Source organism: Ctenopharyngodon idella, chromosome 22 (genome assembly GCF_019924925.1).
Source record: "Ctenopharyngodon idella isolate HZGC_01 chromosome 22, HZGC01, whole genome shotgun sequence".
Classification (NCBI taxonomy): domain Eukaryota; kingdom Metazoa; phylum Chordata; class Actinopteri; order Cypriniformes; family Xenocyprididae; genus Ctenopharyngodon; species Ctenopharyngodon idella.
In genome coordinates this window covers 19,246,632-19,390,810 of record NC_067241.1, presented here as the reverse complement: position 1 = coordinate 19,390,810, position 144,179 = coordinate 19,246,632, and the positions used below count along the sequence as shown (strand labels likewise).

General features: G+C 37.5%; 5 protein-coding genes across 9 annotated transcripts in view; 1 reads left to right on the top strand and 4 right to left on the bottom strand.

The window, feature by feature from the left end:
* The window catches only part of masp2 (MBL associated serine protease 2), a 17,077-nt gene extending 206 nt beyond the window's left edge, over positions 1 to 16,871 (bottom strand). The window contains exons 1-11 of the mRNA XM_051879869.1: positions 16,705 to 16,871; positions 16,352 to 16,568; positions 14,294 to 14,471; positions 13,863 to 13,994; positions 8,520 to 8,716; positions 6,708 to 6,855; positions 4,608 to 4,726; positions 4,435 to 4,513; positions 3,342 to 3,464; positions 3,158 to 3,232; positions 1 to 964 (exon numbers count right to left, since the gene is read on the bottom strand). The exon at positions 1 to 964 is cut by the window's left edge and continues 206 nt beyond it. Coding sequence (XP_051735829.1) covers positions 183 to 964; positions 3,158 to 3,232; positions 3,342 to 3,464; positions 4,435 to 4,513; positions 4,608 to 4,726; positions 6,708 to 6,855; positions 8,520 to 8,716; positions 13,863 to 13,994; positions 14,294 to 14,471; positions 16,352 to 16,568; positions 16,705 to 16,715 — 2,061 coding nt within the window. The 5' untranslated portion in view covers positions 16,716 to 16,871 and the 3' untranslated portion in view covers positions 1 to 182. The remainder of the gene's footprint in view (positions 965 to 3,157; positions 3,233 to 3,341; positions 3,465 to 4,434; positions 4,514 to 4,607; positions 4,727 to 6,707; positions 6,856 to 8,519; positions 8,717 to 13,862; positions 13,995 to 14,293; positions 14,472 to 16,351; positions 16,569 to 16,704) is intronic.
* A 28,370-nt stretch (positions 16,872 to 45,241) lies between these two features.
* On the bottom strand, positions 45,242 to 51,880 carry srm (spermidine synthase). The gene is made up of 8 exons (XM_051879882.1): positions 51,601 to 51,880; positions 49,329 to 49,449; positions 49,098 to 49,190; positions 47,515 to 47,668; positions 47,308 to 47,391; positions 47,074 to 47,219; positions 46,366 to 46,488; positions 45,242 to 46,293 (listed from the first exon to the last, which is right to left on the bottom strand). Exons 1-8 carry the CDS (start codon positions 51,729 to 51,731, stop codon positions 46,276 to 46,278), a joined length of 870 nt encoding a protein of 289 aa, XP_051735842.1. The 5' UTR covers positions 51,732 to 51,880; the 3' UTR covers positions 45,242 to 46,275.
* Positions 51,881 to 54,215: 2,335 nt separating this feature from the next.
* On the bottom strand, positions 54,216 to 68,642 carry smc1a (structural maintenance of chromosomes 1A). Its single transcript, XM_051879868.1, is given in 27 exon segments — positions 54,216 to 54,735; positions 54,954 to 55,064; positions 55,167 to 55,236; positions 55,338 to 55,489; positions 55,598 to 55,752; positions 57,618 to 57,774; positions 57,860 to 57,952; positions 57,954 to 57,971; positions 58,062 to 58,215; positions 58,399 to 58,544; positions 58,647 to 58,788; positions 58,875 to 58,981; positions 59,092 to 59,208; positions 59,307 to 59,444; positions 60,936 to 61,082; positions 61,168 to 61,347; positions 61,458 to 61,643; positions 61,792 to 61,899; positions 61,988 to 62,087; positions 64,020 to 64,102; positions 64,186 to 64,326; positions 64,410 to 64,668; positions 64,886 to 65,124; positions 65,195 to 65,398; positions 65,494 to 65,606; positions 65,758 to 65,946; positions 68,262 to 68,642. Coding segments are annotated over 27 exon segments (3,699 nt in total). The 5' UTR covers positions 68,371 to 68,642; the 3' UTR covers positions 54,216 to 54,654.
* Positions 68,643 to 70,886: 2,244 nt separating this feature from the next.
* Positions 70,887 to 77,620, top strand: ribc1 (RIB43A domain with coiled-coils 1). The gene is given in 8 exon segments (XM_051880202.1): positions 70,887 to 71,130; positions 71,133 to 71,198; positions 71,735 to 71,946; positions 72,242 to 72,356; positions 72,490 to 72,608; positions 73,816 to 74,046; positions 74,138 to 74,304; positions 77,376 to 77,620. Coding segments are annotated over 8 exon segments (1,122 nt in total). The 5' UTR covers positions 70,887 to 71,000; the 3' UTR covers positions 77,458 to 77,620.
* On the bottom strand, positions 77,621 to 140,337 carry l1cama (L1 cell adhesion molecule, paralog a). Of its 5 annotated transcripts, none has more exons than XM_051880197.1 (29): positions 140,108 to 140,337; positions 106,165 to 106,421; positions 103,493 to 103,507; positions 102,297 to 102,399; positions 100,023 to 100,216; positions 98,247 to 98,369; positions 97,975 to 98,145; positions 97,033 to 97,144; positions 96,754 to 96,938; positions 96,343 to 96,474; positions 94,158 to 94,301; positions 93,906 to 94,017; positions 93,515 to 93,675; positions 92,557 to 92,716; positions 92,342 to 92,466; positions 92,022 to 92,123; positions 90,463 to 90,660; positions 90,145 to 90,215; positions 87,655 to 87,880; positions 87,373 to 87,488; positions 87,062 to 87,287; positions 86,863 to 86,985; positions 85,050 to 85,220; positions 83,126 to 83,239; positions 82,796 to 82,945; positions 81,897 to 82,028; positions 81,710 to 81,782; positions 81,602 to 81,613; positions 77,621 to 81,437 (listed from the first exon to the last, which is right to left on the bottom strand). In XM_051880197.1, exons 2-29 carry the CDS (start codon positions 106,286 to 106,288, stop codon positions 81,188 to 81,190), a joined length of 3,825 nt encoding a protein of 1,274 aa, XP_051736157.1. In that variant the 5' UTR covers positions 106,289 to 106,421; positions 140,108 to 140,337; the 3' UTR covers positions 77,621 to 81,187. The 5 variants fall into 5 exon arrangements, with proteins under 5 accessions (XP_051736157.1, XP_051736158.1, XP_051736161.1 ...); XM_051880198.1 differs by having other exon boundaries at positions 81,897 to 82,025; positions 140,108 to 140,322; XM_051880201.1 differs by lacking the exon at positions 103,493 to 103,507 and having other exon boundaries at positions 140,108 to 140,335.
* Positions 140,338 to 144,179: the final 3,842 nt, after the last annotated feature.

Genomic DNA, 144,179 nt, shown 5'->3' with positions numbered 1-144,179 from the left:
ACGGCAAGTGCCGACCAAAGTGCTGTACAAAACCAAGATTAATAAAACAAAAACAAACAAATAAGTGTATGACTGAGATGTCACATGCAAAGCTGTCATGGTAAAAGTAATTAACAATAATTTGCCCAATGATAAATCCATATCAAATCAAAGTCAAACATTTGAACACTTTTACAACTGTTTCAACTGTTTTTTGACATTATTTCTTCAATCCACGGAAGGTAATTTTTCACTTTGGTATAAACCCCATTATACCCAGGCTGCGCGCAGCCATGACCCCATGACACAATACCACCTATGAACCAGCTTTTACTCTGACTGTCCAAAAATGCGTAGGGTCCTCCACTGTCCCCCTGGCAGGAATCTTTTCCTCCCTCATCAACCCCAGCACATATCATGTTCTCTGTCACTACTAGTTTCCCTTTATCTGTCACTGTGGAGTCATATTTAGCCTTACAGGTCTCAAAATCAGTGACGGGTAAATGTACGTACTGGAGATTTTTGGAATGTAATGCAGGTCTGTTTGTATTCCACACACCCCACCCGGACACCTTCCCAACGTCATCAGTCTTCAAAACAAACCGCTCTTCCCTCCCAGGCAAACACACTGGCATGACGGCTTTACTGACAGGTACCTTATACTCCAGTTTAATCAGGGCAATGTCATGGTTGAAGTTAATGTTATCATGATGGTACTGAGGGTGAACAAAGATTTTCTGTGGAACGCCAACTACCGCCTCTTTGTCATGCTGTTTGACTACGCCCATCTTCAGCTGCAGCTCGGTAGTGTCTGAATAGCTTCTCAGGACATGAGCAGCAGTGAGGACCCAGTTGTCCGACACGAGAGAAGCGCCACCGATGAACCTGGTGCCCATTCGTATCATGACCTGCCAGGGAATCTCGTTCTTTTCTGCATTCTCCCCGCCAATCACCTTGGATAGTTTTTTCTCAGGCTGTCCACAAACTTTCAGAGATGGCAGACACCAGATTAGTGTTTAGATTCAACAATATGACTGATATAATCTACCAGTAAAAAGTTTGGACACAAAGCTCATTTTTTTCTAAATTTCCCTACAAACCAGTGGTTCTCAACTTTTTTGACACCAAACATTTTCAAAGGCCCCATGATTTTTCTAGTTTTTCCAGCATTTACTGTATAAGGATTAAATATAAATATGAAAAAAAAAAAAAAAAAAAAATGTGGTAACACTTTCTATGAAGACCATGCTTATAATGATTTATAGCCACATTTATACTTATTTATAAGTAAGTATTACTATTCTATAAATATATTTATAAAGACTCATATACTCTATACTGCATTATAAGAACAGTTATAGATACATTTATATTATTTTTATAATTACTTATTATTTGCTTTTTCAATGTGCATGCTAATAAGCCATTATACACTGATTTATAAATGATCAAATGTAAAATAGTTCCAGAGACACTTGTTTGTTTTAGTTATTATGTCTTTAATGGCTAAAGTTTGCATTAAAGGTCATGAATGGTAATTTTGATTTGTTAAAATCTATATCTCCTCAGCCATATGCATGGTATTGCTTATAGCAGTTTGGAATTATACTTTAAAAATATCGTTGCAGTGTTTTGCAAGTGTGTAACATTTCAACTGTTTGTATTAATGATTTCTTTTTATTATTATTATTATTACAGGAATTGTTATTCATTAGTTACATTTACAAGTAAGCAATTAAAAATGTAAAATGAGCACATATTCGTGATTTCTTAACATTTGATTTATGTTTTCACTTTACTTAAAGCCAACAATGATGCATTTATAGAAATCAGTAACTATTATTACTCACAATAAGTATTTATAAGAACACAACAAGGCTATTAATAACAATATATTCACTAATTTGACAGAAATAAATCTGAATAAAGTCATTGTAACTATAATATAACATTATAGCAATGCAAGCTGCATCTTTATAAATACATTCATGGAACCATACGACAGACTAATTAATACTTATAAATAACTATAACTGTTCTTATAATGTGGTATAGATCTTAATAAGTCTTTATTAATATGTTTATAAAATAGTAATACTTGCTTATAAATAAGTATAAATGGAGCTATAATTCATTATAAGTATGGTCTACATAGAAAGTGTTACAAATTTTTTTTTTACTCAAATTTATGTGCTTAGCATAACTAAAAAAGATGTTCTAGAAAAATATTAATTCTAAAAACGGTCATAGAGTTAAGATGTTATTCATTTACATGTGCATGATCTACTGACGACGTGCAAATTAAAGAACACAGGCACAGCCGGATAATTTCCATAATGACCAACGCAATCTACCAAGAGCAGTGCAAATTAGTGTCTAGTTTAACACATGCTTTTTATGGGCGGTAAATAATGGCACAAATACCAGTAAATTGACTAGCTAAACCTTTGTAAATCACCTTGCACAATTCATTTAAATACTCCCCTCCCATAAATTTTGCGAATGCATATCCAATAAGTTAACTGTCCATGCCTTTTCAGCACAGATTTTTCACTAAGTGTCTTTAGTAAATCCTGACAGTAGTTTTTTAACACCAAAAGAGGGTTTGCGCTGGCACAAGGTGTTAGTAAATCTGGCCCCTAGAGGCCCCATTGAACATTTGCTGCACCCTGGTTGAGAAGCACTGCTCCAAACCGTGAAATCATTTTCATACTTCATTTTTGTTATGTAGTAACCAAATAAATAAAAAAAACATCCTATATCTGAGCCACCCTTTAGATTACAGTTCTGCACACTCTCAGGGCCCATCAACTGTTTGGTTGTACTATATTAAATGTACTATACCCATATACCCATGTATTAAATGTACTATATCCATATTCTTCAAAATATCTTCTTTTGTGTTCAGCAGAAGAAAGAAATTTATAAAGGTTTGGTACAACTTGAGGGTGAGTAAATGATGAAAGAATTTTCATTTTTGGATAAACCATCCCTTTAAAAAATTAAAATGTTAGTATATTTGTCTACCAAACTAATTTAAGCATTTAAGCACAAGCTTTTTGGACAAGGTTTTGAGATCCTGGAGAATAAATTGAGTCAAACGTGTCCAAACTTTTTATGGTAGTGTATATTAAAACATAAACCATCTGATAAACCGTATGCATTAAACTAAACTCACTGGGTGAACATATCTGGAGTATTTTTCTACCCAGGGCATCTCTCCAGAAGCCATCATGTGCACAGGTATAGACTCCTAAATTCAAAGAAAAAAAAAAAAAAAAGATTGCTGGAAACCTCCAGTGAAAATTAACTTGTACAGTGTCTTGCTATCCATGTACTATACTGTGACATATGCACCTTACCATTTGTTCCAGCCTCCATTGTGTAGAATTCATCACAGGAATACTTGATCACAGATTTATATGTGGTTGTGGTGAATTTCACACTTGCATTATGCACTTCTACAGGATCTCCACAATTAACAACTGCAAAAGAGGGACATTCGGTCATTGAGACAGTTTATAGACGCAATGAATGACAATGTTGCCAAAACCTAAGCATTTAAGTTTAATAAATGTCATATTATTGTATGGTCCTTAAAATCTGTCTACGGTTGATTATTTGTTTTATTAATAACTTTGTACACTTTAAAAAGTAATACGCTCTATCTACTTAATAAAATTGTGGCAACAGATTACAAGCAATATTATTAATTAAATTCAACATATAAGAATTGAGTTAGAATTAATTAAACGAATTCCTTACAAGTCAATCATTTAAAATGTGTAAAATTAGCAAACGCCATTGCAAAAACTACAAACTGACATAAAAAGCAAAGAGTCAAACTGCCTAACTAAATGAAACACTGATCACCGTAATGGTGACCAATCATTTTCAATAAAATCAACATCAGCATCTAAACCTCTGTTGATTGATGTGTTTCTCTTTCCTTCAGTGATTCTACTTGTTATCATCAGGTGTCTTCAATGTTGACAATAAAAATGAAAGAGTTCTTAATTCATCTTAGACGTCTGTCTGTTATTCAGATATTTTTGTTTAAATTTTACTTGTTTTAAATGGTAGACATTTAAGGAATGTATTTCATTAATTCTAACTTAATTCTATTTGTTGAATTTAATTAATAATATTGCTTGTAATCTGTTGCAAACATTTTATGGAGTAGATATAGCGTATTACTTTTTACAGTGTATTATCTTTTTTTTTTTTTTTTCATGATAAACTGCATATCTGAAATGTTTTAATTAAAAATATGCTTTTTGTTATAAGTTTTTCATCATAGAATTCTTTTCTGAGTTCACAGTCAGAATTTCACTCACTTCAGCTTGAAATAACACTTTTTTAAAAGGTTTTAAAACATATACCTCTTTGTTGCAGTAAACCCCCATTGACGATTATACACACTTCATGCTTCTTCATGATTCTTGAGCAACTTACTGATGCAGTTAGGCAGCGGTCCATTCCAAAATCCACCCTTCAGGCACGTGGCTTGATAAAAGGGCAAAGCTTCCTCCCCCTTAAGACGCAAAAAGTCACTTTTAACTCTCTATATAGCATACCAAGCCCTTTTTCTTAAATCTTAGAGAAAGTAAAAGAGGCAAAATGCTTACCAGAATTAATTCATAGCCCAGATCACATGTGACATTGAAAGTGTCTGTCATGATGTACTGAGACTGCTGCGGCTGGATACGTCCATGTTGAGGAGTCACAGGGTTTGGGCATGGCTGGGCTATGAGAGCAGGGAACAGTGAGCACTGGTAATGAAAGCACACATTCTGGAAACCAGGCCATTAACTTGTCATTTAAATGTGTATGTGATTCTTAATGCATCATGTCCAAAATGTCTGCAGACAGCCATCAGATCTGAAACCCTGCTTCAAAACATTTATTTTTTGGTAGCCTGCACACCATTCATCATTTTCTTGAAATGTGTTTGAGAGAGAATCCACACAAAACAAATGTAAGGGAAACACCATATTAATCATTATTATTACACACATTCTGGAATACTTGATACTGTTTGTTCAATTCAATTCAAAGGTCAGCTTTTTCTTAATAGAGTGCAACAGTGTCTGCCCGCTTTTTCAGCGACTTTGTTTCCTGAAGTATTTTTCCCCATAGGGATTTTTTTTTTTTAAAAAGTCTTTGTTAAAGAGTTACAAATCATGAAGCAAATCTGCTCCATGGTGAATCACAACATTACAACTTTAATTTGAACAAAAAAGTATTTTAAATTCCGACAAAAAGACAAAAGTACAAGACTGTTTACTTAAAGGGTTAGTTCACCCAAAAATGAAAATAATGTCATTTATTACTCACCCTCATGCCGTTCCACACCCGTAAGACCTTCGTTTATCTTCAGAACATTTTTATTTTAATATTTTAATATTTTTGTTGAAATCCGATGGCTCAGTGAGGCCTGCATAGCCAGCAATGACATTTCCTCTCTCAAAATTATATTATAAAGCAACGAGAATATTTTTGGTGTGCCAAAAAAAACAAAATAATGCCTTATATAGTGATGGCCGATTTCAAAACACTGCTTCATGAAGCTTCAGAGCGTTATGAATCTTTTGTGTCGAATCATGATTCGGATCGCGTGTCAAACCGCCAAACTGCTGAAATCACGTGACTTTGGCGCTCCGAACCACTGATTCGACACAAAAGATTCATAACTCTCCGAAGCTTCATGAAGCATATCGGCCATCACTATATAAGTCATTATTTTGTTTTTTTGGCGTACCAAAAATATTCTCGTGGCTTTATAATATTAATATTGAACCACTGTACTCACATGAACTGATTTAAATATGTTTTTAGTACATTAATGGATCTTGAGAGAGGAAATGTCATTGCTGGCTATGCAGGCCTTACTGAGCCATCGGATTTCATCAAAAATATCTTAATTTGTGTTCTGAAGATGAACGAAGGTCTTACGGGTGTGGAACGACATGAGGGTGAGTAATAAATTACATTATTTTCATTTTTGGGTGAACTAACCCTTTAAAACGTTTAAATGGGGAAAAGAACTACAATCTCAAAAATTAAAAATCTCAAAAATTAAAAACTCTAGATGAATATAAAACTAATGATTTAAAGCAAATGCTTATATTTGTAGAAACATACAAAAATGTAAGTAGTTTGAGGGCATAGTTGCTAAAGAGTTCTTCTGGTGCAATTTGCTTGTTGAGATTCTCTGACTGGTGAAGATTTCTTTGCAGAAAAATGGGTAGTGTAGTTTTTTTAACAGGTATTCTGCTATTGAACATGATTATTTAAAATGTAAGATAAAATATTGCTTCAACAAAAGCATATACTGTACCATCAATTAGCAACCTCGTAGCTCACAGGTCTCCTTTTAAGGTATATACTTTATCAATTAAAATCAATTTCCCTATGGGATTTTTAATTCTGGAACACGGCTGTTGCACTCTAAATTCAGCGTCATCCATGGTAACTTTGTATCAGACTGCTCATTGTAGGATTATACACAGTTAAGGGATAGTTCACCCAAAAATGAAAATTCTGGCATCATTTACTCCTTTTCAGGTTGTTCCAAACCTGTATGAATGTCTTTGTTCTGCTTTACACAAAGGAATTCCTTGATGACATAATTTTCATTTTTGGGTGAACTATCCCTTTAGCTGCTGAGGTTGGGTAAATTATCCTTTACTTGCCATAAAGGTACAGAAAAGGGGGTTATAAACTACCTGTGCTGGTATACTTGATCTTCCAGCCTTTGTTTTTCCCAGAACCATCTGAACGGAAGGTCACATGCACTTTGTGAGTTCCTGTCTCTATTTTTCTTGGTGGGGTCCTGCCACAAAATGGGCCGTACTCCCTTCCACCTGCAGCGATCTTAAACAAAACAGTTTGAATTGTCAGTGGATACAAATGGCAACAGATAAACAAGTCTCTTGGGAGGTGGGAGGGTGAGGAGAAATAATAGGCAGTTGTGGAGGGCATGAGAGAGCATACATTATGTATTCAACAGCCTTCAGGTCAGTGATTAGTGGAGTAGTTTGACGCGTAACACCAGTGCTGAAGAGAACATATTTGTTTGTAAAGGCAGTGAGAGGGAAAACAGACTACGCATTTGCTAAGCCATAACAAGATGTTTAACACCATAAAAAGGGTATTGGATTCAGTCATTAAAATCGAATGAGCTTTGATGCAGAGTATAAAAATCGGTGCTGAAAAGTAAACACTCAAACACTTATCAAGCATATTTTCATAGAGAACCAATTTTCTCTGTGTAAACCACTCTAAAATCAATCTTTTCTAACACTCAACAAGTGCACTAGAAGGCATATTATGTCTCTCTTCAAACAGTACTTGTACTGTAAATAATCTTCCTTAAGCTTAAAACGAGTCTTCAGTATAAAGTGCAGCATTATGACGGTTTTGTGGGGATTCTATGAACCATATAAAATATTTTATTACATTTAGTACACATTAATGAGTTAATTGTCTTATAGTTCTTCTGCGTTTGTAGTTATTCTGCACTTTAATCATTGTATAATGTTCAAAATATGGGTGGGGCCAGATTGACCTTAACTGGACAATTCACCAAAAATCATTGGTAAAAACTGCAAATATTTAATATTAATAATTCTCACATATTATAAAAAAAAAAAAGCCTGAGAACGTTTTTTTTTTTTTTGTTTGTTTGTTTTCAAATCTGTATTTAATAACATTTTACTTTTCTCATAAACTGTGAATATTATTAAGAGTATTGTATTTTAACATTTGAACATTTTAAACACAAGACGTGTTGAAATTCACTTCTTTTGTGTGCTTTCCGGAAGCTCAAACAATAGAGCATGGCGCAAACAATGCCAAAATCATGGATTCCCAGCAAACTGAACATGCATGAACTGATAAAAACATGCGCCATCAATCCAGTGTAAGTTTCTTCTGATAAAAGCATCTGCCAAAAGCATTAATGTAAATACCCTAATAATGTAATGTATGTAAATAACTAAATAAATCAAAATAAATGATGAACACATCACAGTGCTGACACTTCGCATGCATGTTCATGACCATAAATGAGAAAAACTGGTCAAACTGACCGGCAACATAACATAGGGATCGCTCTCCCAAAAAAGAAAAATTGGACCATACAATGAAGGTTAAGGAGTCCAATGTTGGATTGTACTCCATTGTATTTAAAATATCTTCTTTTGTGTTCCAAAGAAGACATAAAATCATATGTTTATTTATTTATTATGGTTTTGGGGTGAACTATTCCATTTTTTTAATGATGACAAAACTGTTTTGGATTGAACTATTCTATGTTATTGTTTAGATTATATATAAAAGTTCAGCGAAAAAGCTTGGCAAACTTTTTAATCTCTATTTTAGAAGGTAGAGGTATTGAGTTCCCTAAGGACCCACAAGGACCCCATTAAAGTGACTCAGATGTGTCCACACACATGCTATTATGGCTGTTGTTTTAGGTTTGAACTACCAACATAGCTGGAGTGCTGTCAGTGCTTGCTGATTGTGAAATAACCAACCTTGAGGATGTCATAAGGGCAGTGGATTTCAGGATGAGTCTCCACATCAAACAGGTTCTGGAAGTCCAGGGTCACTTGGAAGCCTTCCATCAAACTGATAGTGTAATCACACTGGCTCATCTTGGGGTAAACACCTGGGTACTCTGGACTGCTCAGTTCGCCTGACCTCTGCTGAAACACCTGCCCACTACACTCAGCTACAGTGGAGAAAAAGCATTTTCACAACCATTGGGAATTGTCAAAAGCACACACACACATGCATTAAACAGACAACTATCCATGCCACATTTAACACTCAGGACTGCAGAGAACTGCCCGTTGATCTGGGATGCTCAGAAGTAAATAAACCTTTCCACCTGTAAAATGGTCAGAGAAAAAGCTTTCCGTCACTGCATTTAGAGTGAAATTTATGAGTTACAAACATTGCATGCATGACAATTAGATACTTTGGCAAATGCAAACTCTTTACAGCTAAAAAAAATAGTAATGCGTTATAAACAGTCAATACAGTACAGTTTTTCAGGTAGTAAATTTGCTATTACTTTTTGCATTTGAATGAGATCATGAATGAGAGAGGTGTAAAAAACACAACAAATAAATGAACCTGTTTACTCAAACTTTAACCACTTTAGATGCTAAAATCATGGCGGCCCCAGATAGTTTTTGTTGTTGTTGTTTAGATTCACTGTGAATCATCAGAAAGATTTAGGACTCTAGCGTTGACCACTATGTATGATAAAAAATAGCAATGACAGTATTTTTTTTTTTTTTTTTCATTTCTGTCAGAAGTGCAGAATCAGCATACAAAGTCAATCGGTAGTCACTGGTACTTCGAACAGAATAATGAGACACATACTGTACTTATTCAATAGCATCTGCTTCAGCTTAATTGTGATCACAGTACTTCTAATAAACATAGGAATATATCACCCCAAAATGAAAATGCTGTCATCAGCATTGTCACGTCTAGTTTTGTTTCATGTTCATGTTTTATTTTGAAGTTTCGTCATGTCTCATTGTTATTTTCCTGGTTTGCCATGTGCTCCATGTCATGTGATTCCCTTGTCCTCATGTGATCATGTCATGTGCTTCCCGAGTCTCATGTGTTAGGTTGTCATTGGTTAATTGTCTTGATTATGTTCATAAGTGTGTGTGTTGTCTAGTCATTAGAAGTGTGTGTATTTAAGCCCTCATATTTGACATGTGTCTGGGTCAAGTATTGTCTGTGTAACAACTGTGGGTGAGTTTCATTTTTCATGTTGCATGTTTCACGCTTCATGTTTCATATTCCATGTTCCACGTTCAACGTTCCAATGGTCCATGGTCCAATGTTCCATTTTCGTGTTTCATTCTTCATGCTATGCCTTTGTTTTGTTTATGTTTTGTTTGGATTCATGTTTAAGAATTAAATTGTCCGCACTTGGGTTTGTCAAGACTTGCCTTTAGTGGACTAAATTACAAGCATCATGTTGTTCCAAACCCATTTGTCTTACATTCTTCCATGGAACAAGAAGACGAAAATGTGAAAAATTTCTTTGTTCACTATTTTCCATGCCATTAAAATGAATGGGGACTAGAGCTTTTTATTATTTTTATTGTACTTTTACATCTTATATGAAGCTTGAAAGCTTTAAAATCATACATTTACTGAAACTTTAAAAGAAAAATTCTTTTTAAGTCAAATCTTTTAAACAGTTGATTCAGTCTGAATGATTCACTCATGAATTGGCTCATTGACTCGACGATTGAGTAGAACTTACACAGAATTCTGGTGACAGAATTTTTATTTTTGGCCAAACTATTAATTTAATAAATGAACCCCAACAAGTGCAGATGCTACAAATAATTGCTAAAAATGGGGAATATCAGCCGAGGAGTGCAAAGGTCTACTAATTCATATGATTAAATGATTCAGACACAAGTCATTGTTTCTGTCTTCCCTTCTCTGTAAAATGATGTGATGTCTCTATCTTCCCCATTTGCAAAGAAAAACAACTAAGAGGCATGTCTGGGCTGGTAATTGTGATTAATTACCCATCATTAGCACAGTATTACAGCTCGAAACAGGTATCAATTTTCAACTGATCCCTATAACGCTGTTCCCTCAGGAAGCAATGGTAATTAACCTGGACCCGCTTAGAGTGACAGAGATCAACTGCTTTATACAGGCACACTAGCGAGACGCTGCCCACTGTATCATCAGTCTGTCGCTGAAGCGTGCTTCAGGCTAAAGCCAGTTAGTGCTGTCCAGAACCGCAGAGTGAACATTAGCACTTTAAATGAGAGGAGTTTCTGAAACTAATCCATTTTTCTGCCAAAAGTTTTCTCAACCTGAAGGTTGAAAATGTAAATATGCCTATTCGAAACCCCATTCAAGCTTGCTTATATCGAAAAACGATATGCAGTTAGTTGCGGACACTCTATCAATGATATAACAAACCCCTCTACTATTTGGTGACTCTATTTCCGGCTCGATTATAGGCTATGCTAGCTCAATCAAGAGCTGTTGACAGGGCTGATAGATAGTGTGTGGTGAGCCGTGGCTGCCCAGCCTGCTGCGGTGAGCCGCTGTTTCAACAGGTCTGTGATGTACAAGAGTCACTACTGGAGCATAAATCAGTACTGAGCTGTATGACAAACATATGTGCTTAACATATCAGGACTTACGCAGATAAAAGTTGTTTCTTCTTAATAAATATGTTTACATATCTTAGATTACAGACAAAGAGACTCAAATGAACACTTTTTTTTTTTTTGTCCATACAATGAATGTGTATGGAGTGCAATGTTGCTTTGTTTTGTATGGACATGAAACAGTCTTTAAAACGTCTTCTTTTGTGTTCCATAGAAGAAATAAAGTTTATACAGTTTTGGAATGACATGAGCTTGATTAAATGATGACAGAATTGTCATTTTTGGGGCAAACTATCCCTTTATAGGGGTCATGTCATGAGAAATCAAATTTGATCTTTTGACATATAAGTGGTCTTTGTACCATTAAAACATCCTGTAAGTTTCATAGCTCTCCTCATTAAAGCAATTATTTAATCAAGCTCCAAAAATGGTTCATTTTCAAGACACTCATTAATAGTTATACACCATCACACTAGAGGCCCCGCCCACTGGCATTCAATCGTTAATTTGTCTACACTGAATGTAAGCGTCGCATCAAAGAAAATAGAACCCATTATAATCACTGACACTGTCTACACAGTAGTCTACGCTTGAGTATGTCGATAACAGGACAAATGGAAGAGTGAAAAATGTTCGCTTTGACGCATCCAGTTTAAAACAGCTTGTTTTCATCTCTGTACAGATTTAAAACAAGTGGATGGTTTATTTTAATGGCGTCCCAGGTAGAGGTCTGCATTCCCGATAAGATTTCTTGCTGCACGGGATTTCATTTTGAATGAAAGGCGGATTGCGGTCGGTAACTATAGTGTACTTTAGGCGGGAGCGGGCGGTCTGACAATAACCCGGTTGCTCCAGAGATGCTTTGGCATCAGCGCATCTGCTTGAACTTTAAGTGAACAAAACTTTCTGCAGTGGTGGCGTTCACACAATCCCCAGTTCCCTGTCCTGAGAAACCTGGCAAGATATGTTCTTTGCATTAGAGGTCTGCGCGAGTGCACCTTCAGAGATCATTCAACCTCTGTGATCGGATTTTGGAGGAGAGACGTTCTGAAATGGTCATCAGTCAGCGTCATTCTGTTCTTGCATGGATGTTGAAAAAGATTTCATTTTGCAGTATAGCTAGTAAGCCAACAGCTTTCGTTTATATGTATTTTTGGCTTAGCTTATAGTTTTGAGGGACATGTTGTAGGCTGTTGTAGCCTATTTAGCCTATTGTTCTTTGTGACTTTTTTTCTCTGACATTTTTTAGGGTGTTGACAGCATCATAAGACAAATAACAAATAAAAATCTTGTATATGCAACATTTTATATTTGTTATCCCCAATCATTCTCTTTCTTTAGGGGAAGTTTAAATGCGAGATTCTGGAAACGATCTAAATTTAGCGGGACCCGTCGGGTCGGGAAGAAAATCACTATATGCGGATAGCGGGTGAACACAGAGTGAATTTTAGGTGGGAGCGAAAAAACAGTCCCGCGCAGACCTCTAGTCCCAGGTCTCGTCGGAGGATTATATGTTTGTTCGGAGCATTTTGTTTTGTAAACAAGGCACAGTGTAATGGAGAGTTCACAAAGAAACTTTTGTTGAAAGATGAAGCAGCCAACTATATTGACAGCAGCTGCATCACAAACCGTAAGTAAATTATTTCATAATGCTTCGTCTGCACTGTAAACCCTAACGCTCAAAATAATTAATTGGTTTGAGTAGGACAAACTTAAATTAGTTCAGTCAAATTAACTTTTATGAGTATTTAGAACTTTCTTTTTCTTTCAAGTTCACAGAACTGATATATTTTAAGTAAACTGAACTGTTTGTTTTGAGTTTTATGAACTTATTTCTTTTAATTTAGACTAACTTAAGTTTAACTGAAACTGGGCTGGGATTTCTATTTCCCAGCATGCTTTGCCCATGGCACTCGAAAGGGAGAATAAATGCTAAAATTAAGTGTTATATAAGGTTTTTAGCTGTTATAGCTAGCTAATTTTACACTAATAAAAATATTTACATCGGGGTTAAATAATAATTTTAAGTTAAATGTATCAGTGTACTCAAACATTTCAAGTTAAGAACAATTAATATGAGTAGTAAAAAATAAAAATCTGCCAGTTCTGGTTACTTAAACTTTTAATTTCTAAACTTAAAAATTTTGAGGCAACGGATTGCCTCAATTTTTTTGAGTTTTGCCAACTTATTCTGGTTTACGGTGTGTAAATATTCATTTTTCATATATATTTGGGTTTTTTCCAATATAATTCCATCCACCTGCGCACTAAAGGTATTTTAAAGCTACTTGAACTCATTACTAAAACATTATGGTTTAATATAATCTACTGAAGAATCAAAAATACAAAAAGGTGTGCACCCTTAAATGGGCTCAGGTGCAGGACAAATATAATATCTAAATATAATATACTAAAATGCGATAATTTCTATAGTTAATAATAATATACTATATATGAATATAATGTAATAATTATTTGTGAGTTATTAGAAATATGACAGAAAGAGTCTGAATAGAAAAGAATAAGCACTCTCTACTGTCTCAAGTGCTTTATTTTCTATTTATAATGCATTTATTTTAACTAGCTATTTTGTGAAAATGAATGTACACAACATATTATATAGTATTATATAATGTCCCATACAATTCAAAATCAATGAGCAGAAAACCTACAGGCCAGGGGTTTCATCTGTTCCGGTATCAGCCTTACCAGGGCAGTGTCTTTTATCAGCGTGAAGTTGGTATCCCAATCTGCAAGTGCAGTAAAAGCCCCCCACATAATTATGGCAATTATGGTCACACACAGGCTCTCCATCCACAGTGCTCAGGCACTCATCAATGTCTATAAAGAGTAAAAAGAGGTTGTTCTCATACGGATTTGGACATGCACTAAGATAAATTCAAGTATGTATAAAAAAATAAAAACACATTTATATATTTATATAATTAAAACAACTTTAGTATATACTTAAAATCTTTTTTTAATTTTAGACTATACAACATTATAAACAAGTAAATATACAATATTGGATTTATTTAGCATTTTTAAATGATCATCTAGTTTAACACTTTAGCCTTTACAGCAAGAGGTGACAGCGGAAGAGAGACACAGTCATGCTGTGAATCCATTGTTTCCATCACCTTCAGCAGAATAAAATGCCTGGAAGCCTGTGAAACGGTCCTCATTGGAGTAATCTGATCTGAAGAGCACTGACATGGTGTTGCTGGCAGAATAGATGACAGTGTTTTTGGGCGCATCACCATAATTTTTCTCTGCCTCGCCACAGAACCGGACCGTCTCATTCCCTTCTGAGAACACCTGAAAAGTTTCAGCAAGTAGTAATTATAACAAGCACACATCGGTATCCTGCATTCACATAACAGCCATACTGTGCATTTCATGACAGAGAGGTTTAATAAAATGTTCAGCATGAGTTTTCTGATATTGGAAATGGTGCTTATAGGTGCAGTTCAATAACAGGTTTACTAGAAAGATGGGTAGGTCTACATGCGCTTGGCTAATATTTGATATTATAAATAGTATATTGATTATAAATAACTATTTTGAAAATAATGTCATTTATTACTCACCCTCATGTCATTCCACACCCGTAAGATCTTCGTTCATCTTCAGAACACAAATTAAGATATTTTTGATGAAATCCGATGGCTCAGTGAGGCCTCTATTGAGAGCAAAGCCACTGAACCTCTCAAGATCCATAAAGGTGCTAAAATATATTTTAAACTGTTCATGTGTGAGTACAATGGTTCACATAGGTGTAATTTGCATAGTCGTGCACACTGCGCAGTCTAAAGCTTCAATCTAACACTTAACGCTGTTGCAGAGACTCTATTCGTTCAAAAACAAAATACACATAAACGTGTCCCTGCTCATGATATACAATCGCTGATGAACATCTTTGGTTTTAATGAGAATAAAATAAAATAAATTACACAAGGGCGGATTAGAACCCAGAACCTCTAGTACACTGAACAAAAACTCTACCACAAGTCCATCATGACAATCTTGTATTAAATGCAGATCCACGTATTTATTGGCTAATGTAAATACTCTCGAGACTAACAATATAATGTATTAATAGTTGATGTAAGGACGAAACTATCATATTAAACATGAGGTCTATGTCAATAAATTTTGTGGATTTATTATTGTAATGATACAAATACAAACAACCCCCACCACACATATCTGTCCCACCCACTTTTTACAACAAAGTTACACCACTGCTGGTTCAACCTTAATATTATAAAGCAACGAGAATACTTTTTGTGCACCAAAAAAACAAAATAAGGACTTTTCAACAATATCACATGATGACCGATTTCAAAACACTGCTTCTGAGCTTTACGAATCTTTTGTTTCGAATTAGTGATTCGGATCTCCTATCAAATGGCTAAACTGCTGAAATCACGTGACTTTGGCGCTCCAAACCACTGATTGGATTCATAAAGCTCCGAAGCAGTGTTTTGAAATCGGCCATCACTAGATATTGTTGAATAATGTTGTTATTTTGTTTTTTTGGCGCACAAAAAGTATTCTCGTCACTTTATAATATTAAGGTAGAACCACTGTACTCACATGAACTGATTTAAATATGTTTTTAGTACCTTTATGGATCTTGAGAGGTTCAGTGGCTTTGCTCTCAATGCAATTTCATCAAAAATATCTTAATTTGTGTTCTGAAGATGAACGAAGGTCTTACGGGTGTGGAACGACATGAGGGTGAGTAATAAATCACATTAATTTCATTTTTGGGTGAACTAACCCTTTAAATATTTGAATAAAAATCTACATTTAACTACATCTACATTTCAACTACATCTAAGATTTATATTAGACCATTCTTTGTGAACTTATGGATCAAGAAAGTATAACTTTTTTAACAGTAACATTACAAACTGATTTTGAAATGATTATTCTCTTGTTATTTTAATCTGAAAAGGACTGAACATTTCATATTCAGACTGAACATTCAGCCAAACTAACAGATTCCTGATTGAAATCTGATTTGGATTTGCACTGGCAAGAATGTCTTAATGTCTTTCTCATTTAAAACTGCAATTCTCTTTATCCAATTCCAACAGACTGATTATCTGTATTACTGAAATAACATCTGGTGCTCTGCAGTGTGTGTATATCCCAAAAAATGACCCGACTTTTAAAAACATGGATCTAACCTGAACATAGTCATATTCGCAGCGATGAGAAGGCTCCAGGCTAAAATAAGTGAAGTAGAGACGTAATCTGTGTCCTTTTGGTCCTGTGATATTCCACACCATACGTTGGTTGTTAGGATAGACGTTTGGGAAGTTTGGTGATGTGAAGCTCCCAAATAGTCCTGTCAGCTCTGAGCCAAAAGCTAATGGAAGCAGGGTGACGAAAGCCAAAGATACACTAAAACAGCAGCAAAACATAAAGGTCTATCACTGATAACGTATTGAAGCTTTCACAATCCCAAAACAATACCGAAACACAGTGGAATGGGAATTGTTCCCAAATCACAGTGAACACATTTGAACACGTTGCATACCTGTTCATCATTCCAGAACACCACAAACTTCAGTTCATCTCACAAAAAAATGTCCTAATCACCTTTGCAGAACCCTAATGTCCTCCAGGTTAATGAACCAGCTGAATAAATGGCTCTGTGTAAACACAGCACTGAACAGCAACAGTACTTTTGGTGTTTTTTATCGTCTATTCTGTCAAATGTCAATATCAGTTATTGGGTTGAAGATATGTCAGTAAAGTTAAGCTTGACAACATCTTTTTCTCCTCAAACAATAGATTTTGCCATTGTTTCTCTTCAACAAGAAGAGAAACAATCACACAAGAAAGCAGTTAACACATTCAGACCAAGTAAATCAAACATTTGATTAATTCTGACTTTTATTTTGACTATTATTCTCACTTTTAAAACACATGACAGCATATGAACTTTGGTTTTTGCAATGTGTCCTTCTGACCAGTTGTCAATAATTGATTTTTTCCCTCTGTGTGTACATGCAACCACAACTTTAGTTGGTAGAAATTAAAACAAAAGAACAAAACAAAACCATAAATTCTACTAAGTAACAATCTTTATTTATAGCTTAGTTATCAAATATGTAAGTTTTACTTATTTAAATATACAGTGGGGTCCAAAAGTCCAAACATTGGGAAAAAAAATTGTAAAAAATTCAGAAAACATAAAGTTTTAAGATGATATCTAAGGTCACTGCTCAAATAAGTACATTTGTGACACTGAGCACGTGGACTAAAGATATTCTGACATTCATTTTAATTTTTTAATTGAACTTTTCACTCAAATTACTATCCTGATAATATAATTTACCATGATAAAATGTAAATATACTAAATTAGAAATTTGCTCAATAGAATATTTTACTATAGGGGTCACAGACTTTTGGACCCCACTGTATATTTTGGATACTGATAAACAGATTTATCAGCACATAGTTTCACTGTAAATTTACAAACTTAACAAGCAACCATACTGCATTATAGGATATTCATATTAATAAGAACAGAAAGGCATAGACTCTAACAAAACTGTCATCTGTCATCTTGCTGAACAGTAAAAATTGACCAAATTAATATTATAAAATGGCTTTTCCAACACCAGTTGTTGCTCACTTTTGGCTGTGTTGTGATAATGAGACGCAACATTGCAAATGTATGAAAGGCAAAAGTAGAACGGTCACACTTATATGAAAAAAGACATTTTCAGACATATGAGATGTGATGCGCCACAGTCAGATGTTCGTGATGAAAAAACAACAGGTGACTCTGAAAGCCCATTGCGTCGCATGTGCCAATTACCCTGAGAGCAGAATTAATTCTAAATGTCTTTGTAATGCCACAGTCCCCTTCATTTAAACCTGTCGGCACAGAATGAGATGGTTATTTAATGATTTGAAAAGATGGTTTCAGTATGAGTGAGAAAAAGAGAGAGAGAAAGAGGGTTAGCAAGAGAGAGAGAGAGAGAGAGAGACAAAGTGAATAAAGCGACAAATGTTCCATAAGCAATAGACCCCTCATTTCCAATACACTATGCTGGTAATGGCTGATGTATGAGGAGATTACAATAATTATCCTCACAAATGACAATGGTAATTTCCAGCTGCACATGCCCATGCTGATTGTGGCTGTCAGGTGTAATGCGCTGACCTCTGTCATCACACCTGCTTGAGAGGTCACAGGTTGTTGGGACACAGCTGAAGTGATTCTAAGGAGGAAACAACCATTTACTTTGAATTATAAGACTCCCTTGAGTACTCTGACTGGACACCTCTGAAGGCATCTGAGTACCTGCATGTTTTAGGGAAAAAGATTTTCCCTAAAAAAAAAGAAAAATTAAGAGAAATGTTTGGCTTAAACGGGCAAGGTTTTTTCTATCTTTCTTTTAAAAAAGCCATAATTTGGACAAACAAGCTGCAAAGTGGACTAAAATGATTTGATGCAAGAATTAAAATACAGTAACAATCTAGTGATATAAACATGTTTTCACTCAATGAGCTCGTGGAAAGAAAAATCAAAGCAAACACAGAACATTCCCCTAAGTAATTGGTTACCGTTTGGTTATTTTAGAGAACCAAATAATAACGTTCTGGGAAAGTTCTTTTTAGGTTTTATTTTTAGCAACCATAAAATAATGTTCCCAGAACATTGCAGGGAGGATATTTTTAAATAACCTCAAATAACTTACACAGAATGTTAATTTCATTTTATTTACTAACAATGACAGTCGGTTTTGTTCCTTTACAAGATTTTAATGACAGTCGGTTTTCAGTATCAATCGGTTTTATTTGGTTACAAAATTTCACTGACAATTAATTTTTTTCCATTACGAGAATTCAATGCCGATTAGCTCTGTTCCATTATGAGATTTCAACGACGGTCGTTTTTGTTTCTTTTCGAGATTTCAGTGACGTTCGCGTTTTATTTCTTTACGAGACCTCAATGATGGTTGGTTTTGTTCCTTTACGAGAATTCAAAAACGGTCGGTTTTGTTTCTTTACAAAACTTCAGTGATTGTTGATTTTGTTCTTTTACTAGATATCAGTGACAGTCAGTTTTGTTCCATTATGAGATCTCAATGGTTGACGTTTCTGTTTTGTGTTGAGATTTCAATGATGGTCGGTTCTGTTCCTTTTCTAGATTTCATTGACTACGGTTTTGTTCCTTTATGAGATTTTTTAATGATGGTCGGTTTTGTTCAGTTAAGGGATCTCGGTCGATTTTGTTCAGTTACAAGATCTCAATGACAGTCGGTTTTGTTCCGTTATGACATTTCAATGACAGTGGAATTTGAAACTGTTCTTTAATTAAGAGATTTCAATGATGGTCAGTTTTGTTCGGTTACGAGATTTCAACAACGGCCATTTTCGTTACATTAAGATTTCAATGACAGTCTCTTTTGTTCCATTACAACATTTCAATGATAGTCGGTTTTGTTTTGTTACAAGATTTTAATGACGGTTGGTTTTCAGTGTCAGTCGGTTTTATTTGATTACAAGATTTCAATGACGATCAGCTTTATTTGCTCTATTATGAGATTTCAATGATGGTCGGTTTTGTTTTATTATGAGATTTCAATGACAGTCGAGTTTAAAATGATTCAAACTGTTGGTTTTGTTTTGTGTCGAGATTTCAATGACGGTCGGTTTTCAGTGTAGGTCGGTTTTGTTCTGTTATGATATCTTAAAGACGGTCAGTTTTGTTCCTTTGCTCTTTTACAAGATTTCAAAGAGTCGTTTTGTTTCGTTATGAGATTTCAATGACGGTCTGTTTTGTTCCTTTACAAGATTTCAATGACTGTCAGTTTTGTTTCATTATGAGATTTCAAAGACGGTCGGATTTGTTCCTTTAGTAGATCTCAATGACAGTCGGTTTTGTTCCTTTACGATTTTTTAGTGATGGTTGGTTTTGATCCATTCTAAGATTTCAATGATGGTTTTGTTTGGTCACAAGATCTTAATGATGGTCAGTTTTGTTCGGTTACGAGATCTCAATGACGATCGGTTTTCAGTGTCGGACGGTTTTGTTCTGTTATGAGATCTCAAAGACGGTCAGTTTTGTTCCTTTGTTCTTTTACAAGATTTCAAAGACTGTGTTGTTGCTTTATGAGATTTCAATGATTGTCAGTTTTGTTTCATTACGAGATTAATGATGGTCCATTTAGTTCCTTTACAAGATCTCAATGACGATCAAATATTAAGCAAAAAAGAACATTCTGGGAACCAAAAGTTGTTATCTGGGATTGTATTTAAATGTACAAATATGTAACTTTTTCATTTAAAGTTACATAGTGTACATAGTTTAATAATTGATTTGTGTGATTTATATTTTGACTGGCTTATGCAAACCATCTAACTTGAAATCACTTCATAAACCCACATTTAACTTGGCTGCTGTTATATACACATACAAAACATGTTTTTACAAATATCGAAGTATGTGCTTGTGAGTTAAAATCTGTCCCAAGTCATGTCTTGATCCTCTTCCCTTCATCTCAACTATCCATTCCAATAAAGGTGAAACAATCACATTCCAACGGTTTCAATGAAATCACTACACATTCATTTACTCGCAAGTGACTCAGAGACTACATCAGAGACCAGATACTTATCTGTGCATCAGCAACTGTTAGCTCACGTCTAAATCAAACATGTTTAGAGCTCTTTACTTCCTTTTATAAGTATATGAAGTTCATTTTGAAAAGATGAGTCACCGTTCAAGTACTTGCATCTTCTGTTGCTGAGTATGCACTAGAACCTCGAGGACAGCGTGAAGCATTATATGAACTATAATTAAAACAATTCATCATTCTTTATTACATCCCATTAGCCTTGTTTTATGTTTATGTGTAGCTTTGTATTGAAAAAGCCTCTCAGGTTCCGCCTGGAAACGAGCAAACACATGGATCCAAGCAAGAGCAATTTTGCACAGAACCCAATGAAACTAACAAAAGGATATTTACGTACACATATTCAGAGCCTCAGAACATTACTTCTGAGCTGCCCAGTAATGCTTGCTGTACCATATATAATGAAGTGCATCCTGATAAGACGCCAGTCAGTACTGTCACTTTGATGTGGAACGGGAGCACTGCGAACACAAAATACATACCCAAGATCAATAATACCAATGAAGAAACAGAAGGGGACAAAATCACACTTGTGACTGAGACTTTAGGCTACGAGAGAAAAACCTGCTGAAATATCACACGCATCCTGTTGTACTTCAATGTACAATACAACATAAGAAACCCAATAAACATGCTGTTGGGTGGTTGTTTCAAGAGCAGATTGAGTCATGTGAAGGAGTAAATCAGGTGGTGGTGTTTCTCATTCATGCAAGCCAATCAGGTGACCTAAAAATGAAAACAGCAAGGATGTAAAGAACAATGTCAAAAATTATAATCATTGTCAGCTTTAGTATTTACACTTCTCAAAGATCTCTGTAAAGGCACGGAAACTACAAAAACGTATGGCAAGGTAATCAGCAGTATCACCCACCTTTCCATTTGCCCAGCTTGAAAAATAAATGACTACAATCAAGACAATCCGTTTCACAGCATGCCATTTTCCCCATGGTTTAACTATGTCATAAGCTGACAAACAAACAAAAAGAAATAGTCTTTGCAGCCGCACGCTTTTTCTGTAATAGAACAGGATTTCTTATTTTTCCTCCAAGAATTTATTGGTGTGTCCACTACCTTTGGGTCAGGTGTCAGAAACCAGAAAGAAGGGGTAATCAGCGCATTGACCAGGGGTCTCAAAATGTGCCATAATTTCTGACACTCCAATTATTTTCTGGTTGGTCATCAAAAGTTTGCGTGCCAGGGTAGATTGAAACTTGGGCTGTGTGTGTGAAGGCAACTGCCTTACTGTCAACACAGGAGTTTTCAAACTGGGGTCTGCAAGAGAGTGCTAGGGGATCTCTGGAAAAGTTCAAATAAAATAAGTAAAATAAATTTGGGTAATACTTTCTATGAAGACCATGCTTATAATGAATTATAGCCCCATTTATACTTATTTATAAGTAAGTATTTTTATTCTTTAAATATATTTATAAAGCCTCATTAAGATCTATAATGCATTATAAGAACAGTTATAGATACATTTACATTATTTTTATAATTACTTATAAGCCATGCATTTGCTTTTTCAATGTGCATGCTCATAATCCATTATACACTGATTTATATATGATCAAATGTAAAATAGTTCCAGAGATATTTGTTTGCTGTATAAACTAGTTATTATGTCTTTAATGGCTAATGTTTGCGTTAGAGGTCATGAATGGTAATTTTAATTTGTTAAATCAAAATATTTGTTCTCAGCCATATGGTATTGCTTATAGCAGTTTGGAATTATACTTTAAAAATATATTGTTGCAGTGTTTTGCTAGTATGCAACATTAAAAATAGATTTATTTTCAGCTGATTGTATTGATTTCCGTTTTTTTTTTCCTTCCCCATTATTTTATTACAGAAATTACTGTTCATTAGTTATACTTAAAGGATTAGTTCACCCAAAAATGAAAATAATGTCATTTATTACTCACCCTCATGTCGTTCCACACCCGTAAGACCTTCGTTCATCTTCAGAACACAAATTAAGATATTTTTGTTGAAATCCGATGGCTCAGTGAGGCCTGCATAGCCAGCGATTACATTTCCTCTCTCAAGATCCATTAATGTACTAAAAACATATTTAAATCAGTTCATGTGAGTACAGTGGTTCAATATTAATATTATAAAGCAACAAGAATATTTTTGGTGCACCAAAAAAAACAAAATAACGACTTATATAGTGATGGCCGATTTCAAAACACTGCTTCAGGAAGCTTCGGAGCGTTATCAATCAGCGTATCGAATCAGCGGTTCGGAGCGCCAAAGTCACGTGATTTCAGCAGTTTGACACGCGATCCGAATCATGATTCGATACGCTGATTCATAACGCTCCGAAGCTTCATGAAGCAGTGTTTTGAAATCGTCCATCACTATATAAGTCGTTATTTTGTTTTTTTTGGCACACCAAAAATATTCTCGTGGCTTTATAATATTAATATTGAACCACTGTACTCACATGAACTGATTTAAATATGTTTTTAGTACATTAATGGATCTTGAGAGAGGAAATGTCATTGCTGGCTATGCAGGCCTCGCTGAGCCATCGGATTTCATCAAAAATATCTTAATTTGTGTTCTGAAGATTAACGAAGGTCTTACGGGTGTGGAACGACATGAGGGTGAGTAATTAATGACATTATTTTCATTTTTGGGTGAACTAACCCTTTAAAAGTAAACAACTTAAAATGTATAATGAGCACATCTTCATGATTTCTTAACATTTTCTTTAGGAAAATTGCATCCTGTGTTTTCACTGTACTTAAAGCCATCAATGATGCATTTCTAGAGATTAGTAACTGTATTATTACTCACAATAAGTATTTATAAGAACACAACACGGCTATTAATAACAATATATTCAATTACTTGACAGAAATAAATCTGAATTACTAAAAAGTCATTGTAACTATAACAAAATTATAGCAATGCAGGTTGCATCGTTATAAATACACTCATGGAACCATACGACAGACTTATTAATACTTATAAATCACTATATAATGGATTATGAACATGCGCATTAAAAAAGCAAATGCATGACTTATAAGTAATTATAGTAATTATAAAAATAATATAAATATAACTACAACTGTTCTCATAATGCATTATAGGTCTTAATGAGTGTTTATAAATATGTTTATAAAACAATAATACTTATAAATAAGTATAAATGGTGCTATAATTCATTATAAGCATGGTCTTCATAGAAAGCGTTACCTAAATGTGTTTTAAACAAATAAATAAATTTAACAGTAGAGTACTATAGTGAGTAGAAAAAAAAACTAAATATTTAAATAATTAGTATAAATTGTGTCAAACTTCAATTTATCAAACTGTCTGAATGCTTAAAAAACTTTGCTTCATCAGGCAGTATCAAAAACCTTTTTTTTAAACTCCATTCTACCAGTGTCTATTTGAAATGCACAATGTTGAGCGTGCTTAATGCATTTTTGGTGTGTTTTCTGTATCTGATGATAACTGGGTATCCTGTTGTTTGTAATCAGGATAGATATTATTCAATAGTCTGTGGTTAAACTAATGTCAAGTTGAATTCTACGCTAAAGCTGTGATTGCTGCACCTGGGCACCATTTCTCGTCATTGCCACCTCACTCTCCGTCATTGGTGCAGAGCTGTGTGTCAGAGCCACTGATTTGGCAAACGGCCACAGGCCCGCAGGAGAACGAAAATGGCCATATGGGGACTTAAATCTGTGAAAGATGCATCAAGGACTAAATTGAAAGAGTAATGGCAATCCGACATCGGGGCGAACCACAATGCGGGGGTATTCAGCCTCGATTTATCACAAGTAATTTCCCTATCATTAGCTGTACTGTCTAAAAGGCCATACAGCTGCAGCTGGAGACTCATGGTGTTTTTCATTTGGCCTCACATCAACGTATTCCCCTTAATCTTTCTTTCTTAATTTCTTTCTTATCACAACCTCAAGATCACTCATAATCAATACACACCGTGACATTTTTGTATAGATATGCTGCAGCAGTCCATCAGTTGATTAGCTGTGATTGACATATAAGGCAGTACTGAGGCCCAAAGCACATGATAAAGTGTACTTAATGCCAGACTCTGGGGACATGTCAATGAAGACGAAAACTAAATCACAGTCTTTAGATGTTTGCAAGTGTTGTATTTGATATGGTAATGTATGGATTGGACTTAGTACGTTTTAGTTTTAGTTAAGTAATAGCCTATTAGTAAAGTTCACAGTCTGCTACTACCTTTAGGATTTGACACATGCTATTTACAGTCAGTTTCAAGAGAGTCTGAATTCCCTGTGTTTATCCATGGCATTTCTGGTTTACACCACTGATTTTTTTATTTTTCTCAAACATGCAGAAATCTAATAAGAAAGCTGGAAACAGGCTTACAATTGTATATAAAAGAAAAAAAAAAATCCTACCAAGAAACTTCATCACAATATAATGCCTTTATAATTACTTTCTCTGAAAATAATGTTTTTTATGCAAAAAAGTTTCATAACTCAGAATTATTAAATTTCATGCAGAATGAATTTCTGCACTGCTGCCACTTATGTTGTTGTTTCTCACAGTGAGATTCGCTCATTCATCACCATCATTGGCCTTAAATCTGAAGTGTTTATTTTGTCAGTGTTAAAATATTTTCTCCTATCCAGGCTTATGAAGGCACAATAAGCTATCTGTAAGTTGATTTCCCTTTTCCAAAGTGTAAACAATGTTGCGATATCACAATTGCTTTGTTCATTTCAGCACCCCAGCCCGTCACAGCAGTTTGGGACGGGATAATCTGTTCTGTTGACCAATTGCAGATGACACACTTCAGCTTTAATAGTTATGGATCTGCTTGAATGGAGAACGTCTAATCACTAGACTAATATTTTTGAATTATATATTTATGTACTGAGTTTTCATTCATTCATGTATTTATGTATGAATGTATTTTTAGGCAGTTTGGGTCAAATAAATGTGAGTCGACTGATGTATTGACTTGTCATCAATTTCATATACCCTCCACTAAATGTCTTGTGCAAAAACACTTCTTGATTCCATTCTAAATCTGTCCAGATAATATAAAACTCAATGTAATTTAGTTTAGTTTTCATTTAAAAATTGTATTTTTGTTAATGAAAAGATTTTTTTCACAGGTAATTTATATCTTAGTTGATAATAATCAATAACAACCTTGATTTTGGGAGGCAGATGTGAATAATGTCATTTTTGTAGGCTACTTTCTGCATCACGGGTGTTGTTTCAGTTGTTTAGAAATACAATAGCCTTTTCAGACATCACAAACAAACTATCCTCATTCTATTCATGTTCAGTCGTTTTGTCTGTGTCTTGACTCTGATGACTTCATTACAGCAAATGGCATGAAATTCTCATTCCTTCTGCAGCAACGAATCTTTTACAGACTCCCTAAAGACGGACCATTTCTTGCTCTGCTCCCCAAGTGGCCGTCTGTGATTGAGATATTTAAAGCACACGTCTCACAGGTCAATTCTGCGCTTAAACAAGACGGTCAATATTGCGTTTAGTGGCCTTCCCTCTTTCCACAGTCCATTCTCGGTAATTACAGCACAGAGCACGAGAGACGGAGTCAGGATATGACAGAGTCATTGCACAGCTAATGAGCTGCTGCTACAACAACCACTCTGCTTGTTAGCAGACTATCTGTGATACTGACTTACACAAGCGCAATGTCAAAGGAGAGCTTTTAGCAAATGCTGCTTTACTTTCATTTCCCTTAATGCTGAGGCCAGCGTGAATCTGGATCCGTTCCCCAGATAAACACACTTAGTCAAAGAGTAATTATGCTAATTCTGGAGCAGCAAACACGGCTTGCAATAACATGTCGACAAATTTGAGGCTCATAAAAACAGGCTGTTGTTTTCAAATTATCATCAAAATAATTATTTAAATTTTGGATCCCTCTCAAAGAATACCACAGTGATTAAGTGTGCGCTGAACAGTAAATACTCCGATGATGGGGTAATTATTGAGCTCTGTGATTCGGTTTACTTGGCTAATAATTTCACAAAGAAAGGCAATTTAAATAGAGATTTTTTAAAGTATTATTGTGTTTTAAAATATAATGAAGTTTATTGTAAACTTTGCTAAGTAATCTAAAATTCAAAAATACCCTTCACATTTAGCATTTAGATGAATGGGTCACAATTAAAGTAATTACTAGCGTGAATGCAAAAAGATTGATTGTAATTGTATTGTGAAGCTAATGCGTTTTTTGTTATTTGCAACTAAACTCGAGTACTGTTATTTTCCATTTCGCAATGTATATATATATATATATATATATATAAGGCAGCAGCTATTTGCACTAATTAGATGCTATTTACACTAAGTGAAAATAGCAATAGATTCTATTTACACCATGTAAAAGTATCAGTTCTTTGCAATAAGAGTAAATAGTAATTAAATGCTATCTATACTTTGTATTGGCAGATACTATTTGCACCTAGTAATTTTTGTACATTAACAGGATGCAATAATATCATAGAGTGTAATTATATTTATTACAATTATTAAATGGATGCTGCCTTATTGGGAGAATAAAAACCCTCCATACACCTTCCCCTAACCCTACCCAATTAACACTTTTAATATTATTAAACACTCGTTCACAGTTTATTTCCACTTTTAGAACATTATTTTCATTTTTATCGGCAAAAGGTGTAAACCAGGTCTGCGAGCCTTACTTTCTACTGCTGCGCCACTGAAGGCGTTGAAATCTGTGCGTCTTTTTTAAAACTTGAGTGGCCCAATCAGACACTGGTGGGCGGAGCTAATGTAAATAGCGTTTGCTAAAAAGGGATGCTATTTGCACTAAGTGTAAATAGACACTCCGTATATGTAATTTCAATTGCTGCCTTTACTTTTACTGTACTTTACAATTACTTTTTGATCCAACACAACATTTAGTTGCACCACTGAAAAATCGTAAAATTGAATAAAAAATGATTGTGAGAAATTAAATGTTTGGAAACAAAGATGTTGTTTCTATATGATGATATTTACAGTAAGTGCAATTGGATTTCTTTTCGGATCTAGCTAAAAATTTGATACTATTTGATATTGATTCTATGTAGATATGAAACACATGTTAATCCCAGGTGTGAAGGGTGCCAAGGTCTTTCCATGTGCTCTACAGAAGAGAAACTGTGGACTGAAACTACCAGATTTGGGATATTTTTTTCTTATATTCTCAGATATATTCATCAGAAACTACAGGATTGTGTCCTCTGTCCCCTTATAAGCCCCTTACGAGGACTCTGTCCCTCCTCCTGAACTGGTCCCCTCTGTGATGGGCAGGGTCTCTATGGTTACGGGCATCCTGTATCCCTTCTTCATGTCTGTGACATCTAATTTTCTCGGCTCTCGCTGTGGTGTAGGGTGCACTGAGAGGGATAATGATATGCTTTTAGCCGGTGCTGACTAGCAATGCAGTCACAGCACACAAACACATCAGGCGTCATTAGTAGCTGTTGAGCACGAAATCTAAAACTTCATGTCTTCTATGCAACCCATTCTGTCACCCTCCAACTCTACATGGCCTTTGACATACTGACAAGGGTTTGATTCTGTGGCTTGTTTAATTACTTGTGTCTAAGAGAAGTCAATTACAGATTCATTTTAATCTGATGGACTAATACAGACTGTGTATAAAAATTCAAAGCACACTTCTGATACCACAGAAGTCAATGCTGAACTCAGTTTTTATTTTAAAGATGTTTTAAATCATCGAAGGAAAAGACCATTTACCGCTAATACAGGCAATTTAACATTGGAAATATATGAGTTTTAACAGTTATAGCACCACCTTTGGTCCGATCTCCATAAAAGTTTGCATGCTTGTTTAGAATCACATGTCGCATGTGCTCACCTATTTTCGTGAAGTTTCGAGTTTTCGTTTAGGAGTTATAGGCTTTTATTGTCACTTGGCCTCGGCCCTTTTCTAATTGACCCTGTTAAAGCTAACTTTTTTTTTGATTATTATTGACCTAGAGAGTCCAGAGAATTGTACTGCACTGGTTTGGTTCCGATTGCAAGAAAAACATAGGACAAGTTCGCAAGTTTACATTTTTGCGAATATTTAATTAACGATTTGATTGACAGAGCAGTGATTCTTGAGGCAAAGTTAGTGGCCGATTTCTTTCAAAATTCTCACAGACCTCTAGGACCATGAGTCGAACATGCCCACCGAGTTTCGTTCTGATTGGTCTCCGTTAACCTTGTCTAATTGGTGCTCAAAATTCATTGGCCGATGGCGGCCATGTATTTTGAGATACGCCAATGTCCTCATAGACCATCATGCCCCCTTGGACCAAGACACTGCATGCCAAATTTCAATCCGATCGGACTAACGGTTGCATGCATGTTTTCATGTTTTTTTCAAGTTATAGTGCCACCTAGTGGCCAATCGACACAATTTTTTTATCGTGACCAAAGATTGAGCCCCTACACATGAGTACTGAGTTTGCTGAAAATATCTAATTTCTTTCACGAGTTATAGCCATTTTAGTAAAAGTGGCTCCGCCCATTTGAAACGTTTTGTCACCCCTTAGCGACCATGAATCGAAATTTCAACTTTTTTTTTGATAACTTTTGATAGTCAGACTCCAGAGAATCTTTCTGCACACAGCTCATTAAAGCAATTATGAGTTGTGATCATAATGATTACAATATATAGAAAATTTGGCAGTTGTGTATGTTGATTCAAAAATACAATTATTAACTAGAGTCTTTCTAACTAACATGACCATCACAAAATCTGCCTGATCAGCCAGTGCCATCTCTAGGTTAAGTGGCTAAATATAGTAATGAAGGTTAATGAAATACTCTTCCTTCCTTATATGACCTCTGGAGGGTCATAGGGCTGGAGTCTATCCCAGTATCCTACGCCGAAGGCAGGGGAAAGCACCCTGGACAGGTGACCAGTCCATCACAGGGAATGAAGTACTCTTTTGCAAAATAATTAATTGTTTGATTATTTTACGGTATAAACTGCCCGTCCAACACTATTTTAGAGTTGCATTTCATGCATGAATTACACTGTAAAAAGTAATACGCTATATCTACTCCATAAACTTTTGGCAACAGATTACAAGCAATATTATTAATTAAATTCAACAAATAGAATTGAGTTAGAATTAATGAAATTAATTCCTTAAATGTCAACCATTTAAAACAAGTAAAATTTAAACAAAAATATCTGAATAACAGACAGACGTTTAAGATGTTTTTTATTGTCAACATTGAAGACACCTGATGCTAACAAGTAGAATCACTGAAGGAAAGAGAAACACATGAATTAACAGAGGTTTAGATGTTGATGTTGATTTTATTGATAATGTTTGGTTACCATTATGGAGATCAGTGTTTCATTTAGTTAAGCAGTTTGACTCTTTGCTTTTTATGTCAGTTTGTATTTTTTGCAATGGCGTTTGCAAATTTTACGCATTTTAAATGGTTGACTTTTAAGGAATTAATTTGGTTAATTCTAACTCAACTCTTATATGTTGAATTTAATTAATAATATTGCATGTAATCTGTTGCCACAAGTATATAGAGCGTATTACTTTGACTTTTAATATAACTTTAACATGCACATGCCATCAACTTCCCACTCTCTCTGTTCTATGCTCATCAGAGAAGCGGAGAGTGTGTGCTGGAACGATAATAACATGAGCAAATATGTCCAGACCTACACCTGAGGGCATCTGCAGACCCAACTACGGCACAATGAAGGGCAAATAACTCTATGAACAATGACTTGGAATAATTCAGAAACATCAAGTATAGATTTTTGATCACCAGTGGCAATATTTCCCTCTCCACAAATGGCATTCAAGTTCCTCTGTGTTCTTCCTTTGCTTTCAAAGGTCTTGCTCACCCATGGCATGTGTACATCTGTTCAGTATCCTACCTTCAAATGTCACCACAGAGCCAAATCAAGAATTATTGATGATGATAGAAAACATTGCTGGTGGCAATAAAAGCAAACACACAGACAACGCAGAACTAATGAAATGAGAGCACTCCCAGATGCCCCCTGACCATGTGACAAAGATCTAACATAGAGCGTAATGCCATTTACGTAGCACTGAAACATTACTCACCACTCGCCTGAGGATAAAATAAAGTCTATAAAGAGAAAAGAAACAAGACATTTTGATTGGGGCCTTAGCCTGGTGGTCTCAAACCATATTAGGTTTGCTAGATAAACAAGGCAAAACAAACTGCCAATCATTCAAATATGTATTTGTGTGTCACTGAATGCCCGTTGTTATCAGTTTACCATTCACATAGCTTATTTTATCTAAACAGTGTTATTGCAATTGATGGGAGCATGAACATCATAAAAAAACAAGCAGCCTGCATGTGTCATGGCCTTTCACATAATAGCATGGAGGTTTCAAAAATGCGGTTTCAAAAATGTTTTTGCTCTCACATTACCTGAGGCAGACTAAACGTTTGACACTTGCTCCTTTCATAGACACCATTTAACGGTGAGACACAATAATGATGTCTAAATTAAGAATACATATGGAGCTGGCATTACAAACGTGGATAGCTATTTAATTATTGATTAGCAAGGACGTGACTGTAGCTCAACTGTGGTACATGGTGCCTGCAATGCTAAGGTCTGGGTTCACACATATAATACATATAATACCTGATAAATGTGTATCTTGGATTTACCAAGTTTCTTTAAATAAGTGTTTGTCAAAAACTGCAACATAACTTTTTTTTTTTTTAATTCATTATTATTATTTTATTCATTTATTTATTTAAAGGTAGGCTTCAACTCTCTTCACATCCTGATAGTAATCAGTAATAGAAAAACATATTCGCCCAATCATTGCATTCCGTCCGACTCGGATTTATGCGTTTCTGTGTCAACAGTATGAACGTCGAAATGAATCTGCAGCAGTCAGGTCATACAAGTAAGAGCTCTGTAATGTAACGCCTTCTCTTATGATAGTTTTTTTTGGCTGTGCGCGACCCGCGCGTTCATGTCTTTCGAAAGAGGCGTGGCTTTGGAGAGCGGTCTGAAGGGAGGGTGGGATCTAATGCTTTCACAGCTAGCTTGCTATAGAGGGTATGCACGTGACGTCACTGTCGACTGTTATGACTGCGGTTACGCCCACTGAGTGGCAAAAGACTGAGTGGCAGCATTGGTTTTCAGCATGAATGCAGCGAAAAACACACAAAACGCATCCAAAACGTGAAAAAGCTTTGAAATTGACTGTACAAATAGCTTTGACACAAAATCTGAGGTATATTTTTACAGACTGCAAAAAGCTACAGAAAAAAGAAGCAAATTGATCGCTGGACTCCAGGTGAAGAAACATGTTTTGCAGTTATCATTTTGTGTCGAAACGATGGATTTTGGGGTAAAATCATACCCTATATATTGTATTGTTATATATTATGTTGACAACTCATCAATTAAATATTTACCATCTTATATTCTGCTTAATTTTAAATAAACACTGACAAAAACTATACAAGTTTTAGGGCTGGACGATATGACGAAATATATAACATTGATATAAGCGATCGCTCCAATTTAGATCTACCTATATTGTATTTATATAAAGCGTTCACAGGCCGATTTGCTTTATGTATTTCCCCGGCGTCGAAATCAATGTCAGGAAACACGATTCCTGGCTGCATGTCAATATCCATGGATTAGGTTTCTTTGACATGTCATAAGAACGCTTTCGAGCCCAACTTTTAGTGTAATCGTTTGTTTTACTCGCGTTTTCTTAGTTTCCCCTATTAAATCCAGTCATGCAGCAGGTTCTTTTGCCACTCAGTCCAGCTGAGGGAGCGCGTTCCGGCGGGAAAGTAACGTCTATGTATACCCTCTATTGCTAGCAGCGCCAAAACTGCCTACTCTACTTTTAAGGATAAACCTCACTAAATTTTATTATATTTATGCTTAAAAACAAGATAAATTATGTTTAATTTAGACCTCATTAGAGTTGAATAAAATAAGATATATTCTCAAAAAAACAAGCCTTAATATCTTGGCAATTCTAATAGGCTATTTTATTGGAAAACGACAAAACTGCTGATGAAGAAAATTAATTTTTGCAGTAAATGTAAAACAATACATTTTGATCTGAACTGGATAATTTGGTGAGTTTACTGTAATACGGCTCTAATAAATACACATTCATGAATCATTTTATTGACTTATGCTTGACTGAGACTGTTGTGAGGGCAGCATCTCATATCAAGTAGAACATTTTGACCAAAAACAGTGACCACAGCTTACCTTATATGTGGTTTTGTGCTTACAAAAATACTACATTTTTTTTTTTTTTTTTTTTTTTATATTGCATTTATAGTTCAGTACTTGTTTTTCTGCTTTTAATTAATTCTAATAGTTTAATTACTAGAAATACTGAAGTGAGTGTATTTCCCAAAGATAAATATACAACACATTACATATGAATTTCAAATTCACGTTCAGGTGGGAGCATGCCTTCAGATCAAAGGCAAAGCAATCAAAATGCTTTGCTTACCAGCAGCAGCAGCTTTGATGTCCCTTCACAATGCTCTCATTGTAGCTCAGGGCACTTGTATAATGGACAGTTTTTCTTTCGCTTCACGCAAATATTTGTGCAAATAACGGCAAATATCCTAGAGTCATCTGTTTTCAGTCAGTCCATTCATTAGTTGGCTAAAAAAAAAAAAGGCAGAAAGAACAAAAAGATGGATTAAACTGTAATAGAGAATGTGCCATTAGTCGTTTGTCATCTCATGAAATGACCAAAATCATATTGCATGATATAGCGTAACATTGAATTCCTCATATGTACTGATGTTTGTTGTGTCTTCATTCCACTGATTAGGCAGTCTCATGTTGTACTGGGCAGGACCAGCATGTTTATTGTTCCTTTATCTAATTAAATTTGGCCCCATCTGACTTATAGCAAACTGAACAGATATATGAATGCCAAGCCAGAGACTCAGTTTAATAAGATATTGCATTATCATACACCACTGTTAAATAACAATAATGATCCCACAAGTTATTAAATTATTTTACTATATTTCTTTATCAAATCCAAACCACTGATGGCCTGTTGAAATGCATAACAATATATTAAGAATTATTTGTGCACATATATCTTAAATAAAGTCACCATGTAATTGACAATTCTTAATTTTTTTTTTTGGAATATTGCAGTATTTATTATTTATCCATGCACATCTTTTTTTTTTTTTTTTTTTTTTAATTCACTACCCTTGTAATCTTCCCCCTAAACTTGCCCTCCCTCTTGCAGCAGCACCTTACTCTGATGACGTGTTTACTGCAAGGGCGGGACCACCTGTCACTCACATGACATCACAGCAATAGCAAACCACAACCATCCAATCAATTTCCGATGGACAAAGTCAAGACCCGTTCAACATGTTTTCTTGTTCAAGAAGCCGTTTCACTCAGATTTACGCCACAATAAGGAAGAAAAGACTATCGTAACTTCCGTTTCATGCCGACTTTAAATAGTTTTTACTGTGGATGGTAAAAAGTCAGAATCTGTACAGATGTCTCTCTAGAGATTGTTAAGTATCTGTCATTAATATTGTGAGAGTAGAGCAGACATTTTACACTGTCAGTATCATCTGGATTCAACCTTTGATCTCATTGAAGAATAGAAGAATATTGAGGTCAGGGTGACTCCAGTACTACAGCATCAAATATCTACTGCAGACATCATTTTCTCTTTCAATTTAGAAAGTAATGTCTTCAGCTGTGTGTATAACAGGTGTGTCACACATACACACATCACATGCATTTCATACAGTCATTATATGACCTGTTCAGATTGGCCTTTGGTGACAAAACAGCAGATTTTGCTGATACACAAGGTGTTGTTTATTATCTTTACATGAACATTAATGTAGTCATTCACATTTTGAACATAGTTATAACAGCAGTCTGAACAATTAACTTTTTTTCTGACTCTAAACTTTAACCTCGCTGAGATTTCAAAGCAAACATGAAGTACTTAAGCATATGGTGTTTTCTTTTCTTACTGTAGCAGCATAATATATGTGACCCTGGACCACAAAACCAGTCATAAGGGTCATTTTTTTAAAAATTGAGATTTATATATCATCTGAAAGCTTTCCATTGATGTATGGTTAGGATAGGACAGTATTTGGCCGAGATACAACTATTTAAAAATCTGGAAGGGAGCAAAAAAAAAATCTAAATATTGAGAAAATCGCCTTTAAAGTTGTCCAAATGAAGTCCTTAGCAATGCATATCCACTCACATGATATATTTATGGTAGGAAATTTAAAAATATCTTAATGGAACATGATCTTTACTTAATTTCCTAATGATTTTTGGCATAAAAGAAAAATCGATCATTTTTACCCATACAATGTATTTCTGGATATTGCTACAAATATACCCGTGCGACTTATGACTGGTTTTGTGGTCCAGGATCACATGTGTTTGCATGTGTTGCAACATACATGTATCTAGCATTTGTCTTAAATTTTAAAGATTTACAGAACATAACAGATGACCATATGGCATTTTTTTTGTATTTAATGATTTTTGGCATAAAAGAAAAATCGATCATTTTGACCCATACAATGTATTGTTGGATATTGCTAAAAATATACCTGTGCGACGTATGACTGGTTTTATGCTCCAGGGTCACGTGTGTTTGCATGTGTTGCAACATACATGTATCTAGCATTTGTCAAATGCTAAAGATTTACAGAACATAACAGATGACCATATGGCATTTTTTTTTTTTTTGTATTTTGGACATATTCATTGAAAGGATGGTAGAGAAGTGATAGGAAATCCAGGAGGCACATATGCTAATTGCTAGGCCATGGCTCCAATGCATTTTCCAATTTTCACCGTTAGGTCATTGATCACGTCAACTAGTTTCACATTCAAGAGCAATGACGCGAGTACCAGTACTTACTTATGCTGACACGGATTGAATAACCATGTATGTTTCCACTTGGAGGACAAATAATTAAACTGTACTGATGGCCTACTGCATGTGTTTACATCTGGACAGTCAATCTAACGAGTTTTTGAGTTTTTTGTGTTAGATTGCAGTGTTGGCAAATACAAGTGCCATTAAGAGGGGAACTTGATGAATGCACTTGAAGAACAGAAACTGCATTTGTTGAACAAAAAAGGCAAACCGAAAAATACATTTTAGTAATGCCTTGATTTTACCAGCACATAATTTTTTGACAAGGTTTTAGTTTAGAATAATGACTTTAAGCACACCCTCTCATCAACTGAAATTACATATAATTCACTGACAAGGAAAATTACCACCACACAAACTGTCAATCAATTAATCCGGTGTATTAAGTGTTAAACAACCTTGGCTTGTGAAAGTGCCATTCAGATGAGCCTGTAACAAATAGCCTTTACGCGATTTCTTCTTTTGGGAAAACATTTATATGTAGCATTATTACATAATCTGTAATTCATCTGGCTCCATGATTAGTTATATTTATTGATCAAACATACTGTAATTTGTTGACCACAGTAAATGAGACATCTTTTATCAAAAAAGAAAGTATCTTAACCATGCTTTATTCTTTTTTTTTAATGCCGAAAAACAACAAAGGTCCATAAATAGCTTAATCGATCAATAAGTAAATAAATAAATATAATCATCAATGTCTTTAACAAACAGACTGTGTCAGAGTAAGTCCACAGAGATCTTTCTTCAGACACTGGAGATGGTATGTACAGCGGAGGTCTACACAGTTCATGTCAGGTATCAGGGAGGATCGCAGGATCGTTGCAGGACTGGCGCCGTTAACACGACGTGAAGGTCTTCCAGAAGAAGTTTTTGCAGGGGGCTTTGCGGTCGCGCTGCGGCAGCTGTGATAACCGGTTGTAGACGGCCCGTTCTTCCAGACGGGACTCCAGGGGCTCCTCCACATCCAAGGGGACCGGTGCTATCTCCCCAGCCAGCACGTTGTTGTCTACTCCATCCAACAGCCCAGAGATCAGCTTCAGGATCAGCTCCTTGCGCTCTTTACTCAGCTCCTGATAAGAAAGAAACTCGACTTGAATTAGAATGCAAGATTTTTCAGCTATTTTAGTTATTTACAATAATACTAATTATATGGCTACTGAAATGGTCTGTTAATTGAATGTTAAACATCTAAAATACAAACATCTGCATCTGAAAACAATAAAAAACATAGAAAGCTCATTGCAGCCACTCACCCTACTTTGTGCCAGGTTCCTCTCCTCCACTGGAAGCACGGCTGCTGCTCTGACACTATACAGAACCAGCAAGAGAGACACGAGGCTGGCCAAAAGCTGCATACTGACAAAAGAGTTGAAGTTAAAGTGCGCAGAAAGGTCAGTCAGAGAAGCGAAGCAGGAACCTCGAAGTCCTTGTAGCTCCTAGTGCAGAGTGAAGATGGAGAGATCTTGGTCTTTGAGAGCTTTAGGTGGCAGGGTCCTTATATACCTCTCGTTCCAGTCCTCTACTGACGCAGCGGTTGGAGGACGGAGGGGAGAGGGTGGGGGAGTGGGAGGCTTAGGAACTAACAAAAGCATTGAGTAGTTAACCCCCCAACAAACCAGACGTTGTGCCGGTGGGGAGGACTGCGCCACCATGCTCACGTCATAGCTCTAAAAATGGTCCTGATTTCAGTTAAAGCGGATGCGAGGAGAAAAAAAAAAACTCTTGACGACGGCTCTACCGATAACGTGAAGTGATTCTGAAAAGTTCTGTGGGCCTCTCATTGTTTATGCTAATTATAATTTACATCTATGTAGAGTGAAATGGCATGCAGGCAGCGAATCATGTTTTAGGAAGTACACGGTTAGACGTACGCTGTAATTACGTGATGTTCTCACTCAGCTGCATTGTGATATCAATACAAGGAAATCAAACTAACCCATTTTGTTGTGTACAGTGGCAGTATGCTCTCATTTCAACGTGTAATTGAGCACAACTCCTCCTCCTTCTCCTTCAGATTGCCATTGAACCGTCTGCCACCTGGAACAGCTGAGAAAACTGTCTTCGTGAAAAGAAGATGCTTTTGATCGGCAGATGAAAAGGGGCTGAATAACAAGAATTAAGTCTTTTATGGAAATGTAACCGCTGATCTTACCATGTAAGAATATCAAGTGAGACAAACATTAGCACAAAAAGCAAGAGATTATGGCTGAGTCAATACTACAGCAGTAAATCTAATGGGAAAAAAAACTAATGTTATGTAAAGATAAGTTAATCGCATGGAAAACGGTCTAGATTTTCTTCAGATTAATAACAACAACTGAACACAAAATGTCTTGAGTATTAAAGTAATATTCTTGGTTACCTCAATCAGCATTCGTTACATAATTTTGGTTACCATTAAAATTAATTTCCTTTTCTTTAAAAAAAAGCAATGAGGCACTTACAATAGAAGTGAATACGGCCAATCCATAACGTGAAAATACTCACTATTTCAACAGTATATTGAAGATATAGGCAATATGTATGTTATCATAATTTCAGAGTGATAAAATCGCTTACTGACCATTTCTGTGTAGTTATATCCAATTTTATATGCAACTTTGTTGCCATGATAACAACTAAAATGACTATAAAATTATGATTTAACCAACTTTAGAGCTCAAATAATACATTAGTTTTAACAGAGGAATTTTTTTATGAAATTACAAGCTTCACATTTCTTCACAAAAAATCCATAAATTGTCCTCATTTGCTTTTATTGTGCCTCACCAAGTAACAAGGGATCAGTTGAAATTAAATTTGGTGCTAATCTGCATTATGATGCAAATTCTGTTGATTGTACTTAAACTTGGAACATTCAACACATGAAGATAGCAGGCACTGCATGAGCTGTTTTTGAATATTAAAGTTGGCAAATAGTGATAATCTTTTCTTCCCTATTGTGTGACGTATATCCAAGGGATACGCTTCTCGAAAAATGTAGGGCAGGACTTGATTTTGTCCATCAGAAACTGATTGGATTGTTGTCGTTTTGCTAGTTGTTGCTCATCGTGTGCGTGACAGGCTGCTGGAGGGGTTACTGTCCCACCCTCACGCTGCTGAACACGTCATCAGAGATGTTGCAAGGGGTGGAGAGCGCTAATGTTTTTGATTACAGAGGTGCATGAATTGAAAAAAGTAAATAAATAATAAGGATGAGCACAGAAAAATCATTTATAATTAGGCCTATTGCAACATTCCATAAATTTGTCAAAATGGTGACTTTAAGGCCTAGTTTCACAGACAGGGCTTAGACAAAGCCAGGATTAGGCCTTAGTTCAATTAGGATATTTAAGTAGCTTTTATAAACGTGCCTTAGAAAAAAACATTACTGGTATGCATCTTGAGACAAAACAATGGCACTGATATATTTTAAGACAAGTTAAAACAGCTCAAAATATACATTTTAGTCTGGCACTAGCTTAAAGGGATAGTTCACCCAAAAATGAAAATTTGATGTTTATCTGCTTACCCCCAGGGCATCCAAGATGTAGGTGACTTTGTTTCTTCAGTAGAACACAAATGATGATTTTTAACTCCAACCGTTGCAGTCTGTCAGTCGTATAATGCATGTCAATGGGAACAAAATCTATGAGAGTAAAAAAAACATGCACAGACAAATCCAAATTAAACCTCGTGACGACATATTGATGTCCTAAGACACAAAACGATTGGTTTGTGTGAGAAACCGAACAGTATTTATATCATTTTTTACCTCTAATACATCACTATGTCCACGGCATCCGGTGCGTGAGGTGTGTACGCGCTCTGGCGTAGTTTACGCAAGCGCCGGAAGTGATCTCTCGTGCGTATACGTCACTCATTGTTTACACAGTGCACAAACATTGAAGGTATGATGATCCTGATTCTATTTGGTTTTTCATTCCTCATTACGTTTTTAAGAAAGTGGGTGGTCTTAATTTTCTTTTAACGCCTACCAAATTACCCATAAAATTGTCTAAATTTCATGAGCAAGAAACTGTGTTTCGTACATATTTTTTCTCCTCACAAAATGAAAATTTGGAATAACGAATTGATTACAATTAAAGGCAAGAGTATATATTTGGAGAAATGGTCAGATTATGGTTTAAATTACTTGAGTGATCTGTTTGATTCAACACAAAAAATGTATTCTTATGATTCTTTTATGTTTAAGTTCAATTTTCCTATAAAATATAAAGAATTTATTACAGTAGTTAAAGCTATCCCTTCTGGACTTATTAATTTGATGACCAGCCATCTGTCTTATTATGTTGTAGATAATAAAGACTGTAATTTTTTTATAAATGGCAAAAATGTATTTGATAAAAAATGCACTAACAAAGATATTAGACAAGTCTTTCATGAAAAAAAGAAAGTTACTCCAAGAGGAAAATTTTACTGGAATTCCCTTCTTAGAGATGTTAATTGGAGAAAGGCATGGCTGTTACCTTACAAATTTTGTATTTCAAATAAATTAAGAGAAATTCACCTTAAGATTTTACATAAAATATATCCAACTAATATTTTACTTTCTAAGTTTATGGTTGTTGGGAAAGAATGCTCTTTCTGTAATTGTACTGAGGAGTCTCTATGCCATTTGTTTTTTGATTGTCACAGTGTACAGACATTTTGGAAAGACCGTTTTCTCACTTTCTCTGCCAAAGTTAGATCGATGTTAACTTTAAAGCAATTATTTGTTATTATGAACATGAAGACAAAAATATTGACAATTTTGTAAACTTCATTATCCTGAAAGGTAAATTCTTTATTCACAAATGTTGATTATCCAAATCTCCTCCTTTATACAAGGTTTTCTGTAAGAAACTCATTCTTTTAATGAAGCCTCTTAAACTTGTGAAAAATGTAAAAGGTAATTCTATTGTTATATATTATGAGTGTCTGTATTTGTTGTCTTGTGAAAATTTCTTCTTCTTCTCCCTATTCATCTTTGGAGCTTTGTTGTTGCTGCCTGTTTTTTTGTACTGTTAAAGTTCTTAATAAAAAAAAAAACATTGTAGGTACGACGGCTAATCGAAATGGTACTTACTTGCGCTTATCCGGATTGTTCAAACCGACTTAAAACTAAAAGATTACGTTCTCTCGTGCGAACTCATTCGGGAGTGGTGACTTTCCACGTATTCCCAACTTCTGAGCCTGCTCGCCTGAAGTTATGGTTGATTGCTCTTCGGCTGGATATCAACACACCCATTAACGTACTAAAGTTGTTGAGGGTCTGCAGCGATCATTTTTCCCCTGATGATTTTACATACCCAGGAGAGGATCACGTACGACTCAAACCATCAGCTGTGCCTATGGTTTTTCCACATCCAACTGAGGCATGTGAACAAGATCTAAGTTTTGATGTAATAAAACCTTGGTTTTTAGTGGTTTACTTCCATTTGTATAACAACTGTTGTACTACAGGCACCATGTTTAAACTACGCCAGAGCACGTACACACCTCATGCACTGGATGCTCAAGGCAGTTGGACATAGTGATGTATTAGAGGTAAAAAATGATATAAATACTGTTTGATTTCTCACACAAACCGATCGTTTCGTGTCTTAGGACATCAATGTGTCGTCACGAGCCGCAGGGTTTAATTTGGATTTGTCTGTGCATGTTTTTTTTTACTCTCATAGATTTTGTTCCCATTGACATGCATTATACGACTGACAGACTGCAACGGTTGGAGTTAAAAATCATCATTTGTGTTCTACTGAAGAAACAAAGTCACCTACAGCTTGGATGCCCTGGGGGTAAGCAGATAAACATCAAATTTTCATTTTTGGGTGAACTATCCCTTTAAGCCTTGTATGTGAAACCGGGGGTAAGTGTAAACATAATAAATACATAGACGCCCTATTGGCCGCTTTGGACTGTTGCTGCAATATGTCAACGAGTCCGCCATATTGTGCGGGGCAAGACTCCTCATTAAACAAATGCAAGTAAACGAGGAGCTGCGGCTTTTCTGGACAAAAAGCACAATAAAGATTACATTTCTCAACTGATTCCAACGGTTTATGATCTGCGTGGAGTACGAAAAAGGTTTTGTCTCCAATTACTCAGAATCTTCAAAATTATTCATTGTCATAAGGAATTGTGAAAACTCACGCTTCTCAAGCATAGATTTGGTTTATTTTTTCAAGGTTAATAATTGTGGAGATGTTCCTAATGTAATATAATTTAATGTACATGAAATGTGCATATCGATTTTAATTATGGAAATGCTTTTCTGTCTTCAACAAGGCATTTTAGCTTTTTCCCTCATGCCTTAGCTTTCCTCTTGAATCACATCACAGATGTCACAGGAAAATTTCAAATGAATATGAAGATAATTAATCTGAAGCATTTATCTTAAGGCCCTTTTCATTTTTATAATTTATTTCTACACGTGTTGCCTCCTAACCTTATACTTGCAGGTTTAACACACAAATGTTTGTTTCATTATTCATAACACAACAATAAATGTCTTTATAGAAATTTTATATTATAGCAAAAAAAGACATAAAATTGTCTCCATTTTAAATGTACAGCATTATATAACTGTGTCTGGCAACTTTATTGGGGTGTAAAAAAAGTTAAACATTTAATAGGCCTAAGCATGTCACAGATTTAATGTCAGTACACCATAGTTAATGTACTAAATGAATTTATTTAGATTCAAATAGATTGCAACAAGATATAAATGGATTGAGCTTAAAGGGTTTCTTATCCTGTGGCTCGCTCTAGTGGACAACATTAATAGCACAGCTTGTACTACTTAGACAATCGTTAAAGGGTTAGTTCACCCAAAAATGAAAATAATGACATTTATTACTCACCCTCATGTCGTTCCACACCCGTAAGACCTTCATTCATCTTCGGAACACAAATTAAGATATTTTTGATGAAATCTGATGGCTCAGTGAGGCCTGCATAGCCAGCAATGACATTTCCTCTCTCAAGATCCATTAATGTACTAAAAACATATTTAAATCAGTTCATGTGAGTACAGTGGTTCAATATTAATATTATAAAGCGACGAGAATATTTTTGGTGCTGCAAAAAAAACAAAATAATGACTTATATAGTGATGGCCGATTTCAAAACACTGCTTCATGAAGCTTCGGAGCGTTATGAATCTTTTGTGTCGAATCATGATTCGGAGCGCCAAAGTCACGTGATTTCAGCGGTTTGATGCGCAACATTTATGGATCTTGAGAGAGGAAATGTCATTGCTGGCTATTAATAGTCTGACTTTAGTGGTCAACTAGCTGTCAAAACAATATTATAATGACCAAATACAACCAGAAACAACTGTTCAGACTTACACGTGAAAGGTAATTCCCCGATATGTGGTTTGGATTGTGTGACGGTTTGTAAAACCTCAAAATAGTCAGGCATCTTTTCTTCAGTCCACTTATGAGAATTACGGCATGTTGCCCTGCACAATATGGCGGCGCCGTTGACGTGCGATCCAGCGGCCAATAGGGCGTCTATGTATTTATTATGTCTATGTTTTTAGCTAAATGCAGTCTATATATTCACATTGCGTTCTGTAATTAAACCATAATGAGAAACGGCAGCCTACCAGTTTGGTCATTGGCTCCAGTTGTTCACATTCTGGTCAGCTTTCCTGGCACCCACACACCTCTTTGGATATGCATACACACACCCCGACTGAGTAGCTACACGTAGCTAGAAGCCCTAATACTCGCGCTTTAGCACATTTTTCACAGCAGACAGATACGGGCAGACTTCAGGGCCCGGGGCTCTGTAAAGATTAACACAGCGTTGAGATGAGCTGCCCCCAGCCGAATCGTGATAAAGTGCGTTTGAAGAATTCATGCCAATTGACCGATGCAAATCACATCTAACGTTCACTTCCAACCAACTTCAAACATATCTGGCGTCAGAGTAAAATGCCAATCCACATTCTCCTGTTGTCTCAGCGGGAGTTTTGATGACTTCATATCAGGGTTATAATAGTTCACTAATATCAAAATTTTCATTACTTGAAATAAAATAACTGAATTAAAAGCTTAATTAGTTTAACTGACTACAAAAATAACTAAAATTACTAAAACGATATAGCTTAATGACTAAAACAAAAACTAATGATGTTAACTAAGACTAAATGAAAAAGGAATTAGAAAAAAATAATTCAAAATATAAAAACTATAATTGTATTTCAATTAACACTGCCTATGATTTAGGCTACTTAGAGGCAAACGCATTAAAGGGATGGTTCACCCAAAAATGAAAATTCTGTCATCATTTACTCACCCTCAGGTTGTTCCAAACCTGTATAAATTTCTTTGTTCTGTTGAACACAAAGGAAGATATTTTGAAGAATGTGGGAAACTGAACAGTTTTGGGCCACCATTGACTTCCATAGTATTTATTTTTCCTACTATGGAAGTCAATGGTGTCCCAAAGTGGCCTGGTTACAAACTTTCTTCAAAATATCTTCCTTTGTGTTCAGCAGAACAAAGAAATTTATACAGGTTTGAAACAACATGAGGGTGAGTAAATGACAGAATTTTCATTTTTGGGTGAACTATCACTTTAATACTCTCAGGCTAGTCCAAATAAATATTCAAATAAATTATCTGCCAAAATGTACATTAAAAATGACCATTATTTACACATTGCAACTACTTTATTAATAAAATAAGAATAGCTTAACATAGTTTGTATAACAGTTTTGTATTAAAAACGATGCATTTTATAGCCTACTTATTGACAGTGGATATATCAACAAATGATGAAAGCTCAAAACAACTGGAGCAAGCAGGCAGTAAACATGTAACAGGCTATCTAAAAACGACAGTCAACTACGTATATAAAACAGACATTTTCATCGAGTACTTACAATATGTTGACGCTTTAACTGACGATGGAGCGAAAGGGTCGTTTTAGGTACAATTTAACAAAGTGTACAGATAGACCCTATTAAAGTGATAGTTCACCCAAAAATGAAAATTCTGTCATCATTTATTCACCCTCAGGTTGTTCCAAACCTGTATAAACCAGGCCGCTTTGGGGCACCATTGACTTCCATATAGGAAAAAAATACTATGGAAGTCAATGGTGCCCCAAAACTGTTCAGTTTCCCACATTCTTCAAAATATCTTCCTTTGTGTTCAACAGAACTAAGAAATTCATACAGGCTTGGAACAACCTGAGGGTGAGTAAATGATGACTGAATTTTAATTTTGGGGTGAACTATCACTTTAATACCACAAATATTTACCTGCAAAGTAACTCCTGATAACCTTCATGTGATCAAATAAATGCAGGCTGAATTTAGCAGCAATGACGCCATCTAGTGGTTAGAATGCCACTTTACAATCACTTGTCCATAGTCAAACAGTTGAATTTAATTGATGTTTCGATGCAGAAAATTAAAATACAAATTGTGATACACCTTTTTATTATTTCAAAACTATTTATGAAATTTACATCATGAAATGGTAAAAGTACAGATAAACCCTTCCACACAGTAAAACTTGACAGAGTACAAAATAGTTTGTCCTATGCAACTAGCCTTAAAAGACACATGATCATCTTCAGCTATCCAATAAACACACTGTTCATTATTTTGTCCTGAAGTACATCTCCATAATTATGTTCGATATTAAGACGTCTCATTGTTTGAGACTTCCAGTATTTGTAAGGTTAAAAGACACCTCAAAATCGTTCCATCATAGTAGAGTCCACTGACCATAAGCATGTTTGCAATACACTATAGCATATCACTCAAAAAGGCTGCATACCAAACACTGATTTGCTCTACACAAATCACATCATGTAGTCAGGATTATTCATGAGAGCCAGAACACACAAGTCACCCACAGAGACCCCATATGCCACCTTTGCAGGCTAAGAATGGTGGAAAAAAAGAAAAAACTTTGAGTAATAGTTTTAGAAATTATTAAAATACTAAATAGGATTTCCTTTTGTTTGACAACTGCATGTTGAGAAAATGTATAATTGTCATTGACCTGTTAGTTTTTGGGTATACAGAGAAGATTTGCAGTTTAGTTAAAATACCCGTGTGCTTATTTGAGTGAGTAATGCCAGCTCTGGTGGAACACTGCCTTCTTTTTTTTGTTACTCAACACGAGGAAGAGAAAGTAAGACTGTGGAATCGATCGCAGAACATGCATGATTGTCTGTTTGTATAGCTCTGAAGCTGGATGTGTGAAGTAGAAATGTAAAAGTAAACCAAAACCAAACAACTCAAAAGACTTGACAGAAGCAGTGATGGAACTGGACAGAGAAATAAAGAATGTCCCCACAGAAGGCATTTGCATTTGTAGCCGTCCATTGACCAATCAGAATGAAGCCGGAGAGGGATGTGCTGTGGGAGCTACTGCGGCTGTAGTGAGGGTTTTGTTCTGCTTTCACAGAAGGCAGCTTGTTGACAGGATGGCACCCATGAAGCCATTTACGCTTCACTTAGTACCTGTGTAAACAGTGGGTCATTTAATTTTCTATAGAAATGCAAAGGAATAGAAAACAATTGGCTCTGTCTCACCTTTCTGGCAAATTCTGGGAGGATGAAAGCAGCGCGGTGGATTTCAGGATTGTAATATTTCAGGCTCATGCTCTCAATCTCATCTCTCGTTAGTTCTCGCAATGGCTCACGGAAATTTGTTTTCTGCAGTAAACAAATTAATTATGCTTACTATTGTTAATATTATATATTTACCCTACCGTTCAGAAGTTTGGGGTCTGTATGATCACCAAGGTTGCATTTATTTGATCAATACAGTAAGAACAGTAATATTGTGAAATATTATTACAACTCAAAAATAACCACTCAATTTTAATAGATTTAAAAATGTAATTTATTTCTGTGATGGTGAAGCTGAATTTTCAGCATCATTACACCAGTCTTCAGTGTCACATGATCCTTCGGAAATCATTCTAATATGCTGATTTGGTGCTCATTAATTTTTTAAAAATTATTTCCAATGTTAAAAACATATTTGTTGAACACGTGTTACACATTTTCAGGATTCAAATAGAAAGTTCAAAAGAACATAATTTATATGAAATGGAAATCTTTTGAAACATTAATTATAAAAAAATGTCTTTTTTTTTTAATCAATTTAATGCATCCTTGCTGGAAAAAAAAAAAAAACTTAAACTTTTGAATGGTAGTGTATAAACAAAAACAATGCGTCAAAGTAATAAAGGAATAATAAAGCTTTTCAAACAAAATAAAAAAGAAAACCCTTACCGGATTTTTACTGCAAAGCATGAAGCCGATTTGTCCACTTGGATATGTTGGAATGGTGCAGTATGCATAGTCCACTACAGGAAAGAGGGTCTTACAGAAGGTCCGCATTTCCTTGATTAGCTCCAAATGCAACCACTGACACTCTCCTGTGAAATTCCAGCAGAAAATTACAACCATGCCATATATGCGTCATTAATATTCTTTTTTTTTTTCTAGAGCTACAATTATATCAACCTTGACAACAGAGAATTCCTCCCTCACAAAGAGCCGTTTTCATGAGCTGATAGTAAGACTCTTTGAACAAGCTTTCAGCCGGACCTGTGACAGGGTGAAATGAGATCAGCCTGAAATGAACACCATGTTTTGTCTGGGAGTCAATGGCTAAATCATTATTTACCAATGCAAAGAAGAAACTTCAAGGCCACACAGTGGGCTGCATACCGACAGGGTCTGAGGAGTCTGTGATGATGATGTCAAAGGCATCCTGATTCTTTTTCATAAATTCAAAGCCATCGCCTACATGCAGAGTGAGTTTGGGGCTGAAGAAGCCTTTTGCCATTCCAGGGAGGTACTTCTTGGAGACGTTTATTACATCCTGGGAGAAAATGTGATCCAGGTAATTAATCAGCATTTTAAAGCATGAAATAATTTAAGAAAAGTCAAAACCTTTAGATATGCTGCAAGATTCCTTTCCAGAGTGTGTTTCTGATTTATTCAATGTGTTAAAGTCAAATTTATTAGAAACTACAACACAGCGCAAGGTGCTGTACACTGTGATTAAATAAGACAAAATTAACCAAACGTAAATATAAAAATTAAAAAACTAAAAGAGAAACAGACACTGCAGCTGTTCAGCACACAACAACCATGAAAGAAAAAACAAATGAGTCTTAAAGGGTTAGTTCACCCAAAAATGAAAATAATGTCATTAATTACTCACCCTCATGCTGTTCCACACCTGTAAGACCTTCGTTCATCTTCAGAACACAAATTAAGATATTTTTGTTGAAATTCGATGGCTCAGTGAGGCCTGCATAGCCAGCAATGACATTTCCTCTCTCAAGATCCATTAATGTACTAAAAACATATTTAAATCAGTTCATGTGAGTACAGTGGTTCAATATTAATATTATAAAGCCACGAGAATATTTTTGGTGTGCCAAAAAAACGAAATAACGACTTATGGCTGATATCAAAACACTGCTTCATGAAGCTTCGGAGTGTTATGAATCTTTTGTGTCAAATCATGATTCGGATCGCGTGTCAAACCGCCAAACTGCTGAAATCACGTGACTTTGGCGCTCCGAACCGCTGATTCGACACAAAAGATTCATAACACTCCGAAGCTTCATGAAGCAGTGTTTTGAAATCAGCCATCACTATATAAGTCTTTATTTTGTTTTTTTTGGTGCACCAAAAATATTCTCATGGCTTTATAATATTAATATTGAACCACTGTACTCACTGAGCCATCGGATTTTATCAAAAATATCTTAATTTGTGTTCTGAAGATGAACGAAGGTCTTACGGGTGTGGAACGACATGAGGGTGAGTAATAAATGACATTATTAAAATTTTCATTTTAGGGTGAACTAACCTTTTAAGGTTTTAAACACACAGAGGTGGGGGACAAATTGGAGATGGTAAATTAATGATTTTTTTTTTTTTTTTAATGCGCCAAGGCTGCATTTATTTGATCAAAAATACAGTAAAAACAGTAATATCATGAAATATTAGTACGATTTAAAACCATTTTCTATTTTCAAAGGTAATATATTCCTGTGATGGCAAAGCTAAATTTGAATTTTCACCATCATTGCGCTTAAAGTTTTAAATGTCACGATTCTTCATCTAAAATCATTCTAATATGCTGATTTGGTACTCAAGAAACATTATTTATTAAAACATTAATTATTTAACATTATCACTAACATAAATTATTTAAATATGAAATCTTTTGTAACATTTTATAATGTCTTTACTGTCATTTTTTTTTCAAGTTCAATATTCAACTCGATACAAACCTCATCAATTTCACACTGAACAACAGACTCCACCAGCGGATGCTTGACAACCTCCCTCAGGACGCCACCGTCTCCTCCACCGATGATGAGAACCTGATGATAGGAATAAGGAAAAACAGCTAAACCAAAGGAAAATGATGTGCCATACAGAAACTAAACACCTAAACAGTTTTAAGTTATTCCAAGTCACATATATATATATATATAAAGCACAAAAATGAAAGCACGCACCTTCTTTGGGCAAGGGTGGCAGCACAGAGGTAGATTGGCGATCATTTCTTGATAGGAAAATTCATCTCGTTCAGTGCATTGGATGACCCCATCCAAAACCAGCACATTTCCATATGTCTTACTGTATGAAGAGAAGCAATGATGTGATCATTAGGGGTTCAAGCACGTAGTGCTGAAACGTTCAAAACGGGCGGAGCTACTAAAATGGCTAAAACTCGAGAACGAAATGAGATATTGGCACCAAACGTGGTACACGTGTGTAGGGGCTCAATCTTTGGTCACAATAAAAAAAAGTTGCGTTGATTGAACACTAGGTGGAGCTATAACTTGAAAAAAAACATGAAAACAGCTGTAACTATGCAACCGTTAGTCCGATCAACTTGAAATTTGGCATGCGGTGTCTTGGTCCAAGGGGGCATGATGGTCTATGAGGACATTGGCGTATCTCAAAAAACATGGCTGCCATCGGCCAATGAAATTTGAGCACCTATTAGACAAGGTTAACAGGCCGATCGGAACCAAACTCAGTGGGCATGTTCAACTCATGGCCCTAGAGGTCTGTAAGAATTTTGAAAGAAATCGGCCACAAGTTGGTGCTAACGAGTTTTACGCCTCTGTAATCATGCGGTGTTTCTCAAGTCCACACAATATGCATATCATTTGATAGATCTCCTCATGCTGAACAACTTTGCCTCAAGAACCAATGCTGTCAATCAAATCGTTCATTAATTATTCGCAAACATGTGAAAAACCTACTTTTGCGAACTAGTCCTAGGTTTTTCACCTGATTGGAACAAAACCAGTGCAGGACAATTCTCTGGACTCTCTAGATCAATAATTATCAAAAAAAAAGTTGAACTTTACCCTTTGGGTCGCTGTAACAGGGTCATTTAGAAAGTGGGCGTGGCTAAATATACCCAAAAGCCTATAAAGCCTAAACAAAAACTCAGAACATCACGAAAATAAGTGAGCACATGCAGCACATGACTCTAAAGAAGCATGCCAATTTTTATGGAGATTGGACCATAAATGGTGCTATAACTGTTAAAAACCTTTTAAAAAAAACATGTTTTTAATGGTTTTGGATGAAAATGTATATAACTTTGGGTGTGGTCGACTTATTTTCACGGAAGTCACATGCTTAGACTCATAAAACCTTGCTGAATCCAACGATACCAGACTTGTCAGGTTTCGGCTTATGGTTTGTGCAACGTTGTGATTTAGCGCTTAAAAAACTTTTGCGAATATCTTCGAAAACCAGCGTAGGAAACAGAACCTAAGTTGATTAACTACACATGAAAGCCCAAAATTTCGATAGGAAGTGGCAAAAAAATCCAATCAACGATGTTCTTGGGTCATTTTTTATGCTCTCTCATATATAAGTATCTATAATTTCAAAACGAAATGAGATATTTTCACCAAAATGAACATGCACATGTATGGGCACACTCTGAGGACACCCCAAAAAAGTGGTGGAGATCGGGCAATAGGTGGCGCTATAACTGTCAAGAAACCTTTAAAAAAACATATTTTTCCTTACTAAATTGCCTCTGTTGGTTGTAAATGTTCTTTTCCAACTATGATCTAAGTGTTTACATGCTTGCTAAATAAAATATCTTTTTATGTGCTTAAAGGCCTTAAATGCTTGAACCCCGATAAATGATAATTTATGATAATTTTAATACATTAAGCAATGAAGAGGTATAGCAAACAGGTGGAAAGCAGCACAGCAGATCCATTCAAGGTATTCTAAGCACTGCAACCGAGCATGTGTCATTTGAGATGACAGCTCCGGCCTCTCAGCACATATCCTATCGGGCAACACCTTGCATGTGCAAATACTTAATTGATTTTCAGGGCAGAGACTGTAACAGCAACCATATATCTGCATTTTCAACAGTATGAATGACTGTAGATACAATTTTTAAATGTTTTGACATATCAGAATTGGTACAGTGTAACGTTTTACGCATAATGCACATTAAAAGTACACAACCAAAGCGCTCTTCTAGTTTCAACTCTCTGCCACGCCAGACCTACAGCAGGCTATGCGGTTAGCAGGCTAGCTGCAGCCACCCACACAGCAAGACATCCATAAGCCAACGTGCTGTTTTGAGCGGATACCTCCTAGGAAAGTGAGGAAATCACGGTGCTCGCTGGATCACTGTATTATTATATACATAATTTGAACCGATAGCTTCAATTATGCGCTGAGAGAAAACGCGGGGAGTTAAAGTCACGCTATACTGAGCCACTTTGCACTAGGACTCACCTTTTAAAAACCATCACGTCCTGGAACTTGGATTTTTTATGATATAACACTTCCTCCACTTCAAGACTCATGGCTTGGCCAGGCCATAATGTGCATGTTTCGGTGAACCACCCGTCTTTAATGTTGTCCATTGCCGGGGGATTTAAATCTGAGCAGCGGTGGATTGAAATAATCTGATCAAACCAGACCACTGCAAGGAGTTACTGTAGATCTTGAACGCCGACTGACACGTTGGGCGTTCTCTGCAGTGCAACCGAACTTAAGAAATAAGAGGCGACCAATGTGAGCTGCCTGACGTCATACACAGGCATGAGGGCTGTGCATGTTTCTGCAAGCATGGTTGGTTTTGTGCCAGCGAGCATGAGCCCACGTGAAAATGGGTGTGATGTTAGCTTTATGAGTAAAAAGGTCTGGTTTGATTATATATTATTACAAGTTGCATTTGTCCTTTTTTGGCGTTTATTTAATTTTGTTCAGTGTAACATGTAGGATTACAGTTGTGGCACTTTCCACGAATAGTGTACATAATAGGCCCTGAAACTAACTGTTAAACATAGAAGCTATTTTGCTTTTTTATTTATTTGTCCACATATTAAAACACATGCTTTGATAAAACATTCTGAGATAAAAAAAGTCGTGTCATAAAAAGCTGAAATTATGGCAAACCAAAATTATGGCATAATTATGAGATAAAAAAAAGTAGAAATTATGACATACTAAGTGATAATTATGAGACAAAAGTCATGATTATGTCTGAAAAAAAAAAAAAAGGTCATAATTATGACTCATTGGAATAATTTTAACTTTTTAATTATGATTTAGCAAAGGGCAGAAAGGAGATGCTGTTCAGAATACAGTATCTCACAGAAGTGAGTACACCCCTCACATTTGGTAAATATTTTATTATATCTTTTCATGTGACAACACTGAAGAAATGACACTTTGCTACAATGTAAAGTAGTGAGTGTACAGCTTGTACAACAGTGTAAATTTGCTGTCCCCTCAAAATAACTCGACACACAACCATTAATGTCTAAACCGCTGGCCACAAAAGTGAGTACACCCCTAAGTGAAAATGTCCAAATTGGGCCCAAAGTGTCAATATTTTGTGTGGCCACCATTATTTTCCAGCACTGCCTCAACCCTCTTGGGCATGGAGTTCACCAGAGCTTCACAGGTTGCCACTGGAGTCCTCTTCCACTCCTCCATGACGACATCACGGAGCTGGTGGATGTTAGAGACCTTGCGCTCCTCCACCTTCTGTTTGAGGATGCCCCACAGATGCTCAATAGGGTTTAGGTACCCTCAGCTTCTTTAGCAAGGCAGTGGTCATCTTGGAGGTGTGTTTGGGGTCATTATCATGTTGGAATACTGCCCTGCGGCCCAGTCTCTGAAGGGAGGGGATCATGCTCTGCTCATTCATGGTTCCCTCAATGAACTGTAGCTCCCCAGTGCCGGCAGCACTCATGCAGCCCCAGACCATGACACTCCCACCACCATGCTTGACTGTAGGCAAGACACACTTGTCTTTGTACTCCTCACCTGGTTGCCGCCACACGCTTGACACCATCTGAAAAAGTTTCTCTTGGTCTCATCAGACCACAGGACATGGTTCCAGTAATCCATGTCCTTAGTCTGCTTGTCTTCAGCAAACTGTTTGCAGGCTTTCTTGTGCATCATCTTTAGAAGAGGCTTCCTTCTGGGACGACAGCCATGCAGACCAATTTGATGCAGTGTGCGGCGTATGGTCTGAGCACTGACAGGCTGACCCCCCCACCCCTTCAACCTCTGCAGCACTCATACGTCTATTTCCCAAACACAACCTCTGGATATGACGCTGAGCACGTGCACTCAACTTCTTTGGTCGACCATGGCGAGGCCTGTTCTGAGTGGAACCTGTCCTGTTAAACCGCTGTATGGTCTTGGCCACCATGCTGCAGCTCAGTTTCAGGGTCTTGGCAATCTTCTTATAGCCTACGCCATCTTTATGTAGAGCAACAATTCTTTTTTTCAGATCCTCAGAGAGTTCTTTGCCATGAGGTGCCATGTTGAACTTCCAGTGACCAGTATGAGAGAGTGAGAGCGATAACACCAAATTTAACACACCTGCTCCCCATTCACACCTGAGACCTTGTAGCACTAACGAGTCACATGACACCGGAGAGAGAAAATGGCTAATTGGGCCCAATTTGGACATTTTCACTTAGGGGTGTACTCACTTTTGTGGCCAGCGGTTTAGACATTAATGGTTGTGTGTCGAGTTATTTTGAGGGGACAGCAAATTTACACTGTTATACAAGCCGTACACTCACTACTTTACATTGTAGCAAAGTGTCATTTCTTCAGTGTTGTCATATGAAAAGATAAAATATTTACCAAAATGTGAGGGGTGTACTCACTTCTGTGAGATACTGTATGATTATCTGTATTGATTATCAACCTCAGAAAGCCAAACTAAGTTTTATTTCAGATGATTTATTTTTATTTATTTATTTTCTATGGGGCTTACTTATTGGAAAAATCATGGGAATATAATCCTAAAAAAAAAAAAAAAAAAAAAAAAAAAAAAAAAAAAAAGTTATATATATATATATATATACACATACAAAACCATATTTGTGAAACGTGCCATGAGCACATGACGCAAGCTCTTTATTTTCAGTTTGAATACCATTTACACATAACCTATTTTCCCATGAATACAAAAAAAGATAAATACTGGTCATTCCACATTGTACTGAATGAACGGATCATCCACAAGGCACACTTGACAATAGGCAGCTAAGATGTTCTCTGTTGAGACACAGTGCAGACAAAACATCACTGATCTGGACTGTCCAGTTGACTAAACATGAAAAGCTGATCATACTTATCTAATATTCACAGAACAACAAAATATTTACACAATCATGCAACATAGCAGACAATATAGCACTTATAGCTACATTCTGTTAAAAAATATCTATGTAAACATCAATTATTATAATAATGTTTTTAAAAGATACTGTTGATCATTCTGTCAGCTGTCAACCAATAAATTCAAATCAACACAACCTAATCATTAGGATTGGGATTGGCATCCGGATACTGGGAAAGATCAAAGGTCAGCACCTTACTGATGACACAATCTCCTTGCTGTGAATAAAAGAAAAAGTTTGAATACTTATTTTTAAAAATCAACAAAAAAAAAATAATAAAATGTATGAAATAATTAAGTTAACCAAGTTGCAATCTCTACAGTGTACAATAACAGTATAACGATAGGTTGGGATGGGTTATATTTCAGTGAAACTCTTGCATGCGTAAGCTACTTTTGATATGTTTGTGTTACAGCCCGTAGCTGAAATACAAACCTCAGGGTAAACTCCTATGAGGGAGTCAGCTTTTGTGTAGAACTCCTCTTTGAGAGAGATAACAATGGCCTGGAAATTCTGGACTGACTGGTCCTTTATGTAGTTGGCCACCTGCAGAGTAAGAAGTTAAATACATTTTTATATTTATGCCATTCAGTTTGGTTGCATCCATGCATTTGCATTTAGCCTTCCTAGAAGCTAACAAACACACACCTTGCCTATGTTGGTATTATCCAAAGCGGCATCAATCTCATCCAGGACAAAGAAAGGTGCAGGCTTGTAGCTATGAGGGAACGGAAATGCATTTTTTTTAATCTGAGGGGCAGCTAAAACATACTAGTTAACTTTTAAAGAGAAATAAAAAGTGAATGGCAAAAATGGCACCTGTGAATGGCAAAAAGCAGAGCTAAAGCAGCCACAGTCTTCTCTCCTCCTGACAGGTTGTCCATAGGCCTGAACCTCTTTCCTGGAGCTACACAGTTGTAGTTGATTCCATCTAAATATGGTTCCTCTGGGTTCTCTGGCCCCAGGAATGCCTGAAAGGATATAGAGTATCCCTTAAATTAAGTTTGAAATCCTACTTGTATTATTGTAGGATTATCTCTTTAAAAAAGAGGGAGTGAGATCAGAGTGTTTTTATTAACCTGTGCACTGCTGTTGCGTGACAGCGCTTTGTAGATCTCATCAATGTTGGTGGCAACAGACTCAAAACAAGCATTGAAACGGTCAAACCGCTCCTTCTTGATCTGCTCAAATGCCTGTTTGGCTTTCTTGGCTCTTTTCCGAGCAGCTTCAAACTCTGAAAGGCACATTAAAAGTAGATTTGTTGTTATTTAGACCAGTGGTTCTCAACTAGGGGGCATCAGCACACTTTTAAGCTGGCTTCAAGATGGTTTAAATGATTTGAAAGAAGCTTTGAAATGAACTAAAATAATAAAAATCATTATATTAGGGCCCAAGCCACTGGTGACGCAGGGCCCTCTTGATCCCCTAAGGATTATTATTTTTATTTTTTTCCATCATTCAGGGCTTTTTGGGGGCCTTAACATGCTCAAAAACTCTTGAAAATTGGCACACACATTGGAAACTGCGGCCATTAGGACGCCGCAGAGGCTGGTACCCGGGTGTGGCAGGGGGGCTCGACAGCGCCCCCTTGAACAGAGTCCAAAATCTTGGTCCATATATCAAATACGCTTGCACGCATTAGTATGAAACTCTGTACACATATAGACCTCATGGGGCCTAACAACTTTGATGATGCTAAATTGCCAGCGGATTTTTTATATCTCAAACGGTTTGGCCGTGGTGAGTCAACGAATTTATGGCGAGAAAAGGGAAACAGGAAGTATTATAACTTCTGCATACATTAATTGATTTTGATGAAAATTCGGCTGTGTGTTCGTTGTACAAGGCTGATCACATGGATGTGACTATTGTGAGTCAAAGTTATAGCACCACCAAATGGCAGCAGGAAGTGTGTCATTTTAAACATGCTTTGAGATCACCCTCTTATTTTTACCCGATTTGCTTCAAACTTCATCGGAATAATGTTAAAACATTGAATAGAATCGTGATATCTCAAACACTGATGCCATGGCAACGCATCAAACTTTAATATTCGTTTTGGATGCTTTTGAGACTCTTAGTATGCTTCAGATTGCATGAAACTCCACACACACATCAGGATTGTTATCCAGTAGACATGGGCAAAGCCTCAGAAACGGGCAGGGAGGAGGGGCTCTGTAGCGCCACATTATAGTGCAATAAATGTAGAGTGAATTTGACATAGTCCTTTGATGTTTAACCGTTTTAAATGCCTATTGCCTGCTGTGCACAGTTGCCCTGAAGCCACCGGGGTGGCGGTGCCACCGGGCTTGGGCCCACCATCGCTGCTTGCAGCTATATTTTTAATTTGTTCCGTCAACAACTCTCATTTTTATTTAAGAACCAGGGTCCTCATGGTCTTGGAAAGCATACAGTATATGAGGGAATTTCAAAAGTGTGTTTTCTAGAACTGGAAAAGTCATGGAAAATAATTCAATCTTAAAAAGACATGGAATTTTTTTTTATAACAAATAGATTTTTTTCTAGTTATGTCAAGCACAAAATATATTTTATCAGATAGAAATTGCTATTTGTGAGTAAAAATAATTGTAAAAAAAACTCGTAATGAACAAAAGTGTAAAAATTTAAATTTATTGGTCATAAAGATTGTGAATGCTGAAGGACATTCAGTTCTTGAAACGTTTGTTTCAATTTAATTATTTGAAATATAAAATTATTTTCTTTATTTTATTTCAATATATTGCCAATACTTACGAAACCCCGGACATGACATGCAGGAAAAAAATAGTAAGCTAATTCGTGCGCACGATTTACTAATTCGTTCCCTTAATTTATAAATCATGCGCACGATTTAGTAAATCGAGGGAATGAAATAGTAAATCGTGCGCATGATTTAATTTTTTTTCTTGTATGTCATGTGCGGGGCTCCGTAAATCCTAATTTCTGTACATAAAAAAAAGTTAAAAAAAAAAAATATATTGTCTTGGCCATTGGGGTCTTGGAATAAAAAAGGTTGAGTACCACTGATTTAGACTCAACGTACTATTATAAAGGTCATAGATTTCTCAGAGTCAGATGAGCCTGTACTTTAGCACTCACCATCACTGGTCTCCTGGAACTTGTCTCTAACGCTCTCAAGTTTCTCCATGGCCTTCATGTTGGGAGCGCTGATTCTCTGCAGGATGCTTTGCTGCTCGTTCAGTCTCTGCTGTAGGGTGTTCATCTCTGCTTTGATCTCTTCTTCTGACAGAGCATCCTATTAAAGGGTTTTACAAAGCTTTTGATTCTTCCAGGTTGCTTGTCAAACAACAAATTCAAAATATTTCAACAATTTAAATTACCTTGAGGTCCTCATTTAAGTTGCTGTAGTCAATCTCTATGAGGGCCTCTTTGGCGTGCACAGAACTTGATGCCTTCGGGCTGCTGATGGAATCCGTCAACTTGCGAGCTTCCCTATGTAGACATATCGGTGTGTATGTCTGTGCTTGCAAAAGCAGTATGCGTAAATGTGTGTGGAAAGTGCTTGTATGTGTTTGTCTATACCTCTCCCTGGCTGATGTCATCCATTGTCCCTGATTTAAGGGGCAATTTGATGTCCTGCATCTTGCAGGCTTGCAATAAGTTGTGTCTGTCACTGCGTTTCTGTTCCAGTTTGGTCTCAATGGCGGTTACTTCCTTCTGAAGCTGCGTCAGCTCTCTAACATTACATACATGTATAACATTACATCAATATTGCATGCATGCAACCAGCACAAACTAAATAATTTTACACGCAAATATATTTTAATGTTAAATTTATTTTGTTTTATTATAATAAATCTACCGTTATATTTGAGAAGATCTAAAGAACTATGAGAAAAATTTTTTGAATATCTCTCACTTGTTGGCAGACCCTAATTTCTTGCGGATCTCCTCCGTCTCTCGGTTCTTATCATTGACCTCTCCTTTCTTAGTGAGATGCTGGTTCTTCAGGTCCTGTAGCTGTGCCATTGTCTCATCAATGATCTTCATGTGTCTGTGTTCCTCCTGAGGTGGCGGGGAATGACATGAGCTACTGTTTAGGTTTTCATGCTAAAAGATTTTACTGCTTTGCTTGTCAAGATTTTTTACTCCTCTATTCTCTGTCACCTTTTTAAGTCGTTCGATCTCATTCTCATCCTTCTTTACAGTCTGCTCCCACATCATCACTTTCTCCTGGTCCTCCTTTAACTGGTTCTTCTCATAATCAAGCTGGATGGCCAGACGTGTTTTCTGTGTCTCAAACTCCAGCCTAGAATTGCCATATAACACAAGTTAGATCATGGCAGTCCACTGAGGAGTTGTGTATTGTCTGTATATTGTCCTTAAGAGGGTTACCGTTTTTTGGCAATCTCATTTTGCCTCTTCACTTTTTCCTCTTCAAACTCTCGGATATTTCGAACACCAATCTCCTCACAGAATTCAACAAAGACCTCATCCTCCACCTATGAATGACCATAACAAATAATAATTATTAGAGCATTATTACAGATCTGGTTGCAAGGTAAAATTTTGACAGCATTTCAAACGTCTTTGTTTCCTCCAGAGCCCTTACCAGGTTCATGCGATCTCTTAACTCTGTAATGTCCCTCTCTCGTGATTGGATGATTCGTTTTATGTCATTGATTCGTGGGCCAAAATTTGCCAGCTCACTCTCCAACTTTGATTTCTCCTACAAAGACAAACACTCATTTTGAAAAACACCAATGACTTCATTAGATCTAAAAACCACCCGTATTTTTTATCTGAGGTGTTGTTTCTCTGGTGTACCTGCATGTTCAGAGAGAGATGGCGGGTTTTGGTCTGTTCAAGATCACTCTGAGAGTATTTCAGTCTCATCTGCAGCCCGTGAGCCTGAGACTGGACCTGTCTGAGCTCTGCCTCCTTTCTCTTTGCCTTCATTTGTTCCTGAGGAGACAAACCAGCTTGTTAAAAAAAAATCATTTTACCTCCACTCAATACATATGCCTTTATTTCACAAATGAATGAATTATGGCCTGTTGCAATTATTACTTAGTCACTTGATCAAGATTATTTGATCTAATTGTGATGATTTGCTTAATTTTTAACAGCAGATGGCACTGTGTGCTTTAGAAACAGTAATACTCTGCTTCCTAGTAATAGGGAGTCGACTCCAAAAGAGTCGATTCCTCGACTCTGAATAGCCCCAGAGTCGGGGTCGACTCCAGCACAGGAATCGACTCTCGGTGTCAACTCTTTTGCTGTGTCCGAAATCACTCACTTGTTTACTGATTCTCGAATCCATAGCCTATGTAAAGTAAGGAGTGAACGAAATGAAGCGAGGAATTCGGACACTGACTAATCGCGTTAGAGAGCTGTCGCAGAAACTTTGTCACATACATTTATCCTACATGTAGCTTACTTTAGAAATAGATAACAGGCATAGTGACTTTAGTTTGTAATTATACATATGTCTGTGCCAGCTTTAGTATTGATGGTAGCTTATAATGCAATAAATATAGATTAAATCATTAAACTAACCATACATAATAAAAAAACTCACATCAACAATAAACACATCAATAAGTGTACATTATTGTATGCATTTGTCCAAGCACTTTTAAGACAATGATCATGTGTGTTTAGCGCCATCACCTGACCATTATAATGAGATGAATTCATTAAAGAATCCCTTCTTTCTCGTTTATTTAATTCTGACATAATATTCGACCACAGATGTTTTTCGTGACTTTTCTCTCTGTAAAATTAGGTATCTGCAATTAGCTAGGTAGCAACATTGATACTCGTCAAGCATCGCTAAATTGGACTAATTTGGACAGTCTTGCTAAACGTGTGTTGTTTTAATGAGGGGATTTTAAGGCTTCGCGTTGGGGAAAGATAAACTAATTAAGTGTGTAAGGACTGCCATCTTGCCTTATTTATGACCCTGTTTTGATGTAAAGTAAATGGAGTGGAGGAGTCGATTCCATCGACTCCTACAGTCGGGAGTCGGAGTCGACTCCAAAAAACCTGGAATCGAACACCCCCACTGCTTCCTTCCAATTCCTTATAATTCATAAAGTTCAAAACAGTTGAAGCGAATTACAAGGGTGTTCGCAGTGCGCTGTTTACATTAATCTTGCGTCATAAAAGCATTCTGAGGTGCAAGTACATTCTCAGACTCAGCCGAACGCACGAGCGCTCTTCTTCCTGAGCATTTGAGTGTGTGGTTAAAAACCAGCCTAGAGCACCATCTGCTGTCAAAAACTAAGCTCACAATCGATTTGAGAGAGAATTGCGATGCATTCGTGAAATATCAGAATCGATCCACGAATTGTGGATTGTCCCAGCCCTATTATTTGTATAAAATTTAAATGATCATGAGAGAAAATCTTCAAGCTGTGTATGAAGTTTCCCTGTAGTTCTTTTGTGTGCCACCTTCAATTCCTCTGTTAGTTTCTCTTTCTTTTCTTTAAGTTTGTCCACAGCTTTCTCGTCCCAGCGCCGAGCCTTTGCTTTCAGGTCGCTAGCTCCTCCAGAGATCACACCTGACTTTTGGAAGAGAGTTCCATCCAGAGCCACGGTCTGTAAAGAAGCAAGAAGATAAATAATTTGAAAACGATATCCTTTGATGTGTTCTATATATTCAACTTATACTACATGTTTAAACCTTATGACGGTATGGTCCTCCGAAGGCAATCCTGCGAGCGTCCTCCACATTCTCACACACTAAAGCATTCCCGCAGGCATACTGAAGGGCTTTCTTTATGTGTGGCGGCTCATAGCGGATCACGTCAATCACCAACTTTGCCCCACGAAGCTCTCTCAGTTTCTCATCTGTGGGTTTCACCTTGAGGGAGAGAAGCATGTGTCCAGTGAATCACAATCACATGCAGTTTAGCCTCCTTGATGGAAAATTTAGACCTCAACTCATGAATTCTTTTTAAAATCTGTATGTACCTCCAAATAGTCGAGAGGCAGAAAGGTCTCCGGTTCTCCTCTTTGCTCTTTAATGTACTGGATGCAATCTCTGCCAGTTTTCTCAGAGTCCACAATGATGGCGTCCATGTTTTTTCCCAGGACTTTGGTCACTGCAATCTGGTATTTCTTCTGGGTGGGCTGGCATAAGTCAATCAGTCTGCCATACTGTTCGGACAAACATTTAAACATGAACGTTTAAATGGGATTTATGTGCAAATAACAGAAAAAATACAGTGAAAGCTCTTTGTAGGCATCTTACAAGCTTCAGCAGCAAGCTTAAATTGAAAATGTGTCTATACATACAGCAACTCACCACTGATCCGGGGTAAAGCCGTTTAATGCTCTCCATAATTTCAGCTTTGCGCTGCTGACGGCTGTTCTCCTGCCTGTCAATGCGAGCATCACCAAGTTGCTCCATCACCTGTAACAAGAATCATGACAGCAATGAAAACAAAAGTCTTGAATAATATTATGTGCCTAAGAGTATGAGTAAATCTGTGTTTTATTACTTGGTTTAACTCCATGTTTATCTCATCAATCCTTCTTTTGGCCAGCTCCACTTCCTCAGTCAGTTCCTCTTCCATACGCCTCTGTTCATCCAGAGACTGCCTGGTGAGAGAAACACAGAGACGGGTCAAAATTCAAGTTTTCCATGACGTGAAATTGAAGCGTGAAGCAAAAAAGTACAACAAAACAAGTCACTAGAGAAAGACACTAGATAGGAACAGTAATATGAGAAAATACATTGTTTATATATGCACTGCCCAGCCAAAAAAAAAGTCGCTGTTTGGATTTTAATAGGCAAATACTTAAGACTCTATGAATGACAGTGATTACTATGTTTGTAGCATGTTATATGTTTGGCAACGGTTCTTTTAATCCTTAAAGATGGAGTGTGTAGTTTTTCATTTCTTAAACAACCATGTAGAAAGGCACATCATGGCCATATTCCAGGATGACAATGTCAAGATTCACCAGGGTTAAAATTGTGAAAGAATGGTTGTGAGGAGCATGAAGAATCATTTTCACTCATGAATTGGCACCTCTGAGTCCAGACCTTAATTTCATTGGAAATGAATGTTGTGATGTTATTTCCATCAAGAGGGGCATCAATTTTGGTCAAGATCTTGTATTGACAATGCAAGAGGTGAGCACTCTGTAAAGTCTCCTCCAGCACATCCCAAAGACTTTCAATGAAATTAAGGTCTGGACTCCGAGGTGCCAATTCATGTGTGAAAATGATTCTTCATGCTCTCTGAACCATTCTTTCACAATTTTAACCCTGGTGAATCTTGACATTGTCATCCTGGAATATGGCCATGATGTGCCTTTCTACATGGTTGTTTAAGAAATGAAAAGCTACACACTCCATCTTTAAGGGTTAAAAGAGCCTGTTGCCAAACATACACTACCAGTCAAAAGTTTGGGATTGGTAAGATTTTTAATGTTTTTAAAAGAAGTTTCGTCTGCTCACCAAGGCTGCATTTATTTAATTAAAAATACAGTAAAAACAGTAATATTGTGAAATATTATTACAATTTAAAATAACTGTTTTCTGTTTGAATATATTTTATAAAGTAATTTGTTCCTGTGATCAAAGCTGAATTTTCAGCATCATTACTCCAGTCTTCAGTGTCACATGATCCTTCAGAAATCATTCTAATATGCTGATTTGCTGCTAAAGAAACATTTATTGTGAACAATTGTACAAAATATTTGTGTACAATGTTTTTTTCAGGATTCTTTGATGAATAGAAAGTTCAAAAGAACAGTGCTTATTTGAAATATAATCTTTTGTAACAATATAAATGTCTTTACTGTCACTTTTGATCGATTTAATGCATCCTTGCTGAATATAAGTATTAATTTTTTTAATTTCTTTTCAATAAAATAAAGATTTTTGAACGGTAGTGTATAATGTTACAAAAGCTTTATATTTCAGATAAATGCTGTTCTTTTGAACTTTCTATTCATCAAGGAATCCTGAAAAAAAAAAGTACACAACTGTTTTCAACACTGATAATAATAATAAATGTTTCTTGAGCAGCAAATCATCATATTAGAATGATTTCTGAAGGATCATGTGACACTGAAGACTGGAGTAATGATGCTGAAAATTCAGCATTGCATCACAGGAATAAATTACTTCAAACAGAAAACAGTTATTTTAAATTGTAATAATATTTCACAATATTACTGTTCTTACTGTATTTTTAATTAAATAAATGCAGCCTTGGTGAACAGACGAAACTTCTTTTAAAAACATTAAAAATATTACCGTTTCCAAACTTTTGACTGGTAGTGTATAACATGCTAGAAACATAATAATCACTGTAATAATGATCCATTCATAGATTCTTAAGTATTTGCCTTTTAAAATCCAAACAGCAACTTTCTTTTTGGTCGGTAATGCAGTGCATATATATATATATATATATATATATATATAAAATATTTTTACAATGTGAATATCTCACACTCCAAAACAAAAATCTGATTCTAAAGTTGGAACTTTTCATTTAATAATAATCTCTGAAACACCTGCTAGTTGCAATATAGTCCTCCAGCTTTTCAATGCGCTTCTGGTTTTCTTCGATCTCTCGAATCTTCTGCTTTATTTTGGCCTTAAATCCAAAGAAAGATATTTAAGAAATCCGTGTCTCACAAAGGCACAAAAGAAAATCATTTATAATCATTTCACGTGTACCTCTGTCTCAATTTTCTTCCTCTCCTCTAGATCCAGTCTGTCCTGGTCGGCCTTTTGGTCCCTGTTAAACTTCTCTAGCTCCTGTGCCAAGGTAGCTGCCCGCTTACTGGCCTCCTCCTTCAGCCTGTGATACTGCTTCACCTGTGATAACAGTGAAAGTGTAAAATGAAACACTGAAATTTATAAACATAGTTGCATTTTTATATTTCCTGAGTACGGCTAACCTGGTTCTCCTCCAGTGTCAAATCTTGGCCTTGACTCTGCGCTTCCTCTTCCATCCGTTCCTCAAACTCCTGCCTCGCCATCTCCACGGCACCCTGCTCTCGGTCCAGTTCCTCGATGTCTGCCTTACGCTTCTTGTACATCTTCTGGGCGTTCTGCAAAGACTTTCGAGCCACCTCAAGCTTCTTAATTTTATGGGCAGTATTCTCCTTGGCCTTGATGTACTGTGGCCGCTTCTGATTCAGCTCAGCATCTTTCTCTCTAGAGGAGGTTAGATAAGTACTTCTTTAGCAAACCGTTACCATGAGTAATAAAATAAAAATAAAATAATATATTTAAACAATTTTAACTCATAATTTGATGGTTTAATCAAACTTGTAGGGTCACTAAAAACAAATATCCCCTCAGGACATCCCTTTTGGCCACTACTGTATATACTATATATAATATATATATATATATACATACACACACTTACTTTATCTCCTTCTCCACATTCTGCTGATCTCTCATCATTCTTCCCAGCTCCTTCTTCTTTTCCTTGAGCTCTTCCTCGACATGATCCATCTTCTTCCTGTCCTTCTCGATCTCACGGTTGCGCTGGGACAACTCTCGGTTCAGCTTCTCGATCTCCTCCTCATTATGGTAGAGTTTAAAGAGCTGTAGCTGAACATGAGCCCTGACCACCTCATCCTTCAGTCTCTGGTACCTCTCAGCCTGAACAGAGAGCAAAAGTTTAAACAATAATGCATTATCGCTGCAGATTTGTGGTGCACTAAAAGTTTACCTCCTCTTTTTCCTGTTTGGCCTCTTTGCGCTCTGCTGCAATGTTCTTCTTACGGTGATAGTTGAACTGAGTGTCTTCTTCTGCTTTCACCATCTCTTTCTTTCTGCGGTCATACTCCTGGGCCAGCTCACCAGAGCGGGAGATCTCCTCAAACAAAGCCGTCCTCTCTTTAGGATTCTTCATGGCTATTGACTCCACTGCACCCTGCACATCAAAACACAAACACAGACAAAATCTATTTTACCTCAAACAGGCTATCTTATATTTTCTATAATTCTAGAGGTCATGTGCATGTATACCTGGAACACAAGAAAATTCCTGGCCTTAATAAGGATACCCAGTTTCTCCAGTTCCTCGCTGTACTCTGAAAGCCCGACCACCTTATTGTTGATTCGGTACTCTGAGGAGGAACCTGTAACAAAAAACTAGTTAGTCTCACAGGGTAAAATGATGTGTAGAACTAGTAAATAATGCAGAAAAAGAAATAATTATTGTAGTTTTTTGAGGGTTATGAAGTTGTAACAACTTTCAGGACTTTCAGTAACTTTATTTTTAACATTTACCAATGATGACCCGTGTGAAAGTGCATTCCTCTCCATTCTCCTCACAGTACACCATGCTCACGAAGGCACGGTTGGCTGCTGGTTTTCCCACTGGTGCTCCATGGATGAGATCCTTCAAGGTTTTAACACGCAGGTTACTGGTCTTCTCTGCTAATACAAAACTGATGGCGTCCATCAGGTTTGACTTCCCTAGAGAGCAGTGATTTTGGGTATTGAGTTGGTGGCATGGTTTATTATTTGACATTTTCAGTGTTTGGCTAAGGCTCATTTCATAGCTAGAATTGCTTTTCTTTGCCGAATTCTGCGACCCATCAAATTATTTGACTCTAGTAAGCGTCGTAGTGACGGTACGGTTAGGATTGGGATTAGGAGTAGGTTGGATTAGCTCAATACAGCTCCTACTAGGGTCACAGAATTCAGCATTAGACCGGCACTACTCTGACTCCCAGAATGCAATTTCAACCCTCGCGAGTACAAGCACATTATTTATATATATAAAAATTGTTTGTTTGTTTGTTTTTATATATAATTTAACCAAACTTAAGTTTGATTGAAAATGATGCACAATAAAACATTCTACGCTGAATTGTTCCTGTTTTTGTTGTTGTTTTTCCCCCACACATCATAATTTCACTGAGACTTTTGTCTCCTTGGTAAACAAGTACACAACGTTTTGAAATAAATTGAGGGACAACAGTATTTTTTGAAAAAAAAAAAAAAAATAATAATAATAATAATAATTTTAAACATAATATAAACGCATATTATGAATAGCTTAATATTTGAAATTTAGCAGCAAAAATAAATGATGAAGGCATGGTTTCTCTATTTTTTCCTCACATGTCATATCTAGATAAGGACTTTTGTACCCTTGGTAAACAAATACACAAAGTTTTGGAATAAATTGATGGACAGTAATGTTAAAGGTGCAATATGTAAGAATTTTGCAGTAAAATATCCAAGAACCACTAGGCCAGTGTTATATATTTTGTTCACTTGAGTACTTACAATATCCCAAATGTTTCCAATTATTTGTAAATCGTGAGAAAATTGCAATTTTAACCAAGGCTCCGGGACGTGTGAGGAGTCGCCTGTCAATTGCGTCATACCCGCGTTACCCTCGGTTTCCGGTTTATTTCGTAGAAACCATGGAAACACCAAAGACACTTTAATATTTACATGTTTCAACAGACAAGGGAACAACTGTTTTGATATATTTTAGACAGAAAACTAAATATTGTTATATAGCTCAACACGCTTAGTCCTATTGTTTAAATCTAATTTTCTTGATTTTTTGTGAGTACCATGCTTTACCATGCCTCAGAGAAAAACACTATTTTGTGAAGTAGCTAACATAGCATAATCAGATGCAGCTTTATTTTTAGTAACAGTAATACAGCATTTTCTCCATCATACAATACGATTTAAAATGAATTGCATGCCATTTATCAACACAAGCCATCCAGCATTTAATATGATAATCTAAAATCTTACTGCAGTGTGTAACAGTGTCTCACAGCAGCCGCCGAGCGAACGCACAGAGTAACGTTATAACATCATTTTCAACACACTCAAATGTATCTAATATGATAAACAGAGCTGTGTTACCTCATACTCATGACCGGAAAAGCGGAAGCAGCGCCGGCGACTGTGGCATAATAAAAGTCCCACTGCTCGTGAGGCATGTGTTGCGGCCTCGTTCAGCTCCCACAACACTCAGTCCTGCTCTGCTTCATACTACAGTAACGTTAATAATCGCATCCCTGAACATGATTTCTGCCCGAGTCCTATCCCGATTATTTTCCACCGGCTGTGAGGTGAAGACCACATGTCCCAAGATTCTACGCTCAAACTTGGCGTCATCAAGCTACGCCTTTGTTTTGAATAGGCCTCTAGCGGACAGAAAATCGTACATATTGCACCTTTAACTGATAGTAATTAAAAAACAAACAAACAAACAAACAAAAAACATCTTTTTAAACATACATGAATGAATATTATGAATAACTTAATATATAGTATCAATAATTGAATAGAACATAGTAGCAAAAATAAATGAAGTCTTTGTTTTTTGATACCTACACATTAAATGTCTTATCTTCTTTTGTCTCTTTGGTAAACAAATAGGCTACACATTTTTTACAATATTTTATTGTTTTATTAAAATGTATTAATATTTTATTTTTATAATTTTAAGCATATAATATGAATGAATATTACGAACAGCTTAATATATGAAAGTTAGTAGCAAAATAAATGATGAATGAATGGCTTCCAAAAAAGTTTCTAATATGACCTAAGAAAAGAAAAAAAAAAAAAGAAGACTTTTTTTATATATATATAAAAATCAACCTCTGTGACAAACTTGGCCGGCGTTGAAAAAACACACAAATATAATAAATTTTGACTGTCAAAATATAACCATGGCGACTACATGTTAATGCAGTGTGCACACTAGACCCATGCAGCAGCAGCCCTGCAGTTCACTGCGCTGCATCACTTACCTGATCCATTTGGTCCAATTATTGCTGTAAATTTGTGAAACGGTCCGATTATTTGGCGTCCCTTGTAAGATTTGAAATTTTCGATCTCGATCAGCTTTAAATATCCCATGCTGACTGATTTATCTCAGGAGAGGCGTGTCAGACTGATGCTCTGGAGAGTCTCTGTGGCGATGCGCTTCTTCTCCGGACGTTGACTGGAGCCAAACAGATTTAAAACGAGCAGGCAATTAGATATGTCACATATCGTCTTTCAAAGGTTAAACCTCTGAAACTATAATAATCTGATAAAATATCATCTTAACACGAACTGAAATGAAGGTCCAGACGTGTACACGCCTCCTGTCTAGAGCAGAAAGAAGGCAAATTAAAAGTCTTAGCCTACAGCTATGTGAATCTGTACAGCAAAATCAGCACTGTAAACAAAGAATATAGAATTATTAGACTATTTTGCATCTCAGTACGTTTTGATGAAAAGACCATCAAGATATAATCCCAGCCTGTATAAATCCAGCCTCTGTTAAATGATTTGTCCTGAATATTAAATAATTATTATGACAATACAAACTTATCAACATCACCTCAATGATAAAGCCACTCATATCTAAGACCATTTAAAAGAAGCTGCTGTTTATGGTACTAAAACTTGCTTCAGCGCCAAAAAATTGCCTGGTTACAATATATTATTTTAATGTTTGAATCAGTGTTTTTTTTAGTATCATTGAGATACTAACTGTATTTATTAAAGTCCCCCTGAAATCAAAATTTAAGTTTTTTAGCTTTTAGTATGAATATGTTAGCCTTAAAGTTATGAATAAGCTGGGGTGTTCCAAAACAATGACAAAATTCGCATTTAGGAGATATAAGCATTCAAAACTTAGAAGTTGCGTCCCAAATGATGCACTATACACTATGCACTTATGCACTATGTACTCATCCATGAATTGTATAAGGTTATTTTGTCATTTAACAACGGAGTCAGATACCTCCTCTCCCTCCGGTACGTAATTAAAGCTGTGACAGTTGAGTGCATGAAGTGTCCAACATTCCACACTTCGTTTTTTCCGTTAATTTAGTGCATCATCCGGGTATTTAAAGTGCACTTTTTCTTTTTGGAATTTTCTGTGTGAACGCACTACTCGCACTATTTGTACTTAAAAACGTCACACAATAGTGCATAAGTACGCGAATTGGGACACACCTACAGTCTCTCACTTCCGCTAAAATGGATCACGGATTTTCATGACATCACATCGCACTTCAGTTTCTCGTCAAATCTTCGGTCCAATCAAATGCTCTCTAGAATCTGAAGTCCCGCCTCCTCCTACACACTTACCTGTAGACGCTGAAGCTTTCCTCACACATTTACTAGTTTCTACACAGGTGAATGGCACATAGTGCACTATATAGAGAATAGTGAACGATTCAGACAGTGTAAATATGCTTTCCTTTGATGCGAATGAAGTCCGTTTTCGCGTTAGTGTCACGTGAACCGCCGCAGCGCGAGCACAGTCTGCTCTGGTCCAGAGACACAAGAGCACAGAGCGGATTATATGCGCGAGTCGGCTCAGACCACAAAAGGTATTGGACCCATTTGAATTCTGTGTATTAAAGCGATATAAAGGACATTAGGAGGAGAAACGGTTAGAAATTAGAAGGAAACTGAGGTTTTACAGAGTCTAACGGCGCTGTAACATAAACGAAACGCTATTGGGGCGGGGCTGTCCGATATATCGCCCTGTCTTCCTGTTTGAGTTGAAATTACGTAAACACACTGAATAATGCCAAAGTCCCTTTAAGACAAGTCATTTCACTTGGCGGCCATCTTTGAAACGCCTCACGGGCATCCAAGTGCGGCTCCTGTCTCTTTGAATGGGGAAGCATCAAATTCTCCGAAGCTGTTTGCCAAGCTTTTTGATTAAATTTCATATTTGAAATCACCAATGAAATCTGACAACAACTGTCTCATAAATTTTGTTTCTAAACGCTCAAATCATGACAGAAAACAATATTTTTTTCAGGCTGGATCAAGCTAATGCGCATGCGCAGTCCTAAATACGCGTCTCTTATGCCTTATTTCGCGCGCGTCTGACTGTTTCTATAGAAACCGGAGCTTCTGCTGCAGTGATGCGATGACTTTACCAATCGGCGATTGGCTGTTATTTAGAAGGCGGGACTTATTCCGCCATATTGCGCGTTGCACTTTCTCCCTTTCAAAACAATAGGAGTGACGCGTCTTGTGTTATTCTATAGTCTTTGATAATGCTGCGCGTTCCAACGCTCTTCAGTGGGCCTTTAATATTTTGAATAATATTTTTCTTTTTTAGCTTAATTTTAAAGTTTCAGTAATTTTATAGTAATTTTTAAATATGCCTATATAGTTTAGTTTTATATAGGCATTACTTAATTTTACTTCAGTTTTAGATGAATGGAAATGAGAAATGTTACTTTGGTTCTTTGATGTTATATTTTATTTCAGTTAAAGAACTTTTTTTATGGTTTTAGTTTAGTTAACTGTAATGACCCTGGATTGTAAACATAAATAATTAAATTTTAACATGAATAATATATGTCTGTCAAACATATCCCATAACGTTGCTACTGAAGGCGCGCAACAGACCGTGCCACAGTTACCATGGCAACACCAAACTGCGCTTCAAACACAACAGGAGAGTTGACACACTGGCTACCGTTCGTCGAACACAACTAATATTCATCAGTAAAGTTATTATATGACAGATCATGTACAAGGTTGATTTACCAGTGGATGAGTCTGTGCAGCAGGCGGTGGAGCGGCGTCGGGCCGCAGAGGCTGAGCGCAAGAGCCGAATATTCAACACCAGAAACCGAGTGATCGGCGTGGACCTGCGCGCGCTCACAAACAGCAGGAGGAGAAACGGGAACGACTGGAGATGGAGAAGCAGCGAGACATGGCTCATGGTACGACACACAACTTTTGCAGGTTGTTTGTCTCTCACTACTTCTGTACTGCATCAAAACAGGCTTCAAAACAGAAAGTTTAAGCATTAAAGTGATAGTTCACCCAAAAATGAAAATTCAGTCATCATTTACTCACTCCAAACCTGTATAAATGTCTTTGTTCTGTTGAACACAAAGGAAGATATTTTGAAGAATGTGGGAAACTGAACAATTCTGGGGCACCATTGACTTCCATAGTATTTTTTTTTTTCCTATATGGAAGTCAATGGTGTCCCAAAGTGGCCTGGTTACAAACTTTCTTCAAAATATCTTCCTTTGTGTTCAACAGAATGAAGAAATTTATACAGGTTTGGAACAACCTGAGGGTGAGTAAATGATGACAGAAATTTCATTTTTGGGTGAACTATCCCTTTAAGCAATTATTTTTTATAAACGTTTCGTCTATATTTGAGTGCTTCTCCTGCTTCCATTTATCAACCACAGTCAGAAAATAATGGTCTGTGGTATGCAGAATTGATCTGTTATTTGTTATTCAGATCTCTTGCGCTTATCTCTGGATGAAACGGCACTGCAACAGAGAAAAGAGGAAGAGGAGCTGCGAAGAGAGCTGGCGCTGGACTTGGTGCAGTATCGAGCGATACATCAACGTGCTGAGGACAGCCGTGATGCAGATATCAATTATGACCGACAGGAGGCGCCAGATGCCAGCATTTCTGCATTGGGCCCAGCCAGTATGCAAGTGTTTTTGGTAAGCAACAAATGACATGGACATGAACTTTTCCATTAGCATTTTAGTTTATAATTTATATTTGATTTTGAATGTGTAAGGAAAATATTTATTTGTTAACTTCTGCATGTATTTTAGTTTTTTGTAGCTAAATAGTCCTATGGTGTTCTAATATTCAAGGTAGTCTCTCAGTTAAAACAGCCTTAAAGACTGAATAATAATTCTATAATAGAAAATAATTGTTTTATCAGAAATATAGCATGTCACACTGCAGGACTCCGCTATTCTATGAATATGTTTATTCACATTCGGTCAGGGAGAAGGAATTAATGAGAATGAAAAGAAGAGAGCTCAGATGGAGATGAACGAAAGAAACCTGAGAGCTCAAAGGGAAGAGAGAGAGAAACAAGAAAGGGAACAGAAAAACAAAGGTAAACAGATAATATTATATCCCATTTAGCCTTGTAATGAAGGACGGTAATGTAAGTATATTTCACCGTGGTTAGTAGCAGAGGTTCACAGAGGTTCTGAGCGTGCATATTATATCTGTGTTTGTGTGTGCAGAGCTGCTGACCAACAGGGAGTTGGTGGAAAAAGACCTCAGGGCAGTGCAGCTGAATGCCCTGGAGGAGGAGTGCAAAAGAGTGGCCCGCATTTCACTCAGTCATTACCATCAAGCTCAGGTATTACCTCACCACTAAACTAATAAGGACAATCGTTTGTGTTTATTTTTATTAGATTAATAAAACATTAACCTGTTAACTGTCACCCACATTTTGAGCATAGATCTAAACTTAAATGGTTGAATGAATGCTTCGTAATACAGACAGTAGGTCAGTAGGTTATTGATTTTTTACAAAATGAAAATGTGAAAACATTCTAGAAGTCCCAGTTACACATCTTACATTTACTTACTATAGTAATAACAGTAAATTATGCATAATTACAAGCAACTAAGCCCAAACCAAACCCTAACCTTAAAGGGATAGTTCACCCAAAAATGAAAATTCTGTCATCATTTACTCACCCTCAAGTTGGCTCCATTGACTTCCATAGTATGGAAGAAAAAAATAATAATGGTGCCCCACAACTGTTTGGTTACAAACTTTCTTCAAAATATCTTCTTTTGTGTTCAGCAGAACAAAGAAACTCATACACGGTTTGGAACAACTTGAGGTTGAGTAAATGATGACAGAATTTACATTTTTGGGTGAACTATCCCTTTAGGGATGCACCAATACCATTTTTTAAGGACCGAGTACGAGTACCAATATTTTTTTTCTGGTACTCACCGATACCGATGCCTATGCATTTATTAATTTCTCTCTCTCTCTCTTTCTTTTTTTTTTTTTTTTTTTTTTGGGTGATGTTGCAGTTTTCCAAGCACAGTGAGACAGCTTCTTATGTGCTTGTCACAAACTTAAAGAACAAAGATTTCACAGTGTCCAATAACCTTCAAAGGGCATAATTACCAATACATATAATTGTTGTTATATAAAAAGAAATTTACAAACAAATTACAAACAAGCCACAAAACGGTATTTATTGTTTAAAATTCTTTAAAAATTATAGTATTTTTTATACCGAAAGTAATCTGTTCTGTCTTGTCTGTTGACACATTGTCAGTGTCCCCTTTGCTCCGCAATGTATTTTTCACTGCGTGAGAACTTGATGTGTGGCGTGAGAGCGCCATGGCCTGTCGAAAATAGCAACAGTGACTAAAGGGGGGCGGGTCTTTGCGAACAGTCAATTGAGGTCATTATGCGCAAACACAGGTTTGAAATGACGTGGGTGAGTAAATCATGACAGAATTTTCATTTTGAAAACCCACAATGGCACCATAGACCTTTGAGGTGAAAGGTCAAGGTGACATCTGACCTCCCCTTGCAGGCGGAGGAGAGGATGGAGAAGGAGCGACAAGAGAGATTGAAGAGAGAGGGAGAGGAGCTGGCAGAGGTACGGTACATAGTGACCTCTGACCTCCTGACAGAACGACCGGAGGCTGCAAAGAGAATAACAGCAGAGGGTCCACGAGTCCTGACCGACCGCTGGAAGGGCATGACCCCACAGCAGATCAGTGATATCCACAGAAAGAGAGAGGAACAGTGCTTTGAGAAAGAGGTTAAGATGCTGCACTGACATGTGCCGTTTGAGCATGCATTTATAGTCATCATAAAAGTAATCCTCTTTTCTCTCTTTACAATTTCACCAGAGACTGAGAGAGATGGAGAGGCAGAGAGATCTGGCCTGGGATTACCATCTGACAGAACAGGTCAGACAGCAGGAGAGAGAGGAGACGAGAGACAAGGAGCTGCAGAGAGAGAGGAGAGTTCAGCTCGATAAATACAATCAACAGCTGGCACGAGAGCAGCAGGCGCAGTGAGTGCCACATTCATAAAAACAAAACAAAAAACACAGCAGGACACAAGCAGAATGAATACAGCTGAAAATTAAACAAGCAAGAGTAGTAAAGTCAACATAAAATGTTCCAGGTGACAATTCACCAGTGCTCATTATTCCAATGTTTTGGCTGACATCAGCTAGACCACAAGTTATCTATGGTAATAGACAAATAATTATTTTATTCTACACTGTGGTTCGTAATGCAAGCTTTCTACTATATTGTAATGCCAATAATTGGGTTCACAATCATGCATTTTTTCTTGTTGAATATTCTGTTAAGTTAATACTTTATTAAACTATAATGCATTAAATTGATCAAAGGTGACAATAAATATGGTCACAAATATTTTTATTTCAAATAAATGCTGTTCTTTTGAACTTTCTATTCATTAAATAATCCTGAAAAAAACTATCATGGTTTCCACAAAAATATTAAGCAGCACAACTGTTTTCTACGGCGCCCCTAAAGGGACATGGTGAAGGAAAAAATATATGAGATGGAAGAAAAATTGCGCTTTCTCTCACAAATGTTTCTCTCACAAACTGCATTCCCTCGCAAAAATGTTTGTGTTCCGCAGAGAAACTTTGCGTTTGCTTGCAAAGAGCTCAAAAGGTTTTGCGGGCGAACGCAAAGTTTCTCGGGGGAACACAAAATGTTTTGCAAGAAAATGCTAAATTTCTCAGGGGAACGCAATGGTTTTGTTAGCAAACGTAAAATTTCTCGGCGGAACATAAAACGTTTTGCGAGCAAACGCAAAATTTCTTAGGGGAACGAAATGGTTTTGCAAGCAAATGCAAATTTTCTCGGGGGAACGCAATGGTTTTGCTAGCAAACGTAAAATTTCTTGGCAGAACACAAAACGTTTTGCGAGCAAACGCAAAATTTCTTGGGGGAACGAAATGGTTTTGCAAGCAAATGCAAATTTTCTCGGCGGAACACAAACGTTTTGCTAGCAAACGCAAAATTTCTCAGCGGGAACGTAAAACGTTTTGCGAGCAAACGCAAAATTTCTCAGGGGAACGTAATGGTTTTGCTAGCAAACGCAAAATTTCTTGGCGGAACACAAAACATTTTGCGAGCAAACGCAAAATTTCTTGGGGGAACGAAATGGTTTTGCGAGCAAACGCAAATTTCTTGGGGGAATGAAATGGTTTTGCGAGCAAACGCAAAATTTCTTGGGGGAACGAAATGGTTTTGCTAGCAAACGTTAAATTTCTCGGCGGAACACAAAACGTTTTGCGAGCAAACGCAAAATTTCTTGGGGGAACGAAATGGTTTTGCTAACAAACGCAAAATTTCTCAGGGGGAACGTAAAACGTTTTGCGAGCAAACGCTAAATTTATCAGGGGAACGCAATGTTTTTACGAGCAAATGCAAATTTTCTCAGGGGAACGCAATGGTTTTGCTAGCAAACGTAAAATTTCTTGGCGGAACACAAAACGTTTTGCGAGCAAACGCAAAATTTCTTGGGGGAACGAAATGGTTTTGCAAGCAAACGTAAAATTTCTCGGGGGAAACGCAATGGTTTTGCTAGCAAACGTAAAATTTCTCGGCGGAACACAAAACGTTTTGCGAGCAAACGCAAAATTTCTTGGGGGAACGAAATGGTTTTGCAAGCAAACGTAAAATTTCTCGGGGGAAACGCAATGGTTTTGCTAGCAAACGTAAAATTTCTCAGCGGAACACAAAACGTTTTGCGAGCAAACGCAAAATTTCTCAGGGGAACGTAATGGTTTTGCTAGCAAACGTAAAATTTATCAGGGGAACGCAATGTTTTTACGAGCAAATGCAAATTTCTCAGGGGAACGCAATGTTTTTACGAGCAAATGCAAATTTTCTCGGGGAAACGCAATGGTTTTGCGAGCAAACGTAAAATTTCTCGGCGGAACAAAACGTTTTGCGAGCAAACGCAAAATTTCTCAGGGGAACGTAATGGTTTTGCTAGCAAACGTAAAATTTCTCTGCGGAACAAAACGTTTTGCGAGCAAAAGCTAAATTTCTCAGGGGAACGCAATGTTTTTACGAGCAAATGCAAATTTTCTCGGGGGAACGCAGTGGTTTTGCTAGCAAACGTAAAATTTCTTGGCGGAACAAAACGTTTTACGAGCAAATGCAAATTTTCTCGGGGGAACGCAGTGGTTTTGCAAGCAAATGCAAATTTTCTCGGGGGAACGCAGTGGTTTTGCTAGCAAACGTTAAATTTCTCGGCAGAACACAAAACGTTTTGCGAGCAAACGCAAAATTTCTCAGGGGAACGCAATGTTTTTTGACGAGCAAATGCAAATTTTCTCGGGGGAAACGCAGTGGTTTTGTGAGCAAATGCAAAATTTCTCAGGGGAACACAAAACGTTTTGCTAGCAAACGCAAAATTTCTCGGGGGAACGCAATGGTTTTGGGAGCAAATGCAAAGTTTCTCGGGGAGATGCAAAAGATTTGCGAAAGATGGCAAAAGGATTAACTTATGTTTCCTCCCATCTCATATTTTTTCCCACCATCATGTCCCTTTAGGGGCTCCGTAGTTTTTAAGAATAAGAAATGTTTATTGAGCACCAAATCAGCATATTAGAATGATTTCTGAAGGATCACGTGTCATTGAAGACTAGAGCAAATTATACAAAAATGAATTACATTTAAAAATAATTATATAATAAATACATTTTAATTTTTATTTAAATATATTTTAAATACAATTTAAATACAATATATTATTGAATACAGTTGTTTTAAACTGTAATAATATTTCATTATATTGCTTATTGTTTCATTATATTGCCTATCAAATAAATGCAGCCTTGAGCATAAGAGAAAATTTAAAAAATCGTACTGACCCCAGACTTTTGAACATCAGTTTACAATTACATTACAGAAGTAAAATTTCAAGTTCATTTTGACACTAACACCAAAAATGAGTTCCTAATAATAAATACTATTTTGTGTGAATGTAAATTCTAGTTTTAATAATTGTATAATAATGCTAGTAGCTATTAGAGAATAAAGTCATTCTTGAATGTTTAGAAACATTTTTTTTTTGTTCTTGTTTTTTCAGCCAACACTACCTGGACAGGCAGCTGTATACAAACCGTCCTACAGTTCAGTACTTCACCCAGTTCAACACAAGCTCTCGATAAAGCAGCCTCCCATCCCATCCTTCTGCTGCACAAGAAATAAAGTGCTACTGAGTTTCAAATCACTGTATATGTTTGACATTGGACTTTTATAGGTATCATTCCTTATAGTTGCCTTCATAAAATGTTATGTAGTGATGCATTTTCACATAAACAAACAACTGTAGATGATTCCATTGATTTTATTTAAGAAGTATTTACTTGCACTGGCTGATTGGTAATGCAGATACAATAGCAAAATCCAGTTCATATCTAGTTAACATATCCCACCCTTACTGACCCCTTCAGTCCACAAACACCACAGGGGAATGTGACCAATACAGTCCCACAGCCTCATTCATCTGGTCCTTCATTTATTTTAACATCATATGCAGTAACAAACAGAACATACAAGAGGAATAAGAGACTATTATGTCAAGCTTATTTATGCATTAAGCCTACAGTTTAAGATGCATTATGAGCTTGAATGCGTACGTTTGACAAGTAACAACAGAAACGGCAACGTTCGTTTGCTAGTCAAGCTTTAAATTGTGCCCTCCCACCCAGTTTTACTTGCAGTAGCAGAGGGCAGTATAGTGGATATCCGAGTCGATTCGCCTCCGAGCTCAATACACAGTCAAGACACTGACAAAATACACAAGTCGTCTAGCAGCAGTTCAGTTGAATATTGAGTTGAATATAATTTGCATCACTTCCCCCTCTTGTAAGAAAATAGATCTCTAAGAGACTTTTGTCCTGAGTGTGTCTGTACAGCTTTTGTGAGGGAGGCTAACACAGTTTGAGCAGTCTGGCCCCCACAGCTATCCCAGAGGGCTGGGAAACACTGCAAAAGCCCGCCGCAAGACAGTGGTCTCAAAGATCTGAGTCAGCACGCATCTATTGCTCCCTGGAAGTGTGTGTGTGTGTGTGTGTGCAGTGTGCAAAATAAGATGACTGCGTCCTTCCTCTCGCACCTCCTCTGCAGCGATAGATTCTAATCAGATACGCACAATACTGCCATTCTTCAGCACTCGGGGAAACTATAAGCGCAATCATGTTTTGCCTGTAGCTTCAATTAGCTTTTTTTTGTCTCTTTTATCCAATCAGCTTTTTTTTTTTTTATCAGAACCTGCAACATTTATTTATCAAAGGACTTTTTCTTAGTTTTTTAAAACTATGCACTACTCATCTACCACACTCAAATCACAACTAACAAGTTACTTTAAAGTTAAAAAAACTTACAAAACTCAAAATTTCAAAACCTAAAACAATCAACAAGACACGTAGTTTTCAACATCATAACAAACAATCTTTTGGGCTATATTTACATTCATCTGGAAATTAAGAGTTTTTTTTTCCCTGTGCCCCTCTCTTGAGAAATACCAGATGTGCCATAGATTCTCTCAGTGCTATATTCTGCTATATTTGTTTATCAATTGTCAAATCAAATGAACCAAAAAGCAAAAAAGAGAACAAATGCTATTTGGTATACTGGTATGGAACAATTCCCACCCAAACAAAGCATACATTCTGTGTAATAAGACACAAGCCAATACATGATTGCATTTTACGTAACCAAACTAAACTGTGAGTGTGACGTACTCTCTCACAACCCTATCTAACTCAATACGACCTCAAAACTACGCACCTTGCGTGTGTATTCTTATGGCTTTACACCAACAGGACTGCAAGAGAGAATCGATCAATACAGTTTAATACAATGCAGAAAACAAGGATTAAAAACACAGACACATAGAGAGAGGGAGAAATAAATATGAGAGATGGTGGTGGTGATGTTGATGTAGGCAGGCACAGGAACCGATGGAGATGAAAGAGATTATTAATACTGTATTTGGCTAAATTGATAGATGCTTATATGTACAGCTTGCTATAAACGATCTTATGTCGTAGAGTCATTGCATCTCATGTATTTACAGTACGGAACTCTATAATTGTAACCGAGGGGATGCCGATATGTATCTTCTATTGAATCATGATAATATTACAACAAATCAATGTACAGATGACTTAAAGGTGCCATAAGCAAGTTTTATGGAATGATAAAAAAAAGGTAGGGTGGGGAATTGGTTCTATCTGCAGTTGATTGTAAGTAAGGGGCGGGGTTTAGGCGGACTAAAAGGCTGTTTCACCGGAAGAAACGTATGCATGGATGAATCATTCACAATAAGATCAGTAACAGGCATTTTGAAAATAAACAAAGTCCCTTTATGACAAGTCTTTGAAACGCCTCTCGGGGATTCAAGTGCAGCTCCTATCTTTTTGATTGGGGAAACATCAAATTCTCCAAAGCTGTTTGTCAAGCTTTCGAATAAATTTCATATTTGAAATCACCAATGAAATCTGCCTCTTCTAAACGCTCAAATCATGACTAAAAACTGTATTTTTCAGGCTGGATCAAGCTAATGCGCATGTGCAGTCCTAAGTGCGCGTCTCTTGTGTCTCATTTCGGAGGCGCACGTCTGACTGTTTCTATAAGAACCGGAGCTTCTAACGGTCGCTGCGGTGACGCGATGACTTTACCAATCGGCGATTGGCTCTTATTTAGAAGGCGGGATATTCCGCCATATTGCGCGTTGCACTTTCTCCCATTCAAAACAATAAGAGTGACGCGTCTTGTGTTATTCTATAGTCTTTGAAATAAATGGGTTAATTTCCCTTTCATGCTGACTTTAAGAGCCAGAGAGAAACTACTATAAGATCTACTATAATATAACACATTTTTTGTGAGTTGGCAAAAAAATGATTCTGTCCAAATACATTGCGAATTTTGATGGAGAAAGATGTTTTTAGTTGCATACGGTGTTGTGCCGAATTTTGGCCCCTTTGCCAAATTATTACCCCCCTCGCTGAAGTCGCTACCTGATCGCCTAATCTTAACCCCACCCTAAATCCTAACCCCTCCCCCACACCTACTCCTAAACCTACCAATAATAATCTGGCAGAGTGTCGAAATTCGGCACAACAATGGCATCTACCAGCAGGGGCTAATGGGTCCATGCTAACCGTGCTAATCTTTATAGGGTGGGGTTTTGGAAAAGGGGGCGTGTCTAAGTCAGTGGCTAAGACTTAAAAGTTTCTTGATAGCTAACATTGCTTACAGCACCTTTAAAACATGACACAAAAGTGATTCTTGCATAAAAAAATAAATTAATAATAAAAAATTAATTATAAAAATGGTTCAGGCAAGTCTTCAAAGAATAAACAGAATGGTAGAGACTCACAAAAACACAATAAGTTGATTAAACTTCGATTAAGGCCCTCAGCTTCTCTCTTCTCTCTCACACCCTTCTTCCACAACGCTTCTTTATTGACTAACAGGTGAATCCGACTCCATGTTTGATTTGGCATCTGCCACAGGAGCTCAGCGTATGCTTTATTTTTCACCGGATTATCAAAGAAGTCTCTTCTGGAGATGTTCTTGTCACGTCTGTATAACTGTAAACTGCTATAGCCTATTTTATATCGCAAAATGAGAGATAATATCTGTAAACAACGAGCATGGCAGTCTATTTGTTATATGTCTGTCGAATGTTTTCCTCTGGCTGTGTTAAAAGTGTTGTGTTGGTCCAATTACGTCTGAAGTAAGTTCCAGCAGTGGCTCTGGTAGGTTTTCTTGGCATCTGTTGTGTGTGTAGGTCTCATTATTGTGGGTTTTCGATTATTTGGTTAATCATGAGCGGTTGCAACAGGTGGGCACATGTGTGAATCCACGTTTGGTCTTGGGCTCGCCCGGCTAGTCAAGGAAGGCGGCGGAGTTGGGCAGGCCGAGGTGGGAGATGGCTGTGGCAGGATTTAGAGGGGAACTTTCCTGAGTTTCAGGAACATCTCGGATGCCGCTGCTCTGACTGGCCAGCGACTCGTCCATGAGGATCTCGGTCTGCACGCTGTTGCTGTTGGCATAGTCGTCTAGAGCATCGTCGGTACATAGTTTACTGTCCTCACACAGAGACGGCTGACTGGCCGTTCGCTTCTCCTCGATGTCACTGCGCAAAAAGGGGGAGGGGGGGAAGAGAAATACAAATAAAGCTACAAATATACACCAAGTGCGATGTCAAAAAGGTACATCAAGAATGCCCTTCTGTGCGTGCAAGGGAAAGTATTGAGAAAGCCTTGCATGCAAAACACACGGCGCAACCGCAAAGCATACCTCTCCAGAGATCTGCAAATCATTGGGAAGAGCATTTAGGAGAGAAAGAAAGAACATAAGAAACAAGGAAAGGAAATTTCTGCAATAATCTGTCAAACTTCACCACACCTGTACTCTCCAAAAGCCTCATTATTCATCGGCCGAGCTTCAGAATCTATCTGGCCTTCTTCTTTCTCTTTAACTGTAAGGAGATCAAAATTCAGGGATATTTCCAAATTTGTTAGTAGTGTCAGCTGACTAATCGCTTATTAGATGGTTAAATTGATTAGAATGGTGTGTGTAAAGTTTATTTTACCTGAGTATTTTCCACCTTTGCTTCGTTTTATGAAACAGAGAATGAGCAGTACCAGCAGCAACAACACAAGGGCGCTGATGAGTCCAATGAACCAGCTTTCAGTCACAAACCCATCACGTTTCTCCATGACTACTTAAGCAGAGGGGGGAAATGCTATTAATGTTATGAATTTCCTGACACTTTGTTTTATATCAAAGGGATAGTTCACCCAAAAATAGAAATGCTGTCATAATTTACCCTCTGTCATGTCCTTTCAAAATTACAGTAGCATTCACTACCGTTTGGGTCAGTAAGATTTTTTCTCTATTACGTTTAATGAATACTTTTATTCAGCAAGGACACATTAAATGGATCAAAAGTGAGTGACACTAAAAACGTTTATAATGTTACAAAAGATTTCTATTTCAAATAAATGCTGTTCTTTTGAACTTTCTATTCATTTAAGAATTGAAATGTATTGAAGAAAAAATGTATCATGGTTTCCACAAAAATATAAAGCAGCACAACTGTTTCTTGAGTGCTCTTCATAGTGACCATGTCTGTCAAGCTCCAAATCAAGCTATATTCTGTCATCTGGGCCACATTTATTATACGTTTATGATGTTACTTGTTCTTTATGAGGCTTGAAAAATCACAGTTTGGAAAACATTACACAAATTTGCATTAAAAAAACAGACAGGTTTGGAGTAAGATGAGGTTAAAGAGAGTAACTGAAGATAGTTTTCATTTTTGGCTGTACTATCCCATTAAGGTTACAAGAAAACATCCTCTGCACTCCAGCTCAAATATAAAAGCTTATCTTCGAGGGTGTTCATGAAAGCTCTTCTGTGGTCTGGACATATATAGCACATCAGTGCAATTTATTATAAAAAGCATTAAGAGGGCTTTTTTGTGATTACATGTTCCAGCTGTCTGAATCTTATCCGTCCATATAGTCTTGTTTCCTAAGTCAATCCGCAGGTGGTACTGGGATCCGGGCTGGAGCCCCTGCAGCGTGTAGAAAGACTGAGAGCTGTTTACTTTTTCAGAGTGCTTCCATTTGCCTTTGCCTGGACAGAACACAATACAATGTAAATCAAAACACACTCGTTTGTATTCTCTCTCAGGTACTGAAAGGGTAGAGGCACTAACTAACTAAACTAAGAGAACAGGTTATAAAGCTGCTACTTCCTGATGAATGAGCTTGTGTTCAATCATTCTCAATCACATCTTGTCTATATGGCACGTACCATCCCCTCTCAGGTAATGAATAAGGAATCCCACGTTCCGCTGTCTTTCTTTCGACACCCAGGTCAGGTTGACGGATGTCTCTCCAATCGATAAGCTAATGTTGGAGGGTGGACCTGTTCACACAGAAACAAAACAAGTCACACGTAGATGCACTTAAATCTGATGATCGTTTGTTAAACAAATTTGTTTGTTCCAATATAAATCAAATATGTATTGGCTGTGATTGAATCTAGTGTTGGGGGTAAAATATCTGAGTTACTTTTTCAAATTAGTAACACAAGTTACTTTGTTTTCCTATTTATTGTGTGACAAACCTCTTCAGAATACTCAGAATGTTATGCAAACGTACAATAATTATATGTTAAATAATGCAAATATACTTTATGTATTTAATCTCACTTTATTAACCAATGTCTTTGCAGCTGATCAAATTCAACCATACCAAAAAGCAAAACTGACTTAAACATCACAATTGTGTTTAACATTCTTCTCCTGAGTCCTATTCTTCTACAATCCAGAATGGCAGCACAGCTGAAAGGTTTGTTTGAGCTGCGCCCTCTACTGTACAGCCGTGAATCTGCATTTCCTTCAGTCTGAGGCTTATTCATTTAAAGGTGCAATATGTAAGATGTTCTGTCCGCTAGAGGCCTATTCAAAACAAAGGCGTAGCTTAATGACGCCAAGTTTGAGCGTGGAATCTTGGGACATGTGGTCTTCACCTCACAGCCGGTGGAAAAGAATTGGGATAGGACTCGGGAAGAAATCATGTTCACGGATGCGATTATTAATGTTACTGTAGTATGAAGCAGAGCAGGACCGAGTGTTGTGGGACCTGAACGAGGCCGCTGGAGCGATTGCGCAACACACGCCTCACGAGCAGCGGGACTTTTATTATGACACAGTCGCCGGCGCTGCTTCCGCTTTTCTGGTCATGAGTATGAGGTAACACAGCTCTGTTTATCATATTAGATACATTTGAGTGTGTTAAAAATTATGTTATAACGTTACTCTGTGCGTTCGCTCGGCGGCTGCTGTGAGACACTGTTACACACTGCAGTAAGATCGATTTTAGAATATCATATTATATACTGGATGGCTTGTGTTGATAAATGGCATGCAATTCATTTTAAAAAGTATTGTATGATGGAGAAAATGCTGTATTACTGTTAATAAAAATAAAGCTGCATCTGATTATGCTATGTTAGCTACTTCACAAAATAGTGTTTTTCTCTGAGGCATGGTAAAGCATTCGCAAAAAATCAAGAAAATTGGATTTAAACAATAAGACTAAACATGTTGAGCTATATAACAATAATTAGTTTTCTGTCTATAAATATATCAAAAGAGTTGTTCCCTTGTCTAATAAAACATGTAAATATTAAAGCGTCTTTGGTGTTTCCATGGTTTCTACAAAATAAAACCGAGGGTAACGCGGGTATGACGCAATTGACAGGCGACTCCTCACACGTCCCGGAGCCTTGGTTAAAATTTCAATTTTCTCACGATTTACAAATAGTTGGAAACATTTGGGATATTGTACGTACTCAAGTGAACAAAATATATAACACTGACCTAGTGGTTCTTGGATATTTTACTGCAAAATTCTTACATATTGCACCTTTAACTTTTTCCATTTAAAAAAAAAAAAAAAACACAGGCAAGCCCAACCCAGGTGAGAAAAAGTAATGCAAAAGTAACATAATGCATTACTTTCCATAAAAAGTTACAAAGTAATTCAATTATCTACTTTTTTAGGGAGCAATGCAATATTGTAATGCATTGTTTTTAAAGGTAACTTTTACCAACTCAGATTGTGTCACTTTCACAAATCATCAAGTAAAACCCCTCAAAATGCACATGCAGTTACAGCAGATACAACTCTATGTCCAGATAAATCATTCAGTGATCAGTAAAGTGTTGGACCTCCATCCAGTGTGGTAGCTCCCTCCCTAATGATTGGCAGTCCTTCTCCAGCAGCCGTGTATCCCCGCAGGTAGAAGCGGTAACGGCTGCGAGGGTCCAGCTTTAACGTGAAGTGATTCTTGGCATGGTCACTAATCTTTTCTACCTGCATAAGACTGTTTTCATTATCAACTGCAGAGAAATGGAGAGAAAAGAGAACATGTGTAAAAAAAATATTGCTTTAAATACAGGTTAGTGATTTTATATTTAGTAGTTATATTTGTTTTAAAATTTTAACCACCCAGCACTTTTAGAGTGTTTTTAGTGCGTTGCTATTATGTTGCTAAGGTTTTCTGGGCATTTTTGTGCGTTTCTGTACAGTTGCTAAGGTGTTCTGAGGGTTTTTGTGTGTGTGTGTTGCTATGCAGTTTCTAAGATGATCTGATTGTTTTATGCATTGCTTCTCAGTTGCTAATGTGTTTTGAGAGTTTTCTAATTTGCTATGCGGTTGATAGGGTGTTCTAGGTGGTTTCTAGGGTGTTTGTTACTAGGGTGTTCTGAGTGGCTTTTAGTGTGTTGCTATGCAGTTGCTAAGATGTTATGGGTGGTTGTTCAAACAGTATATATATTGTTAAGGTGTTTTGAAAGTTTTTTGTTTGTTGCTAATGCAGCTAGGGTGTCCTGTGGTTTCCAAGGTGTTGCTATGCAAAGGTTAAGCTGTTTTTCTGGGTTACTATGTAGTTGCTATGGTGTTCTAGGTGGTTTCTATGGTGTTGCTAGGGTGTTCTGAGTTTTTTTTTTTTTTAATGCGTTGCTATGCAGTTGCCAAGGTGTTTTGAGTGCTTTTATAGAATTGCTTGGGTGGTTACTAAGGCATTGCTAGGAGATATCTAGAGTGTTCTGATTAGATGCTTGGTAGTTGTTTTGAGTGTTTTTTGTGCTGCTGTGCAGTTGTTATGATGTTCTGAGTGTTTCTAGAGTGTTGCTAGGTCGTTGTTAAGGTGTTCTGAGTGTTTCTAGAGTGTTGCTAGGTCGTTGTTAAGGTGTTCTTAGTGTTTTGTTTACATTGCTCCGCAGTTGCTAAGGTGTTTTGAGAGTTTTTTGAGTTGCTATGCAGTTGATAGGGTGTTCTAGGTGGTTTCTAGGGTGTTCTGAGTGGCTTTTAGTGTTGCTATGCAGTTGCTAAGATGTTATGGGTGGTTGTTTAAACAGTATATATATTGTGAAGGTGTTTTGAAAGTTTTTTTTTTTTTTTTTTTTTTGCTAATGCAGCTAGGGTGTCCTGTGGTTTCCAAGGTGTTGCTATGCAAAGGTTAAGCTGTTTTGAGTTTTTTGGGTTACTATGTAGTTGCTATGATGTTCTAGGTGGTTTCTATGGTGTTGCTAGGGTGTTTTGAGTGCTTTTATAGAATTGCTTGGGTGGTTACTAAGGCATTGCTAGGAGATATCGAGAGTGTTCTGATTAGATGCTTGGTGGTTGTTTTGAGTGTTTTTTGCGCTGCTGTGCAGTTGTTATGATGTTCTGAGTGTTTCTAGAGTGTTGCTACGTCGATTTTTGAGTTGCTATGCAGTTGATAGGGTGTTCTAGGTGGTTTCTAGGGTGTTACTAGGGTGTTCTGAGTGGTTTTTAGGTTCTGATTAAATGCTTGGTGTTTGTTTACCTGGACAAGTCAAAAGAGTGTCTAAACATAGATTTCCTTCATTCATCTATTTTTTTTATTGTATTGTACTGTATTGTATTTTCATGTATCCTGCCAAAATGTAATACTTCTGATGCTTAATGTTTACTGCTTCTAATACTGATGAAAATGAATTAGGCTGTTAGTTGACACACTTTGCTGATACTGTAATATGTATCCATGTAGGACTCCATTCGGCTGGATGGGTGGAGTCCAACGCAGTATCATTTCTGTCTCTGATGGGCTTTCCAGAAGTAAAGATGATGGAGGACCAGGTACTGAAAAAAATGGATGACAGAATTTGAAGCCCTCACCTTGCTTCATCTATTTTTACTTTTTGTCTCTCGTTCTTACCTCCTTCTGGAGTGTGGAAAGTGAGGGGCTCAGACTGGGGTCCTTCTCCTTTATAATTAAAGACACTTACAGCCAGTGCGTAATGGGAGTAGGGCTGCAAATCTCCCAGAATCTTCTTCTCCTCATTACTGTCCGTCGTCACAACTGAGGTGTTTGTCGGCTTCCCCTCCCTAACACGCTCCCGTCTGAGGTGTCTGCTTTCTGGGCCAAAGTGCAGCAGATAAATCTATAGGATGGATGATAGACAATTTGTTGAAGATATTTTACATCTCACATTTTTTCGCTAAGCTTAATACAGCACCGTATGTTACCTTGTAACCCTGCAGACGGCCCCTTACAGTTTCTTTGTTCACGGGCGCCCATGTGACTTTAATAGCAGTGCTGTTGATCAGAACCACTCCCACATCCAGAGGGGCCTCCAGAGGGTCTGATAGGGAGAAAGAGCACCCGCATTTTGATTCCCTTTAAAACGTCTGTCTCAGGATTAACGTGAAACTAAAATCTTTGTTTAATTGGGGTGAATTGAGATGTATAACCTTACAGGAAGATGTCAGGAAAAGTAGCAGCAAAAATATCAAACATGACAAACTCACAGTCCTCTCCTGAGTATCCAATGGCGGATTTGGGCTCTGGACCTTCTCCCATCTCATTAACAGCTTGCACTTTAATGTCAAAGGCAGAGAAGTTGCCCACATCTGTGACGATGAAGGGTGGAGAGGTGATGTATTTGGTGTGCCAGGACGGACCGCTGCCCAAAACTTTCCTCCACATCACTTTATAGCGAAAATCTGGGCCGTTGAAACTCCGCCTGTCCAACTCCTGCAAGAACACAGACTCAGTCTTGAGCTAAAATGTATCTTTCTTTGAACAATAAGGATTTCAAATGTTGGCAGTAAGTACAGGGATTCCTTTTTTATCAGTTTATTTACATGAACTGTCTGGACGAACTGATTCACTAGAATGAATCAGACTTTTTCAGAGATTGGATCATTTAGAATGAACCAATTCACTATAATGAATCAAACATTCTAACATTACTGTACATATGAGAGAGAGTGAGATGGCCGTTTAGGATGAACTAATTCACTATAATTAATCATACTTTTCTAACACTACATGTGAAAAAGAAAGGACCGGTTAAGGTGAAACGATTCACTAGGATGAACTTCCAATAACTTTTCTGCCACTGCATATGAGAGTGTAAGTTGACAGTTTAGGATGAACTCATCCTCTAGAATGAATCAGACTTTCCAATGCTAGATATGAGAGTATCAGATGACCGTTAAGGATGAATTGATTCACTTGAATGAATCAGACTTTCCAATGCTAGATATGAGAGTATCAGATGACCGTTAAGGATGAATTGATTCACTTGAATGAATCAGACTTTCCAATGCTAGATATGAGAGTATCAGATGACCGTTAAGGATGAATTGATTCACTTGAATGAATCAGACTTTCCAATGCTACAAACGTATGAGAGAGAAAGGGCCTTTTGGGATCAACTGATTCACTAGAATGAAGCAGACTATTCTAACACTACATATGAGAGAGAGACAGAGAGGACTGTTTAGAAGTGATTCACTAGAATGAATCAGACTTTCTAACTCTATATATGACAGAGAGAGAGGACCATTTAAGATGGACCAATTCACTAGAATGAATCTGAATTTTCACTACATAGAGAAAGAGGTCTGGTTAGGATGAAACTATGTGAATCAGACTTTTCTAACACTACATATGAGATAGAGGAATGTTTAAGATGAACTGATTCACTAGGATAAATCAGACTTTCTAACACTATGAGAGAGAGGATTGTTTAAGATGAACTGGTTCACTACACTGAATTAGAACTTTCTAACACTATACATAAGAGAGAGAGGGGACCATATAGGATGAATTGATTCACTTGAACCAATTCCTTTGAATGAATCAGACTTTCAAGTGCTACATATGAGAGATAGGACCATTTAGGACATGCCAACTCACTAGAATAAATCAGACCTGACAATGCTACATAATAAGAGACAACCGTGAGTGTGAATACTTACGTTTTAAGTAAGCAATAAGGTACGAGAGACTGTGCTGTGTCGTGCCTGCAACCCCTTCAGCCGTGACTTATTCACTATACAGCACAGCCTCTCTTACCTTATTGCTTTTATAAAACGGTTGCCACACAATACAAATATTAAAGCCAAAAATATGTATCAATGCAACTTTCATGAAGTAAACTTTCACTAAAAGCCTTCCTTCCGCCGGAAAAAATAGTCCCTGACCGTGAACAGCAACAGAAGTTACATTATTACGCCATTAGATGGCGGCAAAGACTGTCTTTATGAGTGTGTCAGTCAGTAGCAAAGACTTTTACATTGAAAAGACTGAATTGTTGTGAACACGGAACAAGACGCAACTGACAAATGCTTTGACTAGCGCTGTCAGTCACGGAAAACCCCTTAATTGTTAAAAGGACAAGATATTGCAGTGGATATTTAAACAGATTTTTCATTATGAACATAGGACTGACCTGAAGGAAAATGCTAAATCTGAATGCAGATAATAAACTCACTCTTCTACATAATACAGTAAACTTCAATAAACATTATCAATTGAGAACAAACAGTTTACGTGGCTAAGAGTGTTTGCTAAGGGTGTTGTGTAGTGATACACAGAACCGTTAGGTGAAGCGATCATAGCCGTGTTTCATCGTGAATAAAACACAGCTATTGACCAATCAGAATCAAGGACAGGAACTAACCGTTTTATAAAACATTTTAAAAACAGTTGGTTATGCTACACCACTACTTGAGCTACTGAAAAATGTAGTGAAGTTAGCAGCGTCGCTATTTTTTTTTAGTTAGTTACTTGCCAACACTGCAATAGCACATGTAGGCTACATCATATAGACTCCTTTGATCTAACTTTTTTGTCTATTTTGGAACTGGTCCAAGCTCCAGTTCACTATCTGCTCCTGTTCACATTCTTTTATGTGTTCCATGGGAAAAAAAACATCATACAGGCTTGAAACAACATGAGGGTGAATGCATTAAGACAGAATAATTTTTGTTCTGAATTGTGCAGCGCACCTTCCATGTGATGACAAGGGTGCCTGGGTCGATGGAATCACTGCGCACTCCTTCAGGGTTGCTGTCTGGAGCTGTAGAGGACAAATCATAATTTAGTGCCAAGATGTTCTAACATGGCAATAAAACTGTCACTTCAGATCAGCCACACACTGAGAGAAGATGCAAACACAAATTCAAAGTGTCATACAATGATTCAAGAGACAAAACAAATGCATCACCATTTGCGGTACACAAGCATTTTCTTTTTCAAGACAATATAAAAGTTCACACACACACACACACACACACACACACACACACACACACAGTGTTACTTACGAGCAGCTGGTGTGGAATAGGCCTCCGTTTCCTTGCTCGGGTCACTCTTGCCGATGTCATTGATGGCGATGACTCGGAAGCGGTAAGAAATGAAGGGCTTCAAGGGAAGGGTAGTTCGCTGAATGCTGCCAGACACGCGGCTTAGCTCCTCCCATTCCTTTCTTTCAGATCCCGTCTCCTCAAACTCGATCAAATACTCTAGATACATAAACACGTATATATACACACATAAAACAGGAGAAAATGGGGGGGGGGGGGGGTAATGATTTCCCAAAATGGGGTTTGTGAGTTGATGAAAAGCTAATAATGGATTCAATAATCATTTTAAAAAATATTTATTCATTTTATTTTTATATATTTTAAGTGTGATTTAAAGGTGCAATATGTAAGAATTTTGCAGTAAAATATCCAAAAACCACTAGGCCAGTGTTATATATTTTGTTCACTTGAGTACTTACAATATCCCAAATGTTTCCAACTATTTGTAAATCGTGAGAAAATTCAAATTTTAACCAAGGCTCCGGGACGTGTGAGGAGTACACCCGTTACCCTCCGTTTCCGGTTTTATTTTGTAGAAACCATGGAAACACCAAAGACGCTTTGATATTTACATGTTTTAACAGACAAGGGAACAACTGTTTTGATATATTTATAGACAGAAAACTAATTATTGTTATATAGCTCAACACGTTTAGTCTTATTGTTTAAATCTAATTTTCTTGAGTATCATGCTTTACCACGCCTTAGTGAAAAACACTATTTTGTGAAGTAGCTAACATAGCATAATCAGATGCAGCTTTATTTTTAGTAACAGTAATACAGCATTTTCTCCATCATACAATACGATTTAAAATTAATTGCATGCCATTTATCAACACAAGCCATCCAGCATTTATGCTAAAATCGATCTATCTTACTGCAGTGTCTCACAGCAGCCACCGAGCGAACGCACAGAGTAACGTTATAACATCATTTTCAACACGCTCAAATGTATCTAATATGATAAACAGCGCTGCGTTACCTCATACTCATGACCGGAAAAGCGGAAGCGGCGCCGGCGACTGTGGCATAATAAAAGTCCCGCTGCTCGTGGTGTGTTGCTCAATCGCTCCAGCGGCCTCGTTCAGCTCCCACAACACTCGGTCCTGCTCTGCTTCATACTACAGTAACGTTAATAATCGCATCCATGAACATGATTTCTTCCCGTGTCCTATCCCGATTCTTTTCCACCGGCTGTGAGGTGAAGACCACATGTCCCAAGACTCCGCGCTCAAACTTGGCGTCATCAAGCTACGCCTTTGTTTTGAATAGGCCTCTAGCGAACTCTAGCGGACAGAAAATCCTACATACTGCACCTTTAAGTGTCCAAAAATGTCAAAAACCTTTTTAGGGGCGGCCAAACTGCAATATCACATTTTGTTCAACCATCAACTTATACAACATTTGACATTTAAAGGGAAGAAAATCAATAAGCATTTCAAAAAATTAACATGTATTGACTGCATACACTTAAACTATGTTGCATAAACAGAAAAAAAAAAAAAAAACATATACTGTACCTAGCACAGGGCTGTTGTGATCCTCTCCAGGTGTCCAGCTAAGTGTGACACTGCGTTCTTTAGGTTCGGTCATCTGTATTTGGGTCGGAGGGTCTGGTCGGTCTGGTAAATGAGGGTTGACAAAGAGGTCAAGGGGTAAGATGCCAGTAAAAACAAGGCATCTATGATTTTAAAGGTTATTTCTTGAATCTGCCTACAGCAAAACATGTCCTTTTGTCCTTTTTGTAGGTCACATTATCATACAACACACAACACATACAGCTATACAGATTTAGACATGGCCATGTTATAGAGAACAGGCCGATTATAAAGTTACCTACCAACGATAGTGATGGAGCCACTCGCTTCTGCCATATCCAGAGTGGTAATGACTTCACAGGTGTAAATCCCTTCATCCTCTTCTTCAACATCAGGTATTATGAGGGTGGATTCATCTATCACGTAGCTAAGATATTTATGATTAATAATGTTCATGAGATCACATTATACAGTTATTTTGCAGCGTTCTGAGGGAAATGAAGGTATAAAAGCATACTTGTCTGAATCAGAGGACTCTGTGAGCTTCTGTCGGTTCTTCCTCCACTGGATTTGAGGGGAAACCTGCCTGGAGTCCACCTGGTACTCACAGGTTAGGGTCGCTGACTGCCCCTGCTGAATCCGCAGAGCCAACGGAGGTTTCACAATCACTGTCTTATCTGGAAGACAAAATTTCTATTTGTAAAAAATATCTTGATTTTAAGTAAAACAAAAAATGAAAAGAAAAAAAGAGATTATATTAATAAAAAAAATATTATTTTATTAACCAGTATTTTCTTATGGAAGCCCGTTTCCACCACAAAATAAAAAAATAAAAAGAGTAATTGCAACTTTTTATCTCAGAATTCTGACTTTTTATCTCGCAATTGCGAGTTATAAAGTCACAATTCTGAGATATAAACTCACAACTGCAAGAAAAAAAGTCAGAATTGTGACTTTATATCTCAGAATTCTGACTTTATATCACGCAATTGTGAGATGTAAACTCGCAATTTGTGAGATAAAAAGTCAGAATTCTGAGATAAAAAGTCACAATTACTCTTTTTATTTTTTTATTTAGTGGCGGAAACGGGCTTCCATATTTTCTTGCCTTATGTTTAAGTGAAAAAAGTTTTATTAAAAAAATTTACCTAAAATTAGACTTGTTTTCAGGGAATATATCCTGAATTAATTGTATTTTTCTTAACCTACTTTTAACCTGTTCGATTTATTATTATAAAAAAGCAAAGTAAAAGAAAATAACTTATAAACTCCAATGATGATGATAATTATAATATACAATAACTAAAATGTGCATAATATCCTGCATGCAATTTTGCTAAGAATATCAGAATATAATAAAAGCATCAACCAAAGAATTAGTGTAATGAAAAGGAATGATCCTAACGGCCTGAAGTGAAACCAGTTATAAATCAAGTATGCATGAAGGCATGAGCATTCACGCATGTACAACTCACTGAGTACATCCAGCTCAGCGGTGATGGTGATTTTGCTGTTGCTGACAGTGCAGGTGTACTGGCTGCTGTCATTACGGGAGGCGTTTCTGATCTGTAGAGAGCCATCGGATAACTGACTCATCCTTGGGTTGGCTATAAGTGCGCCCCAGGACTCACCCTCCCTGTGAACACACAAAATATTCATTTTAGCCTGTTTGAATGAATGCAATGTGCAATATTCCAAAAACACTAATATTTAGAAATGCTGACTACTGAGTGTGATTTTGCCCATGACATGTGCCCTAATGGACTCCCCACAAAGCAGTTTCCCCCCAGCAATAATAAGGACAGCTGGCTGGAGCAGTTCTGGCATGTGAGGAAGGGACACCCCACAGGACCGAGTCTGTCTCACCATGTGACATTGGGCTGAGGAGAGCCAAAGGTCTCGCAAGCCAGATCAATCGTCTGTCCCTCTGCCACAGAGTACAGGAGACCGTCTTCTGTCAGAATCTGGGGAGGCAGTTCTAGAGAAACAAAATTGAAAATATATTATTTAGTTTCCAGAATTCTCAGGACCCAAAAATATACATTTTCTTAAAACAAACAAACAAACAAAAAACAACAAAAAACATTTTTTTAGAGCTCCTTTTGAAAATTAATTTACCTATAACATAGACGTAGGCATTGATGAGGATAGATCCGTGCTTATTGGCAGCTTTACACTGATACACCGCAGTGTCGCCGAGTTCCACATTCTTCAGAGTGAGAACACCATGTTTCAGGCTGCGTCGAGGGTCTGGGTCAATATCTACGTAAAAAAGACACATCAGTACATCAATACAAGACCATATACCATATACCAAAATATCCATTAAGAAAGGGATTCCCAAACTTTTTTGTCAGCTGAACCTCTTTGACCTAAAATATTTATTCTAAGTAATATTTAAATCATTTAGCAACACATTTGCATGGTCACGCTTCTGATGTCGTTTGACTGGTCACATGACATGCAGGTAAACAAGTATTTCATATTCTTTAAGTGTTTTATTTCGATTATTAAAATGTTTATTTTAAAATGATTTATTTATTTACATTTTTTATGATTTTATTAATTTGATTTTCATCAATCAAGAACCCATGAAATCCCAGTTTGGAAACCCTGCATTAAAGGTAGGGTAGGCAATTTCAGAGTAGCTAGCAATAGCAAGCTAGCTTGAAAGCATAAGGTCCCACCCTCCCTTTAGAGCGTTCTCCAAAGCCACGCCTCCTCCAAAACACATGAACGCACACAGCAGATTCTTCAAAGCGTCACGAGACAAGAGATGGCGTTAAATTACCTCATGTCTCAAAGCACATAACATTACAATAATAATTAAAGCTGCAAGCAGCGATGAAAGGGCCCTTGCACCCAGGGCCACCGCCACTTGTTGGCTTTAGGAAAAGAGTCATTTCGACGTGCCACACTTCCTGCTGCCAACAGGTGGCGCTTCGCTATGTAGATGTCTTCAGGCCAGGACTATTATCAAACATATGAAGTTTGGGGCAGATCGGACATTGTATGCCGGAGTTACAACAACTTCCTGTTTCGTGGCATTAATCACATACTTTAGCACTTATCCAAGTGTTGCATGATTTAACGTGTTTCTACCATGTTTGGTACTTCATGGCATATTTAAATGTGTTTCTGGGAATGAATTACAGTGCAAAGCATGGCATTTCCTGTTGCCAGCAGGTGGTGCTATGACTAACTGAATATTGGCATATAGATGTCTTCAGGTCAGGACTCTTATCACACATGTGAAGTTTGGGGCACATCGGACATTGTATGCCTTACAACAACTTCCTGTTCATGGCGAAACATTGAAATTTGTCAGGCCGCCACAGACACGCCCTTCAGTGAAAACTCTGGATCTTCGCAATATAACGTCGCAAAGGCCTTAAGATTAGACTGACCAAATTTGATGTTTATCTGATAAAATCTCTAGGAGTTCATTAAAATACAACATCTGGAAATGGCAAAAACTGCACAAATTTTGCAGAGAAATATCTTAAAATATCTCAAAATAGCTCACTTCCTGTTGGGTTTTCAGATTTTGCACCAAGGGACTTTTTGTAGGGATCGGGCTGTTACATCTCTCTACCTGAATTCCATACTTGGATGTGAAACGTAGCGCGAAGGGCACTTAATTCAAATTTTGAAATTGAAAAAATGCAGAGAAGAAGAATAATTGACAATAGGGCCAATTACAATAAGGTCCTCACACCATCAGTGCTCGGGCCCTAATGAACGTAAACAACTTACAGAGCTCTAGTTGTACCGTCTGACTGCTGCAGATTTATTTCGCCGTTGATAGTGTTGACAGAAACGCATAAATCCAAGTCTGAGGAGGTGACCAGCTCTGGGTAGAATGTCACGGTTTGTCATCTCGTAATTACGGTTACAACATGGCGTGAACGCAGCATAAGCCTGTTGTTTTGGTTCAGGAACTGTAAAAGGTGGCTGCAGTTTTGGTTGTGGTGCTCGGTGACTGACGTCTTTCTAACTCTGCATAGCCTTATGGAAACCGCTGATGACATGTGATGTCTGCGTGAGCAGGGTGCGCGGAGGTATGAAAATACATATGTTGACAGGCAGGTAGAACAACGAATGCAATAAATGGACAAACATTTTTTGATCCTGCGACTTCCACAGAAGATATATGTACATGCTTTAATATTTAGACCACATCTGTTATTGATTGCTATCAGGATGTGAAGAGAGTTTCAACCAGTATATCAAAAAGTGTTTACAAAACAAATTGCCTACCCTACCTTTAAGCCATGGAATGTTTTCTGACTGAATCAGTTACCAGTAAGAAGATTGCCGTTGATGCTCCAGGTGACCTCAGGGCTTGGAATGCCATCAGCCTCACATTCCAGTTTGACCGTCTCTCCTGGGGCGTACAGCTGGCTCTTTGGTTCTTTAGTCCAATATGGGGCAGCTAGACCACCACAAAACAAACAACTAATCATGAAAGGCAATAACTGGCAACAATTATACAACTTTTCAGAAGGGATAGCCAATAAGCTTTTATCAAGCAATAAGCAATTATACACCAATCATGCAGAGCTAACAATGTAACTCCTGACTGAGGTTGTTGCTTTCATCAGCAGAGTCTAATTTAATTTTTTTATGTCATCCACCCAAATATCTCCTCAAGTTCACACCCCACATCTAAATCTGCAGAGGAAGTGATCTGGCAGTGTGAAGCATACTGTACCTTCCACAGTGATGCTGTAGGTGTGAGTTATCATGCCTTGCACATTCGTGGCGGTACACTGGTACTCGCCGCCGTCAGACTCTGAGATTTTCATAAAACGCAGAACTCTGTTATAATTGTCATTGGAGGTGCGTGACTCAGACAGAACTCCATCTTTCCTGATCCACTGGATACTGGGAGCGGGCCTAATGAAGGAAACAACAGGATGTAAACAAATGGGACACTTTTTAAGGAAGTAAAAACGCTAAAAGTCACACAGCCAGAGCAGCTTTGACTTACAGGCCCTGAACAATGCATTCCAGATCTAGACTTTGGCCACTGAGCACCAGGTAGGAGCTGTGGGAGCCAGTGGGTCGCATCATTTGAGGCCTTCTGTTACGCACCGAGTTAGCTACAGATACAGATGAAGACAGAATTAGTGAGGGAAATGAGGAGAGAGAGCAGACAGACAGACAGACAGACAGACAGACAGACAGATAGATAGATAGATAGATAGATAGATAGATAGATAGATAGATAGATAGATAGATAGATAGATAGATAGATAGATAGATAGATAGATAGATAGATAGACGACAGACAGACAGACAGATAGATAGATAGATAGATAGATAGATAGATAGATAGATAGATAGATAGATAGATAGACAGATAGATAGATAGATAGATAGACGACAGATAGACAGATAGACAGACAGACAGACAGACATAGACAGACAGATAGATAGATAGATAGACGACAGACAGACAGATAGATAGATGGATGACAGACAGACAGACAGATAGACAGACAGAGACAGATAGATAGATAGATAGATAGATAGATAGATAGATAGATAGACGACAGACAGACAGACAGACAGACAGACAGATAGATAGATAGATAGACAGACAGATAGATAGACGACAGATAGACAGACAGACAGACAGATAGACGACAGACAGACAGACAGATAGACGACAGACAGACAGAGACAGATAGATAGATAGATAGATAGATAGATAGATAGACGACAGACAGACAGACAGACAGACAGATAGACAGACAGACAGATATATAGAACGACAGACAGACAGACAGACAGACAGACAGACAGACAGACAGATAGATAGATAGATAGATAGATAGATAGATAGATAGATAGATAGATAGATAGAAAGGTTTTATAAATCAGTTCTGCTTTGTCAAGGTCAGTCAGGATCCACTGCCTTGATGCTTACAGGGGACAACAGTGAGTTTGATGGGCTCTTTGAGCACGATGATGCGTGCGCTGGGGAACTGAGTGTTGCAGGTGTAGTCTTCTCGGCTGTCTGCCGCAATCACATGAGAGAAGTACAAGTTTCCATCGCGACCCTGAATCACACGCTCGTTTTGCTGAATGTGCCGCAGCCCTTAGAGAAAGAGGAGTAGAAATAAATGCATATATATATATATAGATATTGCTGGGATGTTCATGTTTAACATGGATAAACCAGGATAAAATCAGACTAACTTTTGTCCATCCAGTGGATGACCGGGGCCACGGTGCTGTTAGGAGGATTACAGGGAAGCACCACACTCTCTCCTTCCTCCACCTTCTTTATCACCTTCTTCTCCTTCTGTAGAGTGGGAGTGTCTGCGAGAGAGAATAAATTAAAATTACACTGCCGTTCAAAAGTTTGGGGTCGGTAAAAATGTACAAAGTTTTTGAAGTCTCTTATGCTCAACAAGACTGCATTATAGCTTGTCAAATTTGCCCCTATTTAGGTGTGAGCAAAAACATGTCGTTTTTGTGTGTGTCCCTTTAAATGCAAATGAGCTGCTGCTCCCGGCCCCCTTTCCAGAAGAGGGCGGAGCTTTAACAGCTCGTGCTTCGGTCACTCAACAACAACAAAGTTGGAGAATCTCACGCAGCCAAAATGAGGATTGTCAGTAACGGTGTTCAGCCTTACATTGTTCAAACCGGAGTCGACACTGATGGAGAGACTCAGGAAGAAGTTACAACTTTTAGACGTTTCTGAATGGTTAGTGGATAAATTTATGTAGTTGCTGTGGAGTTGATTCAACTCATCCACTAGCATGTGCCGTCATGTTAATCTTTTGTGTTGAATTGACCCTCGTTTGTGAAGCAGTCCGGCGTAAAATGACGGCATGACAACAACACTCTACTACAACAACTCTTCCTCTTCTCTAAAGCAGCCCAACATGGCCTCACCCCCTTTGTTGTGTGTTCTCGGGGGCGGGGTTTATGTAAATTTTAGGGTTTGTGATGTCACCAACCCAGGAAGAAGCTGTAGTCCCTACCAGCCGTTTATTGTAGTCCTTAAAAAGCGATTTCTGTAAAAGAAAATATCTCTCTTTGCTTTGAACTTTGAGCGCCGTAACTTTGCAGATGTTGTTTATGCTCAAACAGCAACATTACACACTAACTAAAGTTAAAAAAAAGTGAAATCATAATCAACCACCCCTTTAAATTGTAGTGTAAATGAATAAAAAAATTATTAAATTTATTCTCAGATTTGGATGGGAAAGAATTAAAATTATTATTTACAATAATCGACCATTTCAAATACATTGTATCCTTCTGAGAAACTGCTAATTAGCTAGCAAGTAATTATATACAGCACAGCTGACAAAACAAACCAACACCAGAATGCAATTAAAAACTACATAACTAGTCCAACATTATTTATAAAATGCCTTGGCTTGAAATTATATGAAATAAGTGTGTGATGGTGCACATATTAATGTGGCCATCAGCACCAGCTGTGTGTGGAGTTCATAATATGTAGGCTATTGTTAGCCCTGCTCATGCTGAGTACTCTCACTTCCTGCACATATTAATCCCAGAAGTGGTCGTCCCCGCTGACACACTTACACGACTCACACTGGTTTCTGAGGTAACTGTTGTCAGGGAAACTGGCAAAGAGGTCGGGACAGAGGAAGGGAGACAGGTAGATTGCTAGATAGATGTGTTGTTGTTGTTTGTTGTTGTTTTTGTACAATGAGCCGCTCAGTGTTGTGTTTGATAGCGATTTGGGAAGCAATCTGGGATTTATATTCGTTCTGGAATTCTCTCGAAGTGCTCGTGTGACTGGCACACACGATGAGCTGTAATTTTCCTCTAAATGACATTTTCTGCGTATGACACAACAGGGGGCAGGGGGCTTGATTTTGGGCTGTTATCTGCTGAGCGCCAGATTCTCTCAACAGAAAACTCGCCACATGTGGTAACGTCAGGGATATCAAACAGGCAATCGTAAGTGTTGTGGTAATGAGAGTGACTTACTCTCTGTGACAATACGAGCCTCGTTAGACACCGCCGTGCCGAGCTCGTTAGATGCGTAGCAGTTATATCTGCCCTGGTATTGGTGGATGGGTCCATCCTTGGCTGTCAACGAGAAGGTCCCAGAATCTCTGGACACTGAGAGGTCAGGGTCTTTAGAGGGGTCAAACTCCACACCATCTCTCACCCAGCGGAACCTAGTAATGATACAGATAAAAAAATAAGCGACAGTAATTTTTAAAACAACATGGAAAATAAATTAAATTGTTATAGTGACAAATTCTTTTTCTTTCTTTTTTTTCCAACCAATCCCTTTATTGATTAAAGGGTTAATTCAGCCAAAAATGTAAATATTTTAAAATGTAATACTATTTCACAACATTACAGTGTTACTGTTTTTTTTTAATCAAATAAATGCAGCCTTGGTGAACTTTTAAATACAATAACTTTTGAACTATAAAGGTATACATAACTCCTTTTAATACACCTTAATATCAGGTATTTTAAGTCACTGTAACCACTTTACAATGCATTATAATATTTGTAGTCAATGGAATGTAATTTTTAAAATATACTGAGTGGGACATATAGACAGGCCTGTCCTTTTTCTTATGGATCAAATAGAAAAAAAAGATAGATTTATTAACAAATAGACATATTTAAAACTACTTAAATCATGTTTAAAAAGGGTAGTTAAATGCAGAGGTGTAAAGTACTTGAGTAAATGTAACTAGTTACTGTACTTAAGTATCTTTTTGGCTACTTTGTAGTTGTACTGAGTATCAAAGATATTGCCAACTTTTACTCTCTACTTGACTACATTTTTGAGCAGGTAAACGCACTTTTTACTCCACTACATTTGTGATGAGTAATGCAATTACAAATTACATTTTTCATGGCAGTTAACTTTTTCTGCAGCAGTTTGTTTCTGATATAAAGAGATATCACCATCTAAGGGCATTGAAGGTACTATATCTTGTGCGTTTTGGCTTTACTCACCCAAAACTTGTCAACAAGGATACTTTACGTGAATGTGAGTGCATTAGCAGGTAGTTGCTGATCGCAGGTGTTCAATTTATTAGATGAGGAAATGACTGCAGCTGGTGATGAGGCTCAAACCAGCACATACAGTAGACTCTGACTATTTAATGTTTTATTTATCCGCTATATTGACAAGACCGTTTTGAAGGACATTGGTTTACTTATGACATTTCTGTGCACTTGAGCTCAACTGAGACTTGAGAGTTTGTAGACGTTTAAAAGGTTGTTGTGTCGACCTTGATTTATTGCAGCATTGAGGTGTTCAGTTTTATTTTGATTTTAGAAAATAAACTTGATTTCTCATCTTACAAATCAATTGTTTCTTATTTTCACTGGCATGTCTCTCAGGACTAGTGCATCTCTGAGCCTACATTCAGCACAAGTAAAATACTGTTAAAATCAGACTTTTACTCAAGTCATATTGGTTACTTGTAACTTGTAGTGGAGTCATTTTCGATGTAAGGTATCAGTACTTTTACTCTACTACGGTTTTCAGGTACTCTTTACACCTCTGGTTAAATGTAAACAACTACATTTTTAAATGTGAATTAAATAAACCGTTTTAAAAATGTCTATTTACAAAGTGATTATTTGCATTTTTATTTTTTTAATTAATACATTGATCATTTATTCATTTTATTTTTAAGTGGCACTCCTAGTCTTCCACGAAATATAGACCTATGACTAAATGACTGGACATAAAAGTCATTAAAGACTTTAGTCTTTAAAACACATCATATGATAATAGATTTAAAGGGATAGTTCACCCAAAAATGAAAATTCTGTCATCATTTACTCGCCCTCAAGTAGTTCCAAAACTGTATAAGTATCTTTGTTCTGCTGAACACAAAGGAAGATATTTGGAAGAATGTCAGTAACCAAACAGATCTTGCCTCCCATTGACTGCCATAGTATTTATTTATTTTTTCCTACTATGGTAGTCAATGGAGGGAGAGACCTGTTTGGTTACTGACATTCTTCCAAATATCTTCCTTTGTGTTCAGCAGAACAAAGAAACTCATACAGGTTTGGAACAACTTGAGGGTGAGTAAATGATGACAGAATTTTCATTTTTGGGTGAACTATCTCTTTAAATGTGTATTGGTTATTATAATGTAACTGTGGCTGTGGTTACAGTTATTTATGAAAGAATACAATGCAAAATACAACGCAATATATAAAGGCTTCAAATAAACGGTTACCAAATTATGCAACTGTGTTGCTATGGATACTAACGTGGGTGGGGGATTCCCAGTTGCCTCACAGGTGAGTGTGATGTCATCTGCTGAGAAGGTGGTGACTGACTCTGGCTGGGCGGTAATCACTGGGGGGCTTTTCACTGCGTAGAGAGCACACAATCACACACAAAACATTCAATTACCCTGTACATTTCTGTAAACTGTGAAGTTAGCAAAGCAACACCCTTAAAATAGAAACAGACATCTATTTCCAAAGAGCTATAATAACTTCAGCTCATTTGTTAGTTGCTTCAGCTGTGGATGGGGAAGGCATATTAGTCACAGTAGTTAAGCAGCCTTTCCGCTGACCTGCTTTAATCACAATATTCAAAACAACTTAATGATCAGCTGCGCCACTGACTTCAGTTAAGTTTCCCACTAAACCTCAACAATGTTCCGAAGCAAGTGCTCCTGAATCTCACCAACGCACACACTTGATTAGTTCCAACAGACATTTGCAGGAAACGGAATATCGTCCATGTCATTAGAAACTCCCAAGTGAAAAGAGGGAAATGAAGAATGCAGTGTAATGCATGCAGAGGTAATACATGAGATTAGGTGAGCCCGAGATGTTCTCTAAGTGTTGGTTGTTTTACGGATGAGTGGCCCGTGAAAGAACTGGAGAGCAGGAATAAATTGAGACTAGAGGAATGAAAGAGCGAGGCAGACAGTGAGAACATAAAGCATTAGTGATGTAATCTGCGGACAGAGTCACTGAGGCTATAAACAAGTGCTTATACTAGACACAAAACAAAACTGATGTCTGGGAATGATTATAGTGATTCCTCGCTATGCAGTCTGTCTGTATATCTATATATATGGCACACAACCCTGGAAGAGGTCAAGAACAGGTGATCAGGAAAGAGGTAAGAAAAAAATTAAAAGGAGACTGTTCAAAAATTGAAGTAATCCCTGGTGATGGACCATCATATGGACTATTAACCATTATAACTGGGAGGCATGGCCACCCCTCACCCATCTACGGAAGATAATCATTAATTTTAAAAGACTCATGCCTTTAACGCACCCTCCATTTTTTCACAATCATTCCCACACTTCTGAATATAACAAACAAATTTCTCAGCCGATCAGTTCGGGCTGTTTGCTGCAGGCCGTGTTCTGTTATCGGAATGAGTCTGGGAAATGTTAGTTGAGTACATGCAAAAACATATTTTACATGCTAGAAATACTCACAGTCTCTTATTTTGTCTGTCCATTGAGTCAGCAAGGGGGAAAAAGAAATCTTTTTAGTTTACAGTAATGCACACCAACAAAATGCACTTATATTGTACACACATGAACATGCAGAACATACACACACATACACATACACTGTGCCTTTATGACTGCTATTCCTAAATTAAGCTAACTCCTAACATCTAACCCTAATGAGGACTAGATTTTTTTACTGTATTTGGAAGGACATTTTTAGTATAACAGACAAGTGCACATGCACAAACACACATTTGTTTTTCTTCTTCTAACTTTCCATTATATGGATATTTTCTATTTTAAATTTCTATTTTTTAATATTTTCTATCTCTTAACCCTCACAGAAACCATTTAGCATTTTTAGATTTAAGACATTAGCCTATTTATTGTTTATTTGGTTGTTGTCCTCATGAGCTCTGTTGGTGATGTCAGGTTTTACTATCCTCGTGACCAGAGCCGTAACCACCATAGACATTGAGGGGGACAAGTCCCTCCCCCATAATTAGAAATGGCCAAATTGTCCCTCCGCCAGTATCTGAAATGTACTGCTCTGCTGCACTTCATTACGCAGCTATCTGTATGTTGTTAGGATGACAAAAAAGTTTAAAAATTACATTTTTAGTGTGGTGACTGATCTGCCTCAGCGGTCTAACAGCGCTCGTCAATGTCAAAATGACTGAGATGGCCAATCAAATCAAAGTAGACGGGGTTTACTGTGTTCACAGAAGCAGAGTGTGAATTCCAGCGCGAAGCATCAGTTTAACGTTGAAAGAGAGTAAGGTAAGATGTAAATAGCGAAACATTTAATACATGTCAGCTGTTTTCTGATAGAAATGTTAAAAGACCGACAATAACACTCAGTGATGCAAACTACTCTACTTTTTTTCTTAAATATGGCCGTTTTGGATAGAAAATATGCATTTAGGCTACGTGATTCATGTGATTCCAAACTGAGTGTGACGAGACAAGAAACGTTTTACTTCGACATATTAGGCATAAAAAATAAAAGTACATGTGTGCATATTTTCATGCAAATTATTGCAATCCTATTTGCAAATAGTTCAAAAATGATTATTTCCCAACTAGAATTGACCGTTCGCAAAGACCCGCCCCTTTTAGTTACTGTTGCTACGTCCGAAAAGCCATGCCGATCTCTCGCCACACATCATGTTCTCACGCAGTGAAAAATACATTGCGGAGCAAAGAGGACACTGACAACACGTCGACAGACAAGACAGAGCAGGTTATTTTTGATATGAAACAAATTTTGTCATTTTTAAAGAAATTTAAACAATAAAAAACGTTTTGTGGCTCTTTAATGTGTCGTGACAGATCGCTGTAGCGCCTCAGCTCAAACGGCTCGTGAACCGATCATCTCTTCCTACTAGTTCATTTATAGCATCAAATAAACATGAATGAACATCAGAAGGTATGTTGTTTCAATCACAGAAAGACGTCAGTACACACCATTTTTCAAGTTCAAGTCCACCTATGTTAATCTGCTACTCCCCTGACTGCTTTGTCGGACAAAATGGCGGATTCGGCGTTATGATTGGTTAGATTGCCTGTCAATCAATCTCCTGGCGAAGGGTCAATTAGACCTAGAATTTCCTTCACTGTTCTGTTTCTTTATGCTTTATATATTTATTTTTTTAAATTGGTCCTCCCCAGTGTTCAAGACATGGTTACGGCCTTGCCCGTGACGACATTTGCTCCGACAGTGAAGGTAAAACCTGACAAACAATGGTTTGTGATGGTACCTCCACTTTTTGGAGGTAAAACAAAGAAAACACATGATGCCAGTTTAGACACCTGGACCGTCGTCAGCTGGCCAACAAGAGCCACACTAGAGATAATAAGATGCTGGCAAAGCAGAGCTAAAATAAACACCCTCCCTAGCTATTTTCCTTCCTTTGACTTCAACCACCCTTAGCAAGACTGCTTGGTACTGCAGTCCCAACAACTTAATAAGAAAACAAACGCGCTGAATGCCTGAAAACTGCAACACGGCAGTGAGACAAGAACAGAGCGTTAGCATATGGGCCGGACCCGGTCAGACTGTGTGTGCTGGCTGAACATTTTAATGTGGGTGTGTTATTGATCTCAGTGGTCACATTCATTTCCATGTTTCCCATTTAAAGGTCACTAATTTAAAGTCAAGAGAAACCGTGACCTTTCATGTAGATGTAACTCTTCACTGACATCTCTTTCTGGTGCATTTCTGTTTTGTAGTTTTCATCATCTACTCTTTTTCCTCTTCTTTTGTGTGTGTGTTTGGAGGGGTGGGAAAGAGAAATGCTCTGTTACACTGATACATGGCTGCAATCTTAAATTGCAGATGTACAATAATAGCAACAAACCCAGTGCTGTTTATAGCTTTAGGACGCTTGTAGCAGCTGCTGTTTTTACAGTTCCTGCTCAGGTGGGTTTCAATCACTGTGTCCTTTCCAATCAGGCATGCACTAGGCGTTTGGATCAATAGTATAATCAATTGAGCAATTAAACTTGCTTAAAACTGCTCATTCTGCACTTTTTAACTCACATACACCTAACAATAAGCCATAGCAAACATTATAATACTGCAAAAATCAATGCAAAAAAAGAAACTCACCATGCACTTACATATTTAATGCAATGTAAAATCCTGTACTCACATTTGGATGGGATGTTGATCATGGTGTCCCCGGGCCTTGGAGCCACAGACAGCAGGAGGAGAGGGAGCAGGAGAGCAGCACATCGCCCCCTGCTGCCCACCTGCTGTTGTGACGTGGCAGGCATTACACCTGCTGGCAGGCACAAACACAACGGGCCAGAAAATTCTCAAGATTATCCCAATCAGAGTAGAGCACTCTTCACGGTTCCTTCTTCCTGTATGTCTCTCTCGGGTCCACACCCTCCTGATGCACACTTACTGCAAGAGAAGAGAGAGAGAGAGAGAGAGAGTGAGGGAGGGAGGGGCAGGAAGGTGGAGACCCACGTATAGAAAAAAAACACTCAAACCTCCACATGGCCCAGGACAGAGGGAGCCAGAAGAGCCAAAGAGAGGGGTGGAGTTAGGGGCACAGTAAGAAATGGAGGTGCATGACATGCTGTGACAATATCGGTCAACCTTTACAAAAAAAAAAAAAAAAAAAAAAAAAAATGCAGTGGTACCATGGTAAAGTGATAGTTTCAGATGGCAATGCCATGGTACACAATGATTATCAAATTAATTTAATGTACCATGCTATTTAAAGTACATTGTTCTCCAAGGTATTTCAAAGAATACCACGGTAGTCCAACAACCATGGTAGAACCAAGGTACTTTTTGTAGTTTAAGCTTTATATAATAATAATTATTATCATTATGATCATCATCATTATCATCAGTATTTATTTAATATTTATCAATATTTTTATAATGTATTATTATATTTATTTATTAATACTGATAATATCAGTATATTTATATTTAATTAATATTTAAAATAATTACAAAATTATAACAAAATTACTATTTAATATGTATCAATATTTATTCTTACATTAATACTGATAATATTTATGATATATAATACTAATTTATATTATTATATAAATCTATTTTGGTCATTTGACAGCTTATTTTTTCCAATAACCCATGGAAATGTTTATGCTTTAAATGTAGTTATCAGTCATAAAATTAACATATTCTGCAGCTAAAACTTCTATATCAAGGCACTACAATATTTACAAAACAGAATACAATACATTTCATTGATATAAATACTAGAAACCATTTTTATAGATGAAGCGGCCATAAGTGAAATATCCTTATCAAATTTATAAAGTAATTGACTCAATGCATTTCCTCAGCAAGATCTCAGAAGATCTTAATGGTCACACCATTAATAGATAATGATGAATGGAGGCCAGTGCAAGCAAAAAGATGAATATTAAATAATGTCTGGGTCTTTTTGAGGAGCCTCTTTAACAGAAAAGATATACATCTATTAGAGCAGCTATCGCTCACGCCACAGGCTTATGAGCTACGCCGCAGGAGGAGTTCTCCATCTGTACCTGGGCCTGCCAATTGACACCGCAAAGACCTCTGTGTGTGGTTCCATTTATCAGCACTATCACAGGATCAAGCAATCGTCTTTTTCATTCACTTGCCTTGATCACACTACTGTATAAAAATGAGCTCCCCAAGGACTTGTGATAAAACCTTCAGACAGAGAATGGGGATGAAACAATATAAGAAGCGAGAGGTGGATATTTTTCTTGGCTCGGGCAGAGCGTGTCTGACAGCAGCTGGCAGCTATGCATATCTTTAGCTGGGGCACCGCTGTACCCTGCTGGTGCCAAACCCTGGAGCTGACTGACCTTGGAGCAGAAGGAAAGGTTGAAGGAGGAGTAAAGCACAATCATTCACTTTCCAACACTCGAGCACACGCACAAATACAACCTCAAAGACCAGACTCAGACTAGCATGAATTTCCAAGCTGGTTTCATGAAGGTCTATGGTGGTTTGGTGGCAGACAAGCACCACAGGGCTGGATCACAGTCCCATGAGGCCCCTAAAAAAAAAAAACATCGCCGGACTCGCCTCCCTGGATCTTCCCAGCTACATTTGCTGCCCCTAGTGGCAGACCCCTTAACATGCATAAAACAGAAAATCTATACTATTTTGTCAAAATTAAAATAAAAAATACAACAAAAAAATTATATTAAAATTATGTCTGGAATGTGCGGTCACAAAAAATTCAGCGAAATTTCACGAGGGAAAGGGAACTATTGCTCAAAATTGCAATAAAATGTGGCTGGACGATATGACCTAAAATCAAAATCTCAGTTAATTTAACACTTTACCTCGATTACGATTAATGAACAGATTTTTTTGTTTTGTTTTGTTTGTTTTTTTGCCCTCAATTGTTAACTTTAGAGTTGCTTGAATGTTCAAACTGGCAACGATGGCTTCACGTAGAGTCACATGACTACACACACAGTAGTTTTTAAGGGGGAAATTATTAACAGGATTAAAAAAACGACATAACTGATATGGAAAAATTACATCGGTTAGAGGTTCTAAATTTCGATTTCGAAAGTTTCGATTAATCGTCCAGCCCTAACAAACATTATCAAAACATATTTTTTGCTCCCCTCATACCACAACAAATGTTTTAAATTTAATGGTATTCAAAACAAACAGAAATGAAAAATATAATACCAACATAAATTTTAGTGCCATTTTCTATAGACATCTATAAACGGCAAGCCTAAACGAATTTATTTAAAGTGAAACTGAAACTACCAGCATGTGGGAAATGCTCTAAATAAACTTTGGCTCATGTACCTCACAATTGGCATGAATCCAAATTTCACGACCAGTCTCCACTGCGGAATCTGCGTGGGGAAATCTTTCGCCATCACGATCCCAATCGCATGAATTTTTATTGAAATGACTGGAAAGATTCGCCAAACAATGGTAAATGTGACCGCACCTTAATTATTTTTATGTACTGGCTAATAACTGATAAATGGGTCGATCTAATATTCTCAATGTAAAAACTGTGGAAATGAGAATACACGGGCTGATAGCCTATATATTGACTAAAATTAAAAATCTGATATGTTAGCAATATTGTACATTCTTTATTATGCTGATGTAATTTTGTTGTTTAAACTAGTTAAGAAGCCTGACCCCAACATACAGTACCAGCATCCGAAATACAGCCTACCATGCTGGTCTTTTCAACCAAGAAAAACAACTGTAGGAGGAGGACTCATAGTTAATTTTTATAGCTGGAACATTTGAGTCAGCATTTGAGCCCACATAATGTTACTTACAGGTCACATATGGAAGATTCATACACATAATGTTGGTGTAGCACCTCAGTCTTGGATTACGTGGCTCATTAAGCATAGTCACCTCGTATCGGCGCTGTGCCTGCAAATCTCTTCATGAAAGCAAGAATTAGAGGAGAGAAGAAAAGGAGGAGTGGAAGGGGTGAAAGAAGATGACAGCCAAGACCGTAATCCATTCCTCCATTAAATCACACAGCTGCCCAAATCAATCAGTCACCTTTCCTCTCCTTTCATCCTCTAGACTCGGAGATATTAGTATGAACTGATCAGAGGGGGAGGGGATGTATAAGCAGCCAATTAGATGCCAGGTAAGTCTCCGTTGGCCTTTAACAAATGCCATCAAATGAGGATGAATCGAGTCGGCCTTCATTGGATTTCACTAGCACTGAGAGGTGCTGAGCGTAGTCCGATTAGCCCTGTCACACTTCTGCTCCGGAGGGAGCCAACCGCCAATCAAACTAGTGCCCAGTAACATGATTAAGCAGTGCCCGCTAACTAGGTGACCAAGTCAAGCATGACTGACTTGCAGAGAATAGAGCAGGAAGGGAGGGGTTTGAGGGTGTGGAAATGAAGGGGAGTGTCACATATCCATGAAATGAGCTCCAGGCACTACTTGAACCCCAATGTGCTGATAAGAACCTTGTCTATCACGGCTTACATGGCCTCTATTGCTGATGTGAGAGAGATTGACAACGGCCAGAGACTCTTAGCACCACTGTGCAGCTGTTGCTGATAGTATCTAATCCTGTCACCTGCCTCATTACCGAGGGTCATAGGCTTAACGTCACTGATTCCCTGCAGCGGTCGGGAAACGAAGACAATTATGTAGTTTCCGTAGAACAGATGTGCATGCAAAAAACAAAACAAAAACAATAACATTCATAATAAACATACCATGCTTTCAACGCCACAGAGAATTGATGCATCATCCCACATAAACAAACTCTGTAATGTCAACCCTGAGGCAACTGAAAAACAAACAATTATCTTTGCGAAATGGAGCATATCACTTCACTCGCAGCACATACTGCTTGAATTTCAGTGGAAATCATTTCATCACAGAAACTTGATGTTTTTAATGTAATCACAGCAAAGGTTGTGTGGATCGCAGCTTCTAAAAAAAGACAGCTTTGAAAAAATGAACTTTGAAACAAGAAAAGGGAGGTTCTTATTTAAGCACATTAATAGTGAGAAAGATGTATTTTTAAAAGACGAGGTGTTATATAATCTTCAGTGGACCAACTTGCTGCACACTGGATTTCAGTAGATGAGAGCTGAAAGCTAAACTTATTCCTGTCATGTCAGTGGGATTCAAGAAGTGTAAATCCTGCTCTTATTTGATCCTGAGGTTATCCAAAAACTAAAATTGTGATTATATATTGGCAAAATACTTTTTTTTTTATAAGGGGATCTATAATGCCCCTTTTACAAGATGTAATATAAGTCTCTGGAGTCCCCAGAATGTGTCTGTGAAGTTTCAGCTCAAAATACCCCACAGATCATTTATTATAGCTTATCAAATTTGCCCCTATTTGGGTGTGAGCAAAAACACGCAGTTTTTGTGTGTGTCCCTTTAAATGCAAATGAGCTGCTGCTCCCGGCCCCCTTTCCAGAAGAGGGCGGAGCTTTAACAGCTCGCGCTTTGGTCGCTCAACAACAACAAAGTTGGAGAATCTCACGCAGCCAAAACTGATGAATGTCAGTAACGGTGTTCAGCATTACATTGTTCAAACCGGAGTCGACACTGATGGAGAGACTCAGGAAGAAGTTACAACTTTTAGGATGTTTCTGAATGGTTAGTGGATAAATTTATGTAGTTTCTGTGGAGTTGATTCAACTCATCCACTAGCATGTGTCGTCATGTTAATCTTTTGTGCAAATCCAGTGTTGAATTGACCCTCGTTTGTGAAGCAGTCCGGTGTAAAATGACGGCATGCCGACAACACTCTACTACAACAACTCTTCCTCTTCTCTAAAGCAGCCCAACACGGCCTCACCCCCTTTGTTGCGTGTTCTCAGAGGCAGGGTTCATGTAAATTTTAGGGTTAGTGTCAAATAAATGCAATAAAGTGCTCAAATAAATGCAGTAATGGAGAGCATAAGAGATTTCTTTCAACATAGCTCTTTTTAACATTAAAAAAATCTTACCGACCTCAAACTTGTGTACGGTAGTGTATACATACTGGGCCACTGTATCTTCAACATAAATAACCTCTCATTTTGAGAGGATGTAATGGTCATGCCAATTACAAAGAAGAGTCTCAATGATTCATTTCAGAGTATACAGGCTACAGGATAAACCAGCAGGAGGCCGTGTAGACTTCACTGTTCTGAGATGTAATATCTCTTATCTGTTCTAAAATCATCATCTACTGCTTGCATAATTATTTTCCCTGCACCCTCAAGCAGCTAGCGAGAATATATGTTCTAGCACACTCATTTAAAATTAGAAACAAAAAAAATGCAAATATTAATCTACACACAGACGCTTTCTTCAAACAATACCCTGTGTTCTACCATTTAGCACTAAGAGTGTTTATCCAGTGAAAGTCATCTGTACAGTATGTGTTTATAAGGGCTGGGCTCTGTCATGCCTCCTCTTTAAATATTTACCACCTCCAACTGTGAGGATGCGTGTCAAAGACTGAAGGAGAGAGAGAGAGAGAGATGGAGAATAAATGAATACATGCTTGCCCTCCACCCTCAAGACCTCCCCGAGGGTCTGTCTGTCTGGAAAGCCGAGAGACGGACAGCAACAGAAACACAGATCTGAAGGCGAAGAAAGAGGGACAGGAAAAAAAGAGGGGGAGGAGATAGGTGACTGAAGGTAATGGGAAAAAAGAGGAGTGGCAGAAGACAAGGAGACATAGAGGGGGGCCTGTAATTTGCAGAGACCCCCTGCAGGGTAAATTATTTATAGCCTGGCCTTCCCTACCGGTACAATTTGCCCTGAATTCACCTAAATTCATAATTCATATCAGTTTGTTCACTGTATATTTGGTCTGGGACCAGATTGTCCCCCTCTGTGCACTCAGCCGTCACTGTGTCTGGGTCTTCTTGAAGACCAGCATCTTATTTGCATGAACCTGTTGCAGGTAACTCAAGGGTTAAGTACATATAGCGATGTAGAGCAAAAATAATACTAGTTCCTGATCCAAGCAGACAAGCTCCACACAATAGTGTGCATGGAATGCTAAATTACAGATTACATTGATCCCATTATACTCTGATGATAGTGGTGAAAGCAGCAATTATTGCTAACTAATAAAAAGTCAATATTCCAGAGAGACTATGCAATATTTGTCTTTTAAACATGTGCACCAGTGTTCCCTGTACAGTAGTGAATCGATGGAATGTGAATATAATGGCAAGAAACGTTTTTCAATTGAGTGCCACTTTCCCAACATTCGTTTTATTATTTTTTAAAGCTATGTAATTTATGGTTGCAACTAGGCCTGCCGCAATAATCAATATATCCACTTATCGTGCAATATATGTACATGACCTCAATCATTTTTGGTGACGCAATATATCGCCCATTATGTTTACATGATAATAAATGTCACCAACATTTTGCCAATCATGCTGTCATCTGCAGTTCCTACACAGAGACAGGTCAAAAAAAAGCTGTTATTTGAGGTGTTCTTTCCTGACAACTACAGAAGAACAAGTCTGAATGCTCTCAATTTCAAAGCCGCAATCCACTGTTCCGGTTCAAATATAAATGTCTTTATTCATACGGACATCTGACTGCTAAGTAGGGTTTGTGTTTTCAGCAGTAGTGCATCCTTACTTTACTGAGAAAAGAAGCTCAGGGGAAAATCTGTAAATGGAAAATCTTCATAGTGCCTTTTGTGCATCTGAAGTTTTTTTTTTTTTTTTTTTAAACTTACTTTGTACTTTTTTTTAAGAAAATATTGACCATTTATTCTAGTTTTTTATTTAGGATATTACATCTTTTGATCCTTCGTTTCCATGATCTACAGAATTAAATGGTCGTTGTCATTTGAAAGTGTGTAGGCCTACTTGCATTATTATGCTGTTATATTATGATTATATATTCAGTGGCATAAAATGGTCTTAAAATAACAATATTATCGTTTATCGCAATTATTTCTGGAACAATATATCGCACAACAAAAAGTATTTATCGTGACAGGCCTAGTTGCAACAATAGTGTTTTTTGCTGTTTATGCGGTGGCCTGGATGAATGTGAGACTCCCTGAAATATAGGATGGCTTGACACTTCACATTTTTATCTTTTGAACGAGAACAGATAATTTGGATACAACAATTTTATGAACATCTTCAATTCAAAACCCAGACGACATCATCTTGTTTAGTGCAGACATCTGTCATTCAAGGTATGCTTGTATAGATCGTTTCTTAGACTGGTCTGCCATTGCATGGTTATGCAATATTGGAATATTTGTGAGCAAGGGATTTTCTTTACTGTACATAGGCTGCATATATATATATATATTTTGTACTGTATACTGTATTATGGTAGGTTGTCGATCATAAGACTCAGACATTGTGATTTCTCTTATTAGTAAAAAAAAAAAGAGTGGATTCTGATCTATTCTGATTGGCGCACAATGTTTTTTTATTGTTTATCAGCTGGAAAAAGTAGAGTAACACTTTATTTTGATGGTCCCCTTTAGACATTCTCTTGACCAGTTTTGGAGAAAGTTACGCATTACAATATTGCGTTACTCCCTAAAAAAGTAACTAATTGAGTTACTTAGTTACTTTTTATAGAAAGTAATGCGTTACATTACTTTTGCATTACTTTTTCTCATCTGGGCTGAGCTGTTTGTTCTATTTTTGGCAAATGTGAAGGCTCTTTTACACAAAAAGTGAAATGAATAAGCCTCAAGCTTAAAGAAATGCAAAGTCACGCCTGTACAGAGGGCACAGTTCAAACAAACAAGCCTTTCAGCTGTGCTGCCATTCTGCAATACAGAAGAATAGGACTCAGGAGAAGTAGTAAAGGAGTAAATGTATGCTCATATAGAGTATCTCAGGATGACGTGTTTTTGTAGGCAAAACCCGGAAACGAGTTATCATTTTAGGACTTGGGTCTATGGGTTTTTTGAATGGGTTTTTGCTAAATCGCCTGAAATAAGGTCTGTGGTTAACAATGCCTCTAAATATTTTCATGTTTTGATCTATGACATAAAACACACCAGTTATAACCCGCTTGTGATTTTTTAAACCTTTATTGTGTCTTAAAAACGGCGGTTGCTAACAAATTGCTGAAAGGAATTGCTTCCTTTGGCGGGGACTTTAGACGTCATCATGACAAACAGGACATTTGGACAGCATTTCTCATGAAAAAGTGGATAAGTATTCATACACAGCGCAGATCATAATCAGCGAGCATGTTTTTAAATAAAGTTGTTTTCTAAATAAAGTTTGAGGAAGCTTGGTGGTGGTGACGTTGATCCGCGACCATGGTGTGCTGTAGTCCGTTTATAGCCTACTGTTAGCTTTTTATATCTGACCACTTTATTTAGGCTTCAAAATGTATAAATGTTGTGTTAACTCGTTATCATAGAGGAATCATTTGTGCAGGAATTGGTTCTTTTTAGTGAATCAAAAACCAGAGGTGTAAAGTACTTGAGTAAATGTAACTAGTTACTGTACTTAAGTATTTTGGCTACTTTGTAGTTGTACTGAGTATCAAAGATATTGCCAACTTTTACTCTCTACTTGACTACATTTTTGAGCAAGTAAATGTACTTTTTACTCCACTACATTTGTGATGAGTAATGCAATTACAAATTACATTTTTCATGGCAGCTAACTTTTTCTGCAGCAGTTTGTTTCTGATATAAAGAGATATCACCATCTAAGGGCATTGAAGGTACTATATCTTGTGCGTTTTGGCTTTACTCACCCAAAACTTGTCAACAAGGATACTTTACGTGAATGTGAGTGCATTAGCAGGTAGTTGCTGATCGCAGGTGTTTGATTTATTAGATGAGGAAATGACTGCAGCTGGTGATGAGGCTCAAACCAGCACATACAGTAGACTTTGACTATTTAATTTTACTGAACATTGTTTTATTTATCCGCTATATTGACAAGACCGTTTTGAAGGACATTGGTTTACTTATGACCTTTCTGTGCACTTGAGCTCAACTGAGGCTTGAGAGTTTGTAGACGTTTAAAAGGTTGTTGTGTCGACCTTGATTTATTGCAGCATTGAGGTGTTCAGTTTTATTTTGATTTTAGAAAATAAACTTGATTTCTCATCTTACAAATCAATTGTTTCTTATTTTCACTGGCATGTCTCTCAGGACTAGTGCATCTCTGAGCCTACATTCAGCACGAGTAAAATACTGTTAAAATCAGATACTTTAAGACTTTTACTCAAGTCATATTGGTTACTTGTAACTTGTAGTGGAGTCATTTTCGATGTAAGGTATCAGTACTTTTACTCAAGTATGGTTTTCAGGTACTGAAAAAAAAAAAACATACAACATGGCCGGTGTAATCTGATTCCCAAATGAATGGCTCATATTATACACTTCATTTAATGAATAGTTTGAAAGTGCAAGTTACCGATTTGAATCAGTCAAATGAATCCTCTTATGAACTGACTGGTTACTGAATCAACATACTGAACTGCAAGTTTGTATCCAAGTTTGTGAGTATCAAAACTGACTTACTGTCTATATAACAAAGTTTTGGATGGATGGTGACTCCCCCTTACTGCAAAGATATAATTCTGTACATTGTAGGGTGTATAAACAGAGCATTAAAAATAACAAGAGCGAAAACTATAAACTATAAAGGACATGATGCTAATTCTCTCTTCCTTTTATAAGAGGATGAACAGGTCTCTATATCCCCTGATATGACACACTTTAGTTTAGCTTTTCTTCACACAGGGACATAAGCACACACTCCTCTTTGCCTCACTTTGGACAGTTCTAAAGTGCACCCAGATCACCAACACTGCTGACTTGAGGCGATATTTCTCTGCTTTATTGATTTGACATCCTATGCGGTTTACCCAAGGGTCGCCCTGCGTGGATGTGGCCTCTCATCTTCATAAAGGCCTCTGATGTGCGCCGACAGCACCGGAGCGCACAGGAGAGCAGAGAACCGCCCTAACCACCTGACAACTGACCTGTATTTTAGATCGCTACTGATGCAATGTTTGCAGAGCTCTGAGTCTAAGACCAGCAGAGCTTTTTTTCCGTAATTATTCTGGTTCTCGTTTTCTACAAACCCTCGCTCATGCCTCCTTCTCGCTGTTTCTCTGGGTTAAGGGTTAATATCGGAGACACAGAAAGCTGTACAAAATAAAGGTTGTCAGAGGGGCAACCGCCCACTCCTCCATCCACGTTACTATGGCAACGGGGTCTCCACAGCATCTCCGCCATACATGGACATACAAATTCAGTTATTCACACACACACACACACACACACACGGGGAGACTATCATGGAGTCATGCAGCATACACATGATCAAGCTTGCTGCGCACTATAAACAAATCTGATGTATTTCAGTTAGCAAGATATTATGCTCTAACCACACTCCATGTCAACAAGGAAAATCCAGGAGAAAAAAAAAAAAAAAAAAAAATCACTCCCGCTGTCTTTTTCCATGTTACATGAGACCGTACCCGTCAGGTTTATTTATTTATTGATGTTTTTTTCCCTTAAGACACAATAAAAACAGAGGGAATAAAAGACTTGGTGAATAATTCAAGTAAAGAAGTGTGTTCATTAAGACAAGAAAGGTGGAAAAGGGGGTATAGACATTTCCAACAGAGCTTGAGGGGGGGAAGGGAGAGAGAGGAGAGATAGAGGGAGGGACGGAGACGCCTCAAGATCAAAGGAGATTCTGATTGAATAATGATATTAAATATTAATCTGATGGTTATACAAAGCGAGCGAGAGAAATGTGGGAACATGGTGACAACATTTAGGGAAAATTAACCAGCTAGAGAACTTCAATTTTATCTATCCGACAGCAACATGTGTAGCTCCATATGGCATAGCTGCAGTCACTTGGTTCGGTAATGAACATGCATAAAAAGGTCAAGTTAGCTATTTCTTCCTGAACAGCCTTGGATTAAGCCATGGATTAAAAATCAAGTGTCTCTGCATGTTGTTTGGGAAAAAGTAAATTAATGTCAGCATCAAAAATGTAGGTGCATCATTGGTTTGGAACAAATGCCTACAGATTCACTGGCACAGATTCTTAGTCTCTCCATCTCAACTCTAAATGGGCCACATTCACTTTGTTAGTGTCAGTCGCAATGACATACTAAGCTTGTGGAACACCAGCGTTCATTAAAGAAACACCTCTGGTGCTTTGGGATGACGCATGACATGCACACTTGGCCGGTCACCCAATTACAAATTTCACCCTATTCTGACAAGCCAAGTCAACAACGACGACTAATCTCTGTAGACATGAAGATATTCTACACTAAAGAGGTAATTAATATGACAAATGTTGCTTAAAGAGCTCATGGAATGACATGCTAGCATGGGACAGATGTATGTGGGGGGGCCTAAACTCATAAAAGGCTACAGTGAGTCAATATTAGCTACGGTAAATGTAGCAATCATAGCATTATGAAATTAAGCGGAAAACCCATTACCACTGACCTTCTTTCTCCCTCCCCCCTCGGTCCGCTTTTGTCAGGCACGGCTACTTTCCTGCCCCGGAGTATCTAGCAACTCTCTAAATTGACTAAATTCAGCCACGACTTTGACCTTCACTTTTGATTTTTCGCTTTTCAAATACAAACCGCATCTTTTTCACCTGACTTGGGTCTCAATACCGGATTGCAGTTATCGGGTGCTGTCAAAGGGGTCAAGATTGAACTGATGAGAGAGGTGAGGGCATTTAGAGGAACTGCCTCGAGCGCTCCACTGCAGTCAGGATAGACACGTCCAGTTCTACACTGACAGACCTGCAATGGGGCATTCAGAGAGCCAATAACAGACAGGGATAAGGGATATTAACAGTGTTCGTATACACATATATACATAAAATATATATATTAATTTAAAAAAAAAATTTGAATATAGTCAAACACACAAGAAAACAACAGAATAGTAAAATACACCCATAGCATAGACATTTTATAACAATGAGAGCTTCATACAGTTGAGAGTCCACAACCTTGTTAAGCTTAGAAAAGCATAATTATGCATACAACAATAACAGTTGACCAAGCCAAAACAGCATGTCACAGCAACACAACACAGAGAATAATTAAACCAAGCACATCTCAAAGCACAGCAGCTCAATTAGACCTTAATAAGGCCTGGACCACACAATTGCATGGAAGCATATCATTAGCATGCCACATGCTGTAGCTGGCTTACATCTGAGGGTCCCTGTGTGATGGAGATGGGGTACAGGCTGTCAGTAAGTGTGCATGAGTGTGCGTGGAGGTGTTACAGGTCCCTTGGGCCCAGTGATAAGTGGAGAGCACTGGGGGGAGCGCAGCTGTCGAGGGGTTGTGTGACACGCGGGGCATGTCAGCCGCTCCCGAGGGGAGACGCACAAACCCCACACCCTCATCATACCCAGACTGATGGACAGCCCGTCCACACCATCAGCTGTGACATTACACCGCAAAACACGCTTTACCATGACAGATCACACCCACTACAAGGTCTTCTATCAAAGTAGCTCAACAGGGTGCTAGCAACACCAAGATCGTGGGTTTGATTTCCAGGGAACAAGCAAAATAAAAATACAAATGCATATGCAAATGTTTGGCAACCAAGTGAGCAGAAAAAGAAAGAAAGAAAGAAAGAAAGACTTTACAGCCTACAACCGCAGAAGAAACAAAACCCACAATGACACAGACCAAGCAAATATAGTAAACAATAGGATAAAAACGACAAATTATTGTCATGGTTTTTGCCACAAAATACATTTTACAACCTGAATTCAGGAAATGTTGTGACGTTTTTTTTAAATTTGAATAAAATAAAAACTAAAAGACTTTCAAATCTTATGAACCAATATTTTATTCACAATAGAACATAGATAACATAACAAATGTTTAAAGGGAGAAATTTTACACTTTTATCCACTAAATGAGCTCATTTCAAATTTGATGCCTGCTACAGGTCTCAAAAAAAGTTGGCACGGGGGCAACAAATGGCTGAAAAAGCAATAAATTTTGAAAAGATTCAGCTGGGAGAACATCTAATTAAGTTAATTGATATTAGGTCTGTAACATGATTAGCTATAAAAGAGATGTCTTAGAGAGGCAGAGTCTCTCAGAAGTAAAGATGGGCAGAGCTGTGAAAGAGTGCATAAAAAAAAAAAAATGTTCCTCAAAATCAAATTGCAAAGGCTTTGCAAATCTCATCATCTACAGTGCATAACATCATCAAAAGATTCAGAGAAACTGGAGAAATCTCTGTGCGTAAGGGACAAGGCCGAAGACCTTTATTGGATGATCTTCGGGCCCTCAGACGACACTGCATCACTCATTGGCATGATTGTGTCAATGACATTACTAAATGGGCCCAGGAATACTTCCAGAAACCACTGTCGGTAAACACAATCCGCCGTGCCATCTGCAGATGCCAACTAAAGCTCTATCATGCAAAAAGGAGGTCATATGTGAACATGGTCCAGAAGCGCCGTCGTGTCCTGTGGGCCAAGGCTTCAAATTGGAAAAGTGTTCTATGGTCAGACGAGTCCAAATTTGACATTCTTGTTGGAAATCACGGACGCAGTGTCCTCCGGGCTAAAGAGGAGAGAGACCTTCCAGCGTGTTATCAGCGTTCAGTTCAAAAGCCAGCATCTCTGATGGTATGGGGGTGCATAAGTGCATACGGTATGGGCAGCTTGCATGTTTTGGAAGGCACTATGAATGCTGAAAGGTATATAAAGGTTTTAGAGCAACATATGCTCCCCTCCAGACGACATCTATTTCAGGGAAGGCCTTGTGTATTTCAGCAGGACAACGCAAAACCACATACTGCAGCTATTACAACAGCATGGCTTCGTCGTAGAAGAGTCCGGGTGCTGAATTGGCCTGCCTGCAGTCCAGATCTTTCACCTATAGAGAAAAATACATCAAAGACGACCACGAATTCTTCAGCAGCTGGAAACCTATATCAGGCAAGAATGGGACCAAATTTCAACACCAAAACTCCAGAAACTCATAACCTCAATGCCAAGACATCTTCACACTGTTTTTGAAAAGAAGAGGAGATGCTCTACCATGGTAAACATGCCCCCGTTCCAACTATTTTGAGACCTGTAGCAGGCATCAAATTTGAAATGAGCTCACTGTGTGCATAAAATTGTAAAATTTCTCAATTTAAACATTTGTTATGTTATATATGTTCTATTTTGAATAAAATATTGGCTCATGTGATTTGAAAGTCTTTTAGTTTTCATTTTATTCAAATTTGAAAAATGTCCCAACATTTCCGGAATTCGGGTAGTATTATGTCCTGAAAGCACATACTCTCTCCCGCTCTCTCTCACACACTCAAACGCACACACATACAGTACGGACACACACTCACACAGAAACGCTTTGCTCTGATGAATTAATCAGTAAAACAGTTTAGCCACTTAAAAGCTACATGCCATTTCTCACCAGCGAGGTAATAACTGTGGTTCTTGAGGTAGATAAACTTACAGTTTTGCTATTAGTAGAGACACTGCTGCGGTGAAAGATGCACAGACTCATGTTGGCTAATTCACATATGCTTATTCTCTCTCTCTCGCTCAACTGCGTTAATAACTGTATTATTCTGCTATCAAGACTCAAGCCTTCGTTACTGGTTCTGAAATGACGCAACAAAGGCTTGGGATGAGATGCGTAAGAAATTAGTCCCACACACAAGAGTGTTTCAAGGACAAAAACCTGACAAATGTCTTGAAATACAACATCTGAATAACGTCTTGAGGTATGGTAACCGTGGTATAAGCGGAATAATTGGCTCCGAATCGTTGAATTATTAGAAAATAATGCACACCCGAAGTGTGCATTATTTTCTAATAATTTAACGGCCCGTCGTCAATTATTCCTTACATATATTTCTTTTTTCTTCTTTCTTTTTTTTCTGCTCACTTGGTTGAATGTTACTTTTTTCTTATGCATTATATTTTTTATTTCTTATGCATCTGTTGTGATTATTTTATGATTATTTTAATTCCTTTTCTATGTAAAGCACTTGAATTATGATTGTGTGTGAAATGTTCTATATAAATAAACTTGCCTTGCCTATATATACTGTATATACACACACTCTATATATTTACAAACTTTTGTTAGATGCTTTTGATTAATCGTTTAAAAAGTATCATTAAAATGCTTTTGAAAAATATAAATAAAGTTAAAAAAAAAAGTCTTTATAACTTATATATATATATATATATATATAAACACAACTATTTAAATGAACTGCAAAGAATAATTAAAAATCATTAATCACTTCAAATGGTGGCCAGAGAGTTACAACACCTAGTTAAATTGCAAAAAATAATAATCGTTTTTAATCAGGTTTCCCAAAAACTCTCAATGATCATAGTTCAGCTAAATGGATAGTCATACACCAAACTCACTATACTGGTTGCCATGTTTGTTTGCTCAAACAAGCAAGTAATGTTTTCATAGTGCCACAGTGCCACTGTTTACACTTTTCATGGACTCAACCTACAAATAGCTTCCATATAGTCAGCATATTAAGCTGGGATAGTAGAAAGCATTTTAACATTGCAAAACAATACACTATCTTTAAAGTGTCTGCCAAATAAATAAACAAAGTACTTTCCCCTCAACCTGTATACAGGAAAACACTCAGCATTAGTCCATTAGTCTATTCAGCAATCTTTAAGGCTATCAGCCATCTCTGCTTTGGATTATTCATGATCCCTCACGACTTCTTGTCTCCTTACCTAATAAGCCTGATGTCTTTACTTCTTTCTTATGTAGTGAATGGGAAAATCGGTAGGTGAATTCTAGGCTGCACCTAATCTGCGCTAGTCCTCTCCTCTCTTATGGAAATGAGAAGTATTGACAGGTCAAGGTCAGCCCTGCTTTAGTATTCCACAGGATTTGCATTCAGGCACAGCAGCCTTGCCTCATCCGTGAAGTGGCGTGTACACAGATGACGAAACAATATAGTCAAGAAATATATCTTTTTATTGGAAGGATGTGGTATATAATATCAGATGTTCATTCTGCTCTGGCTTTCAGATCATAGAGACTCCATTAACCAGACCAAAGTAACATTTCTAAACCATCAACCCTATTAACTTTGTTAAAAGTTGCAAAAGCAGCACTTGCCTCTAAGTGCTCCTGATATAATCAAAAAAAGAGCGACTCTTGGGATCTGTGAAAAGAAATAAGCGAGACATTGCCTGCAGGCTGCGGATGCGGGTTCTGTAGGTCGAGTGGATGTGTGTTATGTAAAAAAAGAGATTGAATTGAGATATTCATTCTATATATTTATCTCATCTGCACTGCAGACGTTTAGACCAAGTGTTGGTCTTTCAGCAGTTCACATGCATGAACACACTGACATAAGCCATTAGTGGCTCACAAGCGAAATCGGTTTGAAGAGATTTGACTGTCATTCAAATGTCTTTGTCTGAATAGTGAGAAAATGGGGTCATGTTGGCTGAGTGAGTGTACTGTGAAATGCATACTGTCTGTCGTACTCCATACTGCCAGTGCTGGCAAAGTCTGTGTGGTGTCAGTGCATTTGCAGAGGAAGCTAAACCTGAGACCGGACGGACTGGTGTGATTCAGTGATTCATTCCGCCATGCTCGGATGGAGAATGGATTGCACTGCTGTCCAATAGTGTGACGCTAGCAAGGTGTCAATACAAGCCTGCCTGTTTCTTTTTCACACCAATCACCATGACAACCCTCTGACTCTAGCGGCACGCAGCCATACACCCAACCCTTCCCCCATTCCTCCATCCCCCCATCTCTCTCTCTCTTTCTCTCTCCTCATCTGTCGCTACTTTCTTCCTGGCACAACTTCTGCACGTCCCTTATGTTTTCCCCAGCACACGGATGGTTGATGCGACGTTACAGTCCAGGCTGTCAAACACTGTTAAGAAGTAGCTGTCTTAATATGCGGCACTTTCCATGAACAGGCTGCAAAACGGGTCCAAAACACATAAATAAAAAAGGGTTTTTTATAGTTCAACAATTGATTGTCAACCTCACTATGTCAAAAGTTTAATATTATATGAGCTGTTTTATATTGTATAAGGCTTATTTTTTTTCAACCCTGTAACCAGAATTTTGGAACTAAACGAATACAGTTTAAAAACCTGATTAAATAAACATAATTGACCGTTCGCAAAGACCCGCCCCCTTTAGTTACTGTTGCTACGCCCGACAAGCCATGCCGATCTCTCGCCACACATCATGTTCTCACGCAAGTGAAAAATACATCGCGGAGCAAAGAGGACACTGACAACGCGTCGACAGACAAGACAGAGACAGATTTTGTCATTTTTAAGGAACTTTAAACAATAAAAACCATTTTGTGGCTCTTTAATGTGTCGTGACAGATCGCTGTAGTGCCAGTTCAAGCGGCTCGTGAACCGATCTCTTCCTACTAGTTCATTTATAGCATCAAATAAACATGAATGAACATCAGAAGGTATGTTGTTTCAATCGCGGAAAGATGTCAGTACACACCATTTTTCAAGTTCAAGTCCACCGACGTTAATCTGCTACTCCCCTGACTGCTTTGTCGGACAAAATGGCAGATTCGGCGATATGACTGGTTAGATCGCCTGTCAATCAAACTCCTGGTGAAGGGTCTATTAAATAGACAATATTAATTTAAAAAAAAAAAAAAATTACTGTAAAAACAAAATTGCTGTAGAAAGTGTCCAAATGATGTTACTTCTTAGGTATCACTGTTTTTAATAGGAGGAAAATCAAGTAGGGTACCAAAATGTGGGACACAGCTAAATATTACATGTTTGGTAATTAAACTGAATTAATAATTAAAAATAGTTTTTTACTACAAGGAATCGAATATAACTTCAAGAGAAGATAACCATTTGATGTGCTTAAAACTAGCTATTTTCTATGTTGGGTTTATTTTGTAACATTTAAAATCTGGGATTTTTGCCTCTTATGCTTTGAAAAAAGTAATGAGACAGCAAAGGGTACCATATTCATGGAAAGTGCTTGTTTGTCCTCATTATTCATATGCATTTGCTGAGTTTTCTAGAATTTTAATTAGCACTCATTTATATCTATCCAGAATAGAGATCAAAATATGTCCTGTTCCAGAACATCTTTTCCTCTTTTTTTCTTTTTAAATCAGCACTATAAATTCTGCAGATCATACATAATACAGAGGTTAGCAGTTCTGAAAGATTTTGTAAGAGAATGAAATATGATATTGCTATTATGCTATTAAGTTTTTCAGAACTTGAGTCATAAAGTGCAACAGCAAAATGGAAAACTTTTACATTTTTGGTTATTAAAAGTTGTGCAGTCATTTGATATGCTATTTAGATCCTGCTGACATGCCAGAAATCTGTTTTCCTGTCTTATCTTGAGGTTGAAGGTGAACTCTTGTCTGTAGTTCCTGTTATACTGTTTGTCGACAGACTGTGTAGTGGTTTTCGCACCGGTTATAGGAACTAGCCACAATCCCATATTTACCTATAGGATACTTACCTATATAGGCTATATAGCATATAGCCATCCTGATATTCTATGAGGATGCTAACTCAGCCAAAGACTGAACATAGATCCTGTCTCTCGACCAGATCCCGTCAGAAAATATCCGCTCGTCTGGTATCCAAAACCCTTAAACATAATACTCTCTCCGATATTCAAAACCAGTTCAAGTTTTGTCTGATACCTAAAACCAGTCAAGACTGCATTTGGTCTGATAGTATCCAAACTAATCATTGATGAAATTCACTGAAAGCTTTATCACAAGGGGCTTTCACACTGGAGGAATGTTCTCATAGTACCTAAAACTTTTTTCGGAAGTACCCCTTTTTTTTGGCGTGTTTGCACCACAAAAACTGGGAACAGTTTTAGTTATAGGAACACCTTTTTGGGGGACTAAATTAACTCCTATTTCAGAGTAACGCAGCACAATAGGAACTATCAGTGATGTAAGAGTATGTTGATTGGCCGAACATATGCCATATGAAACACCGGCACCCGCCATTTTTAAAAAGCCATGTAAACAGTTTATAGCCTATATATTTACACCAAGAACATGGAAAACATGGACCGACACTGAAGTCTAGGCACTTCTCAACCTTTACACTATAGAGTTGTTGAATGCAGGGCTTAAATGGCGTCACTGTTGGCCGGCGTACGTCACTTCAGAGTTCCTACTGGCGGAGCGAATGCAACCAGGAAAATAGCCCTAGGGGAACATTTAGTTCTCTGGGGAACGGGACTGTGGCTAGTTCCTATAACCAGTGTGAAAGCCCCTACACAGTCTGTCGACAAACAGTATAACAGAAACTTCAGACAAGATTTCACCTTTGACCTCAAGATAAGACAGGAAACAGATTTCTGGCATGTCAGCAGGATCTAACACTTCTGAAGTCCAACCATGTTGTTTTTGAACATTATAATGCATCAAATTCTCTTCAAATTCTCAGCAAGCCCACTGCAATACTTAAATCTCATTTCTTTCAGCAAGAGATAGATTTTAATGGTGTTATATGTTATTGCAGAGGGAACAGGAAAGAACAGGGAGCAAATTACTACAATCCTTAGGAAAAGATAAACAGATCAGAGTGGGTTACATTTTATGTAAGGGGGCTTATGTAAAAAAAAAAAAAAAGACAGAAATTTAGTTTAAATATACTATTTTGTGTGTGTGTAACCAACACTATGTGCAATATTACGTGTATATTTTGTTTATGTATTTTTCTAATTTTCTTAAATGTCAACCACCCACACAGATCCGTTGTAATCTGATGAAGGGTGGGAAGATTTATTTTTGTTAACTAGCTGTCTCTATCGATGACTCCAGTCAATCTCTCTTCCTCCAATATCCCATTTTCCTTTGCTCTCAGATGCCCGTTCCTCTTCACATCAGTCTGTGCATTGGAACACCACTCACTCACTGCACTCTCATGAAAACACACACATCCTCCATCACTTCAGAAACAGATTGCACCCGCAGTCCCATTAATAAAACTCAAGAGACCATAACTTCATAAAAACAACAACAAACATACTGTTTCAACTATATTTCCCTAAACTGTTCATGCAAAACTCCATCTCAAGCAGTTTTGGTCATTAAAGTTAACTGATATTAATTACCCATTCCTTTACGTGCTAGTTGAAATCAATCACATGTAAATTTTCTCTACAGGTAGTCAAAGCAAGGGGTGTCGGCCATGGCTTCTTGCTTTGCCTCTTCCGGGCAAATATGTGTCCCTCTGACAAGCCTTTTTTCCCCTGGTGGCAAATCTAATTACGCCCAACAGAAAGTACTGTGGAACTCGATTTCAGACCCAGCGGTTGTATCCTTTCAGCACATACTGATTTGGGCCCATCAAAGGCAGTACGCTATCTCCCGCAACCAGCTTTGCCTTGGAGTTGTCAAAGTCGGGGGGTGTGGTATGACACTTCACTATGTTTGGGATCAAACGCAAGCAATTCGGTCATGATATACTCTCTGGCTGTTCTCTAGTAATGTGACACAGCACAGCGCATTGCATTTGTCCTTTTTCTATATAAAGTAATACATCACAATGCTGCCCCAGTGAGCAACTACACACACTCAGTGAGTATATGCAGCATTTTTGTAATCTCTTTCGTTTCTCTCCCCAATCGCATCTGTAATCTGGGGCCAGTCTGTCCTTTTCTCCTTCTTTTTTATGTGTCTGGTTTATGTACTCCAATAGAGGACTCAGCTGTAACCGGGGCTCTCTCGCTCGTCTCTCTTTCTCTCCCTCTCTCCAGGCTGATAAGAGATGACAGCGGTAGTTGGCCCTGATTCCTGGCTGAATCTCAACAGAGCACACACGGGGAAATGGAGAGAAAAAGGAGAGAGAGAGAGAGAGAGAGAAAGAGAGCACATGGGGATCCGCACTGCCCTTTCCCGGCAGTTACAGGACCGCTGAAAAGCCATAGAAAGAGTGTTTGACTACACAGAGCTGACGCCAAACGAATACACTAGTGGTTGTCTACTGGTTTTGTTACAGGGTTAAGAGCAAAAGATATTGCAAGCATTTTTTCTTCCCTTTTAAAAGTTGATAAGCCAATAAATTTGATTTGATCAAATACATTTATTTTGCTCATAATAATGCACAAGTATATGTAGTTAATTGCTAAGGATATAATATAATATAATATAATATAATATAATAGGGCACACACACACACACAGGTAATATAACAGATGGAGCAAAGACAGAGCAAGAAAACACCAGTACCATCTTCTCCCAAATCCAATTAAGAATCCATGATGGTCTCCCTAATCCATTCTGTCCAACTCAGGACTGGTCAGCATATCCGACCCAGTGTCAACCTCCATTCCTCAAAATGAGTTTACCAGCCTTCCATATCCATGTCATTATCAGAGACATTATCAGCCACATTAGAGGAGATTGAGTTACTAGCCTCACGGTGTATATTACAGGCGATCAGAGGAATCTTCTCTGGCTCGAGCGACAGAGATAGTGGGAAGCGTTCCACGGCACTTAACAGAGCGTGTGAGCCGCAGTCGTAGCAATGGCAGCTTACATGTCACAGAAATTTACACTTCATTGTAGCTTCTTTTACACTAGAGAGCCGAAGGAACGCATGTCTAATCCTTATAAAAATAAACCAGACAGGTGGCCTGACAGTGGCTTCACTGCGGGAGAAGGAAAACCGACAGGGTGTAAGACGAAATACTGGAAGGATGAGTGAATGAGAAGAGAGAATGTTTGTGACAACAGACGCAGTGGTCTCCATACTCCGTTAGCCTTAAGAGAAGGGAAATCAACCCGCACCTGATGTAAATATTGAGTTTTTTTGTACCAGTAAAAGGATGTTTGTTAATTAGTGTCACGGGCTGATGAGATAAACAGGCCGTTATCTTCTGCAGGAGGTGGTTGCGCTTGTGGCATCGGGCGAGTGTGTGTGCTGCGCAAGCTTTTGATTTCATGTGTGATTGTGTCTGTATGCACTTTGTCATAGTTTATCACTGTCAGCTGTGACATTTTAATGGCTACAGGCATCATCTCGCTCTCGCTCTGCTCTCTTTTATATATATATATATGCACTTTCACATGCATTTTTACACTTTTTGTGATGCTTGCTTGGTAAGGGGAACATCACTGTTATTATTATGGTTAGAGATTTGAACAAACCATTACACCTAAAGTATTCAAATTGCCACATAATGTGTCCCATACTGTTTGTGCCACAGATATGAATGACACCTCAAATTGAGCGTCTTATTGAGAAGAGGCGAGCCATTTCTTTACTACGAATGATAAAATGGGCGGAAAAAAATTGCACAAAAATGCAATTAGATGGAAAAAAATGGGTCAAAAAAATACCACTTACACCAAAGGAGGGAACTGGCAATGCACTGGCCTAGCAACTGCATTTCAATTTCCCAGCAACCACACAGAAAATCTTAGCAAACATACAGCAACCACCCAAAATACCCCGGCAATCACCTAAAACACACGTATCAACCCAACATCTTTAAGGCAATCATTTGCAAGGGCAAGCGTCACTCTTATGCAAAAATCTAGTTTTCTATCCGTTGCAAAAAATTAACTCATTCCTTGTGAACCTCCTCCCAGCCCGTTCCCATGGCTCTTTTCAAAGATCATTTCCTGTCCCCTCACGACACTTTTTTGATGCACATCTTCATCCTGCACTCATCCGGGAGCCCCACCCAGCTCATCACCCCTCAGGTCATCCCATTGTCCAACTGCATAATTACCTCATTAAGCTTGTTAGCGTTGTTTATGACCCTGTATAATTTCTCCATCTCTGTTTTTCTTTGTCCCCTCAGCTCTCTTATTTTTCAGCATACCCCCAATTTGCCACTGTTAGCACTCCAGTTAAACATAACACTCTCCCTCTCCTCTCTTCCATGCCCTTTCATCTTGCTTTGCTCACTCCAAATGTGTGCATGCGGAATAACATCTCTCAAGTTTGTTGTTGTTTATCAGCTCCTTTTTCCCTAAAGTGTGCGTCGAGATACAGCAGTCAATTTTGCAGTGGTGCACTGCAGTATCACTTCAACATCATAAACACAGCCATTGCTGGTTTCACATTCAGCCCCAGTTATCTTCTGTCTGTGAAAACACGCACCGCTTCACATGACATGCAAGGAGGAGAAAGTGAAGGCTGAAATACCTGAGAAAACAATTCATGGATGCACACACACACACACTCCTTGAAGCCAGAGTAAACAAAGCTTAACTGTGATAATGTTTCCAGTAATAAAACCATCCACTGCTAAGAACAGGATATACAGGAAATAAGATACATTTAGATACATCAAGAGCTTTCCTGTGTATAAATGTCACACTTTTTATTCCACTGGAATTTGCTTAATGTGATTTATTCAAGCAGGACCTGTTCCTGGATCAACATTCTAGCTGATATTGGAGGAATTTTGCTATCAACCAATCAGATTTTAGAGATGGGGGCTTAGCCAACATTTTTAAGACTGTTTACAACGGAGCGAAGCGTCAAACTAGAGTGCCAGCACTGTGTTACGTGTCCAAATATGCAGTATTCATTAAACATTAGGAGAAGAATACTCAAATGGCGGCGAGATTCTGAAACACCAGTCCAGTTTACAATTAACGTGCAGATGGTATTCATACAACATACACGCATACTTGTAGAAACGTATTTAATTCAATTAAGCATGCAGCTTACGGGTCTTTTTTGCCCTTTCAGTAATGTAAACTGCCATTACTTTTTTTCTTTTCAAAGCTCAAATTCATCCGTTATGGTGCGGTCACATTTCAACAAATTTTTGCAGGTGAAATCCAGTCATTTCAATAGGAATTCACGCAATCAGGTAGTACACATACAGGCGAAAGATTTCTCCATGCAGATTTCTCAACAGGTTTAAGTTCGTCACGTGGATTTGCTGCATTGATCGATAAAAAGCTGTTTGGTTTGAAAGTGACTTCTGTGAGCTGCGGTTCATACAATCGCTACACTAGGCAATGGACCTTTTTCGCGTGCGAAATTTCAACAGATTTTCGCAAATGTGATCATAACTTTGTGTAGCAACATTGTAAAACTGTGACACTGACAGCATCTGAAACGCTTTTCAAAAATGGTGCAAAGCTTGGGTTGATACATTAAAGCCCTGATGCAAGACTTTATTGACCTATCATTTCTCTCTAATTATAGGATAGGGTTATTATTGGGTCACCGTGATTTTGCCGAGTTAGATGTGTTCCTAGATCAACATATTTTGTTGGTCCTGGAACAAAATTGAGTCCTAACCCTACCCATAAAATCCCAAAAATCAGAGGGAAATGACAGGTGAATAACACTGATGTAGAAGCATTTAACCCTGGTTTTAAGTCTAAACTTCACATAAACTGAAAACTTGTCCATCAGATCTGATTGGTTGATTGGAATGTTGTTCTAGGATCAACAAAGATGTTGAATCAGATTTGAGGGACAAGTTTACAGTTTATGTCAAGCTTAGGCTTATTACCAGGGTTAGGTGCTTCTACATCAGTGTTATTCACCTGTCTTTTCCCTCTGATTTTAGGGATAAGTTACATATATGGTTAGGATTAAATTTTCGGACAGGAATGTTCAAAAAAAATATGTTGACCCAGGAACACGTCTAACTCTGCAAAATCAGGATGTGCTTCTATATTACAGTGTTTTGTTAGTCTGCTGCTTATTTGTCTGGCAGCAAAAGCGGGTGGTTTAATCAAACTTCACACTTCAGCAGAGCATCACAACTACAGCATCAAGACTACAATTAACGTCTGAATCATTCAAATGTGTGCAGTCGCCTTGTCAAAGAAAGGACAGCTAAATGTGTGATTGTCGAGATTTTCTCTTGATTAGTGAGCGTTAGCTCTGTAAGGGGGATGTGTTGTATCTTTCCTTGGTCCTGACTTGCCCCACCATCCCCAGGTCTTAAAGTGCTTCTGGGTGGTTGGCGAGTGCAGTGTGAAATAAGACGACACAGTAGGTGAGATTAAATTAGCGGAGTGCATGAGGATCACACTCACCAGAGCACTGATCCCGCAGTAATGAATATATCATGCCTGACATAACGCTTTTGACTCCGCTAGAACAAACACTCAAAGCCCCAGGCCTGTCACACAAACCTACAAACACTTTTCACAGCTACACCACTGGAGAACTGGAAAGCACTGGAAAGCTGAGCTGGAGTGAAGACCAGACCAATACCAGGGGCAAAACTAGACCTACTGAGACCCAGACCATGACTAGATCCATTAAGACACAAAATTAGATTCAGACTACACACAGATGTCCCATATCGAAATGAGACCTATTGAGACTCTGAGATTTAGATGCAGACCTGTGAATCCAAGAACCAGGCTGTCAATTTTATTAAACAGAAAAAGGGGAAATGTTGAATGCTAAAAAAAAAAAAGTATAAAATTATTTAAAAGTATATATTAAAATAAAATATTAAAGATCTTACCATATTAAAGATTAAATATATATCAAAATCTAAAACTTAATCTTACATGAACTTTAATAAGTAATTTTATCATTCATGTCCACATCCATCTAAATTCAGACCTGTCAGTCCATGAACCAGGGTGTCAATGTTCATGAAATTAAACTGAAGAAATTATAAATGGTAAAATAAAAAATATTAAAACAAATATTAAAATGTTCAAAAAATGTAAATTATGAAAATACTAATAACATTAAAAATATTCTCAAAGAAAACATTTAGTATGAATGATAAAAAAATATCCTTTTAAATACACTCTCATTACATTGGAGGTACACTAACTAAACTGGCTATTGAGACATCGTTCCCTGCATGAGAAGATTCTGGAAATAGACTGTGGCCTCGGTCTGCGATCATCAACCATCTCGGATGTAGAACCAGACTAAAAACCCAGACCAAAGCCACACTTATGTGATCTCTAGAGACTTTAAAACCAAAACCACACTTTCCCACACCATTCTATTTCCTGTTGTTGTGTTATGGTATTAAAAATTTCTGAATTTCTAATCTTTTATTATGATAAGAAAGGAGCCACAGATCTCCACAGTCATTAATCTAGCAGACTGTCAGCCCACGGCCACAATATGGTCACCCATTCCAGTCCAGGTCATCTCATAATAAAATCTTCCAAACAGCAGATTTTCAATAAATGATGAATAAATTATGTAACAAAACAAAACAAAAAGTGATTCACCGCAGCGGTAGGCATTATGTGAAGGTTGATATAATACGAAATGTTTAGTTAAAGGATTAGTTCAATCAAAAATGAAAATTAATTACTCACCCTCATGTTGTTCCAAACCCGTAAGACTTTCGTTCATCTTTGTAACACAAATTAAGATATTTTTGACGAAATCTGAGAGCTGAGAGAAACCACTACCACTTTGAAGCTTCAGAAAGTTCATAAAGAGATTGTAAAACTAATCTATATGAACTGAGCGGTTTAGTCCAAATTTTCCGAAGAGACTCAATTGCTTTATATGATGAACAGATTGAATTTAGGCTTTTATTAACATATAAACATTCATCAGCGCACACATCAGTTGTTACAAACGGAAGCTCAAGCATGACACAAGATTTTCGTGTAAACAAAGCCAAGTTTTACATTTTAATCGGTCTACACAAACATCCACTTAATTCCTTGTCTAAAGTGGCATAACTAGCACATAATACCAACACGCGAAAACATGCTCTTTATAATCGATTTAAGTGAAAAACAGGGAGAAAATACAGTACTCACCAGGATTTCCATTGGCTTTGCATCTCCGATACGCCTGCTTGTTGAAACTAACCTAACTAGTCTTCAAAGGACTGCCGGGCTCGAAGCAACTTTAAACGCTAAACCTCGTAACAGCCGTTCTCCAAATGAGTTCAGCTGCGCGAGAAGCGTACCCCCACCCAGGATTTCCTTCCAAAAACTCCAAACAAAATACAAAGAAATCAACAAAACAACAAATAGTGTTCCAATGGAAGGACCGCTCATGCGCAGCCCAGCTGAAACACTATAACTAACCGGAGTGAAGCCAATCCTCAGAAAATCCTGAAGAGACAATAAAAATACTCCCTCAAACAAACGCTCAAAATCCCGGACGAGCCCCCATTTCTATGTTACGGTAGGCTCATATACCGCAACATAAAAGAGGCAAACAACAAATTGTTTAAACAATAAACCAATTTATTAAAGAACAAGAAAACAATTTTTAAACAATCAAAAGAAAACGTCTAGGGGGAAAATAAAACAACACGCATGTGGTAACTAAATAGGCATATACTCTGACACAAACAATCAATGAAGGAAAGAAATATTAAGAAAAAAAAATTTTTTTAGTAATATATATAAAGTCCATTCTCTGGTTTTATGCAGCACATTTGAGCTTCCGGAAGTGTGAATAAAAGCCTAACTTAAACCTGTTCATCATATAAAGCGATAAAAAGTCTCTTCAGAAAATTTGGATTAACCACTCAATTCATATGGATTAGTTTTACAATCTCTTTATGAACCTTTAGAAGATTTAAAAGTGGTAGTTGCATAGCTGTCTATGGAAGGACAGAATTCAGCTCTCAGATTTCATCAAAAAGATCTTTATTTGCGTTCTGAAGATGAATGAAAGTCTTATGGGTGTGGAATGACATGAGGGTGAGTAATTAATGACAGAAATTTCATTTTTGGGTGAACTAACCCTTTAAGATTCAAATTAGGTAGAAGAACAGTGAAATTGCTATTATGGGAAACTTATGACAAATGGACTACACATCTCCTCACAGTACTCTACAAGACAACAGAGAGACCTCTCACGAAGCAGAGATTCACGCTGAGTTCATTCATTTGGTCAATAATGCGTCTTTTATTAAAAAGGGTTATTAAGAGGAATGAGACTAATGTTTGTTGGACAAAGACATGGCTTTATTTCACCCGACTGTGGGAGGAGACCGCACTTGTTTTAGCACAGCTGCATTTTCCCTTTACAATTTTTTACTTTGTTGCTTTATGTTGACATTCACAACCTACACATTTTGAATAACAAAGCTTGTTACAACTTCTGCTGTCAAAAACAAGCAGCTAGTCTTATGAAGAGAAGAAAACCTTTGCACAAGAGGAGTTTCAACTATGGTGACAGTGTTGGTTTGTTTTTGATTTATTGTCAAACTTGCGCCTGCTTTTTGGTGATTAAATCCAAAGAACTGACTGATTTAAAGTGACCTCTGTCAGCATAAGTTAATTTCATCAGCATATTTAGGGCCGACTCTTTGAGATGGCTGCATTACGGTCTCAATTGCATGATTGGCTTCATTTTGTGAAGCTTTGCATGTGGGGATTTAAAAAAAAAAATGAAACTCATTCTCAAGAACCCATTACTTTGATTGCAGTCTGAAGAAGTATTTTGCCTGGCAATGCATGAATAAAGATATAGCCTTGAAGAAGCAAGAAAAAAAAAAAAAAAAAAAAATCACTTGCATGTGCCAAAAAGAACAATAGAGCGAATTGTTTAACATCTTGACATTGTTTTCTTCCTTAGATAATGCGTTTACATGAAAATCGTTTTTTATACAGGGTTACAAATGATATTCACTCTCTCCTCGGTTACTTTATTTCAACCAACTGGTTCTACAAACAGAAAAAAAATATAAAATAAAATGTAATAAATATATATATAGAGAGAGAGAGGGACTTCTTCCTCCTTCTAACATCTCATGATCTTGTGTTAAAATTTGAGTAAGTTACCTATTAGTACTCATTCTGCTTTAACAGGCCAGTTTGGTCATCGTGCGCTCTTTTAAATCAGCCTAATGCATCCTGCCCCCCTCCTTGTCGTCCTCCAGGCTCGTCTGACCGTCTCTGTCCTGCCACTGTCATCCCCCTCCTGTCTGCAGAGAGCCGCTCCAACCGCAGCCTCACCAGCCTCTGCAAATGGGTTTAACTAATGTATCGGTCTCTCTGTGGAGGGCGACCCCGTCAGCAGAGCGGCAGCAGTAGGTTGTAAAGCTTTCACCACTCCATGGGTACTTAAAACAGGTGTTGTGGGGGGATTTTTGCCCATCATACGTGCGGGAGCAGGATGTGCCAGTGACACGGAGGCCCTGAGGCGATAACAGGTGGCTGTGGAGACTCGTGGGCTGTGCTGTTTCTCCCCAGAGCTCCTCTGTAACCGGCACGTCCACAACAGATGCTCTGCATCTGAGAGCTGCATTTCTAGTGTTATTCTTGCATGCTGCTATGATGGTGTTTTGGATGTCAAAACGGAGGCCATCAAGTCAAGCCAAGTCACTTTGATTTATATAGTGCTTTATAAAATCCAGATTGTTTCATAGCAGCTTCACAGCAATAAACAGGAAAATAGCAGTATAACTTCAAAACAAGTTCATTTCAGCTTCCCTGGTGTTTCCAGAATGTGTCTGTGAAGTTTCAGCTCAAAATACCCCACAGATCATTTATTATAGCTTGTCAAATTTGCCCCTATTTGGGTGTGAGCAAAAACACGATTTTTTTTGTGTGTGTCCCTTTAAATGCAAATGAGCTGCTGCTCCCGCCCCCTTTCCAGAAGAGGGCGGGGCTTTAACAGCTCGCACATCGGTTGCTCAACAACAACAAAGCTGGAGAATCTCACGCAGACAAAATGAGGATTGTCAGTAACGGTGTTCAGCCTTACATTGTTCAAACCGGAGTCGACACTGATGGAGAGACTCAGGAAGAAGTTACAACTTTTAGATGTTTCTGAATGGTTAGTGGATAAATTTATGTAGTTGCTGTGGAGTTGATTCAACTCATCCACTAGCATGTGCCGTCATGTTAATCTTTTGTGCAAATCCTGCGTTGAATTGACCCTCGTTTGTGAAGCAGTCCGGTGTAAAATGACGGCATGTCAACAACACTCTACTACAACAACTCTTCCTCTTCTCTAAAGCAGCCCAACATGGCCTTGTCCCCTTTGTTGTGTGTTCTCGGGGCGGGGTTTATGTAAATTTTGGGGTTTGTGACGTCACCAACCCGGGAAGAAGCTTGTTGTAGTCCCTACCGGCCATTTGTTGTAGTCCTTAAAAAGCAATTTCTGTAAAAGAAAATATCTCCCTTTGCATTGAACTCTGAGTGTCGTAACTTTGCAGATGTTGTTTCTGCTCAAACAGCAACATTACACACTAACTAAAGTTAAAAAAGTAAAATCATAATGAAGGACCCCTTTAAAGGCGGCATGAAATGGAAGTTGAGATAGTCTTATCTGCCCTATTGTGACGTACTGTATATTCAAGTGTAATGGCTTCTCAAACAAAGGAAAATTGTAAGGCGGGACTTGATTTTGTTCATTCAGAATTGATTGGATCATTGGATCATTGTTGTTTTCTACTGCTGTGATCACATGTGAGTCAGGATGACACCGAAAAATGTCATCAGAGAAGAGATGTTGTTGCAAGAGGGTTGGGAAGTTGTTTTGATTAAAATGAACGGGGGCACATGAATTAAGAAAAAGAATAATGTGTACAAATAAATCATTTACAATAAACACTGCAATATTTTATAAAAAAATAAGGTGGTGGTTTCAAATTGTGACTTCATGGTGACTTTAAACCCCAGCTAAGCAAGCCAAATGCCACAGTGGCAAGGAACCTAAACCCCATCAGGCTTCTTGAGATCAACCAGTTCCCCTTTAGCCAAATGAATATAGGCTGCATCACGAGTCAGATTTGATACTATTTTCATCCAGCTCCTTGTGCTTGAAGATTGGGATACAACATGCCAGCATTAGGTGGAAATGCAATAGTTGTAGTCTGTCCAGCAGGTCAAAACGAAGGCCAAAGAAGAATGATGGCTTTTTTTTTTCTTAGTCCTTCTTTTAATAGATCCCTCCCCACTCCTGCCCCTTCTCTCGTTGACCTTGCACCCATTCTCTCTCTCTCTCTCTCTCTCTCCATGTTGATCTCCTCAGACAGTATAAGTGCACATATATTATCGGCCTGCGCAACGGCTTCGCCTGTCAAACGTGACCCCACCCTCTTTCCTTTCTTTCATCCCTCCTAAATCTCTCCAGCTCGTCCATCCATCTGTGCACACAGCTCAATTAAAGCCTCTACCTCTGAGGAGAAGATTTTGCAGAGGCAGATCATATTTTTCTGTGCACACAGACTGATGGTATGGCACAGTTAAAGCAAGATCACCTGCAGTATGATGGATGTGGAGCAGAGAAGGGATATCACGCCACACTCTCATGGCCTTTGCAGTCTACAGACACCTTGTCGATAATCAATTCAGAGTGATTTATCCTAGAAAGACACAAGTCATTGTCTGTCAGCGACAGGCAACTAGTCCAAATTCCTTTGCAGGGAGATAAACTGAAGATGACCCACAATAAGTAGCTCTACCATCAGAATATGGTATTAGCATGGTATTCTTTGGATTACCTTGAAATACCACATAAATACCATGGTTTTGAATATGGTCATCATTATACCATAAGAAGCTCTATGCTTGCTAAAATTACATGGTAAGTGTGTTGTTAATATAATATAATATAATATAATATAATATAATATAATATAATATAATATAATATAATATAATATAATATAATATAATATAATATAATATAATATAATATAGCAATTGCGATTAATTAATCCAAAAATTATGCAAATAAATCCATGAAACTTTCTTGATTGAAAGCCATATTAATAATTTATATATTTAATATTATATTATATATATATATATATATATATATATATATATATATATATATATATATATATATATATATATATATATATATATATATATATATATATATATATATATATATATATATATATATACACACACACACACACACACAAACAAAATCATGGTATTCCTTGGATTTTGAATATCATTATACCATAAGCAGCTCTACACTTGGCAAAAAATAGTAATATAATATAATATAATATAATATAATATAATATTAGTTTCATGGTATTGTTTAAACTAACATGTAAATACAATGTTTTATGAATATTGCAATCATTTGTACCATGGTACTTCCACAGTACTTTTTTTTTTATTTTTTATTTTTTTTTATAAGGGTAAATGGATAATTTTACAACAATATCATGGTATTATGACAGTACTTTTTAAGTACTCTTGAATACCATGTAAATAACATGGTTTATGAATATAATAATTTCTGTATACCACTACTACGACAGTACTTTTGTTGTAAGATTAAAAGTGAACGTTTAATTTTATGGCAATATCATAGTAATCATAATAATAGTCCAACATATAATCACTGTACCATGGTAGTACCCACGTACTTTTGTTTTAAAATGTAAATTTTATGATATAATCATGGTATTATTTAAAGTATATAGAGTAAAATGAAAATACCATGGTTATGATAATAATAATAGGCCTATTATATAATTGTTTTACCATTGTACTATTACAGTACTTTGTTGCTAGAGTAAAAAAAAAATATATATGACAGTTTCATGATAGAATACAGTATATACAGGTACCATGAATATAATAATGAATATATATTATGAAGAGTTTATGTAGTGCAGTATGCCGTTAACTTTGCTAACAGAGCTAATAATTTGCAACCTGAGCACTGTGAGCAAGACCCACCCTGAATCAAACGTGCTGGCGTGCTGCCAGGTGAGGGTGTCTGCATTTAGGAGACGGAAAATAAACGCAAGGCCCCACCCAACGCTCTTGCTCACATATATATGCTATTGTCGCCTGGCCCATCAAAGCATCATTATTTGTTTTCTGTAACGCACACACCATCACACCACTGCAAGAGGCAGCACTGCGGACCACCAATACTCTCAACACCACAATACTCTCAAGGGTGATTAACACAATTAAACGGCCCAGCAAAATGACGGGGGAGGCAGGACCAACTATATAGATAATACATGAATTAGTAACAATGATAAACAGTGATTCTAATAAAACATGCATTTAAAGCCTTTAAAAATAAGACTACCAACTGTACCAAACGAAACAACAGAAGCCAGCTATTGATGGCAATAAAGTAAATATTAAATACAACAAATGTTTGCATTACGCCTAGGTAAATATGATGCTGCAAAATGCAACCAGACCAGCACATGCTGCAAGACAGGTACTAACATGCAAAGAGTCCTGCGTTAAAAACAGAAGAGCCTGTTGCTGATATCACATGGGATGTTTGCAAATCCACCAGAGAACTGTTTCTGTTTATGAGACAGGGCAGCTCAAGGAGACAATATGACATTACAAAAAAAAAAAAATTATTCTATATATACATAAAAAAATATTTATCAAAACACATTCGGCTCCTTTATATATATATATAATTTATATATTTTTTTTTTTCATACTTAAAGTCCTAAACGTAACACTAGATATGACTAAAAAAAACACATAAATGACTATAACATTGCAATTATTTCAAATAGAACAGCCCCAGTTTACTACACCACAACCCCACTGCTACACCATTGCACCTTAAATCTCAAAGGTGTGATCATCTAACCACAAGAAAAATCTGCATAAACAAGCCAATTCTATTTGACATCCATCAGACACTAAATACTATTGACATTCTCACTGACAACCTTCTCTTCTTACCTCCGCAGGTTTAAAACGGCTTTAGGTTTCCGTCCTCCTCTGGCAACTCTGTTGTTTTATCTGTCCCTGAAGGTTCTTGTGTCTCTTGCTCTGTGTCAGATTGATTGTGGCCTCTCTTCACTGCTGATGCTGCAGCGCGAGGAAAACACACCCTCTCCTGGCTCCCTTGCTGCCTCTCCCCTCCTCTGATTGGCTGCCATCAAGAGGCAGTGACATCACCCTTTTTTCTTCTAGCTCCCTGCCTCTTTTCCTTCACTCTCCTCTTCTCTTCTCCCCTCTCCTCCCTTCATTCTCTGACCATTCCTTTATTGTCTTCATCCTCATTTCCACTCCGCATTCCCCTGGTGCCAAACGAAATATGTCCATAATTTCATCCGTGATTGGCAGGATCTGTCAGAGCAGGAGGAGAAATTCAGTCAGGCAGAGGAGTGATGACATGTTAAATGCAGAGAGATGTTTTACAGCACCATTAAAGGCTTCTTGCTGGTTGTTTGGTGGGCGTGAGTAATGAGGATGAGAAATATATGTTATGCTAATTAGTGCATTGTTATGCAGTATTTGTATGGTGGCACAGGAAGAGCTTTTCGTTTTTCCCTCCCTTATAGTGGCAGATGAAATACAGAAAGAGAGTATATAGGAATTTGGCATTACACTATTTTTTGTGTATAATGGCCATATATACTACCAAAAAAAAACCAACCAACTTCGTTAATTGGGTCATTGACGCATAAGATTTTTAAAAGTCAAAAAATATAATGATTTGAAGTTTTATTAAGTGTTTACAATGAGATTGTGGTTTTTATAATCAATTAACATTGCTTTTGTAATTTATTACAAGATGGACAAAATTTGTCATCAAAAAAAGTTATTCGGTTTTACCGAATGACACTTTTGGTTATACCGAATGACGATATTTTCAAACAATACTAACAGGCTGATATCTAGCTAGCTAGCTTAATTAATTTGCTAATGATGTCCCATCCTGTCACATGATATTGACCGCATGACTTGACCCAAAATGGTCCCTTTATATCGGTTACTCCAAATGACATCAATGAAATTCATTTTTCCGGACATTCTTTCTCATAATAAAGCAACGACTTCCACACATAATTTTAATCCCATTTTGCACTATGTTGATATATGATGTTATAAAATCATGCCAGAATAAAAAAATATATACATTTATTACATTTTAAGATATTTTAATCACAAATGAAATGGCTTATTGACCTTTGGACGGTTGAACCGAATGACCTTTTGACACTTTAAAATACCTTTATATGTAGCAAAATAAAATTAAAACCTTTTGGATTCAATAAAAGAGATCTAGTTGTACTACCTTACATACTTTGGATGTCATATCTTTGTTATTATTAAGGCCTTTGGACAAAAAAAAAAAAAAAAAAAAAAAAAAAAAGATTATACACAAATAGAGATGTAAAGATTGTAAAGATTATACACAAATAGAGCAGAAACTATTTTGAAACATCACAACTATATTAAAACATCTTTGTGAATTAAACTGCTTCTGGGAAATTAAAAGCAAAATCTGTTCAGCTACTCAAGGCTGAAATAGTGACTAAAGGAGCCTTTTACTCAAACTATCACACGGTTGAATGACAAATGAATCACGCCCAATTTGGTTAACGAGGAAAGGGGACTCACTGCAATGCAAATGGAAGATTTTTCCACAGATTTTGATGGCAAGCAATGAAAAAATAAACAACTATCATAAACTCTCATCTCTCTATCTACACAATCGCCCTCCTCAGCATGCAAACACACTGCAGATGTGACGTTGTCGTGTATACAGTAAAGGTCAGTGCTTGCGAGTGTGCTAGAATAAATCTACAAAGAGCCGATCTCTTTGTTATGTGACATTATCTGGCTTTGTGTGCAGTGCCACACTTAGAGAAAGAGCCATTCCTGCAGGTGTCTCATGGCACACACATGCTGACAAACACCAGTCGCTGTCCGTTAACCGGAAACTAATGCCCAGCCTTCTGTTAAAGGACCTCAATTTGTGACAGGTCCATGAGCACATCCTGAATCAGGCAGGACAAATGAAGCTTGAAGGTTCATCTTGAAAACCTCACACAGGGAGTTGCCGGTTTGCATTAATGCCATCAAACGCAATAACAAAAGCTCATGCAAAACAGCCGCTTTGAATAAGTATGATTTGCAAGGGCTACAAATAGGCTGTCAACCACCAAAAACCAAATTACAGCTTTATGATCAAAAGACGATTTTATGGGAATTTTTGTATCAAACAGCTGGGCTCTTTTCTAAAAGAGTGGCACTCTACAGATGGAGTCAAAGTGGAAGAAAAACAAACTGGAAATGAAAACGTGGGATGTTGCATCTGATTATTTTCTATTCCACTGTCCTTGCCTACCATTTATTGATTTTTCCTTCTTATTTTTTATTTTTTTTCTTTTTATAGAAAAGTCAAGGACAACATGAAACTGGGGAATTGGGATCAAAACACAACAGACCGGATTCAAACTCGCATTCTCACAAGCTCAAAAAAGCAATTCAGGAAACATTTTTGTAGCAATGGAAGAGAGTCATGACTTATATATTTCATAATTCACTACCCTCTTAAATAGCAGAGAATGACTTTAGTCAGAATATGTTCATTACATATACACAAGAATATTACAATAGCTGCAGATCCAGCAAATATCTGTTAAAAAAAATAAAAATATATCTACACACATATATACACTACCAGTCAAAAGTTTGGAAACATTACTATTTTTAATGTTTTTGAACAAAGTCTCTTATGCTCATTAAGGCTGCATTTATTTCATAATAAATACAGAAAAAATAATAATATTGTGAAATATTATTACAATTTAAAATTATGGTTTTCTATTTTAATATACTTTAAAATATCATTTATTTTAAAGTATATTAAAATTTATTACTTTTTATGAAGACTGGAATAATGATGCTGACAATTCAGCTTTGATCACAGAAATAAATTATATTTTAAAGTATATTAAAATAGAAAACCATCATTCTGAATTGTAATAATATTTCACAATATTATTGTTTTTTTCTGTATTTATTATGAAATAAATGCAGCCTTAATGAGCATAAGAGACTTCGTTCAAAAACTTTTGACTGGTAGAGTATAAGGAAAAATCTGTGTGTAAACACCGTCAATGGCTGGTTATACGGTGTGAATATATATATATATATATATATATATATATATATTATATATATATATATATATATATATATTTCGATCAGGCATAACATTATGACAGGTAGTCCACCTGTTAGTGGGTGGGATATATTAGGCAGCAAGTGAACATTTTGTCCTCAAAGTTGATGTGTTAGAAGCAGGAAAAATGGGCAAGCGTAAGGATTTGAGTGAGCTTGACAAGGACCAAATTGTGATGGCTAGACGACTGGGTCAGAGCATCTACAAAACTGCAGCTCTTGTGGGGTGTTCCCGGTCTGCAGTGGTCAGTATCTATCAAAAGTCATCCAATGAAGGAACAGTGGTGAACCGGCGACAGGGTCATGGGTGGCCAAGACTCATTGATGCATGTGGAGAGCGAAGGCTGGCCCGTGTGGTCCGATCCAATCCATCAATTTAGAAGTTAATGCTGGTTCTGATAGAAAGAAAAGAATACACAGTGCATCGTGGTTTGTTGCGTATGGGGCTGCATAGCCGCAGACCAGTCAGGGTGCCCACTGTCCAAAATGTAAAATATATTAAAATGTATAATTACATATAAAATATAGAAATATGAGTAACAATTTACCAAATGACTTCAAAACTCTGCATTACACAGCATGCAGTCAACTGTAAACTTGGCACTAATTGTAATATGACGTTTAAGTGATCTGGAATTTTGGTCTGTCAATAATTCATGAGTTGGAGAGAAGCCACAGGCTGAGCACTGCCTCCACCATTACCCTTCAATTACTCAGTGATTAACACCAGGTCAGACCATCAGAATTACCTCACATCCACTTAATAAATTCAATTAATCCATTAGCTGCCCAAGTACAGCCGCAAAATAACCAAGCTAATCCAACAACCCCAAGA

Coding starts and splice junctions, on each gene's coding strand:
- srm (XM_051879882.1), bottom strand. CDS start 51,731: ATGGACAACATTAAAGACGGGTGGTTCACCGAAACATGCACATTATGG. Junction 47,392..47,514: donor AGACTCCTCAGACCCTGTCG/GTATGCAGCCCA, acceptor ACCCTGTCACAG/GTCCGGCTGAAAGCTTGTTC. Junction 47,220..47,307: donor AGGAATTCTCTGTTGTCAAG/GTTGATATAATT, acceptor GGAATTTCACAG/GAGAGTGTCAGTGGTTGCAT.
- l1cama (XM_051880197.1), bottom strand. CDS start 106,288: ATGCCTGCCACGTCACAACAGCAGGTGGGCAGCAGGGGGCGATGTGCT. Junction 87,489..87,654: donor TGGATACTCAGGAGAGGACT/GTGAGTTTGTCA, acceptor TCTCCCTATCAG/ACCCTCTGGAGGCCCCTCTG. Junction 86,986..87,061: donor TTTCCACACTCCAGAAGGAG/GTAAGAACGAGA, acceptor CATTTTTTTCAG/TACCTGGTCCTCCATCATCT.